This window comes from Drosophila subpulchrella, unplaced genomic scaffold (genome assembly GCF_014743375.2).
Source record: "Drosophila subpulchrella strain 33 F10 #4 breed RU33 unplaced genomic scaffold, RU_Dsub_v1.1 Primary Assembly Seq358, whole genome shotgun sequence".
NCBI lineage: Eukaryota > Metazoa > Arthropoda > Insecta > Diptera > Drosophilidae > Drosophila > Drosophila subpulchrella.
In genome coordinates this window covers 201,142-341,805 of record NW_023665580.1, presented here as the reverse complement: position 1 = coordinate 341,805, position 140,664 = coordinate 201,142, and the positions used below count along the sequence as shown (strand labels likewise).

The 140,664-nt window shown below is 38.1% G+C and overlaps 2 protein-coding genes across 3 annotated transcripts; both read right to left on the bottom strand.

Annotated features, from left to right (window-relative positions):
- Nucleotides 1-26,456: 26,456 nt before the first annotated feature.
- Nucleotides 26,457-127,256, bottom strand: LOC119561545. The gene is made up of 2 exons (XM_037875196.1): nucleotides 127,199-127,256; nucleotides 26,457-27,578 (listed from the first exon to the last, which is right to left on the bottom strand). Exon 2 carries the CDS (start codon nucleotides 27,235-27,237, stop codon nucleotides 26,536-26,538), a length of 702 nt encoding a protein of 233 aa, XP_037731124.1. The 5' UTR covers nucleotides 27,238-27,578; nucleotides 127,199-127,256; the 3' UTR covers nucleotides 26,457-26,535.
- LOC119561544 (glycerol-3-phosphate dehydrogenase [NAD(+)], cytoplasmic) lies at nucleotides 127,017-136,296 on the bottom strand. Of its 2 annotated transcripts, none has more exons than XM_037875194.1 (7): nucleotides 135,785-136,292; nucleotides 135,512-135,689; nucleotides 131,752-131,958; nucleotides 131,314-131,686; nucleotides 128,991-129,144; nucleotides 128,839-128,931; nucleotides 127,017-127,342 (listed from the first exon to the last, which is right to left on the bottom strand). In XM_037875194.1, exons 1-7 carry the CDS (start codon nucleotides 135,826-135,828, stop codon nucleotides 127,330-127,332), a joined length of 1,062 nt encoding a protein of 353 aa, XP_037731122.1. In that variant the 5' UTR covers nucleotides 135,829-136,292; the 3' UTR covers nucleotides 127,017-127,329. The 2 variants fall into 2 exon arrangements, with proteins under 2 accessions (XP_037731122.1, XP_037731121.1); XM_037875193.1 differs by lacking the exon at nucleotides 127,017-127,342 and adding an exon at nucleotides 128,041-128,364 and having other exon boundaries at nucleotides 135,785-136,296.
- Between the last annotated feature and the right edge of the window lie 4,368 nt (nucleotides 136,297-140,664).

Sequence of the window (140,664 nt, the reverse complement as noted above, 5' to 3'; positions counted from 1 at the left end):
TAGAACTTTTATGCCCTACTTGTGGTGACAAATATATTGCATCAAGGGAACGTCAACACATATTGACCGATAAGCATAAAAATGCATCAGCCAGAGAAGTAAAAAATAATGAAAATATAATTCTTCTTAACTCACAAACTGTTTTTCCTGTAAAATCATATCGAATCAATAGTACAGTCCAAAACACTATTGATTTAAAAGATTTTTATCAGCATTGCCAAAAAAATATAATTGAAATTATAAAGCATTGCATGATAGAATATAGAGCCATTAAATTCAACCTAAGAGTTTATGGTACCTATATTAAACAAACAGACGAAGGAGTTACTGTTGAAACAACAAAACATTTTGGGACTGCATATAAATCTGTATACCAAAATGAAAACATTATCGATGAGCTAAATATGGCATTAGATAGCTTATTAGCATCGAGCAGCGAGTTTCAAGAAAAAGACTCTGGTTGGGCAATAAAAAATTTCAACTATTTTGAAATTACTATAATCAAGCTAGAAAACATTCCTGCTAGCGGATACATACAGGCCCCGAAGAATATAAGAGCCCGAAATGCACTTATAAACGTACAGAATACTGACGTATTTTGTTTCAAATGGTGCATACTGGCATTCATAGCTAATAAAACTCATGAGAGTGCTACCTTTACAACAGCAAAGCAAAAAAAGTATTCACGAGAGAAAATGACAAAGCCCACAACTTACCACATTAATATTAACAATGAAATAATTGTATATGACGGTATAAGATTGGATTTTTCAGGAATCGAGTTTCCAATCACCAATAAAGGAATTATTCATTTCGAGAAAAATAATAAAGATTTTAGCATAAATATTTATGAGATTGATGCTGATGGTGACAAAATTATCGGTCCAACGTTTAGAACAAAATGTATTCGAAGTAACCACATAAATGTATTGGGAATAAATAACGTTAACCAAGAAAGTATGCATTACGCTTATATTACAAGTGTAAAAAGATTATGCTACTCACAGCATTCCAAGGCTAAATCAGGAGGATATTTTTGTGATAACTGTCTACAGTTTTTCACGGTTAATAATACTACCCACAACAAATTTGAATGCGGAAAAGTGGCCTCGTTTTACCCTGAAGCAAATACTACAACTTCATTCAAGGGCTTTCACAAAAAATTATCTCCTCCGGTGGTGATATATGCCGATATTGAGGCCGTTCTTGAAAACTATAGAACATGCCTAAATTCCTCTTCAACGTCGTCAACAACAAAAGTGCAGAAGCATACTGCATGTGCCGTATCATTTTATATAGCACATAAATATAATCCTGATCTTAACGAATTGTGGACATATGAAGGTATGTAAAAAACATCAAAAAATTAAAATATTACTATTTTAAAAACTAATTCAAATTTTGTATAATTTTATAGGCGCTGACTGCATACAAAAATTCTGCAAATCACTAAAGGAAAAAACTACGAGCTTGTTTTACATGTACTGGTCAACCCCCAAAAACCCGATTGCTAGCACAATCCATGAACAGGAAGGCAACTGCTGTGCCTGTGAAAAGGAAATCAACGCTGACGACCTGGACAAATATTTTGATCAATTTTCTGAAAAATACATGGGTCCCATTCATAAAAATTGTAAGCCAAAGTACAAATTAAGTGATCCCTTCTTTCCTGTAGTATTTCATAACTTATCTAAATATGACATACATTTATTCATTACTGAATTAGAAGGAGACTTAAGCCCCATACCATGTAATAAAGAGCTTTATATAGCGCTAACGCAGACAATTAAAATAAATGCCTCAAATAGATTCAAAATAAGATACATCGATTCGATTAGATTTTTAAATTCGAGCTTAGAAAAACTATCGAGCTACATGGAGGACAAAGATTTTAAAATTCTAAGTACTAAATTTCAGGGAGAAAAATTTAAGCAAATGCGTAGGAAGGGTGTTTTCCCTTACGACTATTTAGATAGTTTTGAAAAATTTGAGGATACCCAGCTTCCTGACATTGATAGTTTTTATAATTCTCTCAGCGAAGAAAATTGTAGTATAGATGATTACAATTTTGCCCAAAAGGTTTGGAAAACATTCAATTGTAATACTATAAAAGATTATATAAAACTTTATTTAGAAAGTGATGTTTTAATTTTGACCGATGTTTTCGAAAATTTTAGAAAAATTTGTCAGAAAATTTATAAGCTAGACCCTATTAACTATGTTACAGCACCGTCAATATCTTGGGATGCTATGCTCAAGTATACTAATGTAAATTTAGAACTTATTAGCGACGGAGACATGTACAATTTCTTAAAAAGAGCGATAAGGGGTGGGTTAACTCAATGTACCCAAAGAATTTCTACAGCTAATAATAAATATATAACTAACTTTGATTCAAGTAAACCAAATAACTATCTGAGCTATATTGATGCAAATAATTTATATGGTTGGGCAATGAGTCAACCTTTACCGCTATCAGGATTTAAATTTTTAAGTAATGATCAATTAGAATCGTTCGATTATAAAAATATTTCTGTTGAGGGAAATGTAGGATATATATTAGAAGTTGATTTAGAATATCCTACTGATCGGCATGACTCACATAACTACTTGCCTTTCTGTCCAGAAAACAAAGTTCCTCCAGGAGGTAAGCAGAAAAAACTTATAGCTGATCTAACGAATAAAAGCGAATACATTATCCACTTAAAACAGCTTCAACTTTGTATACAGCATGGTTTAATTGTAAAAAAAATACATAGGGTTTTGTCTTTTACACAATCATGCTGGTTAAAGCCGTATATTGATTTAAACACTGATCAAAGAAAACTAGCCGAAAATGATTTTGAAAAAAATTTTTTTAAGTTAATGAATAATGCAGTATACGGCAAAACAATGGAAAATGTCGCCAAGCGAAGAAATATAGTATTAGTAAAACATTATAAATCAAGGCAAAATTCGCCAGGCTTCAGGCAACGCATAGCTAGACATGATTTCCATAGCGTTGAGATATTCGGGACAGATCTTGCAGCGATTGAATCAACACCATCAAAAATTATGTATGATAAACCAATATATATAGGAGTTGCTGTTTTAGAATTATCTAAATGGTTAATGTATGAATTTTATTATAATTTTCTATTACTTAAAAGTCCTTCTTCGAAAATAATTTATATGGATACAGATTCATTTATTTTATCTTCAGAGGAAGACTTTTACGAAACTATAAAAGAAAATCCCGAACGATTCGATACCTCAAATTATAAACTAGATAACCAATTTAATATAGTTCAAGCTAATAATAGGGAACCTGGAAAAATGAAGGATGAACATGCAGGTAGGGTTATGACTTCTTTTGCTGGGCTTAAGGCTAAGGCATACTCTTGTTTAGTTGATAAGGAAGGAAACGAAAACGAATGTATAAAAAAAATTAAAGGAGTTAAAAAATCAGTTATTAAAAAACTGAATCATGAAGATTATATAGAATGTATAAAATATAAAAAAACATTTTATGGATCCCAGCGAGTTATTCGTAGTAGGTCGCACATCCTCTATACTGAAATTATGAACAAAATAAGTCTTAATTATAAGGATGATAAGAGATATATTTTACCAGATAATTGTAATACATTGGCTCATGGTCATTATAATATTGAACATATATTAAATAGTATCCAAAATTAACCCCATTATTAAATAAATGCTTATATATTTATATTATAAGAATAAAAATTTGTAAATAAATAGATAAAAAATTAAACTTGTTATTGTTGCGTTTTATTACTTTAGCAGGTCATTTACAGATATCCATGAGTTGTGGCTGGAATCGAAACCGCTCCATTTTACAAGCACTTGATTATTTTTCCTTTTTAGTATTTTCTCTACTAGGAAAGCATTTTTGTCTTTCACTTTTTGAAGTTCCTCTTCATAAAATGACCCATTAATAGGGGTACCCATGTAATCTTGTATTTCATATGTTACGGGGTATGTAGACTTAACTTTTAAAACTTTAAAAACTTCTGTGGTCCAATTTGGTTCGTACCCTTTCATAAATGCTCCCTTGTATTTACTTATTCTAACAAAATCACCTACTAAAAATTTATGTTTTGGAAATATTTTTGGTATATTATATACTGATTTTAAAATGAACTCTTCATTTTTCGTGCAGACATCTATAGGCTTCATTTTAATTGTTCGGTGATAAGAATTATTGTATTGATTTACGAGATAATTGATGTTATGAATCCACTTATATTTACCCTGCATACTAAACATTTTCCACATACGATTTTTTAATGTTCGATTAAAGCGTTCACATATAGAAGCCTTGAGATGCGTATAAGTATGATAATGATTTATATCATATTTATCCATTAATTTCCTAAAAGTGGAATTAAAAAATTCTTTCCCTTGATCTGACTGAATATTCTTGGGTGTACTTTTACTCTTTTTAAAAACAGATTTCATTGCCTCTGCTACATCCAGGGCAGACTTTGTCTTAACTGCCTCGGCGTATGCATACTTTGAGAACGTGTCAATAACGGTCAGTAAATATCTAAAACCCTTATTTTCTTTCCAAAACGGTATCATTTCAACTAAATCAATTTGCCATGTGTCATTTATCCCTTTTTGAACGAACTTTCGCCGTATAAAGTTTTTTCGGGCTGCCTTATGAATTTCATCGACAACTTGTTGTTTGCTCATCTTAAGGTGTTGATTTATTAGTGTTATTTTTTATTTGATGACGATGGTTGCTTAGTCAATAATGCTTGCTTATATACAAGAACATCTCTTTTTATTTCTGTACGCATCTTCTTGGAAATTTCAAAACATAATCGGGTTAAATCTATTTGCACATCTTTATCATAGCTACCTTCTAAATCAGATAGTTGAATATCGAATTTTTGTAAAGATACACACTTAGGAATAATATGATTATTGTAAAGATATATTACTTGCTGTCGTAATATGGAGTTCCAACATAAAAATGTAGTAAAAAATATGCCTAATCTTAGTAATGATCTCCAGGACTCTGAATCAAACTCAATTTTGTTACCATACTGATTAATCACAAAAACGTACTGATTATCTGATTTCCTAAATCTAAAGTTACATTTTATGGAATGCAAGCACGGATGATCAATAATTGTATCAGGCATCAAGAAGTCATACTGGTCCAGTTTCAACTGAATAAATTCCTTATACGTAAGCAGTTGCATCCATTCGTCTTTGTCAAATCCAATGAAATTATTTTTACTTTGCTGCATCCAAACCATTGGCAAAAATTTTCGAGTAGTTGACAGACCACATTTCAATTTTAAGTTATGAACAACATAATACTCGAACCCAAAAATGACTTCGTGATCCTGTTTCTTTCGAGAAGTTTTATTTCTTTTAGTTACACACATGTCCATCAGGTAAGACTACTTTAAATAAACTGTAAATATGTTCTAGTCTTACCGGTATATAAAGGAGAAAGCCCTAGCAGGCACACCCTCAGTTGATTAAAAAATCTCAACCAATGATGAACACAGTCGATCGTAATTCAAGCATTATAGTAGATTTTCAATATGTACTTGGTAACAACAAACAAGTTTTCGTTAAAGAGCTGGCGTTTATGCCTGCTGGAACTGTTATACCTAATTTTTTCCATTTCAAACCGCCATATAACATAAAAGAATTGGATAATGGAGCTCTTAAGCAGCAGCACCTTAACCAGCAGAACGTAAACGGATTGGATTGGTCAGCTGGAGATATTCCGTACACAAGTCTTGAAGAAATACTAACACCACTCAATAAGTATCACACAGTTCTTGTTCGTGGTGAAATTAAAAAGAATTTTTTAATCAAGTATTTATCAACAAACATTATCGATATAGATATTGGAAGAAGTTTAACTCAACTACCCAATTTTTTTACAAATTGTAGAATACATAAGAAAAAACTTCCACTTCGATGTTCATTAAATAATTTATTTAAGCTGTTTGTTTTCTTAGAAAACACCAATTACGAAATATATAGCAATGGTGACACATGTGTTTAAAATTTAGTAAAAAGAAATTCATGGTCCTATCAGGTTGTCTCTTATTATGGATTCTTTTAAGAGATTTTTTGGAAATGATCCCCGTAAAAATGGATACACGCAACTTATTTATTGTAATTATTGCGGATCTGATACTCATTTCGAGAAGAACTGCTCCAAGAAACGCGATCAAGAGAGTACTAATAAAACCTAGTGTAACTTTAAAACATTATATAAGCAATTAGTAATAATATAATATATTAAAATTCATTCCGAAGAAAATAAATTTTTTTAATAAAAAAATGTTTACACAATTTATACATCCTTTTACAATGCTTATTTGTGGACCCTCAGGATCGGGAAAAACAACATTTTTAGAAAATCTAATCACCAAAAAGAATGATCTTTTTAATATTTCAATAGATCGAATTATTTGGTGTTATGCAGAGGAGAGTGCCAAGCCCAATTTCGAAAAAATTGAATATTTTAAAGGAGTCCCTGAAACAGTTGAAAATGAAACGAATGAACCAATTCTTTTAATATTGGATGACTTGATGATGGGAGCCTTTAATAAAAATGTGTGTGAGCTGTTTACAAAAGGATCACACCATAGGAATTTATCAGTAATAGTGGTAACTCAGAACATATTTCATAAATCTTCGCACACCAGAGATATTTCACTTAATACCAAATACATTGTTGCTTTCAAAAATCCTCGTGATAAGCTTCAATTTCAATGTTTAGCAAGACAAATATACCCAGAAAACCAAACGGAGCTATTTAGAATATATAAAGAAGTAACGGAACAACCTCACGGATATTTACTTATTGATCTCACTCAGGGCATTAACGATCTCTTAAGATTTAGATCTGACATTTTTAATTCAGAATATTCTGTGTGCTATTCAAATGAAAATGGTTTACAAAAAGAGCCTAAATCGCTTGAAAGCGAACAAACATTTATTGTATGTGCTCAAAAAGGCCGATAACAGACTACGTAAGGCAATTATAAGCAATAGTAATAGTGACCTGGTAAAAACAATAGTAGAGATTGTTTTGAACACATTACAGGGAAACCATAAAGTTACTAAATCCCATCTTAATGCTCTAAAAAAGTATAAAAATGCATTGCGCTACCTTTCGTGCCCAAAGCGTACATTAAACTCTAAGAGAAAAGTCCTTATTCAAAAAGGGGGATTTCTACCGATTCTAATAACTTCATTGCTTTCTGGAATTTTTGGAAAACTTTTAAAAAATGATTAAAAATAAACATAATTTAAGCAAAGTAATTTTAATGCATCCTAACAGCTATCAGAAATTGTTAAACAATGATAGAGGAAATGAATTAATAAATACAAAATTTTTACCAATTTTGAATAATAACAAAATAAGTGATTTCGATAAATGGCTCAAAATTCGCCAAGAATTAAGTTACTATCAAAATAAAAAACGTAATAAATCATGGAATCTTCAAAATGAACAAAAAGCGAATCCTATTACAACCAGAACAAGTGAATCCCAAACCACTGATTGGATTGATATAAAACCCAGCCCATCAAAATCAACATCAAAGCATGAACACTCACGTCAGGAAAAATTTGAGTTCCCCGATTTACTGCCTGAAAGTGATGATGAGGATTTTAGTTCAAATAAAAAAGAAAATGTAGTATCAGATAAACGAAAAGTGAGTGATACCTCTTTTTTAGATAGTCAAACAGATAAAAAGAAAATAGGATTAGAGAAACCAGTGCTCAAAGTGAAGCTTAATGAACGACAACGTAAATTAAAAGCAAAACTACAAAAATTAAAAACGGAAACTTTACCTTATCAAAATTTTAAATATGTAACAGGACGTGAAAGGTTAATGCGATCGGTTAGAACAAAAAACCCAGTACAAACCGGTAAAAATAAATTAAATTGGATTTCATATCATTAACTTCCATAATAAATCAAATATGGGATATTTAAATGAGATTTTTATCACATTGTTAAGTAATGACTCAATGAATGTTTTTCCTGACAACGTAAAGTGTGCATTTACAAACATTGTAAACATTCCAGAAGACATGAACGATGATTGGGAAGTCGGTATTACAGATATATATTTGAATAATTACATTAAATATACACCTAACCAAGATAAAAATGTCGTTGAAGAAACCGAATTTGTTAGTCTTGTAAATGCTGAAACATTTAGATATAAAAATGTATCCATTCAAACGAATATACCTGAAAACGGATTGATTTTTATTTACACTGACATAATAAAACCAAGGTCAGTAGGTAGTAAAAGACCACGATGCCTTCGTGTATTGCATTATAATGGAAAGGAACAAAATATTCAATTTAATAATATTGAATATTATCCTTTGGACATATGGTCACCAAATGAAATCTCAATACTAATTACTGATTCCAATGGATATAAGGTACCATTTGAAACTTCAGCTGTTCCGATTTTCGTTACTCTTCACTTTAGAAGAAGGAGAAGGTCAGGACTATAAATAATGCATACCCAAATATTATTTATTTAGAACTAAAATAGTCATCATGGTGAAATCTTATCAGGATTATTATGTAAATCAGTGTGGTGGGGGCTTAAGTAATATCGGAAGTCTTTACATATCTCCGCATATAGTGCAACAAGGACGAGGAATCGGAAATTTTTTTAGCGGTCTTTTTAATTACATAAAACCTCTTTTTCTTTCGGGCATAACTGCTATAAAAAATCAGGCTGCTGAGACTGGTAAGGCTGTAATCAATGAATTTGGGAGAAAGCCTTTAAGAAATATAATTCAAGAACAAAGTAAAATTGCTTTAACAAATCTTTCAAATAAAGCAATTGATAAAATTACCCGTTTTCAAAGTGGAAGTGGAAAAAGAAATAAAAGGCTAGGTAATAGGAAAAAACGACTTCATTATACATCTAAACGACAACGTAAACATACCCAAACGCAATCTAAAAAAAAAAAAAAAATCAACAAGAAAATTAAATATTAAAGATATTTTTTCTAAAGCAAAATGAGTACGCATATCGAATGTATGAAAAGTGAATTAGATTTGTTTGCGGCACACCCCACGCAAAGTTCTATCCTAAGAACTGAAGAAGTATCATACAATCCCATTGCTTCTTTGGACGGCGCCTCTTCAATCGAATTTGTTTGCTTGGGAAATGGTGAAACGTATCGAGATTTATCAAGTGTTTATTTACGACTTGTTGTGCAACTTAAAAAAAATGATAACAGCAGCATTGAAGGAAATGCTGTTGGTGTTGTAAACAATATTCTACATTCAATATTTAGAAGTTCATCAGTTTATTTAAATAATATACTGGTATCGCAAAGTGATAATAATTATCACTATAGAGCGTATTTGCAAACAATTTTAAACTATGGAAGTGACGCCTCTGAAAGTCACTTGGCCTCCCAAGGTTATTTTCCAAATTTTGGTAGAATAACAGCAGGAAAATATGTATATCCGGACTCGAATGAGACCCTTAAAAATATGTTTCAAAATAGTAACAAGGTTGAGTTATTCGGAAAAGTTCATGGAGATATTTTTAATCAAACCAAACTGCTTGTTAACAATGTTGATTTAAGAATTAATTTCAATATTGAAAAAACAGCGTTTTATTTAATGGAAACTAGTACTGAATCAAATTTAAAGATACTAGAAGCACAACTTTTCATGAACCATATAACAGTTAACCCAAGCATTTTATTGGCTCATCATCATGTTTTACAAACAAAAAATGCTTTGTACCCATTAAGCAAGGTTGAAGTCAAATCATTTACAATATATCCAGGAAACAATACACTGTCGATAGACAACGCAGTTATTGGTCAAATACCAAATTTTCTGGCCTTTTGTATGGTTAAAAACCGCTCATACTCAGGAAACCGAACCTTAGACCCATTTCAATTTGAACATTTTAAAATTCAACGCTTTAACCTATTGGTTAATGGAATTCAAGTTCCTTCCCAGGCTCTGGAGTTCGATTTCTCGAACGCTGAAAAGGTTCAAAGCTCAAGAGGTTATAATATGCTTTTTAGATCATGTGGAATTAAACATTACGATCGGGGACTACAAATTACCAAGGAAATGTTTGATTCAAACAGTTTTATATTAGGCTTTGACTTAACTGCTGATCAATCAAATTCAACTATATGTTCAAATTTAATCTCTCAAGGTACTATAAGAATCGAAGGAAGATTTTCGGAACCACTTGCTGAAGCAGTTACTTGCTTGGTATACTGTGAATACGATTCAATGATTGATATTGATAAGCACAGAAATATTCGTACGCTCTTTTAAAATGAATACTTTACAAATTGAAAATTTTCTTTCTAAGCATCCAAAGACAAAATCTATTTTTAAAGGAGTTTTTCCTTCGGATAGGTTACCAAAAACTATTTTAAAGTATCCCGCACTAATAATTGCGAATACCGACACTTCAGATCAACCTGGAACTCATTGGATTGCATTTTATTTTGATAGTCGTAGGACAGCAGAATTTTTCGATTCATACGGTCAATATCCCCAGAAAAAAGAATTTGTAAAATTTTTAAAATCTAACGCTTATAAATTTTTTTTTAATAAGCAACAACTACAGGGATACTTTTCTAACACTTGCGGACATTATTGTATGCTGTACGGTCTTTTTAAAAGTAAAAAGAAAACACTAGATTTTTTTTAAAGAAAATTCAAGAAAAACGACTATTCATTTAATGACAAATTAATAATAAAAATGTTTAAGAACCATTTTAAAAAATAAAAAACATATATATTTAAGTAAAATTAATTCGTTTTATTCATGGTTTTGGAGCAATACGTTTGTTTAACTTATAATATTTAATCATTAGACTAAGGGCTTCCTCTTTCAGTGCAGGCAGCATATGACACTGACATGTGTCTGGTCCAGATGAGGCATCATCGTCGCTCCAGGGACAAAGCTTATAATGGAATCCAAACTTCGAATGGATCAACTCTTTTTCCTCTAAATCCTCCAAAGTAGCTTTTAGGAACTCCATCCTTTGTAGGTGTTGCTCGAAAAGCATGCCTTCAAATTGCATCAAGAATAGTTCAATCTGTTGAGCGTACATTTTTAAGGAAAACTATTTCTTTTTCAGACCGATTTAAGACTGTTGTTGGATTTAAAAACTCAGCTCTTTATATTGAAGAATTTTATTTACTTTACTTATTTACTGATAAAAATTCAATTTGAGCACAACTATATCTGTTCAGATCTTTTCCTTTATATACCATATGAGTTATTCCATTCTCATTTAATTTCCTAAATGGTGTCTTTGTAGAAAATTTGTTCACATAACTTTTAGGTAGAAATATCCAAACATCTTTGTCGTCCTTGTCAGTTAAATACAGAGCTATTTTAGTTCCATATGGTGTCTTTTTCAGCTTACACCCAGTGATCTTATACTCAAATCCAATACATAGATTTTCAATTTTTGTGTAGCCAATCACAGGCTTCACATCATTTAAGGTCTCTAAGAAGTCCTATCAAATTTAACAGAATTAGTTGATAATGTATTTACTTTTAATTTATATGCATACCATTTTTGATCCTCGTAAGATTGGATTCGTTGTGCACTAGTACCTAACTGTTGTATACTAATTCTTTAACCCGAAATTACATGGTCTTTTATACTTGTCAAAAACTATATATTTCTATCAATTCATGTGGAGTAAATGAGATAACAATATGTCTTCATTATACATATCAAAATGCTTATTCAAACTATGTAATACTTGAGAATCAAGAAGAAGAATCAGAAATACATATCAGTATGTCTATCTCTTTTTATATTTATATAAATCTTTCAATAGCGTTAATATAAAGTTAGTGTATATAACGTAAGAATTGTCTCTCAGATGCTATATAAGATACATTTTTTATAGAAAAGTCAGTTTATTTTTAAAAACATCGAAATGGTGAAGTATCATTGCGAGTTGTGCTCAGAAACAAAATCCTTTACTACTCGCAGCGGCCTAAAAGCGCATACCTTAAAGATACACAACTTCGCCTATCAGAAATCTAAATCTTCCTATTATTATTGTTATTTCTGTCCTAAAGTACGGAAAATTTGGTTGCGATACGATTTTAATATGCATCGTCTGTTGGTTCACAACGCAGAGCTAAAAAGTATTTTTAAACCAAAGAAAAATTGTTCAATAAATAAAAAACAATTATAAGATCTCAATTTTAAAAATATTTTTTACTTTATTTTCCTTTATGTAATGTATATTTATAATTAAAAAGTTAAGAATCTAGATCAAATAAAACATCTAGTAATGCGTTGTCATCTCCATCATCCAGCAAAGTTAAATAATGGTTAGTCGGTGGCGGTTGAGGTCCCATAAGTTCTTCAAAGATGTGGTCGTCGTTAGGGAAAACATCTTCTTCTGGCCTGGATAGGTCGTCGTCCAATTGAAATTCCTGTGCACACTGATATTCACCTTCGCTTTCATCGTGTGTGATAAGGGATTCCAAAAAAGCCTGCGTAGTAGTCCCTAATGGAAACTGGCTCCATTCAAGAGACTCCAATTCTCGGTCCCTATTTTGGGTCGATGATGCAGCCGGTTGAAATACGCTTTGTAGAAGGCGATTAACCGAATCTTCTGATTCGGAAACCTGCACATGGTCCAGATCCGAGTTTTCAACTATTTCAAGATCAGAATCTTGCGTGGGCGGTAATTCCAGGTTGTCAATCTCAACCTCGTTTTCCGAATCGACAAATTCTACGGTTAGATCCATAGGTATGCAGTACTGAGGCATTTGAAGAACTGATCCTGAGCAATTTGAGTGGTGTCATTTTTATAGTCTAGAATGTTCACTTAACAGGTTGACATCTACAGGGAGTGCATACAGGCATGTTATACTCCTAGAACCAATCCGATTGGTTCTCGAATATAAGGAGCAGCCCAATCCCCCAGTAGAATGGTTATTAGAAGGAAAACGAACACAAGTATTGATAACAAGTTACCGGGGGTGAACGTGGTGTAGGAGGGGTTAGGATGTAGGTAAATATCGAAGGTGTACAACTTTGACATAGGTTAAGAAAAGGCAATCTATGTGTAAGCAAGATATGAATAAATGGTCAGTTAAGGTCGGGCCAGCATTGGCATAAGATGTCGCGATGCAACCATTCGAATTTCCTAAGCCTTAAGCTAAGAGTAGCTATTAAAAGCGGTTGCGGAGGTTTTTTAGGCGGTTTTAAATGTATTTTGTATGAGTTGTTTTTAATTGCAACGTATACTCATCCCATAATCAGTGTGTTTGGTATTCCACGGAACCCTCCCGTTTTATTGCATTTCAAATATTGTGACCCCTCGTTATCTTCTGAGAATGAGCAGGAGAAAGTGAACGTGTGTACCCACGAACCCGAATCTCACCCCCTACCCTCGAGTCCTTGCTCATGATTGCTTGTGCGCGAAGGTGTGAAATTTCAATTTTGTGAGTTTTGTTCAAAATGTGCAGTTTTTATTTTAGAACAGAGAAAATTATACCACTGGAAAGGGCTTGAAAAATGCTTTCCAATGACACCAAATTTTTTTTTTTTTTTTTTAGTGGGGGGGTATACTAATTACGGTATCGGCGGTCATCGTCGTTTTTTGCCTTTTTCAGTCGAGTAGTGGGAATATACGGGAGGAGGCAGAATTTGAAATTCGTTACAATTTTCCGCTTCAGTGCTTCGTTTTAAGAAATTCTTAAAACTAAACTTCTTATCCTATACATAAATATTATTGGGGGGCCTCTAGATATAAACCCTGAAAAGTGTTCCCAATAATAAATTTAAAACATAAACCTTAAAGTGATCCCACTACCTAATTTTTCTATACACAGCCGTCTAACTTTATCGTAGACACAAACAATTTTGTATATCCTCAGCCCTGAAAAGTGATCCTATAAGTCTTATACAACTTGAACATTAAAGTGATTCTTCAGCTCATTTTTCCTAGACATCCGTCTAACTTTATCGTAGACACAAACAATTTTGTATATCCTCAGCCCTGAAAAGTGATCCTATAAGTCTTATACAACTTGAACATTAAAGTGATTCTTCAGCTCATTTTTCCTAGACACACTCCTCAAAAGGAAGCGTCCAAACAGCCGCTGCGAAAACCGCCGCTCCCGTATATTCCCACTACTCGACTGAAAAAGGCAAAAAACGACGATGACCGCCGATACCGTAATTAGTATACCCCCCCACTAAAAAAAAAAAAAAAAAAATTTGGTGTCATTGGAAAGCATTTTTCAAGCCCTTTCCAATGGTATAATTTTCTCTGTTCTAAAATAAAAACTGCACATTTTGAACAAAACTCACAAAATTGAAATTTCACACCTTCGCGCACAAGCAATCATGAGCAAGGACTCGAGGGTAGGGGGTGAGATTCGGGTTCGTGGGTACACACGTTCACTTTCTCCTGCTCATTCTCAGAAGATAACGAGGGGTCACAATATTTGAAATGCAATAAAACGGGAGGGTTCCGTGGAATACCAAACACACTGATTATGGGATGAGTATACGTTGCAATTAAAAACAACTCATACAAAATACATTTAAAACCGCCTAAAAAACCTCCGCAACCGCTTTTAATAGCTACTATATATAATATATATTTAAGTGAGAATTATTTTACATCTAACTATGGGAACCAAGTGAAAATATGCGTTTGGAACGAAAGTTAGCAACCCATATATTTCTTACAGAGGAAGGAGTCACAAAATTAATTATATAAAAATATATATAATATATGTCGCAGAGTTATTTTCTTGTGGCTGGTCTTCCATGTTTACACACAAACTTTCCGAGTGAAGCGAATTCCAACCGGCGTGCGCAATCGTCTAAATGCAACTGACTGGAATTTTCTGCCCACGCATTGATCTATGCTTCTGTACACACGCAAGCTGGACTACACTCTGCGACAGCGCGACAACGCCGTCGCCTCACTCGTACAGTATTTAGGCGCCAGTCATATTTTACGTTGTAGTCAAATTCCTCGTGGTAGACAGGTTCTAAGAAGGATTTCACAATATACCAAACTCATTGCGCAGCAACTTCTTGCAGGCACAGTGGTCAAACTATGTTCCTAATGTGACAGACACGTACAATGGTCAAAATACGTTCATTATGCGATACGGCCTTCCTGACAAAATACACGTCCTCGTGTGAAGTCTTAACTCAACCACATAAGTGACAATACTTCTGGATTCAAAAACTCTCTGGATATTTCAAAGAATTATTTTCATTCAATTTATTAAATAATTCAAATCAGTTTCAACTTCATTCTTATCATAACATAATTAGATTAATTCAATTTCCGTAACATAGTCTAAATTTAAAAAATCAAATTTAAATAACACTCATAAATTTAATAACATTCGTGTAATTCCTTAAACACATTTTTTTTTTTAGTCTTTTTAAACCAAACTAATTTGTGTAGTTCCTTTTACATTTATTTAATTTATCATTTGTGTAGTTCCTTTTACACATACGACCCCCGCCATAACAAGTCTCTTCTGCTATGGTGCGGTCTTCAGTTTCCCTATTGGGCAACAGACGCAACTTCCATTGTGCTGTCTCTATCTTTACACAACTCATCGAGTATCTGATTATTTGGTATTGCTTTTAAACATTCATGAGAATACTTATACTTTCGATTACATGTTAAAGATTTTAGTGTATATCTATCTCCATCCAATACTTCAATTATCTCAAATGGCCCTTTAAATTTAGGATCAAGTTTAGTTTGATGACGTTCTTCGCTTTTAAGCAAAACGTGATCACCCACCTTGAAATTTACTATTTTAGCTTTATTTTTACCAAACCTATTTTTGTCGTATTTTGCTTGAGTTTCCATATTCTTTTAAGCCTCCTTTCTCAAATTTTCTTTGTCTACTTCATCATTGCTATCTTCGCTTAGCGGCAACAAGCCAAAAGGTCGAGCTTCCTTACCAATCAATAATTCTAATGGGCTAAACTTAGTCACACGATTAATCGTGCAATTCATTGCTAGCTGCACTTCGGCCAACGCATCCTGCCATGATCTTTGACTAGTCTCGACAGCAGTCAGCATACCATTTAAGGTGACCCGTTCTACCTGACCGTTTGCTCTACTTGAACCAGTGGCAATTAAATGTAGATTAATTTTTTGAGAGGAGCAAAATTCGCGAAAACTTTTACTTGCGAAACTACGTCCTTGATCTGCTATAATTCGAGTGGGTAAACCAAATAGGGAAACGGCTGATTTTACAGCTTAATGCAGGTTTCGGAATCTATATTTAGTGTGTGATATAAGTAAAGAAACTTGGTGAAGGCATCTATAAGGATTATGACGTATTCCTTCAAATCATTTTTACCACTCAATTTGCCTGTGATGTCAATATGTATCGCATGCCACGGTATTTCTATTTTAGGAATAGGATGCAGCTCAGCCTGCACTTTTCCCACAGGTGGCTTAGACACTTTACATGTGATACAATTTTCTACAAACCTACGCCATATTTAGACATATTTTCAAACCAGTAAAAACTATAGACTTTGTCCAGCGTCTTTTCCCATCCCAGATGCATTATAGCTTCATGTACGTGATTTATGACGGCCCATCGAAAAGCTCTTGGTATTACCGGCAAACATTTGGTCTTACTATTTCGTTGTATTTTTCTATGTAGTATTTCCTTTCGCAATTCATATGTTTTGTCCAAATTTTTGGTAACTCATTACTTTTTAACTTTGAAATTATTTCTTGTATCTCGGAATCGCGCTGTTGCTCCGAATCCAACCAGTTATCAGATACCTCAGTCAAATTGATTCGTAATTCAGGTAGCTTTTATGTTGTTCAAGCACTGGATTTCGAGAGAGAAAATCAACATGCGCCATCCGGTCGCCTTTTCTATACTCTATTTCGAAATCAAACGCCTGTAAAAACGCCCACCATCTATGCACCCTCGGTGTTAAATCTAGTTTTGTGCGGCTGGCCTTTAATGAACTACAGTCAGTAAAAACTATAAATTTACGTCCCTGCAAATAATGTCGGAAGTGTTTAATAGCATTTACCACTGCTAGCGTCTCCAGTTCGTACGAATGGTATTTAGATTCGGCGGGAGACGTACACTAACTGTAATACTCTACCACATGAGGTTTATTGTCAATTTTATGTAACAGGATCGCTCCATACCCAATACAACTTGCGTCAGTATGTAGCTCTATTAGGTATTGCGGATCGAATATGATTAAAACTGGCGTCTGAGTCAATATAGTTATTATTTTTATTCGTATCTGTTTAAGCACTGGTAACCAAACAAAGTTAGTGTTTTTCTTAGAGGTGAGAAGATACAGGGGTTTAAGTGTTTGGGAGAAATTTAACACAAATTGCCGAAAATATGTTTGAATTTTTCGTGAATTTGGCCTGACTTCACCGTTGCTTACTTCAAATCCAAGATACTCTATTCTTGTGGTGAGAAAGGAACACTTAGTGACATTAAATGAAATTCCAGCCTAACTTAATGTCTCCAATACTGTCTGCAATCTAACTAGCGCATCTTCTTTGCTTTCTGCTATTATAAGAACATCATCTATATACACAATTGCGTAAGTGTAAGCTAAAGCTCCTAAGGCCTTCATTATAGCCCGCTGGAACACAGATGGTGCGTTCTTCAAACCAAACGGCATTGTCAAGAACTCGTATTGACCCTCTTGCGTTACAAATGCAGTTCGTTCGACTGAGTCCTCATGAACTGGAATTTGGTAAAAACCGCTTGTCATATCTATGCACAAAAAATATTTAGCACCACGAAGTCTAGCAATTTGGTCTGAGATGAGGGGCAATGGGTACTTGTCAGCCACTGTGTTTTCGTTAAGCATGCGATAGTACACACACAGTCGATGGGTTTAATTTTTTTTTTTAACTAGCATCATGGGATTAGCGAAAGATAAACAACTGGCCCGAATAATTTTGGCTTTTAGTAATTCGTCAACTTTACCCCGACCTTTGTTTTTCTCTTCCTCACTAAGCCTATATGGCTTGTACGGTCTTTTCCTGATCTATTAATCTAATTTCCAACTGCCCTGTGGTAACCCTAGTCTTTGGTATTCCATCAATAAACCAATCTGAATAACATTTTAAAATATTTATCAAGGCTGCCTTATCAAGATCATCAAGTTCACTATTTGATTCTATGACATATTCATAATTGGTAATTACTATCGATTCTACTCTTTTGGTTGTGTAAATTTGAAATTTATCAGCGTCCATGGTTACGCCAAAGCCCTGGCTAAAAATTTCACGACCAATTAGTACATCATGTTTCAAATACTTGTCCATAATAACATGTAACAAAATCTCAAAATAACATTGATCAATATTTATATTACATAATAGTTGTTGAGTGCTACATATTGAATCATTACTTATGCCGTTTAATTTCACAATGTTATTAATTCTTTTACCACTAAATTTATCGGCGACGCTTTCCTTAACCAAGGAACATTCAGCGTCAGAGTCGAAACAAAATGGAACGGACTCACCGGTTGAAGTACTTATTGTTCCTGATGGTGGAGCTACAGTACAGATGTTCACACGTTTCTCGATTACTCGGTCGCTTCCTCGTGATCGTCCTTTTGGACAAGCGGATGCGAAGTGCCCAAGCTCGTCGCATTTGAAACATTTGACAGTTGACCGGTCTTTTGATCCTTGCGTTGAACTTCCGTGGTGGCTCTTTCCTTGAATTGGTGTCCTCTGCCGAGCACGACATTCGGCATATTTATGTCCAGACTTTCCACAATAGTTGCATTTCACTTGAGAGATACTTAGACTTTTTACGCTCCGGGCATTCAGATGCGTGTAGATGCGTCGTCATCTAGGTTCCGTTTTTTAAAAGTGTGCGCTTGTAGTTGTTGTTGCATTTCATTCCGAGTTTTAATGTTGCTTGTAAAAACCCAGCGCGACAAGTTGTCATCAATTTGTGCCATGTGGGCCAGAGCTAGTGAAACCGCAATATCCTCCAGATCATTAGATTTAAATTTTGACATTACTAAGGTGACGATTCGGCTCCCATATTCGGTGTAACTTTCTCCAGACTTTGGTCGCCCGTTCAAAATTTTCATCAGTGTGGCAGCTTACGTTTCGACGCCAACAAAGCGTTGAATGAAGAGTTCTTTAAATTGTGGCCATGTGATGCCAGCAAAGCATATTTGGGACAGCCATTCTGATGCACTTCCATCTAGCGCCTTACTTAAAGTTATCATAAGGCTGCTACCTTCGGGCATTTTATCAGCAAAAATGAGATCCACTGTTGTACACCAAGCTGAGGCATCTGCACCAGCTCCCTCAGGATAAAATTTTGGCAGAGTTATATGTTTCCCCTTTTCGTCAGTTGCCGATGCCCTTGGTGTCTGCATATTTTTGATGATCTCCAAAAGGTTGTTGTTTTGCAATTGTAAAGCTGCCAAGTGTGCATCGGTGATATTTGTAGGCAAAGCAGATCCCACTTCTGATGTCGCAGAGTTGTTATTTTCTTGTGGCTGGTCTTCCATGTTGACACACAAACTTTCCGAGTGAAGCGAATTCCAACCGGCGTGCGCAATCGTCTAAATGCAACTGACTGGCATTTTTTGCCCACGCATCGATCTATGCTTCTTTACACACGCAAGCTGGACTACACTCGGCGACAGCGCGACAACGCCGTCGCCTCACTCGTACGGTATTTAGGCGCCAGTCATATTTTACGTTGTAGTCAAATTCTACGTCGTAGACAGGTTCTAAGAAGGATCTCACAATATACCAAACTCATTGCGCAGAAGCTTCTTGCAAGCACAGTGGTCAAACTATTTTCCTAATGTGACAGACACGTACAGTGGTCAAACATGCGACATATATATTTAATTATAAATTAAATGAAATATGTTTACAATAATAAAATAAATAAAATAATATTAAATATTCCTACAAAATTTGTTTCTGACTGGACAAATGAATGGTTTTAATATAATCAAACATCTGAGAAACATTAAATTGTGAGAATTATTTTACATCTATCTATGGGAACCAAGCGAAAATATGCGTTTGGAACGAAGGTTAGCAACCCATATATTTCTTACAGAGGGAGGAGTCAGAAAATTAATTATATAAGAATATATATAATATATATCTAATTATGAATTAAATTAATTTGTTTACAATAATAAAATAAATAAAATAATATTAAAGGATCCTACAAAATTTCTTTTTGACTATAATTAAAATTACAAGTACGAATGAAGGGAAAATATTTTGACCAATGAGTTACGTTGGCCACTTGCGAGTTGTTGCACGGTCGTAACTTCATCCCTTATCAACGGTCTTGAGATCTTATCAGACGTCCTGCTCCTTAGGTCTTGGGCATGTGACTTTAATGACGGTCGGGTAGTTATAGTTCGCGGTAAGTTGGTTGGTATGCTTTGATAATTCTTAATAAGAGACTATAACTACTCATAACACTTGTTAACAGTTAGTTACCATCTAAAACCAAGTACTTTACAGATACTAGACAAAAAGTAATCATCCAAAACCATGTACACAAAGTAACCATCCAAAAACAAGACTAAACAGAAAGTAACCATCAAAATACTGCTAGGAAACAACTAAATACAACGTGTCCAACGTGTCAAGTCCATGTCAATATGAGTACTACCCTAAAAAATTATATAATCTTCAAAGTCAAAATCTATTAAATTCTGGATGGAGCAGTGGAGACGAAATTTCTACGGGAACCCACTTAAACTTTTCTGTCCCAATAAAATTTTGTTGAGATTTGCTAAGAATTGTAAAAAAAAGTTTTGTTAAAATGTAAACACGAACTAGTGTTGATGCTAACTAAGAATCGTGGTGAATCTTGAACAAACCAGAAATGAAAAAACTTTTAAACTGAAAATTACGAAAAAAACCTGGAAAGTTCCCCATGTAACTCTGAGCGATTTTGCAAAAAATTTAGATGTATGATATTATTAAAAGTGGTGTAAGCCTACCAATTGCATTCCGGAGTTGGTATTCATATGTTAACCTCAAGTTGGGGTGTGGGAGTCAACACAGGTGGAATGTGAAATTGTCAGCTAACCGCGAAAAACCAAGATTTGCCATAATTGGATTTACACTAAATGGAGAACTTATAACAAATAACTTATCAAACTTGAAGCTCTGAATGTTGATTTTAGTAAGAGTCAGTATGCTCACCTATATGAAATGTATACAAGATTTCAATCTAGTTACTATAATCGTGAATCACAACCATTTTTGACCCCAAATGAATTTAAATTGAAGACCCCTATTATTGTGGTTGATCTTTCATATCAAGGCGAATCAGTGAAAACTGGTCCTATTGATGTGAGAATTTCAATAGAACTGAGGACACCAAGTCATGAAAATACCCAAGCTTACTGTCTCCTCATACATGGCCGTTTAGTTGAATATAACCCATTAAACGGACTAGTACAACGAGTTGTTTAACATTAGAAAAATGTTGAAAGATACTGTTTCGATTGATGTTCAAGGTTTTTTTGATACTAATAATAATTTTATTCTAAAGGAAATTGGAATTGTGTTCGAAAAAGATCCAAACTTGAATAATAGTTTTTTAATAGAACCACCATATGATTTTACTTTGCTAAATACAAAATCTCGAAAGACTGCAATTTGGTTAACCAATACACATCACAACATTTTTTGGAACGATGGAGAAAACAGTTTTTCACAAACTCGAAAGTATCTAAGGACAATTTCAAGCGGAAAACAAATTATTTGTAAAGGTGTGGAAAAGAAACGATTTCTACAGACGTTTTTTGGGAGTCGTCAGCTCATTAATATCGAGGAAATGGGCTGTCCGTCATTAAACAGGTTTAAAGGAAACCAGTTTCCCTATTGTGAAACACACCTTAAGGGCGGGGTTTGTGCTCTTAACAATGCATAAATTATTTTGACATTTTTTAAAAGTAGTTCCTAAACAATAAAATAATTTTTATACATCATTTTAAAGTTGAGACTAGATGTGTAAGGACCTACAAGAAAACAAAATTAAAAAAATGAAAATTGATGAGGAAATTGACCAATTTATTGAACAATTTAAAGGACAGATAATTGGTCAGCATTTTCAATACCTTCTAAACACAAAAACTATGTTCATGAATCGAGGTGGACATGATCTCAAAACTACGAATTATGGTGAACACTTTACATTTTGTAATCCAGAAATGACGTCGGAAACGTGCGCCTGCTTCTTCTATGCAAATCGCCGGAATCAAAGCAGAAAATTAATTTCTACATATAATAAAAATGTTCACAATACCAAAATAAATGAATAAATGTATTATTATGCTACAAAATAACGTGATTTCAACCCCTATTATGGGAACGTATTAGAGCTAGCAGTCAGCCATGAGGTCGTTGGCGTGAGGCCCATGATCTTGTCAATGAGCGTGCGCCTTCTGGGTTGTGCATATGTCCCTTTTATTGCGGTCAGGAGGTCGCACATACTTTGCTGCAGGTGGGAATTGTCAATTTATACACACAATCATACTCAGGTAGCCAATAGGGGACAGTTTGGTAAAAATCATTTCGAGTTTGGGAAAAATCAAAGATTTTCATTTGTTGAATTTCGAGAATGTACATCCTTGGGTGAAAGAAGAGGAAAAATAAAAGATTTTCATTTGTTGAATTTCGAGAATGCACATCTTTGGGTAAAAGATGAAAACCTATATAAAATTTCCTTATAAATTGTGTAACCATATTTAAAAGTGTAAGACGAGATTGTTGACTTATATAGACAACATGCATTCAGTTAAAATAAATAATTTTCTGAGCGCATTTGACGGAATTCTGTTCAATGCACACTATGTACGGCTCGAGTTCATACAATCAAATCTCTTTGAATGTGATGGAGGTAATATGAAAATATCTATTCATGGAAATCATATGAACACCTGCGTATGGAGCAATGATGCAGCCACCAAGGGAGTTGATACTTGTGTATGCCATCGAATTTCGGATTACAAAAAGGAAGCACTCAGCATTATGAATATATACTATAATCTAGAAAAAAGAATGAAAAAGATTAAATAACGTAAAAAACATGTTCGCAATATTAAAATAAATAAATAAATGTATTATTATGCTACAAAACAATCTTCTGACTTTTTATTTCGAGTTAAAATTACAGGTACGTAGAATGGAAAATATTTCCTTGACTGAGATATGTCGGCTACTTGCGAGTTGTTGCGCGGTCGTGATTTCAACTCCTATTATGGGAACGTATTAGAGCTAGCAGTCAGCCGTGAGGTCGTTGGCGTGAGGCCCATGATCTTGTCAATGAGCGTGCGCCTTCTGGGTTGTGCATGTGTCCCTTTATTGCGGTCAGGTAAGTGACAGGTGTGCATGTTCGGGTAGCTCTAGCTTGAATCCCTTTTATGACATGTTTATGACCCATTTGTGGAAAGGAGATAATCTTAGAAAATGTACCAGTTAAACCTTCTGGGGCGGAAACAAAAATGTGTATTTGAAAATATTCCACATCTGAGAATCATTAACTTGTGAGATTTATTTTATTGGGGTTCTTTTGATTTCTAAATTAGTTTTACAATCATAGGAAACATTATTCCCCAACATGATCGGACATGTTCCTCTAAGATAACCATCTTTGAATACTTTGGGTATGCGACCTTTCACACGTGCACTGCAACACCTGTGATAATGAGGCAAAAGGGTACGTGATCACACCTTTCCCCAACATGATCGGATATGTTCCTCTAAGATAACAACCTTTGGATACTATGGTTGTGCGACCTTTCTCACGTCCACCTTTCTCAAGTGACTATTAATTGCACATAATGAGGGGAAGGATACATGATCAATATTGTCACATGGGGATGTGGGGGCGATGGGGGCAATTAAGTATACTCTTTATAGACATGATGGTGACATTTTTTTGACTTCAAAGCCCATTAAAATCAGTTAATTTATTGGATTATGCTAATTGTCCCAGAACCCGCATACGTTAATGAGTGTGGGGAGGGGGGGCGAGGGCCATTAATATGCTAATTGTCCCAGGATCCGCGTTTCCATACTACTTAAGGGCCCTTGCGTTTAGGTATTAGCTTTCTTGTGACTATATATATTCGTGATCAGCATGACTAGACGAGTCGATCTAGCCATGTCCGTCTGTCCGTCCGTTTATACGCAAACTAGTCTCTCAGTTTTAAAGCTATCGGGCTGAAACTTTCCCAAAAGTCTTATATCTTTTGCAGGTAGTATATAAGTCGGAATCAGCCGGATCGGACCACTATACCTTATAGTTCCCGTAGGAATATTCAAGAAAAAAAAATTTTTTTATATTATATCTTTGGTGTTTTTTAATATATAACCTCTTTAGCTTTGAAATAACATTTGTTAATTAGCTTTAAATTTCCAATTAAATTTTGTCAAAATTGGACGACTATATCATATAGCTGAACGATCGGAAAATTGGTGGGAAAATAATATGAAAAAATTATAGCTTCGGTATTTTTTAACATATAACCTCCTAAGCTTGGAAATTACATTTTTTAATTAGTTCTGAATGTCGAATTTAATTTTATCAAAATCGGACGACTATAGCTGCCATAGGAACGATCGGAAAATTGGTGTGAAAATAATATGAAAAAAATTATAGCTTCGGTATTTTTTAACATATTATCTTATACTAAAAACTTCTTGGAGATAAGACGTGTTACCTCTGTGCTCTCGTAGTGCTAATCGCAAACAGCACCTATTGCTAGCTTACCAGCAAAAAATCAAACAAGTGCACAAAACAAAATTCGCAACAATCAAAAACAACAAACACATCAAACACAAATCCACGTGCCGGGCGCCAGCTCAATAAAACAACAACAATGGAAAAACCGCCTGAAATAGGTAGAACATCAATATACAACAAACACCTAGGCGAACCAAAATACATTGTAATCAACAGAACCGACAATAAGTCTTTTGAAAATGTATCACCCTTTCTAATTAAAAAAAAACCATCGATTTCGCATGCGGAGGAGAAGTGGAATCATGGTTGGTTAAAGCTAAGAACAATTTACAAGCAAACAAATTAATTAGAATAAAAAACATGGCAGACATTGAAGTAAAAGCCACCGAACACAAGATCTTGAACTTTTCTAAGGGGGTCATATACTGCAACGAATTACGCAGCATAGACGAAACCGAAATACTAAACGAACTAAAACCTCAAAAAGTCACTGAAGTGCGAAAAATCCTAAAAAAAACCAGATCAATCTTTAACAGAAACTGGCTTAATTATAATAACATTCCAAACCCTTACTCTCCCAGACTCCCTGAACATTGGATACGAAAAGATTCGCGTATGCGCATAGATCCCGCTCCCATTAAGGTGGAGAAAATGCCTACGATTTGGACACCCGACTCCAACCTGTAAAAGCCCCGAAGAACTTTGCAAGAATTGCTCCGAGAAAGTCCACACCGAAGAAAATGAGAAATGCAACAGCGAAAAATGCTGCATTAACTGCAAACACATGTTCGAAATAGACGCAATACACAGCCTACTAGACCGCAGTTGCCCAACATTTATAAAACAAAAAGAACTGATCACAATAATAAAAACAAAAAGTGACTCACAAAACTGCACTAGAACTATACTACACTCGTCGCAACCAACATCTTAGCAACAGCTTTGCATCTGTCCTATCTAAGCAACAGACCACCAAAACAACAACTACCACAAAAATAACACCCACACCCCAGCACACAAAACAAAACAATGACACGCAAGCAACACACGAACATCAACAAAGAAAACTAACATCATACCAAGACCTCTCTACAGACACCCCCACCAACTCAATTTACAAACACCACACCACCCCCACAAACTTCACCCGCTCACCAAACAACTAATGTTATCAGCATGGATCTCGACCCCCCTACCACCTCAAAAGACAACATGTCAAGCGAAAGGACCCAAGATCTGAAACTACGTATTTTCTCTAAGGACAAAACAAGACACTAACAACCAACTTAAAAGCCACCAAAACTAACCAACCAAAAAATCTTAACAAAAACAAGCACATTAACATAAGCGACTCAGAAAGTATGTGACACTTTTAGCAGCAGTTAGTAAAAAACAGGTACTTAATCAACTAATCCTTTACCAACAACAAGCAACAGGCTCTTAAAATGACTATGAAGATTATACAATGGAATATGAATGGATATATCAACAACTACTGCGAACTTCAAACAATCATTAAAAAACACACACCACTTATAATATCTTTAAAAGAAACACATATAAAATTTTCCAGTCACATTCCCATACCCATTAACTACAGGGTGGCTGATGAATTGTGCTACATTAAGAAACTCAAATAATTTTTTTTCAGTGTATAGAATTCATTTTTCTTTTATTCATGTTAAAGCTCATTCAATTTTATTAAATATAGCTTAATTAGTTTTAAAAATAATGGAATTTAAATGCCCCCCTGCTCGTTGATGCATGTGCGGCATCTTACCAAAAAGTTGTTCATTACTGCTTGGAGAGTTGAGACAGGAATAGCCGCAATTGTTTCTCGAATGGATTGCCATAGTTCATTCAAATTTGTTGGTTTTGCTTTGTAGACTTCCTGTTTGCAATAACCCCACAAGAAAAAGTCAGGTGCAGTAAGGTCAGGCGACCTGGGTGGCCAACGGAATGTCGAGTTTCTGGATATGAGCTTATTGGGAAACTTTCGTCGCAATTCTGTCATAACAGGTTGGGCTATGTGAGGAGCTGCGCCATCTTGCTGAAACCACACAGAGTTGAAAGAAATTCCCATTCGGCGTAATTCTGGATAGAAAAACTCTCTCAACATGCTCAAGTAACGGTCTCCAGTAACCGTAACGGTGTGACCGTTTTCTTCGAAGAAGTAGGGCCCGCCAATGCAGCGTGATGAAACTGCACACCGCACTGTAACACGAAGTGGATGCAATTCCGTCTCATGGAGTATCTGTGGGTTGAAAGCACTCCATATTCGACAATTTTGTTCGTTTATGTTGCCGTTTAAATCGAAATGGGCCTCGTCAGACTTGAAAAGACAGTTAAACATGTTTCCTTCCTCTTTCACCATTTGAAGCATCTTTTGGCAAAATTCCAAGCGAATCGGCAAGTCCGCAGCGTTCAGTTTGTTGGCCATTTGAATTTATTATGGGAATAAGTCCAAATCTTTGTGCATAATTGACTGTAATGACTGTCTGCTTACACCCATTTGAGCAGATAAGCTTCTTGTCGAAACACGTGGATTGTTTTGTATGGCAGCAGCTACAGCAGCGATTGTTTCCTCCGTTCGAACTGAAGGGTTTCGATGGTAAGGTCTTCTGTTGATTATGGTCCATCTGCTCGGAGGATTGCCGCCAAACGTGCGCCTATACTCTCTTTGAACCGAAACTACGGACTCCAGCGCGTGATAGCGGCGGACAATCCAAATTTTTGTTTTAGTGGCCCAGTTATCCATTTTTGTTAAATGTAAAAGTCAATCTGCAAAATAAAAAAAAAATTAACAAGATTCATTAAATAGAAAAAAGTTATTTAATTTTTTTTTGGTAGCGGCATTCATCAGCCACCCTGTATATACTTATTTCAAAAAACACCTCATCTTCCCATGGTGGCGTAGGTCTCCTAGCCCACAAATCACTGCAAGCTCGAGAAATAACCCTTAGCGACGATTTTGACGCGGTATGCATGGAACTGAACTCCAAACTTAAATTCAGAATTATCTCAGCCTACATCGCACCTAACAAATCTTTCTCACTGCAAAACCTTCAGGCCGTACTAGACACCTCACACATACCCACCTTGATCACTGGCGACTTGGCACAAAAACTATGGCTGAAATCAAAGCAACTCAAGGGGAAAAATATAAGAGAAATTTATAGCCCAATCAAACTATATTTTATTAAACGAAATGTCTCCTACTCACTTTAGCACACACAACACACTCACAAACGTTGATCTAGCTTTCAGAAGCCCAATGCTACAATGCTGTTTGGCAGCGACCACTTCCCCATAATAATTACCCTCTTCACCTCCAACACATCGAACCGCCAAGTCACTACACGTAAGCCTACATTTCTAACCGACAAAGAAAACTGGCAAGAATTTTGCAAGCTAACGGAAGAATACTCCGCACAAAAACAACCAAGCACAAACATAAACAAGGAAGCTGCAACAATTCACAAAATCATCCTCTCCAGCGCCCACAAGGCAATACCCCAAACACACCCGATAAGAAAGACCCAAAATGTACCATGGTGGAACAATAACCTTAGCAAATTGAGAGTAGACAAAGTGAAGAAATGGAACGATCTAAAAAGAAACATAACTACAGAAAACATCCTGAAGTACAAAAAAGCAAATGCACTATTTAGACTAACATTAAAACAAGATAAAAAACAAAGTATAAACGACTTCACTTCCCAAATCTCACCCGAAACACCCCCAAAAACAATCTGGAGCAACATCCGACGATTTTGCGGACTCAACCCTCAAAAAAACATACACTGCATATTTAACCGAACCACCAACCAAATCGCAGACTTATTTTGCAAAAATTTTTCAGAAATTTCATCCTATACAAATTTTACCACCACATTCATACACCAAAAGCAAACATCACTTAATAACACACACACCCTGTCATACACTCCGAGCAAAAGAGCAATAGAAATAGAAAAGCCCATAACACCAATAGAATTCTCAGCAGCACTAAACACACTAAAAGGAAATACACCCGGACTGGACAGAATTAACTATACAATGATACAAAACGTAGGTAAAACAACAAAAAATAGAATAATAAACCTCCAAAACTCAATATTAAATAACTACATCCCACAAGCCTACAAAAATAGTCTGATAATACCAATAATAAAACCAAACACAGATAAAACCAACCTAAATTCATACCGGCCAATCTCTCTAAGCTCATGCCTATCAAAAATTCTGGATAAAATTATAGCAAAACGATTGTGGTGGTTTGTACTAAACGACAAACTTATCCAAAACAGCCAAACTGTTTTCAGAAAAGGTAAATAAGCTATGGAGAGTCTACTGCTAGTTGACCATCTATTAGCAAGAGCTATCTCAAGAAGAAACCACGCATCCATCATATCCCTAGATTTCGCAAAAGCTTTCGACAGAATTGGAATCCACTCCATACTCAATCAATTCGCCAGTTGGAAAACAGGACCAAAAATAACAAACTACATAAAAAACTATATGACAAACAGAAAAATACTGGTTCGTATCAACTCCGACCTCTCTTCCTTTCAGCCCATCCAAAACGGCATACCTCAAGGCTCTCCACTTTCCGTGATCCTCTTTGTGATAGCATACAACCAACTAGCAGAAAAACTTACTCTTCATCCCAACATTAGCCTAAGCGCATATGCGGACGACTTTAACTTGATACTAAAACTAAAAAACAGAAAAAATATCAACATAAACCTTAACCCCATCATAACCACCATACTAGACTGGGCCGAATACTCTGACGCCAAGCTCTCGACCACAAAATGTAAACACCTGCACGTTTGCAGAAAGCACAACTGCAACTGCACTTTATCCCCGGGTAACATACAAATACAAAAAGAAACATAACTAAAAATACTTGGCGTACATTTCAATAACAAATACAGGTGGAAAGCGCAAACTGAACTACTCTCACACAGCCTCAAACAATCAATTAACATAATAAAATGTCTCTCATGCCCAAAAATCAACTGCAACACGTCACAAAAGCAACTATCACCGCAAAAGCAGACTACGGCCTGCCAATCTACGGATATTGCCCACAAACAACATTACGAAAAGTAAAATCACCGATAAACACTGCCTTCAGAACTGCTCTTGGCGCATTCAGGACGACACCTATCGACAATATCCTATACGAAGCAAGCGCAGTCCCGCTAGAAGATAGACGTGACCTCCCTAACAACAAAAATTTTAAAATCTCTGATTAACGCCAAAAACTCCCCAATAATAAAAATTCTTAAATCATACCGACCACCAAAACGACCACAATACAAATCAACAATAGACCGCATAATGGAAAATTCCAAAGCCCACGACCTCCCACTCAAACAAGTTACTCAAAGCACAGACCGCAACACCCTGGAACACTGATATGTTAAAAATCGACACAACGCTAAGTACATACAACAAAAAAAACACAGCACCACGAATTTTTCGGAAACTATTCACAGAAATTAAGACAAAATACAATCACAAATTCACCTACATTTACACAGATGGATCGCACACAAACACAATTACCAGCCTCGCAATCACAAACGAAACAGATAGCATAAAACTAGGCCTTCTACCACACTACTCGTCAGTGTTTTCCGCTGAGCTGCTAGCGATTGTAGAGGGGCTCGAAATATTAAAGAACAAAAGAGGCAAGTTTTGCATATGTTCTGACTATCTCTCTGCCATCGACGCAATAAAAAACACAAACAATGTTGAGCATTACACTTCACACGCCCGCAACCTGATACAAAAATTCCCTAACAAATTCAAACTACTTTGGATACCCGGCTACGTAGGAATACCAGGAAATGAACTGGCGGACTCTCTAGCAAAAAACGCAATCAAACAACCACTTATAACTATTGAAAATCTTAACACAAAAGACATACTAAAACATATAAAAAACACACACCAAGCCAAAACACTATCATATATAAAGAAGACATCAGCCTGGTACCAGTCAATTAACCAACTCCAACTCAACAGCTACCACATAACAAAGAACAACCACTTATCCATCTCACGTTTAGACCAGAAAAAAAAAACAAGACTCAAACTTGGACACACCAAAATAACCCACACACACTACATTGATCCAAACCATACCAATACCTGCCCATTCTGCAACGACGTTGTAACAATAAGACACTTACTTTCCACTTGCAACGCGCTAAACATCCAAAGACAACAAATATTTAATAACACCAATCCACTAGATTAGAATTCGAGCAGAAGGCCCCCGTCGCCATTGCTCAACATCATTGCTAGCTCATAATTTTAATTATTTGTTGGTTTCAATTATTTGTTATTTGTTAAATTGGGAATATCATTTTTTGCATTTTTTTATTTAATAATTATAACTGCAAGGGTATACAAACTTCGGCTTGCCGAAGATAACTTCCTTTCTTGTTTCGTTATATCTCTGTTCGTTGTCTTTTTATAATTTTCTTTGTGCTTCTGAACCGTCTTTTCTAATTTTGTCTAAATCTCTAAGATCACTAACATTATCTAATTCTTCTAACTTTGTCTCAATTCATCAATAACTTTTCCTTTCTGCTCGATTCCAAACAACATCTAACTTGACATTTGTGCTATGCTTCTTTGCTTCGTGTTGTTTAGTGAAAACTCAACATCCTGCACAACTGTGTCCCAATGCAGTTTCTCTTCTGGATCTGCTAATTTAGCTATCATTGGTCCCACAATTCGGTTAATCCTTTTACTTGCCTAGTCGCAATTTTAACATGTTTAATATTACATTCTTCCATAAATTTTCCAAAATCTTCTGACGTAAAACAGCTACCGCTATCCGAAACTATACAAGTTGGTCTACTGTAAGACCTAAAATAGTCTTTCAATGCCATAATTACTTCCTTTGTGCTAGCGTTTTTGTTGCATATAGCCTAGCATATTTAGTAAATCCGTCTACAACACAAAGATATGTTTCTTTGCTCTTCCATTATCAACCGGTCCATAATGATCAATATGTATAATTTCGAATGGCACATTTCCTTTTGGTATACTGTGCAACAGTCCTTCCCATTTCCCTGACTTTGGCGAATATGCTATACATCTTATACAATTATCAATATGTCTAACCACTTTCTCTTTCATATTGGAAAACCAATACGTCCTAACAATAGCATCCATAAATTTATCACTTCCTAAGTAACCTAATTCATTGTGATATTTGTATAATATTTTTTCCTCCATTTCTTCTGGAACACAAAACAACAACTTTCTATTATTCGACTTTCTATGTATAACTCCATTCTGTAACGAACTAATTTTGTTGTCTGCTCGCTACGAGATTCGAGCGGCTAGTTCAGAAGATTGTGTGCCCCGTAGATCCGTGAGAAAACACAGGGTTCGAATGGTAACAGTGGGATTTATTCTCGTGGAATTAGTACAGCGGGTGTGTGGCTGGGCTGGTCCGGTATCTCCTTGCTCTGGTTCCGCCGGCTGCTGGTGCTCATCGTCATGGCTTGTCGACGCGTTGACTCGACGTCCGCTGGCTCCTGTGTCTCGAGACGCTCGTAGTGGCCGCCTCTGCTCGCTTGCCGACGCGCTGCCTCGGGGTCGCTTGTCGCGCCTTGGACTCGCAGAGAGTTCGGCCTAGTGGGCTTAGGGAAGCGTCACCGTTCTCAGAATAGGGCGAACAAGTCTTGCTCTCCAGGCCAACGCCTTTCAAGGCATCACCTGTCCTTTGCTCTGTCCCGGACGGTCCCGCTAGGTTCTTGCTCAGATCACGCTGACAGTCAAGGCTATCGCCAGGAAGCTGCCTAGCAGTTCACTTTGCCTTACGCCTAGCGCAGACGAACGTTCCACCCGGCTTAACCCTAATGCTTGACGTCCGCAACGCTCCTCCTCTCCAATGAGCTCCGCGCGGCGATGGTAACGCAGCTGCCGGTGATGTCTGCTAGCGACGCTGCCGATGTCCTCTGCGCTGTCTCCTGTCTTTCCGCTGGGCTTATCCAGGACAACGCCTATTGACTGCTTCAACGGCTCGCCCTTGCCGTGCGGGAACTTCGCCGGTAATCGCAGGGCTCTCCAGGCGAACGCCTCTTGAAACCGAAGATCGATCCACCGCTCGACCTTCACGCCAGGTCCTGCTTGGTCGGGCAAGGTACGCTGGGTCCTAGACAACTTTCCTCCCCGAGCTAACGGTTCTTCGTCGTAGGCCTCTTTCGCTTGTCTCTGACAGACCCGCCGGGCGACTCGCCAGGGTGTGGTCGTGACAAAGTTGGAAAACAAACGCCTTGACTTAGCCGTGTGATGTCTTCCGGAACACAGCCACTTGTGTCTCAATTTGGAGATTCCTGATGTCCCAATCCGGAACGTCTCGACGTGGCGATGTTGCTCCTTGTATGCTTCCCACGGCGCTGCTTCCGACGACTCGCTTGGTTGTGGCTCCCTGGTAGATTACTTGTTTGACTGACTGTTTACTTTGGTATTTTAACTGATCTTGATGGTTCGACTCCTTGTGATCGACTGATCCAGCTGCCAGCGCTCTGCGGCCTTATATAGGGCCTCCGGGAACCGTTATTTCCCCTTCGCGCACGACCCGCTGGATCTCTCCACTCCGGATCCAAAGTCCGTGACTCCTGGTTGACCCACTTGTCCTTCACGTACCGCTTCCAACCGGTGTTCTGCCCACTGCTGCCGTCCCGCTGATTCCCGTGTTGCTTGCGGCACGCCTGTGTGCCGCTCCACTGCCGAGATGTGGCACTTCTTCTCCGGGTCCAAAGTTCACGGGAGAGTCCAAAGTACGGTGGAGTCCCGTTATCCCCACATGGCACTCCTGCTCTGCCCGCCAAGTCTCCACTCTCTCCTTATCCGCTCCTTGGTCTCCAAACTCTCTTGATCTCCATCCTTGGTCTCAAAACTCTCTTGCTCTCCATCATTGGTCTCCAAACTCTCTTGTTCTCCATCCTTGGTCTCCAAACTCCCATCTTCTCCAACCGCGCCGTTACTACGCGAATTCGCCGCGTATCTGGTATGCGGCCGGCCATCTGTTGTTGCTGCTGCTTAGATTTGTGGGGAGTTATTCAACTCGTCACATTCCCCCCTTACTTCGGGAAACATTTAAAGCTCGTTCCTTCTCTCCGGTGTTTCCTTGCACATCTTAGCCTTCGAGTCCATGTGATGCTCGTTCCGATTCCCGCGGCGCTCCCTCGTTGCTCCCCCGATGCTCCCTCGACGCTCTTAACTCCATAGAGTTTCTACAGCGCTGGTCATCCTCCTCGTGGCAACTTGAAATCTCGCCGACTATCGATCCCCAGCTTGCTGCTCATTGGTGCGTCCTACTCCTTTCCATGGTTCCTCCGCCTGGTCACAACATCCGTGCGTGATCGATGTTTCATTGACTATCGATACTGACGGTGCGGTGTTGCCACCTGCTCGTTGCGATGTTTCCACCTTTTGCCGATATTTCCAGTTTGCGTTTGCCCATCGGTAGCACCCTTATCGTTACTCGTGTCTTTGTGTCGTCCTCGTAAGTGTCCTTTCCGCCTGGCGTAATCGCGGTTGGCTCTGGCAAATGCCCGACGCTGAATTATGTTGCCTTGCGGTCGCGATCACCATCCATCCTTATCCACGTCCTTGTGGCCTATCCGTGTAATTGTCCTTTTTGCGTGGCGTGTGGATGACTATCGCTTAGGCCTGACGCATAATCCTGTGGCCTCGTAGCCTGGATCAATGTGAAATCCTTATCCATGTCCTTGTGACCTATCCTTATGATTAACTTTTCTGCGTGGCGTGTGGATGTCACTCGCTTAGGCCTGACGCATAATCCTGTGGCCTCGCAGTCTGGATCAATGTGAAATCATTATACATGTCCTTGTGACCTCTTCTAAGTCATCTGATGAGTCTGCCGTCTGCTCGTCCGTTCTTTCTTTGAATGTGTGTGGCCTATTTTGCAGATCACCGGAGAGACGAAATCTACAACCTGGTAAGGGCCATCGTACTTCGGGGCTAGTTTCGCCGCTTTGGACAGGTGATGTTCCTTGGCCCACACTATGTCAGATTATAGTGTCTGGCTTGGTCCTAGAACGCCATTTCCATAATTCGCCGTACGATCCCGAATACCTGTCTCAGTTTGTTGGCATTTTCCTCAGGGGTCTCCGTAGATCGTCCCGTGCCTAGGGCTTCCTTATCATATTGGCTGCTGGGTAGACGTGGTTTCCTGCACTGGGTAAGAACCGCCGGTGTATGGCCGGTGGATTCCGATGTGCTCGTGTTCACTGCTAGCATATTCTCCGGCCACTTCTCGTCCCAGTTTCTCTGGTCCTGGTCTTGACTGTTTTGTTTGCTCGTTCGGTCGGATTCTCTTGTGGTGTGTATGGTGCGGTGAATTGTTGACTGATACCCATCTCAGCCAGGAAACTTTTAAAGATACGGCTTGCAAACTGTACTCCGTTGTCCGTTATGACCACCTTCGGGACCCCGTATCTTGCGATTATGCGCTCCCTAAACGCCCTCTTGAGCGACTCTGCTGTCGCACTGCGCAGGGGCACCAGATCCGTCCATTTCGAAAATCTATCTATCATGACTAACAGCATTTGGTTTCCGTGCTTAGATCTCGGCAGGGCTCCAACGAAGTCTGCGCATACCGTGGCCCATGGTTCCTCCGGCACTTGGGTCAACATCTTCCCGGGCCGCCTGCATCTGATTAGGCTTAAACCGCATGCAAGTCTCCCATTTTCTTACGTGGGCTCGGGCGTCTCTATGCATGCCTGGCCAGTAGTATCGGGCTGCCAACCGTGCAATTGTCCTCCGGCTTCCTACGTGTCCCGCAGACGGTGCGTCGTGGCTTTCCCTCAACACTGTTTCCCGTAGCGACTTTGGGACGCACATCTTCCATGACGCGAACGCTTCACTGCCTGCTCGATGTGGTATATTTCTGTACACCACCATCCATAACATAGTCCGGGTACTTCTACGGTTGGGTCCTTATCTATTTGCCCGTGTCCTTGATCCAGCTGCACCCTCTTGAAGCTATTGTTGCCGATGCCTCTTTTAATCCACGTAGCGTCTCTGGTAGTGGTTGTCTTGATAATGCGTCGGCCACCACGTTTAGCTGACGCTATCTCTATGTACGCTATCTCAAAGTCGTACTGTTGTAGATCCAGGGCCAATCTGGCGATCCTTCCTGAAGGGCTTTCGATGCTGTTGAGCCACTTCAAGGCCATGTGGTCGGTTACTACCTTAAAGTGGTACCCTTCCAGATATGGCCTGAGCTTTCGGATCGCCCAGACGATCGTCAAGCACTCCTTCTCCGTTGTTGAATTGTTTTTTTCCACGCCGTTCAGTGCACGGCTCGAATAGGAGATTACTCTTTCGCCCTTTTCGGTGTCCTGGGTCAGTATTGCTCCGATGCCGCAGTCGCTGGCGTCTGTTTGCAGGATGAAAGTTCTACTGAAGTCCGGGCATGCTAGCACCGGATCTGCCACGAGTCTTGCCTTTACTTCCTCAAACGCCATCTGGTGCTCTGGTGTCCACTCTGGTGTCTACTGCCTTTGCGCAGCAGGTCATTCAGGGGTTTGACGATTCGGGAAAAATCTGGTACAAGCCGGCGGTACCACGACGCTACTCCTAGATGTTGCCGGAGCTCTTTGACGGTCGATGGCGGATCCAGTTCAGCGATGGCGGCTACTTTTTCTGGATCTGTTCCTATTCCCTCGCTGGTCACTCAATGTCCGAGGTACAGCAGTTCCTTCTTAAAGAATTGGCGTTTTTCTGGATTCAGCCTCAGGTTCGCTTCCCTTAGACGCCGGAACACTTCTCTAAGGTTTCTCTTGTGTTCCTCTAGCGTGCGGCCGATCACTATTATGTCATCCTGGTATGCGAATGCGTAGTTCTTGAACGACTCGCTGAACCCCTGCTTCCGTTGCCGGACCTGGTCCGCCAGCCTGGTGAAGAAATCTCTTGGCAGAAAATAGGTGTGGAAGCTTTCTATGAACTCTGCCCAGGTCCTCCATTGCTTGTTGTTGGCGATGAACCATTTCAAAGCCCTTCCTTTAAGCAACTCCGGCATCGCTCGAGGGATCATATCAAGGTCCAAGCCGTACGTGTTGGCGGACCATTCTACCTGCTCCAGGAACTCAAATGGTTTTTCCGCCCCGTCGAACCTGAACGACCATTCGCAGACCTGTTTAGCGACCTTTGCATAGTCCGACTGGCTTGGTGTCGGGGTCAGCGGAGCTGTTTTCTTATCTTGGCCTGACTCTCTCCTGTGGGCCTCTTTTTGCAAGTTGTCAATGCTCAGGCTTGCCACTAGGTTGTCCCCTTCTGGGTTCGTTAACGTAATGCTTGGGCCTGCTCTGTCGTGGTTTGTTGCTTCCAGCTCTGCCCAAATGTCGACGAGTTGTGGGTAGTTCTCTGTCTCTGAGTAGTATTCCGACAGTGCCTTCCTCATGTCGTCTAGCCTGCCCTCCAGGGCGACATTAAGCCTCTGTGCGACATGGGCGAAGTCCTCTTTCTTAAGGCGGTAGATCCACTTCTTTCCCATTTTTATTGTGCTGTTCTCACTGTTGGGACAATCACGTTGGGCGCCAGATGTAACGAACTGATTTTGTTGTCTGCTCGCTACGAGATTAGTGCGGCTAGCTCAGAAGATTGTGTGTTCGGCCCACCAAATTTATATGACGTGACTGCCCCGTAGTGGGCTTAGGGAAGCGTCACGGTTCTCAGAATAGGGCGAACAAGCCTTTCTCTCCAGGCCAACGCCTATCGAGGCAATACCTGTCCCTTGCTCTGTCCCGGACGGAGAACGCCTATTGACTGCTTCAACGGGTCGTTCGCTCGCCCTTCCTGACTAGTAGCTTGGCGTTCTTGCACTCGGGGATTTGGACGGTTTCTGTTCGGGATTTTCGCCGGTAATCGCAGGGCTCTCCAGGCGAACGCCTCTTGAAACCGAAAATCGATCCACCGCTCGTCCGTCACGCCAGGTCCTGCTTGGTCGGGCAAGGTACGCTGGGTCTCAGACAACTTTCCTCCCCAAGCTGACGGTTCTTCGTCGTAGGCCTCTTTCGCTTGTCTCTGACAGACCCGCCGGGCGACTCGCCAGGGTGTGGTCGTGACAAAGTTGGAAAACAAACGCCTTGACTTAGCCGTGTGATGTCTTCCGGAACTCAGCCACTTGTGTCTCAATTCGGAGATTCCTGATGTCCCAATCCGGAACGTCTCGACGTGGCGATGTTGCTCCTTGTATGCTTCCCACGGCGCTGCTTCCGACGACTCGCTTGGTTGTGGCTCCCTGGTAGATTACTTGTTTGACTGACTGTTTACTTTGGTATTTTAACTGATCTTGATGGTTCGACTCCTTGTGATCGACTGATCCAGCTGCCAGCGCTCTGCGGCCTTATATAGGGCCTCCGGGAATCGTTATTTCACCTTCGCGCACGACCCGCTGGATCTCTCCACCCCGGATCCAAAGTCCGTGACTCCTGGTTGACCCACTTGTCCTTCACGTACCGCTTCCAACCGATGTTCTGCCAACTGCTACCGTCCCGCTGATTCCCGTGATGCTTGCGGCACGCCTGTGTGCCGCTCCACTGCCGAGATGTGGCACTTCTTCTCCCGGTCCAAAGTTCACGGGAGAGTCCAAAGTACGGTGGAGTCCCGTTATCCCCATATGGCACTCCTGCTCTACCCGCCAAGTCTCCACTCTCTCCTTATCCGCTTCTTGGTCTCCAAACTCTCTTGATCTCCATCCTTGGTCTCAAAACTCTCTTGCTCTCCATCATTGGTCTCCAAACTCTCTTGATCTCCATCCTTGGACTCCAAACTCTCTTGTACTCCATCCTTGGTCTCCAAACTCTCTTGTTCTCCATCCTTGGTCTCCAAACTCTCTTGTTCTCCATCCTTGGTCTCCAAACTCCCTTCTTCTCCAACCGCGCCGCTACTACGCGAATTCGCCGCGTATCTGGTAAGCGGCCGGACATCTGTTGCTGCTGCTGCTTAGATTTGTTAGGAGTTATTCAACTCCTCACAATTCCTCATCTCAAACACTTTATCTTCCTCATTTTTTAACTTTCTTCTAACATCTTTTAACTTTTCAACTTTTGCTCGACAAATAATTAAATTTTCTTCAAAGCTATTGGTTTCTACTGCCATTATATTTGTATATTTACTTATCGCGTCAACGTGTTGCATAAATTTTCTCTAGCAATTCTAATGCCCACCGTGCAATACGGGAGTTCAACTCAATTATATTTAACGTCAACGTCAGTGAGTTACAGTCTGTCACTATTCTAAATCATCTACCCTGCACATAAATTCTAAATCTTCTAAGAGCGTAAATTATTGCTAAAGTTTCTAATTCAAAACAAGGAAGAACGCTATAGTCGAGTACCTCGACTTTCAGATACCCGTTACTCAGCTAATGCGACCAAAGGTAAATGAAGATATGAAAGCAGCAAAGCGAGATTGAAGTGCACAACCTACCGGCGGAAGACAGATTTAAGCGTTATAGGCGTTAGAGTGGGCATGGCAACATTTTTTAAATCAATCGATAGGTATTGACGAGACCAATACATTTCAGTTAAAATTTTTTATCTAGCATGAAAATTGTAGGCGCCACAGGCTTAGGCGGTTTGTGGGCGTTAGAGTGGGCGTGGCATGTTCGCGTAACAAACATGCGCTGTGTACAAGGCTACGGAATATAAATCTGAGATCCCAATTCTCTATATTTAATAGTTTCCGAGATATCCACGTTCATACTTACGATTTTTCTAAGTTTGAAGACGTTTTGTGGGCGATAAAGTGGGCGTGGCCAATTTTTTGGGTCAATCAATAGGTATTGATAAGTACAATACATTTCAGTTAAAATCTTTTTTCTAGCATCAAAACTGTAGGAGCCACAGTTTTGGGCGGTTTGTGGGTGTTAGAATGGGCGTGGCACTCTGCTGAAATAAACTTGCGCTGTGTAAGAAGCTTAGGAATCTGCACTCCAAATCTCAATAGCCTAGCTCTTATAGTTTCCGAGATCTCAGCGTTCATCCGGACGGACGGACAGACGGACAGACGGACATGGCTAGATCGACTCGGCTAGTGATCCTGATCAAGAATATATATACTTTATGGGGTCGGAAACGCTTCATTCTGCCTGTTACATACTTTCCGACGAATCTAGTATAACCTTTTACTCTACGACTAACGGGTATAACTATGATTCTTTGCTTCGTATTTTGTTGTTTCTTTAAAAAAATAAAATATAGGATGTATCTTTTTATCCTCTTTTCTTTGCAGCAAAACTGCCTCAAATCCTTGTGCGCTGGCCTGTAATGTATGTAATTCTACCCCGTCCTTGTAATAACATAATCCTAACACTGGAGCTTCCACCAACTTTTTCTTAAGAATTTCAAAACAATGCAATTCCTTTTCTTCAAATACGAATTCTTTTTCCTTTTTTAACAAATCATATAGAGGTTCAGCGATTATCGAAAAATCTTTAATGAACCTTCTAAAATACGAACACAAGCCCAGTAAGCTTCTAACACCGTGTATTTTGTCTGGAACAGGAAAATCTCGAACAGCTTCTATTCCTTTGTCATTAGCCTGCATTTCTTTGCCAGTTACCAAAAATCCTAAGTATTGTACACTTGCTTGTAGAAACTCACACTTGTCCATTCTTAATTCTAGTTTGTTCCTTGCTAATCGATCAAAAACTTCCCTAAGAACATATAAATGTTCTTGCATTTCTTTACTCGCAATCATGATATCGTCCATGTATATAACTACCTTACCATCCCCTATCATGTCTGCAAAAATCTTATTGATAAAGCGTTGAAACACAGCTGGTGCATTCTTCAGCCTCATTGGCTTCCGCTATACGTCTGGGCGAACAACTGAATGGTTTTGAATCCTCTAATTTTAATTTCATTTCGCATCTAACCTCTGGTTCCTTTGGCCTTGCTTTATTTACAACTTTCTACCATCTTAACAAACAGCTTTTCCACAAGATTTATTTCCGTTTTATCCATAACTTTTTCTTTGACTGTGATTTTACTAATTGATTCCCTGCTGTCGCTAATTCCATGATTAACATCGCTAAAAATTGTATTTTTTTATTCCTAACATTACTAACATCATCGCTAACTATCTGCTTTTCATCACTAACTTTATAAGGATTTTCAATATTCTCAACCGTAAGCATTTTCAAAGTGTCAAGGCTTAAATTTAGATTACAAGCATCCATAAAATTTCGTCCCAGGATTACATCATGACTCACAGATTCGTTTGCCACAATAACTAAATTAAAATGTATTTTATTTAACTTTTTCAAAACATAACATAATACTTTTCCATAAGTTCTTAGGTTACTTTTGTTTAAACCATAATATAAACTTTAAACTGGTTATTTCGAAATGTCTTCTGGTACTTTTGATATTTTGATAAATGAAATTGGGCTTCCTGTATCTATGAGGCATTCTGCAATTAACCTGGTATTAGAATCGTTTACAAAATTAATTTCAACATATCTTACATAATTGTGTTCGCCCTCGTTCTTGTTTTTATTCTTCAAGCAATTCGCAACAAAATGTCCCATCTCACCGCACGCATAGCACGATCCTTTCTCCCGCTTTGACTTCCTGCACTCGTACGCCCAATGCCCTTTGGCATTGCAATTGAAACAACGAGTCTCCTTGCTGTCCTTGGGATCCGTTGATGTCGTCGGCCTGCCAACTCCATATGACTTTGGCAAGCTTATATCCGCAAGCGCTCTCTTAATGTGCCCAATATCGACAAAGCATTGAATATGCGCCTGATTACGTAGCCCTTGATTGGAAATACCTTCGATGATGCAGCTTAACATTTCATCTGCATCAATATTAATGCCCTGAGCAAGCATTATCTTGTCGTCGACATAACTCCCGAAAGTTTCGATTTGTTTCCATTTGCGACCTTCGAATTTGCGTCGTATCTCCAATTTCGATCATTTTCCGCCAAACGTTGTGATCAGCTCTGCAATCAAGTTATCCAACGGTAGCAACTCATAAACTTTTCCTTTTATTTTGCTCGCCGCCTTCTTTGTGGATAATTCCACCGCCGTCTTCGAAATGCACGTCGCCGCTGGCTTCGCATTTACTTTTGTCGCCGTCTTTGTCTCCATTTTGCTTCGCCATTTCGTAAAACTTTCCAATAATTTCCATCGGTATTTTCTTTAAACGTAAAATTAATTCTTTCTTTGTTCCGGCTGTTGATAACTTCAACACACTCAACCACCTTTTCAATTGTTCAATCGACGCGTTGTTTAAATCCATTTTGATTTTCTTTTGTATTAACTTTAATTAATAGGGTCGTGATCGGCACACTTCTGATTTTGTAGGGGTATAATGTATCCCCCTAAAGTTGAGCACCAACACCGAATATATATGCTTTTATCATATAGTCTTTGCTTTTATTTAATAACGTCTGTTCAGAATCACGGTCGGCGTTCAACTGCTCTCGCTCTCAGCTCACGATCCGCAGAAACCCCCGACTCATTGGGAGAGTCTGAGAGCGATGAGAGAGAGATAGAGAACAGTGAGCGACATTATACAACAACAACAACTTATTCTTAGAACTTACACGAATGATCTAGAAGGAATACAATAAGATATTCATACATACATACATATATTTTTGATTTTTATTTGTTTTGCTCAGGAATATTGCTTTTTTTTTTTATTATAAAACTCAAAAATAATGATTATTTTTAAGGAATATTATAAAAATCACAAATTTTAAAATCATGATGATAATGGATAGGCAATCCAAATAGAATCAACATGGTATTTTTTCCGCGTGTGTCGATCCTAAGTGGTTAATTTTTTGGAGAGCTCGCAAATAACTGTCGACCGTTTCTCGTTGTCTGCAAATAAGTGTCTTTTCCTGACTCTTTACGAAAAGACTCAAAGAGCAACCGACTTGTGAATGAGCTCGCTCGCGCTCAGAGCGATACTTTTTTTTTCTTTTCTGTTTTGTTCTGGTTGTTCCAGAACCGTTTTGTCCTGTTCAGGTGAAGCAAACGGTCTTTTGCGTATGTATTGGTATACATTCACTCATAGGCAAGCAAATCGTTAATCGTCGGTTTTGCAGCCGAAATATATTAATTGCAATCGTGAATTGAGTGTGTGAAGTTGTGCAATTATTTTGTTGTGTAAAATGGGAAGAGAATTGAATAAAAAAGTGCACCAATTCTTTAAATTTAATTTGGAAGAGAACAAGTCAATTTGTAGTGTTTGTGGTATCAAATTGTGTGGCAATAATTCAACAAACCTTAGACGGCATTTAACAACGAAACATATGGACATTTTCAATGAGTGGAACAATTCTGGACATTCACAATTAACCCAATGTGAAGAAAAACGAAGAATATCGTATCAAACGAGCGAAGAAGCAATTGTTTCTTCTTTGATTAAAATAGTAACCACGGACGGAAAACCATTTATATTTCTAGACAGTGAAGGGTTCAAAGAAATAAAGGATCCAATATATAATGCACTTGGCATGAACCCTGTAACATCTCGAAATATTATGAATTTTGTGTCAGTCAAAGAGCAGTTTGTCAAAGAAAACATTAGGGCTCTTGTGAAGGGAAAGCTGGTGTCCTTGAAAATCGATGTTGCCACCAGAATGGATAAAGCCATTCTGGGAATAAATTTGCAAATGGTCCACGCAAGCCTAGCTAAAACCGAGATTATTGTAAAGACTTTAGGCATGATTGAGATCGGGGGATCTCACACTGGAATATACATGAAGACAAAATTCTAAAAGTCTTAGATGATTATGGAATATCACTAGATCAAATCTACAGGTAAAAATTTAACTACATACAATTTTAAGAAAATACGTGATTTTTTTAAGAATTTTCATATTTATGCACACAGCGTTACGTCTGATAATAGGCGAAACATGATAAAGGCCGTCCAAGTGTTAAATGATGCCACAGAGGAATCCCTTTTTGAAGAAGAGACAGAAAGTGAGAATCTTCTGAATGAACTGGATACTATTGAACTTGCTAATATACACCTTGTAAGATGTGCAGCACACACTCTGCAACTGTGCGTATTCGATGTGAGCAAGGCAAAAGAGATCGCCGATAAAATAAGTTCCTGTCGCACGTTATGCAAACCGCTGCGCACAGAAACATATAGGTAAGTAATGATAAGTTATATATATATATATATATTTATATATATATATTTGTATATATATATACATATATATATATATATATATATCTTAATTGAGAACCAAAGAAACATACCATCGCTCGACGTTGCTACAAGGTGGAATTCATCCTATTTAATGTTAAAAAGATTTTTGGACTTGAAGGATTTCCTGGCTACGCAGTCTTATATTTGTGTAGATCCCGATTGGGATTAGATCGAGACTTGCATTGACGTTTTCAGTGATACATACCAGGCAACCCTAAAGCTACAAGAAAAAAATTTAGTTTATAGTGAGTTCTTCGTAGTATGGATGGAACTAAAATTGAAACGCGAGAATACCCACAATTTGATTAAAAAAACTATCGGCACAGATAAAAATAAGAGAAAGTAAGTTGTTAGAAAATAAAGCATTGTTGGCAGCGATTTACATGGATCCTCGGGTAAATTGTATGTTGACGAACTACCAGAAATCGTTATCAAAGGCTAATTTAAAAAAAATAGCTTTTAGTTTATTTGAGTTAAAACAAGTAAGCCTGTATGTCGTATAATATTTGAAATTTGGGTCCTGTTTTGTTTATGTTATAATTTTAAAAAAACTATGTTAATAATTAAGATTGTCTTTCTCAAAAACTAATACTTGTACTAAACTAAAATCCAAAAAACATTTCATACTTATTATAGCTTTATTATTTAAGGCACAAACACCAAATGTTCCGGCGCTCGAAACTCCTGTGCGTGAAGAGATGTTTGATTCCTCATTCTCGTCAACTCTTTCAACCGCATCCTCATCTGAAGAGAAGTCGCTGTTCTCGGCATTTTAGGACGATTTTCAGACAGAGTCAGAAGAGTAGTAGGGAAAGACGGGTTCTGGGACAATTTGCATATTAATGGCCCCCGCCCCCTTACTAATTAGCATATTAATGACCCCGCCTCTCACTGATTAACATATTAATGACCCCCGCCTCTTCATTAACGTATGCGGGTTCTGGGACAATTAGGATAATCCAATAAATTAAGTGATTTTAATGGACTTTGAACTCATAAAAATGTCACGATCATGTCTATAAAGAGTATACTTAATTGCCCCCAACCCCACACCACCATGTGACAATACTGATCACGTGACCTTTTTGCCTCATTATCAACAATTAATATTCAGCAGGTGTTGCTTTACACGGGAGAAAGGTCGCACACTTTCCCCACATCCCCATGTGACAATATTGATCATGTATTCTTTTCCTCATTATTAGCAATTAATATTCAGCAGGTGTTGCTGTGCACGTGAGAAAGGTCACAAACCCAAAACATCTAAAGATGGTTGCCTTAGAGGAACATGTCCGATCATGTTGGGGAATAACGTTTCCTATGACTGTAAAATTAATTTAGAAATCAAAAGAACCCCAATAAAATGAATCCCACAAGTTAATAATTCTCAGATGTCGAATATTTTCAAACAAATATTTTTGTTTCCGCCCCCAGAAGGTTTAACTGGTAAATTCTCTAAGATTCTCTCCTTTCCACAAACGGGTCATAAACATATCAAAAAAGGGATTCAAGCAAGAGCTACCCGAACATGCGCACCTGTCTATTACCTGACCGGAATAAAAGGGACACATGCACAAGTCTGAAGGCGCACGCCCATTGACAAAATCATGAGCCTCACGCCAACGACCTCACGGCTAAGTGCGAGCTCTAATACGTTCCCATAATAGGGGTTGAAGTCACGACCGCGCAACAACTCACAAGTAGCCGACATATCTCAGTCAAGGAAATATTTTCCATTCTCCGTACCTGTAATTTTAACTCGAAATAAAATGTCAGAAGTTTATTTTGTACCATAAAAATACATTTATTCATTTACATTTATTTATTTTGGTATTGCGAACATTTTTTTTTTTTTTATACATAGAAATTTATTTTCTGCTATGATTCCGACGATTTGCATAGAAGAAGCAGGCGCACGTTTCCGACGTCATTTCTGGATTATAAAATGTAAAGTGTTCACCATAATTCGTAGTTTTGAGGTCATGACCACCTCGATTCATGAACATAGTTTTTGTGTTTAGAAGGTATTGAAAATGCTGACCAATTATCTCTCCTTTAAATTGTTCAATAAATTGGTCAATTTCCTCATGAAACTTAATTTGATTAATTTTGTTTTCTTGCACATCCTTACACATCTAGTCTCAACTTTAAAATAATGTATAAAAATTATTTTATTGTTTTGAAGCTACTTTTAAAAAATGTCAAAATAATGTATGCATTGTTTAGAGCACAAACCCCGCCCTTAAGGTGTGTTTCACAATAGGGAAACCGGTTTCCTTTAAACCTGTTTAATGACGGACAGCCCATTTCCTCGACATTAATGAGCTGACGACTCCCAAAAAACGTCTGTAGAAATCGTTTCTTTTCCACACCTTTACAAATAATTTGTTTTCCGCTTGTAATTGTCCTTAGATACTTTCGAGTTTGTGGAAAACTATTTTCTCCATCGTTCCAAAAAATTTTGTGATGTGTATTGGTTAACCAAATTGCAGTCTTTCGAGATTTTGTATTTAGCAAAGTAAAATCATATGGTGGTTCTATTAAAAAACTATTATTCAAGTTTGGATCTTTTTCGAATACAATTCCAATTTCCTTTAGAATAAAATTATTATTATTATCAAAGAAACCTTGAACATCAATCGAAACAGTATCATTCAACATTTTTCTAATGTTAAACAACTCGTTGTACTAGTCCGTTTAGTGGGTTATATTCAACTAAACGGTCTTGTATGAGGAGACAATAATCTTGGGTATTTTCATGACTTGGTGTCTTTAGTTCTATTGAAATTCTCACATCAATAGGACCAATTTTACTGATTCATTTTGATATGAAAGATCAACCACAATAATAGGGGTCTTCAATTTAAATTCATTTGGGGTCAAAAATGGTTGTGATTCACGATTAACTAGATTGAAATCTTGTATACATTTCATATAGGTGAGCATACTAATTCTTACTAAAATCAACATTCAGATTATCACATGGATATGACTCAGAATTTAAGTGAACTTTCAAGTTTGATAAGTTATTTGTGATAAGTTCTCCATTTAGTGTAAATCCAATTATGGCAAATCTTGGTTTTTTGCGGTTAGCCGACAATTTCACATTCCAGCTGTGTTGACTTCCATACCCCAATTTTGCGTTAACATATGAATCCCAACTCCGGAATGCGATTGGTAGGTTTACACCACTTTTAATAATATCGTACATCTTAATTTTTTGCAAAATCGCTCAGAGTTACATGGGGAATTTTCCAGATTTTATTCGTAATTTCCAACTTAAAAGTTTGTTCATTTCTGGTTTGCTCAAACACATCACCAAGATTCTTAGTTAGCATCAACACTAGTTCATGCTTGCAATTTAACAAAACTTTTTTATAATCCTCAGTCAATCCCAACAAATTTTTTAACGGTACAGAAAAATTTTAATTGGGGATCCCGTAGAAATTTCGTCTCCACTGCTCCATCCAGAATTTAATAGGTATTGACTTTGAAGATTATCCAGAGATATACAATTTTTAGGGTAGTAGCCATACCGACATAGACTTGACACGTTGGACTCGTTGTATTTAGTTGTTACCTAGCAGTATTTTGATGGTTACTTTCTTTTTAGTCTTGCTTTTGGATGGTTACTTTTTGTATAGTACCTGTACAGTACTTGATTTTGGATGGTTACTATCTGTATAGTATCTGTAAAGTACTTGGTTTTAGATGATAACTAAATGTTAACAAGTATTATGACTCGCTATAGTCTCTTGTTAAGAACTATCAAAGTACACAAGTTAAAGTTTCTAAGATGTGTTAGCCAAACACACTTGCAGTGAACTATCATTACCTGACCGTCATCAAAGTCACATGCCCAAGACCCAAGGACATTGAATAAAATACTTCCCCTTCTTAATTTTAATTTTTTTATTTTTTAATTTTTTAATTACAGTCAGATACAAAATTTGTAGGATTATTCAATATTTCTTTATATATTTTATTATTGTAAACATATTTCATTAAATTCATAATTAATTATATTTTATGTATATTTGTATATAATTAATTTTCTTACTTCAGCCCTCTGTAAGAAACATGTCGCTTATTAATCTTCGTTCCAAGCGTAGATTTTCGCTTGGTTCCCATAGATAGATGTAAAATAGTTCTCACAATGTAATCTTTCTCAGATGCTGAATTATTTTTAAAGCATTCATTTGTTCCATCCCATAATAATATTGTAACATATTTCGAAGGCATCATTAGCTAGCATAGGAGCGCCTATCAATTTAATTTTTGATTGAAGTTTATGATAGAGGTGTTGGGACCTGGTAATATCGGTTTTTGTTGTCAACTATTTTTCTAGTTCTAGTTTTCTAATTCTATTCTATTTGTATACTTTTTGTATGAGTAAGGCATCATTGTCTAAGATTCTGAATAAGTTTAATAAACTCTTTAATTACAATACTGATTAGCTGGTTACTATATATTTAGTAGATGTATACAAGTTGTTTAGTATCTGGTTTGATATGTTTAATAGATGTATACAAGTTGTTTACTAGATGTATACAAGTTGTTTACTAGATGTTTAGTATCTGGCTACTATATATTTAGTAGATGTATACAAGTTGTTTAGTATCTGGTTACTATATATTTAGTAGATGTATACAAGTTGTTTAGTATCTGGTTTCTATATGTTTAATAGATGTATACAAGTTGTTTACTAGATGTATACAAGTTGTTTACTAGCTATTTAGTATCTGGTTACTATATATTTAGTAGATGTATACAAGTTGTTTAGTTCTGGTTACAATATATTTAGTAGATGTATGCAAGTTGTTTAGTATCTATGTTTAGTAGATGTATATAAGTTGGTTACTAGATGTATACAAGTTGTTTACTAGCTGTTTAGTATCTGGTTTCTATATGATTAGTAGATGTATACAAGGTGTTTAATAGATGTATACAAGTTGCTTACTAGCTGATTAGTAACTGGTTTATATATCTTTAATATCTGTTTACTTTAGCTGGTTACTAGTTGTTATCAACGTCTACGAGCTTTTATAGTCTTTTGTTAAGAATGATCAAAAATTCTTGATCACTAGACGACTTTCGATGTGAAGTAAAAACTTACACTCTGATTTTCAGTGTGTTTGCTATGTACGTAAGAAAGAATGCAAAGCCAAAATAGCTCAAGATTGATATATAAATCTTAGAGGAATATGTCCGATTATGTTGGGGGAAGATGTATCCTGTGATTGTAAAACTAATTAAGATATAAATTGTTCACAAGTTGTCTAAAAGCTGTGTAGAAGCTGCTTTGATAAACAATTTTGATTCATAATTACAGATATTAAGAATATATAATAATATCATCCACTTTAACTAGTATATTGTTAAAATAAAACATTTCCATTTTTCATATTCTTTCATCTTATGTAGGTATAATAAATGTAATCTTAACTACGATAGCTAGCCTTACATCCCATAACTATAGTTATTAGCTACAATAAAATGTCTAGAAAGAACAAAATATATGAATGTCCAAAAACCATTTAAAACTAACTATAATTGGGAAAGTAATTGAAATCGCTCCGGCGTAATACAGTAAAAAACAAAAAACACTGTGATTATCCCATTTTCTATCACCATAACAAATATGTATACCCACACCTAAATGACCAATTATATCCTTTGTCCAAAAATGTCTGTGACTTTCACTTATAAATTTGTCACCGATAATTTAAATCCCATTAAGCAAACCACCCATTGCTAACCGTACCATAACCCCAGAGTCAAGTTGGTTACCTACAATAAACATAGGTGGTGGTGTAAAGGATTGCTAAAATGCCTCGACGCAGGCGCAAATGTCATAAAAAATTATCATAAAAATATAATTAGGAAAGTATTTTTTATTTGCGAACAATTTATAAATGTTACCAACAACACAAATAGTTGTTACAAAGGATTGCTAAAATACCTTGATGCAGGCGCAAAGGTCAAGGTATTGGAAAAAATTCATGGAATATTATCCCTTCATAAAAGAGGTCATAAAATATATAATTAAGAAAGTATTTTTTATTTGCGAACAATTTATAAATGTTACCAACAACACAAATAGTTGTTACAAAGGATTGCTAAAATACCTTGATGCAGGCGCAAAGGTCAAGGTAATGGAAAAAATTCATGGAATATTATCCCTTGACCAAAAACGAAAGTTTCTTCTATTTGGATAATAAAAAAATATATATTAATTCAATACTTTGATTTTTCCATCAAAATGCTTGATAAATCTAGTTGTTTGATATTCTCTAACTAATTGAGTAATATGTTTTCATGTGCCTATTTAATTTACCAAAAACAGTATTAGTCTTCTCTCATAAAATCCCTCTAATTCCCCACCGGTGAAATATATGTTCCTCATATTTAATAATGATGGTTTGTCATAGATGGGTACTTGTAATTCATATTTAAGATACTTACATCCTTCTCTAACTAATATCCTTTTATCCATCATGTAAACAGGTTTAGAATTGTATTGCGTGCTTCAACCCCTAGCCACACCCACCACTGTAACAGATTTCACTTTTCCAATGGCTGCCCCAGCTACCTAAACTGTACATTTCTTTTGATTTTCTCTTTTCCTTTCTAAGCAATGTACACAATTTTTAAACTGGTTCTGACCTCCCTCTTTAATGGCATCCTCTACTTTATTTTCGTTATATTTCTGATCTTTTCCTAACAGTAGGTTGTTAAACTTTTATTATTTTATGGGATTATTGAGCACCCGAAATCCCTGATATTAAGTCATAACATGTAACTAGCAGAATATAGTAAAAGACATTAGACTCTAAAAAGACCAGATTTACCTACAATTCAATTTACCATCTACAATCCCTGGAGAAGAGCTTAGTATTTGCAGTTTAATTTTCAAATTTATTGATTTCACAGATTCCCGCTGGTAAATACCAATTTTTAACAAATGGCTGCCAACTCCATACCATTCAGACACTGGTTTACAACCTCATAGAACTGACTCTCAAGGTATCTGTAATGCACAATATATTTCTGTCTCTTTTCTTCTAATCAATATTAAAAAATTTCATAAACTGGTTTTGGAGTTCATTTTATTCTTAGAATTAAATTATTAAAAATTATTAAGCCAACAGAGATAATAATGATTTTGTGATAGTATCCCGTTAATAATACATACATAATTCTTATTTGTATATTTTCAAATTTTTTATTTTAGAAAATTATTCATTAATCACATTCAAATAATATTCATAATATATCTTACAATTTTTTAAATTTATCAATAATGTTTCCCAATTATTAATATTAAATGACATTGCATCATATCTATTTTTAAGATTAAATATTAAGATGGGGTCGTCCTCGCGAGACATAGCGCTGACCAACTCACATTGCTCTGCCTCACCATTAAATTTAAGATACTCTAAGTCTGATATTGAATCCCTTATACGAAAAATCATCTCCTTAACTTCCAGGAGCAGTCGTGACAGCGGATTATTTTCGATTTCCGCATCGTGAAGATCAATTTGCTGTTGAAACTTGGTTGTCTCCATCATCAGCTCGGTGATTCGATTTTCCACGTTCTCAATATCAAAGAGATGGGAATCGTTATTGTTTTCGCTCTGTAAATCCACCAAGCGCCATTTCAGGATGTCCAACTCTTCTATAGTATCATAATAGATACTACCGAATTCTCGCCGCGACTCTTTGGAAACCTTTAAAATTTCCTTGAAGATTCCTATCTCAACCAACAAATCTTCATTTATTTTAAAATCACAGTGGTTGATTTGCTTGTTGATTTCAGTCATCTTATGTCCTTCGATTCAAATTTTGTACTGTTTTAGGTTTTGTAATCTCATCAACCAGGAAAAGACAGAACGTAGAATCGAGCAGGTACTTTATATCCAAGGATCAAACCCCCTCCCCCCAAGAATCAAACCACCATCCTATGCGATTGGCTTAAGTAAAACAATTCCATACTGTGTCAAAGTGAGAAGAAGAATACATAAGAAACCGGAAATCAAAGGCAAAGTAAGATTGTAGGCCAGCATATATCGATATTGGGAACTGTTGTTATATGAGTACGCGTACATTTAATTGTATTTAATATATTAGTTGTTGATAATTATGATTTTATAATGGTCATCATTAAGTATGAGGAGTGGAAAAGAATTTTTATTCTTAATATTTAATCTTAAAAATAGATATGATGCAATGTCATTTAATATTAATAATTGGGAAACATTATTGATAAATTTAAAAAATTGTAAGATATATTATGAATATTATTTGAATGTGATTAATGAATAATTTTCTAAAATAAAAAATTTGAAAATATACAAATAAGAATTATGTATGTATTATTAACGGGATACTATCACAAAATCATTATTATCTCTGTTGGCTTAATAATTTTTAATAATTTAATTCTAAGAATAAAATGAACTCCAAAACCAGTTTATGAAATTTTTTAATATTGATTAGAAGAAAAGAGACAGAAATATATTGTGCATTACAGATACCTTGAGAGTCAGTTCTATGAGGTTGTAAACCAGTGTCTGAATGGTATGGAGTTGGCAGCCATTTGTTAAAAATTGGTATTTACCAGCGGGAATCTGTGAAATCAATAAATTTGAAAATTAAACTGCAAATACTAAGCTCTTCTCCAGGGATTGTAGATGGTAAATTGAATTGTAGGTAAATCTGGTCTTTTTAGAGTCTAATGTCTTTTACTATATTCTGCTAGTTACATGTTATGACTTAATATCAGGGATTTCGGGTGCTCAATAATCCCATAAAATAATAAAAGTTTAACAACCTACTGTTAGGAAAAGATCAGAAATATAACGAAAATAAAGTAGAGGATGCCATTAAAGAGGGAGGTCAGAACCAGTTTAAAAATTGTGTACATTGCTTAGAAAGGAAAAGAGAAAATCAAAAGAAATGTACAGTTTAGGTAGCTGGGGCAGCCATTGGAAAAGTGAAATCTGTTACAGTGGTGGGTGTGGCTAGGGGTTGAAGCACGCAATACAATTCTAAACCTGTTTACATGATGGATAAAAGGATATTAGTTAGAGAAGGATGTAAGTATCTTAAATATGAATTACAAGTACCCATCTATGACAAACCATCATTATTAAATATGAGGAACATATATTTCACCGGTGGGGAATTAGAGGGATTTTATGAGAGAAGACTAATACTGTTTTTGGTAAATTAAATAGGCACATGAAAACATATTACTCAATTAGTTAGAGAATATCAAACAACTAGATTTATCAAGCATTTTGATGGAAAAATCAAAGTATTGAATTAATATATATTTTTTTATTATCCAAATAGAAGAAACTTTCGTTTTTGGTCAAGGGATAATATTCCATGAATTTTTTCCATTACCTTGACCTTTGCGCCTGCATCAAGGTATTTTAGCAATCCTTTGTAACAACTATTTGTGTTGTTGGTAACATTTATAAATTGTTCGCAAATAAAAAATACTTTCTTAATTATATATTATATGACCTCTTTTATGAAGGGATAATATTCCATGAATTTTTTTCCAATACCTTGACCTTTGCGCCTGCATCAAGGTATTTTAGCAATCCTTTGTAACAACTATTTGTGTTGTTGGTAACATTTATAAATTGTTCGCAAATAAAAAATACTTTCCTAATTATATTTTTATGATAATTTTTTATGACATTTGCGCCTGCGTCGAGGCATTTTAGCAATCCTTTACACCACCACCTATGTTTATTGTAGGTAACCAACTTGACTCTGGGGTTATGGTACGGTTAGCAATGGGTGGTTTGCTTAATGGGATTTAAATTATCGGTGACAAATTTATAAGTGAAAGTCACAGACATTTTTGGACAAAGGATATAATTGGTCATTTAGGTGTGGGTATACATATTTGTTATGGTGATAGAAAATGGGATAATCACAGTGTTTTTTGTTTTTTACTGTATTACGCCGGAGCGATTTCAATTACTTTCCCAATTATAGTTAGTTTTAAATGGTTTTTGGACATTCATATATTTTGTTCTTTCTAGACATTTTATTGTAGCTAATAACTATAGTTATGGGATGTAAGGCTAGCTATCGTAGTTAAGATTACATTTATTATACCTACATAAGATGAAAGAATATGAAAAATGGAAATGTTTTATTTTAACAATATACTAGTTAAAGTGGATGATATTATTATATATTCTTAATATCTGTAATTATGAATCAAAATTGTTTATCAAAGCAGCTTCTACACAGCTTTTAGACAACTTGTGAACAATTTATATCTTAATTAGTTTTACAATCACAGGATACATCTTCCCCCAACATAATCGGACATATTCCTCTAAGATTTATATATCAATCTTGAGCTATTTTGGCTTTGCATTCTTTCTTACGTACATAGCAAACACACTGAAAATCAGAGTGTAAGTTTTTACTTCACATCGAAAGTCGTCTAGTGATCAAGAATTTTTGATCATTCTTAACAAAAGACTATAAAAGCTCGTAGACGTTGATAACAACTAGTAACCAGCTAAAGTAAACAGATATTAAAGATATATAAACCAGTTACTAATCAGCTAGTAAGCAACTTGTATACATCTATTAAACACCTTGTATACATCTACTAATCATATAGAAACCAGATACTAAACAGCTAGTAAACAACTTGTATACATCTAGTAACCAACTTATATACATCTACTAAACATAGATACTAAACAACTTGCATACATCTACTAAATATATTGTAACCAGAACTAAACAACTTGTATACATCTACTAAATATATAGTAACCAGATACTAAATAGCTAGTAAACAACTTGTATACATCTAGTAAACAACTTGTATACATCTATTAAACATATAGAAACCAGATACTAAACAACTTGTATACATCTACTAAATATATAGTAACCAGATACTAAACAACTTGTATACATCTACTAAATATATAGTAGCCAGATACTAAACATCTAGTAAACAACTTGTATACATCTAGTAAACAACTTGTATACATCTATTAAACATATCAAACCAGATACTAAACAACTTGTATACATCTACTAAATATATAGTAACCAGCTAATCAGTATTGTAATTAAAGAGTTTATTAAACTTATTCAGAATCTTAGACAATGATGCCTTACTCATACAAAAAGTATACAAATAGAATAGAATTAGAAAACTAGAACTAGAAAAATAGTTGACAACAAAAACCGATATTACCAGGTCCCAACACCTCTATCATAAACTTCAATCAAAAATTAAATTGATAGGCGCTCCTATGCTAGCTAATGATGCCTTCGAAATATGTTACAATATTATTATGGGATGGAACAAATGAATGCTTTAAAAATAATTCAGCATCTGAGAAAGATTACATTGTGAGAACTATTTTACATCTATCTATGGGAACCAAGCGAAAATCTACGCTTGGAACGAAGATTAATAAGCGACATGTTTCTTACAGAGGGCTGAAGTAAGAAAATTAATTATATACAAATATACATAAAATATAATTAATTATGAATTTAATGAAATATGTTTACAATAATAAAATATATAAAGAAATATTGAATAATCCTACAAATTTTGTATCTGACTGTAATTAAAAAATTAAAAAATAAAAAAATTAAAATTAAGAAGGGGAAGTATTTTATTCAATGTCCTTGGGTCTTGGGCATGTGACTTTGATGACGGTCAGGTAATGATAGTTCACTGCAAGTGTGTTTGGCTAACACATCTTAGAAACTTTAACTTGTGTACTTTGATAGTTCTTAACAAGAGACTATAGCGAGTCATAATACTTGTTAACATTTAGTTATCATCTAAAACCAAGTACTTTACAGATACTATACAGATAGTAACCATCCAAAATCAAGTACTGTACAGGTACTATACAAAAAGTAACCATCCAAAAGCAAGACTAAAAAGAAAGTAACCATCAAAATACTGCTAGGTAACAACTAAATACAACGAGTCCAACGTGTCAAGTCTATGTCGGTATGGCTACTACCCTAAAAATTGTATATCTCTGGATAATCTTCAAAGTCAATACCTATTAAATTCTGGATGGAGCAGTGGAGACGAAATTTCTACGGGATCCCCAATTAAAATTTTTCTGTACCGTTAAAAAATTTGTTGGGATTGACTGAGGATTATAAAAAAGTTTTGTTAAATTGCAAGCATGAACTAGTGTTGATGCTAACTAAGAATCTTGGTGATGTGTTTGAGCAAACCAGAAATGAACAAACTTTTAAGTTGGAAATTACGAATAAAATCTGGAAAATTCCCCATGTAACTCTGAGCGATTTTGCAAAAAATTAAGATGTACGATATTATTAAAAGTGGTGTAAACCTACCAATCGCATTCCGGAGTTGGGATTCATATGTTAACGCAAAATTGGGGTATGGAAGTCAACACAGCTGGAATGTGAAATTGTCGGCTAACCGCAAAAAACCAAGATTTGCCATAATTGGATTTACACTAAATGGAGAACTTATCACAAATAACTTATCAAACTTGAAAGTTCACTTAAATTCTGAGTCATATCCATGTGATAATCTGAATGTTGATTTTAGTAAGAATTAGTATGCTCACCTATATGAAATGTATACAAGATTTCAATCTAGTTAATCGTGAATCACAACCATTTTTGACCCCAAATGAATTTAAATTGAAGACCCCTATTATTGTGGTTGATCTTTCATATCAAAATGAATCAGTAAAATTGGTCCTATTGATGTGAGAATTTCAATAGAACTAAAGACACCAAGTCATGAAAATACCCAAGATTATTGTCTCCTCATACAAGACCGTTTAGTTGAATATAACCCACTAAACGGACTAGTACAACGAGTTGTTTAACATTAGAAAAATGTTGAATGATACTGTTTCGATTGATGTTCAAGGTTTCTTTGATAATAATAATAATTTTATTCTAAAGGAAATTGGAATTGTATTCGAAAAAGATCCAAACTTGAATAATAGTTTTTTAATAGAACCACCATATGATTTTACTTTGCTAAATACAAAATCTCGAAAGACTGCAATTTGGTTAACCAATACACATCACAAAATTTTTTGGAACGATGGAGAAAATAGTTTTCCACAAACTCGAAAGTATCTAAGGACAATTACAAGCGGAAAACAAATTATTTGTAAAGGTGTGGAAAAGAAACGATTTCTACAGACGTTTTTTGGGAGTCGTCAGCTCATTAATGTCGAGGAAATGGGCTGTCCGTCATTAAACAGGTTTAAAGGAAACCGGTTTCCCTATTGTGAAACACACCTTAAGGGCGGGGTTTGTGCTCTAAACAATGCATACATTATTTTGACATTTTTTAAAAGTAGCTTCAAAACAATAAAATAATTTTTATACATTATTTTAAAGTTGAGACTAGATGTGTAAGGATGTGCAAGAAAACAAAATTAATCAAATTAAGTTTCATGAGGAAATTGACCAATTTATTGAACAATTTAAAGGAGAGATAATTGGTCAGCATTTTCAATACCTTCTAAACACAAAAACTATGTTCATGAATCGAGGTGGTCATGACCTCAAAACTACGAATTATGGTGAACACTTTACATTTTATAATCCAGAAATGACGTCGGAAACGTGCGCCTGCTTCTTCTATGCAAATCGTCGGAATCATAGCAGAAAATAAATTTCTATGTATAAAAAAAAAAAAAATGTTCGCAATACCAAAATAAATAAATGTAAATGAATAAATGTATTTTTATGGTACAAAATAAACTTCTGACATTTTATTTCGAGTTAAAATTACAGGTACGGAGAATGGAAAATATTTCCTTGACTGAGATATGTCGGCTACTTGTGAGTTGTTGCGCGGTCGTGACTTCAACCCCTATTATGGGAACGTATTAGAGCTCGCACTTAGCCGTGAGGTCGTTGGCGTGAGGCTCATGATTTTGTCAATGGGCGTGCGCCTTCAGACTTGTGCATGTGTCCCTTTTATTCCGGTCAGGTAATAGACAGGTGCGCATGTTCGGGTAGCTCTTGCTTGAATCCCTTTTTTGATATGTTTATGACCCGTTTGTGGAAAGGAGAGAATCTTAGAGAATTTACCAGTTAAACCTTCTGGGGGCGGAAACAAAAATATTTGTTTGAAAATATTCGACATCTGAGAATTATTAACTTGTGGGATTCATTTTATTGGGGTTCTTTTGATTTCTAAATTAATTTTACAGTCATAGGAAACGTTATTCCCCAACATGATCGGACATGTTCCTCTAAGGCAACCATCTTTAGATGTTTTGGGTTTGTGACCTTTCTCACGTGCACAGCAACACCTGCTGAATATTAATTGCTAATAATGAGGAAAAGAATACATGATCAATATTGTCACATGGGGATGTGGGGAAAGTGTGCGACCTTTCTCCCGTGTAAAGCAACACCTGCTGAATATTAATTGTTGATAATGAGGCAAAAAGGTCACGTGATCAGTATTGTCACATGGTGGTGTGGGGTTGGGGGCAATTAAGTATACTCTTTATAGACATGATCGTGACATTTTTATGAGTTCAAAGTCCATTAAAATCACTTAATTTATTGGATTATCCTAATTGTCCCAGAACCCGCATACGTTAATGAAGAGGCGGGGGTCATTAATATGTTAATCAGTGAGAGGCGGGGTCATTAATATGCTAATTAGTAAGGGGGCGGGGGCCATTAATATGCAAATTGTCCCAGAACCCGTCTTTCCCTACTACTCAGAAGGCACAAAAGATCCTGTTTCTGCAAAACTTGTTAAAATCTATGCTGGCATCGTTAAATGTTAAATATATTGGAATTTCTTTAATGACTTGCAGCTTAAGCTTCCTCATATAAGTGCACTAGCGCAGGTTGTGCTGGCTACACCTGCAACGCAAGTTTCCGTCGAACGGGCAATCTCAGCCCTACACTTTATATTAAGTGAACGAAGAAGTTCGATTAGTGCAGAGAATCTGAACGCCTTACTAGTTATAAAGCTTAACACATAATATATAAAAAATGTTACAAAAATATATATGGGCATTTCCACGGGTCGCGAACGTACGTTCGAACGCATTTAATGGAAAAAAAATGTATAAACAACATATTCTGAAACTTTTTATTGCTTTTTGATGTCAATTTGTTGTATGGAATCGAAATGGAACTTGTTAACCAAAATATTTGAAAATAAATTTAAAATGTTGTATTAAACAAATTATATTATTTCTTTTTCACAACAACGAAAGTAAATGTGAAGACCGATTGCGTTGAGTTTTTCTGTCATTGTGCGAGCGTTTCTCGTTCCGCTCTTTACGCACTGCTCATTAAAGAGCGACATACAAAGAGCTCAACGGAAAGCGCTCAACAGAAAACATAAATGAAGACAGCAAGAGTCTCTTGCTCAGAGCGAGAGCGAGACAGTAGGAACTTTTTCGGTTTTGCTCGCAACGAGAGCGCAAAAGAAAAACGGTCAACAATTATTTGCGAGCTCTGATTTTTTGATTTAATAAACAGATCAATAATCATTATTTACAGTCCCTGGTTGTAGCACAAAGCTTTTGGTTACTATGATAATTTTCCCCAAAACAACAGTATTTTTCAGTCGCGTTTGGAGGTGTCGAACGACATTTTAAGCCAAATGTTTGTTTGGCATTATTGCTTAGAATCCTTTTAATATTACGTTCCAACCATTTGTACTCTGCCTACAGGGTCGACTGTGCTCAGGGAAAATGGGAGTTGGGTTTTGCTATCTAGAGAACCGCGCCGTCACATTAACTTAGTAAGTAGACAGAGTAGGGAACTATTGACAAACTAAACCAAAGCCCAAAGAATCTAAATTTATATTTAGTGTGAAGAGTTGCAGATGTCAATTAATTTCTCTTCAAAAGCCACACAACCTTGCATAGGCTCGCTTTGCTTATGTGGCCAATGCCCTTTTTAATGATGCACAGTTACTTCTGGAGTCCCAATTCTCAAAGGTTTACTCCATATTATGAGATTTCATTCATAAAAGTAAACTAAAGGCTTAGCAAGGTGACTTAAGGTTAACTCACCCATATAATGGGTATACATTTCAGGTATATTCTTCATTTAAGAATTCGACGTTGGGTTTTACGTTAATAATTAAGTTTAAAAAAAGTAAAGGTATATTTCACAAAATTGATCGGGTGTCGACATTTGGATCTAAAAACTGTACATTGGATCAGATTGAGGTTAACATACTTACAACATAAATACTTTCAATTTATTGCCAACGCAGTCGACAAGTCTGTGAACGGTGTGTGTAAATGTGGGTGTTTAGACTGTATGATGTGTGTATGCTGGGTCAACTACAAAATATTGTTACTTAACAGTCAATCTTAGGCCAATTATTCATACTGTACCCGTTTAATGTTCTTATTATCTACAAATTTTAAATCTATTTTAAATGCAACAAAAAATGCTTCAGCAGTCAGATCGACTGCCGAGATCGGGGCTGCGGTAGATTCAATAGCTAGGCCGTGGGATATGTCAGGAGATTCCAGGCTTATCCGCGAAGACGCTCGTGTAGGTGTGATGGCCAACCTATGTTCCGGGCTTAGTTACTCACAACGATTCAGGAAAATCTCCCGTACAACAAGTGCATCGATCTAGGAATTACCAACATAATAATTAACTGGTCCAGGCTGGGGTTACGCAGGTTATTTTTATTTACCTATATGTTCCTTACGTAGTATAAAGGGTTAAAAGCTCGGCACAGATCTTGAATTTATCCAGCTGCAAGCGACTAGGCGTGGATCTAGAATTTGCCGGCGCACTAGGAAACTATATGTGGCTCGACTCGAGAAGTAGGCCATCTCCACGTGAGGCGACGAGAATTCTGCCGTGAAGATTGGCGGTAGATTCCTTACTATAAAACAAGGAACGCTGGCGCTTGAGGGTTAAACGTGGCTCGACCCATAGCGGTCCAAAAACGAGCATCCGGCGATTTCTTCGAATACCACTCTCCTACCGATTAGTATTCGTTTATTGGGGAGGCTTAAATCCCTATGCTCACCTAATTTAGTTGCAGGTTAGAATCACTGCCAATGAAAATTCACCCAGCCAAACTTTGGCAAATTGGGGATCTCGTTGTTTCTGTTCTCTTTATTTTCGATGGGTGTTGTTTGGTCGTTGGGGCGGTTAGAAGGCCCGTGGTTGTGCGTTTACATACATATATACGCAAGGCAATTACTAACACAATTCGGTTAGAATTCAATCGCGAGAGTTATGGTTTGGTCCACGAAGGTTCTCAAATTGTTGGAATTAAGTGAATTTGATTGTAGCGATGGATAGTTGAGGATAAATAGAAAAGCGACCAAGAGACCGCCGCTGGCAAAAGTACATAGTATATATACGTATATATATCTTACATACTAATACAGAGTGCGTATATAAATGTGTGGACTTCAAGTGTCGCTGCTTCAATCGGCAATCCGCTGAGTCGATGTCCCGTTTCCTGGTTCGAGAGGAGTCGGGGTTTCCTCTCAAGTGCTGCGTTGATAAAAATGGGTCTAGAGGCTCTTATTGTCAATAAAAGTCAAGTTGTTCTTGTTGTCAATAAAAGTCGAGTTGCAACAATTTAGTTTATGGGTGTCGAAACTAGGGTAGCTCTGGGAGGTTTCGTTGGAGGCTCAATGTGCCGTGCCTGCAGGGAAATCACCCCCCCCCCCCCTGGATGGAAGTGATGGCCAGAACGAAGGGGTGGACTTTAAATCGCTAGCACTAGATAGTAACTCTTCGCAAATATATAGATGTTCTATGTTAATACATACGCCATTAAAGAATATGATATTAGTTCAGTCGTGATATGCAATATAATTGGGAATTATTAAGAATTTTGTATGATTTATAGGTAGGAAATAATATGCAAAAACTCGTACTGGAGTTTAGTAAATGTTGGTATCTTAATTCTATACGTAATCTTAATGTCTATTATGAATGTATCTTATTCTAGTAATTATACCCGTAACTCGTAGAGTAAAAGGGTATACTAGATTCGTCGGAAAGTATGTAACAAGGAGAAGAAAGCGTTTCCGACCCCATAAAGTATATATGTTCTTGATCAGGATCACTAGCCGAGTCGATCTAGCCATGTCCGTCTGTCCGTCTGTCCGTCCGTCCGTCCGTCCGGATGAACGCTGGGATCTCGGAAACTATAAGAGCTAGGCTATTGAGATTTGGGGTGCAGATTCCTGAGCTGCAGCAGCGCAAGTTTGTTTCAGCAGAGTGCCACGCCCACTCTAACGCCCACAAACCGCCCAAAACTGTGGCTCTTACAGTTTTGATGCTAGAATAAAGATTTTAACTGAAATGTATTGATCTCATCAATACCTATTGATTGACCCAAACAAAATTTGCCAGCCCACTCTAACGCCCATAACGCTTAAATCTGTCTACCGCCGGTAGGTGGCGCATTTCAATCACGCTTTGCTGCTTGCATATCTCTATTTCCCTTTGGTCCCTTTAGCTGAGTAACGGGTATCTGATAGTCGAGGTACTCGACTATAGCGCTGTTCCTTGTTTTAAGATGTTGTCATCTGACATTTCCATTACATCGACGCCAACTATTTCATTCTGTATTACCTTCATTTCTTCCAGAGATATTATAAATGTTGGTACAATTTTTAATTTAGATAATAAGATGCTTTGTTCGATATTGATAATATAGTTAGATAAAACATCGATATTCATACTTATTCTAGTGATATATTGAATAACGTGTATAAATTTGTTTTCAGAATTTACTGTTGTGTAGATTATGTTCTTATAATTATTTATAAAATTGTTAATAATTTGTTGTTCTTTATTAATATGATTGGTTATATTTTGAAATCTAGTTTTAATGTCGTTGTGAGTTTTAAAAATCGGTAGTATCGCCGTTTGTAATACCTTGTGATCATTTAATGCTGTCAAGACTGAAATTGATTTCTCAAGGGTAATTTTGTGTAAATCTGATACTAAGCTCGGATCTATGAATAATCCTTCGGCTGGTTTATTACAATGCAATTCAATATATATGGTAAGTTTGCGTCTAACTTAAACTTACTCGAGAACCCTTCTAACCTTGCAGTGTAAAATTAATGCTGACTTTATCTCATCCCAATTAAGACCTGCTCCGGATGCTATAACTGTCATAAGAAGGCATAAAGCGGATAGGGGAGCTGTTGCTTGAATTCATATTGGTAGGGGGTGTTCCTATCGGTCGAATTATTAATGAATTAGAGGGTCCTCCCTGATCGTTGTTAACGGGTGTTTCATTGCTACTTCTAGTCGTAACACTGGTACTAGGGAGAAGCTTTTTTACTTTGGCGATAGTTATTAGAAAAGAACGATTATGTGTATTTCTTAGCTTTAGAATCGTCTTAAATACGTCTTAATTAAAATTTGTATACTTAAGTGATTTTTAGAACGTTGAGTTGTGCATTTTCCAGCGGAGTGCATAATATGTAATATACGTCTTGTGGCGTGGTTTTAATTTTCTCATTAGTGATTTTCTTCAGGTATGTCAACATTTGATTGTTTATAACCTGTGGAGATAAAATGTAAAGTATGTTTAACTCAGAAAAATAAATTGGTATATTTTCCTTCCATAAAACATATTAAGCAACAGCATTTATATAGTTGTAATACCGACATTCGCCTTGAATTTTTCGGTAACTGATCAGAAAAACACGCCATGGGACTTCATGATCACTTTTAAATACTGTCCTTAGTCATTCCCCGCAAAAATATTAAATTTCATTGTTTTGAAATTATTACATTTTTTTTCTTTTTTTTATTTCTTTTATAAAAACTCTTTCTTTTACTTTCTTGTGTAAGTGAACTGTGGGTAATATTTTTGCAATGAGTCTCAGTCCATGTATAATTCTGAAAAACGCGCCATGCGATTTCAGAATTATTTAACTATTGGCACAGTCTTCTTTTCTTTTTTTATTTAAAAAAATTATTTATTACCCTTTTTTTTATATATATATATTTTTTATACATAAACAAAAATTTGTTAAACTCTCGCAAAACCTTAAATACCGTTAAATTTTTTTTCTTTTTTACTGAAAAATACGTCATGGGATTTCAGAATTTCTTTCACTATTTACAATTTTTAATTTTTTTTTATTTTTCCTTACTCGATTTACTTTTTACTTCTCTGAGTTCAGTTGCACATTCAATTCTCTTTATTTTAAGGCAGGAAAACATTTCGCTTTCGAAAATTATATACACTAGAAAAATATATAACAAGTTAGACACCTTTGTTGATGTGTTGTGTCTTGTGTCGGAGTTTTAGAGATGTGTAGTGAGCTTAACATCTTTTTATGAAAGTGTGTTTCTTACATATACAGAAAAACAATCCTTTCCATCTCGACTGCGCCAGTTATGGTTTGATCCAAGAAGGTTCTCAAAATGTTGTGGTTCAGTGAATTTGATTGGAGCGATGGATGGTTGAGGATAATTAGAAAAGACGACCTTCTTCAGATTTGTCAACTTAGAGACTGAATTTTATAATTTTCAACGGCGACCAAGTGACCGCCGCTGCCAAAAGTACGTAGTTCCTATATATATCTTACATACTAATACAGAGTGCATATATGAATGTGTGGACTTCAAGTGTCGCTGCTCCAAGCGGCGATCCGATGAGTCGGTGTCCCGTTTCCTGGTTCGAGAGAAGTCGGGGTTTTTTCTCAAGTGCTGCGTTGATAAAAATGGGTCTAGAGGCTCTTATTGTCAATAAAAGTCAAGTTGTTCTTGTTGTCAATAAAAGTCGAGTTGCAACAATTTAGTTTATGGGTGTCGAAACTAGGGTAGCTCTGGGAGGTTTCGTTGGAGGCTCAATGTGCCGTGCCTGCAGGAAAATCACCCCCCCCCCCCCCGCTGGATGGAAGTGATGGCCAGAACGAAGGGGTGGACTTTAAATCGCTAGCACTAGATAGTAACTCTTCGCAAATATATAGATGTTCTATGTTAATACATACGCCATTAAAGAATATGATATTAGTTCAGTCGTGATATGCAATATAATTGGCAATTATTAAGAATTTTGTATGATTTATAGGTAGGAAATAATATGCAAAAACTCGTACTGGAGTTTAGTAAATGTTGGTATCTTAATTCTATACGTAATCTTAATGTCTATTATGAATGTATCTTATTCTAGTAATTATACCCGTTACTCGTAGAGTAAAAGGGTATACTAGATTCGTCGGAAAGTATGTAACAAGGAGAAGAAAGCGTTTCCGACCCCCATAAAGTATATATGTTCTTGATCAGGATCACTAGCCGAGTCGATCTAGCCATGTCCGTCTGTCCGTCTGTCCGTCCGTCCGTCCGTCCGGATGAACGCTGGGATCTCGGAAACTATAAGAGCTAGGCTATTGAGATTTGGCGTGCAGATTCCTGAGCTGCAGCAGCGCAAGTTTGTTTCAGCAGAGTGCCACGCCCACTCTAACGCCCACAAACCGCCCAAAACTGTGGCTCTTACAGTTTTGATGCTAGAATAAAGATTTTAACTGAAATGTATTGATCTCATCAATACCTATTGATTGACCCAAACAAAATTTGCCAGCCCACTCTAACGCCCATAACGCTTAAATCTGTCTACCGCCGGTAGGTGGCGCATTTCAATCACGCTTTGCTGCTTGCATATCTCTATTTCCCTTTGGTCCCTTTAGCTGAGTAACGGGTATCTGATAGTCGAGGTACTCGACTATAGCGCTGTTCCTTGTTTTAAGATGTTGTCATCTGACATTTCCATTACATCGACGCCAACTATTTCATTCTGTATTACCTTCATTTCTTCCAGAGATATTATAAATGTTGGTACAATTTTTAATTTAGATAATAAGATGCTTTGTTCGATATTGATAATATAGTTAGATAAAACATCGATATTCATACTTATTCTAGTGATATATTGAATAACGTGTATAAATTTGTTTTCAGAATTTACTGTTGTGTAGATTATGTTCTTATAATTATTTATAAAATTGTTAATAATTTGTTGTTCTTTATTAATATGATTGGTTATATTTTGAAATCTAGTTTTAATGTCGTTGTGAGTTTTAAAAATCGGTAGTATCGCCGTTTGTAATACCTTGTGATCATTTAATGCTGTCAAGACTGAAATTGATTTCTCAAGGGTAATTTTGTGTAAATCTGATACTAAGCTCGGATCTATGAATAATCCTTCGGCTGGTTTATTACAATGCAATTCGATATATGGTAAGTTTGCGTCTAACTTAAACTTACTCGAGAACCCTTCTAACCTTGCAGTGTAAAATTAATGCTGACTTTATCTCATCCCAATTAAGACCTGCTCCGGATGCTATAACTGTCATAAGAAGGCATAAAGCGGATAGGGGAGCTGTTGCTTGAATTCATATTGGTAGGGGGTGTTCCTATCGGTCGAATTATTAATGAATTAGAGGGTCCTCCCTGATCGTTGTTAACGGGTGTTTCATTGCTACTTCTAGTCGTAACACTGGTACTAGGGAGAAGCTTTTTTACTTTGGCGATAGTTATTAGAAAAGAACGATTATGTGTATTTCTTAGCTTTAGAATCGTCTTAAATACGTCTTAATTAAAATTTGTATACTTAAGTGATTTTTAGAACGTTGAGTTGTGCATTTTCCAGCGGAGTGCATAATATGTAATATACGTCTTGTGGCGTGGTTTTAATTTTCTCATTAGTGATTTTCTTCAGGTATGTCAACATTTGATTGTTTATAACCTGTGGAGATAAAATGTAAAGTATGTTTAACTCAGAAAAATAAATTGGTATATTTTCCTTCCATAAAACATATTAAGCAACAGCATTTATATAGTTGTAATACCGACATTCGCCTTGAATTTTTCGGTAACTGATCAGAAAAACACGCCATGGGACTTCATGATCACTTTTAAATACTGTCCTTAGTCATTCCCCGCAAAAATATTAAATTTCATTGTTTTGAAATTATTACATTTTTTTTCTTTTTTTTATTTCTTTTATAAAAACTCTTTCTTTTACTTTCTTGTGTAAGTGAACTGTGGGTAATATTTTTGCAATGAGTCTCAGTCCATGTATAATTCTGAAAAACGCGCCATGCGATTTCAGAATTATTTAACTATTGGCACAGTCTTCTTTTCTTTTTTTATTTAAAAAAAATTATTTATTACCCTTTTTTTTATATATATATATTTTTTATACATAAACAAAAATTTGTTAAACTCTCGCAAAACCTTAAATACCGTTAAATTTTTTTTCTTTTTTACTGAAAAATACGTCATGGGATTTCAGAATTTCTTTCACTATTTACAATTTTTAATTTTTTTTTATTTTTCCTTACTCGATTTACTTTTTACTTCTCTGAGTTCAGTTGCACATTCAATTCTCTTTATTTTAAGGCAGGAAAACATTTCGCTTTCGAAAATTATATACACTAGAAAAATATATAACAAGTTAGACACCTTTGTTGATGTGTTGTGTCTTGTGTCGGAGTTTTAGAGATGTGTAGTGAGCTTAACATCTTTTTATGAAAGTGTGTTTCTTACATATACAGAAAAACAATCCTTTCCATCTCGACTGCGCCAGTTATGGTTTGATCCAAGAAGGTTCTCAAAATGTTGTGGTTCAGTGAATTTGATTGGAGCGATGGATGGTTGAGGATAATTAGAAAAGACGACCTTCTTCAGATTTGTCAACTTAGAGACTGAATTTTATAATTTTCAACGGCGACCAAGTGACCGCCGCTGCCAAAAGTACGTAGTTCCTATATATATCTTACATACTAATACAGAGTGCATATATGAATGTGTGGACTTCAAGTGTCGCTGCTCCAAGCGGCGATCCGATGAGTCGGTGTCCCGTTTCCTGGTTCGAGAGAAGTCGGGGTTTTTTCTCAAGTGCTGCGTTGACAAAAATGGGTCTAGAGCCAACGACTGGCCCTTTGGTCCGTGTTCAGGCCCACTGTCCGGCGAATCTGGACCGGCCCCGCTATCCAGCTGCACCGCTCTCTCGCTCTCTCGCGCTCCCGCTCTCCTGCGCTGTTCCCAGCTCCCCTCCGTGAAGTCTCCGCTGCGCTTTGGAGCGCAGAGCGGAGCTTAGACTTAAGTAGTTCAATTTTGGAACTCATATTGAATAAACCACGGTCGTACCCCGCCTATTTTACAAGAGAATTTTTGCGCGTACTTCTTTTCGGTCAAGGGGCAATTCGCGTTTCGAGTGGTTTTCTCCCCTACAGCTTAGACGCTTTCCGCCGCACCAGCAGCTAACCGCCGAAGCCCAGCGCAGCAGCCCGCCGACGCCGCCAGTTTCCCGCCGTCGCCTCCCACGCCATTCTATCAGCGCCGACGTACCCCGCTACCCCCCGGCGTACATTTTGGTCCTTCGAGCCGGATAAGATAAGTAAAGCTTTTCGTCTTATTAATTGCCGGTCTGCAGTCAGCCACTCGAAAACATAATTCGATTGACTTTCTGTACGATTTGTCCAAAGTCCTAGTCCGATTAAATCCGACAACGGCAATTAATAAATTACTTCGCCATTTTTTTTCTTCGATTTTCCTTTTGCTACGTGCGGCCATATTGCCAATTTTTTCCGACTCCTTTTTTTAATTGCATTTGGCCGCCCATCCATACTTACATACACATATACAAAATCGAGAAAAAATATTCCAAGCTTAGAAAAAATATTGTGCAAATACAAGCCAAGCATACAGTGAGAATTATTTAATTTCCAGTGTTTTGCCAATTCAGGCCCCCAAAACTTTCCAAGATTTTCTCACTGTATATATGTACGCAGCCGCTAAAGTACTTTCACATATTTTTTCGTTTTTCCAAACACAGTCCACATACAAATAAATCGAAAACGTCCACAACAACACATACCCCGCCGGCAATAATTATTTAATAAATTTAAAACCGGCGAAAATTACATACATACTAATATCTACATACATACAAATATCTACATACCCTTCAGTTCCAAAAAAAAAGTTCCTTGGCCAACGCTCTTAAAAAAACATATGTTTAAAAAATGCGTTTTATTTGTTTATTTGTATATTTACCTTTTAACCCTGTGTTTAACCCTTTGCAGGATTTTTTTTGGCACAAAACATTTCGTCATCCACTTTCGGCTAACGGAACCCATTGAATACCTTCAAAATTTACGTACTTTAAACTAAGATCAATGCACAACATCTTAAACTTAACGTAGCACTTACCTGACTTTATTACATTAACTTAAAGAGACGACTAAAGTAACTCTGCTGCGCACAATTAAAATGGATGCTTCCCTTTCAATCACTCAAACAGAATGCACCAAGTCATCTTCTTCTTCGCTATTGGCGCGTGCCACTGCACCTATACCCTTTCTAATGCGAAAAATATCCGACTTTTTAATTTTTACTTCTTGAGTAAAAAATACAATATAAATTTTTAAAAAATGTTAATACTAAAATGTTTTTAATATTGAAATCAATTTTAACGGACTACATTTCTATAACTAAACGAAAAAATTATATTGAAATAAAAGTGTATAATAAGTGAACATAACATTAAATTTACTTAATTTTACTATAATCAAATAATTTACTTTTATAAAACAATATTAGTTGATTTTTTTGATATACAATAATGCTCCTAAATAGGGCATTCACATGTCGCTGCGCGACGAAAATTTTTCCGCCGAAATATTAGTTGCTAGCCGAACATAACGGAGAGACGAAAAAGAAACTACCGGACCGGCCGAAATTTGTCTCTGAGAGCGCCGAATTCAGGCAGATTATAAGACAAAGAAAGAGAGGGAAATATCCGAATATCTGCCTCTCTTTGTTGCACGATCGTTTTCGTAGGCAGTCTTCTAAGCTGCGCCGACTTCTCTGCTGACGTCAACAGCGGCACAGCGTTTTGGGCACAAAAAAAAAACAAAAAAGCTTTTTGCCTTGAGCCATGTCACCGCGTCCCTACTGCAGAACTGAAGGGTACATACAAATATCTACATACATACGTATATCTACATACATACAAATATCTACATACATACAAATATCTACATACATACAAATATCTACATACATACCCATATCTACATACATTCACACATAATTTTTAGCTCCACTATGGTTTGACTTCAAACCAAGGTAAGTCCTGCTCTTAAAACACAGAACTTGGATGCTAATATATATTTTGTACTTTTTTATGCTGAGTGATTGTTCAGAATTGAGATCTGTTTTCTTAGTGGGCTTTTTAGCGTGGTTCTTCGAAGAGTGTGCCCAGAGAGGTTTTTTGATACCAATCTATTCTGAGGAGTTTTCAGCGATGCCAGATGGCAGAAAACATGATCGCCACAGTACTCCCCCTAGACTTCATGTTGTAAAACGAACAGGGAGTCTAATTGTACGACGAGGTCTTGAAGATTGGTTAACAGCAGGGGTCGTTGCGGTGTCTTCGATCCTGTTGCTGAAGTCACTGGATGGATTTGGGGGTGGAATAATTGGCTGCGGAGTTTCGATGAAGGCGGGCTTGAGTCGGTCTATAGACACCTTAATGCATCGAGTGCCGGTGTTTATAGTGAAGTATTTGGATTGCTTTTCTTTCACTTCAAAAGGTCCATCGTAAGGCGGTTGAAGGGATCCACGGACGGTGTCGTTGCGTAGGAAGACGTGAGTTGCCTGTTTCAGCTCTTTAAAAACAAATGGCTTGGAGGAGTCGTGATGTGCCGTCTGGATGGGCCGTATTTCTCGCATGATTTCCTTCAGTTCCTTTGCGAAGTCAGTTTGCGGTTGGAAATTAGACTTTTGATGAAAAAATTCTCCAGGAAGGCCAAGGGTTGTTCCGTACACAAGTTGTGCTGATGTTGTTTAGATGTCTGGCTTGAATGCTGAACGCAACCCGAGCAGGATCAGTGGAAGTTTTTGTGGCCAATTTACACGATTTTTGCACATAATGGCTGCTTTAAGTGTTCTGTGCCAGCGTTCAATGATTCCGTTTGCTTGTGGGTAAGTAACGTTGCCTCTGCAAGAGTTCGCTTACATTCACCGAAATCGTTGATAGTAGCGGCAGTCCAAGTGATTGGAGTTGAGTCATTCTTCTTATTTCCAGGGATAAGTTGGTTTAGCGGTGCCTGATGTTGAATTGCATTTGGCAAGAATCGCCTGTAGAAGCTAATCATTGCCAAGAACCTGCGTAGCTCCTTTGCGACTTTGGGCAGAGGGAAATCCGAAATGGCCTTTACTTTCTCTGGCAGTGGTTTGATGCCGTTTGAATCGATATGATGGCCTAAGAAATCGATCAACTTCTTTCCGAAACTACATTTAGCTGGATTTATGGTGAGGTTGAATTGGCGCAGTCTTTCAAATACTTTGCGGAGGTAAAGTTGGTGCTGCTCCGTGTTAACTTATGCAACCGCGATGTCATCGACGTAAACGAAGACAAAATCCATCTCTGAGAATGCGGAATGCATGTATCGTTGGAATGTTTGCGCCGCGTTGCACAGTCCGAAAGTCATGTGGGTGAATTCAAATAATCCAAAAGGTGTAGTTATGGCCGTTTTGGGGATGTCTCGAGCCTCGATGGGAATTTGATGGAATGCTCGGTTTAGATCGATCTTTGAAAATACGTGCTTCCCGAAAAATATGTGAGTGCAGTCTTGAATGTGTGGTAAGGGATACCGATCTGGGGTGGTTTGGGCATTGAGAGCTCGGTAATCGCCGCATGGACGCCATTCACCACTAGCCTTACGGACCATGTGTAACGGGGAGGCGTAAGGGCTTTTTGAGGAGCGGCAAACGCCGAGGTTGATCAGATACTGAAACTCACTTTTTGCTGCTTGGAATTTTTCTGGGGTAAGTCTTCTGGGCCTAGCGAATGGTGGAGAGCCTTTGGTTTCAATGCAGTGTGTAACGTGGGCGGTTGTTGCTTGAGGAGGAGATGAGTTAAGCTGTGTGATATCCTTAAATTCTTCCAGTAGCTTGGAGAATTCGCAGTGAATATTATATGTCCTGATCTCCGCAATTGATTGTTGGCTAAATATACCGCAGCATGATAGGCGTGTTTCGACATCAACTAACTTCGAGTTTTTAAGATCAACCAGGAGATTAAAGTGCTGCAAGAAATCTGAGCCAATGATTGGGATTTTCGTATCGGCTATGGTAAAAATCCATGTGAAAGGGCGGCGCAAGCCGAGATCCAGCGTAAGGCGGGTGGTACCATAAGTATGGATTGCTGTTCCATTGGCTGCGAATAGTGTATGGTTATTATTAGCTTTGATGTCTCGATTAATTGTTTTTGGTGGTATAACAGATACGTCAGCTCCAGTGTCGATAAGAAAACTTTTACCCGATTTGGAGTCCGGAACGAAGAGACGGTTGGAGGATGAAATTCTGCAGATGTTTACTTTAAACATTGGGTAGCGTTGTGAGGCATTTGCGTTACGACCGTCGGAGCTGCCCTGTTGATTTTTAACGGTGGAGCTTAGTTTTTTGAACTGTTGTTGGTATGGAAAGAGCACGGTTGGATGCAACGTTGGGCACTGTCTGCGTACTTGTTGTGGTACCAGCAAAATTGAGGGTTAGAATTGTCCCTGGATGGTGTGTTACTGCGGAAACTGTTGTTGCTGGGCGATCGATTGTAGCTGCGACCGCGTTGCTGATTGGTGGTGCCAAGGAGCTGACTCAGGTCATCCAGGTGTTTAACCAGCTGTGTGATGCGATCCTCCTGTGAAGCGTGGTGGGTGTTTTGCTGTGATACTGCACACATGTGATCCGAAGTGTCGTAGTTAAGGGAATCCATCACAGCATCGACAGCAGTTGCAAGCTGGGCGAGGGTGGTGTTGGGAGAGCTTTCGAGCAGACCTACGATTACAGCACGCGCGGGAGGTGGTAAGCGCTTGATCCAGTAGCGACGTACAACCGATTCGTCATTGGTGGCGTTAGTTTGCTGTAGTTGGCTGAGTAGATGACTTGGACGACCGTCACCTAGTTGAATTTCTGTCGCAAGTCAGTCGAGGCGCACCATCTCTGATTCGGCAAGTTTTGACAAAATTGCTTGCTTGAGGGTTGAGTACGGGTTTGTTTGTGGTGGGTTATTGACAAGATCGTGCACTTGATACAGGTATTTGGGATCAGCATACGCAATTACTGCTGCGTATTTCTCCTGTTCTTTGCGTGCACCGAGACCTTGCAGCTAAAACCAGCTTTCCAGTTTGGTGAAAAACATTTCGATGTTGGTAATGGAATGTGGTTGAGGGAAGGGCATCTTAACAAATACCGAGTTCACAGCACTAGCATCAGGAATTTGCAGTGGTTCCTGCGCGTCGACGAAGTCTTCGTTATCCGGCATTGTTTAAGGTTATGTTGAAGTTCTGAGTAAGTCGAGGTGCGTTCGCTTTGATTGCAGATGTTTGAATCGTCTGGGGTCACCAATTATGGTTTGACTTCAAACCAAGGTAAGTCCTGCTCTTAAGTAAAACACAGAACTTGGATACTAATATATATTTTGTACTTTTTTATGCTGAGTGATTGTTCAGAATTGAGATCTGTTTTCTTAGTGGGCTTTTTAGCGTGGTTCTTCGAAGAGTGTGCCCAGAGAGGTTTTTCGATACCAATCTATTCTGAGGAGTTTTCAGCGATGCCAGATGGCAGAAAACATGATCGCCACATCCACCACCACGTTCCGACTAATTTAAGTTTTCCGTCGGCCAACCGGTCAAAACTAATAAAATAAAAATTACACCAACCGACGTGAAATTTTTTTGGTCATTGTGTTTTATTTACCATCAAACTTTTTAGTATTTTTTTCGGTATTTGGTATTTACTCCGTAAAGTTTATTTTATTTCAAACGCAAAAAATACCAGCACTTCACCGCATGCATAGCATCCTCCGTTCACCAATTTTTTTGTATATTTTTAGTATTTTTCCCTCGGAATATTAAATTAAATTAAACCAATACTCTAATACTAAATAATCAACCGATCGCATCCTTCGGCCAACAACTTATTGGCATATTTTGGAATTTTTTCTTCATTCAGAAGTTTAAATAAAGGCGAAATATTACAATTACTCCACCGGGGACTATATATTAACACATAGTTGGAATTTTCCCCCCTCAATTTATTTCAAACGCAAAAAATGCCAGCAAAAAAAATATACCAAACTTGATCCCAATTCCAAAATACATATACCAAAAGGGTTAAATATTATAGTATTATTTCTCAACGGGTGATATTCGAACCCCTTACTCACCGTTCCTAATCCGTATCATTGTGTTTTAATTCCGCAAAGTAAACCAGGTCGGTACTTGCTCCAATTTTCTATTTCTCCGATCCACTACTTTTTTTGTCGACACCTCGTTCCACTGTTCCAGAAGTGGGCCAGGTTTCCTATTTATTCGACATAAACAAGGGCGAGCAGATTCTGACCCAAAAAAGGTCATCTTTTTTAAATGTCCGTTGGAAGTGATAACAACAAGTTGTTTATTCCACCTGCCGTAGTCCCAGGCATATCCGTAGATCCGCCCACACCCGAACTAACCGCCAAGACCTCGTCGCCCCGAAAAAGGGTCACCCGTGCAAACGTCAAAATGGCACTAACACCTTCCCAAATCGCTGCAAGCAAATTTACTGAGGTCTCAGATCGGCTGAGTGAGTTTGAATCCAGAACAAACACTCCTGCGCCGATCCCTCCTACTCTGTCCATGCTGAACATCCGCCGCGAAGAAATATGCGCGTTATGGGACCGCATCAAGGCAGAATACGATGAATGCACCAGGTGCATAGCAGAAGCCGGAGACAGTACAGCTGATAGTTTGCCAGTTCTCAAGGCTAAATACGGCTACTTCTATTCCGTTTACGAGAGATGTGGGGCTCCGATCGCGGATATGATAGCCCAGGCTCCCCAAGTTCAAGCTGTTCCTACCCAGACTTACATTTCCTCTGGACGTCGGCTGCCTCCGTGCGATACCGAGGTTTTCACCGGAGATTATCTGCGGTGGCCGACCTTTAGGGTCTGTTTGCGGCCATTTATATAAACAATCCAAGGCTGACGCCAGTCGAAAAACTGTTTCACGTAAATGCCAAAACAAGCGGCGATGCACACACGATAGTGTCGAACTCTCCCCTTACTAACGACGGCTTTCGCTCAGCTTGGGCTAACCTAACTGAACGTTTCGAAAACAAGCGGTTGTTAGTAAATAGTCAATTAAAAATACTTTTCAATGTGCAGTCCGTTAATCAGGAATCTGGGTCAGCTATCCGTGAACTTCAACGCACCATCCAGGGTTGCCTCACGGCTTTAGAAATGTCCGGAATTGAAACCGAAAATTGGGATTGCCTCTTAGTGTACATGTGCTCCTCCAAACTTCCTAAGCTCACGCTATCCTTGTGGGAACAGTCCCTGCACAATAAGGCAGAGATTCCGATGTGGCAGGAACTGAACGCCTTCCTTACGGAGCGTCACCGGACCTTAGAAGCCATAGACGACGTACGGTCGTCAGGCTGGAGTCAATCTCTGCCAAAAACATCCGCCCCCACTGCAGCGCCTCGAAGAATAAATTCTTACGAGACAAGGGTAGCACCCAAGCCAAAAGGATGTGACCTTTGTAAGAAGGAAAACCATCCTGTCCGCACATGTGCACGGTTTCTTCAGATGACGGTAGACGAGCGGTCGGCATATATAAAGAGGAAGCAGCTGTGTCTGAACTGCTTCGCACGAGGGCATCAGCTGCGTGATTGTGAAAGCACTCATAGTTGCTTTACGTGCCGCGGCCGCCATCACACCTGTAGTAGGATAAGTAACTAGATATAAGTATAATTAAGTATAACTCTTTAATGTAAATGTATAGCAACTAGTATTTGAATGTAACGGATAGCTGTTTAATAGTCGCTAGCTTCTAAAAGTATCTCTTGTTGTGAAGTGGCCAACCTGGCAAATCTGCTAAAATGTTAAGTATCGATATTGATCGCAGCCAACTTCAAGTAATCGAATGTTAAACCGACGCTATGTAAAAACCGGGCAATTGCGAATAAGAAGTGAAGGAGGACAGACAAGTTGAATAAAGTGTTCTAATAAATATAGCAGTTTATACTACTATAAACTTCAGAAGTGGTCCAGACCCATAAAATGGATCTAATTGATGCCCAACAGTTCACGGTCGTCCAGCTAAATAGGTGGTTGGCGGCATTAAACTTGCCGACGATCGGCAATAAGGCCGAACTGGCGGCACGACTAAGTGGCGTGGACCCGCTAGTTCGTGGAACTCGCCCGGAGTCCCCACTACCGCAGGACGCTGAAAACGAGCACCTTGCTGATCGGGCTCAGGAGTTGGAGCCGGAAGATGACTTGGGGGAGGATTTCTCTGCTGAGGATGCCAACCCTAGGTCGGAACTGATTCCTGCAGCGGCTTCAAGGCCCAAGGGAGACGAGTGGTTTGCCGTAGCCGAAGGAGTATTGTCGCTACAACAAATACGCGCTGAAATCGAAGCTGGTAGAAAGGAACTCCAGAACATTCTTTCGCAAGTAAGAGCCGCGTCGCAAGCAGTTGGCAATGACGTCATCAACAGGGCCGAAAACTGCAACCAAGCAGTGAGCAGCGAGGGAATAAAGCGAGCAGTGCAAGGCGAAAACTTCGAGGAAGCAGTTGGCGGAAAAATACCAAACACCGATGGAAGTGTTGATATCGATAGCGGAACCGATATCGATGAAGGCAACAGTGTTGAGCAACAACGAGTGGCAATGGTAAATAAAGGGCTAGGAGCGCCAAATATGTCACTTTCATTTGCCAAGGAAATCATTATGGATTTCGATGGATCTTCTTGTGCAAACATTTGGAGCCAGCAAGTACGCAACATTGCTGAAATGTACAACCTGGATGCAGTGGGCATGAAAATGGTGATTGTGTCCAAGCTGAAAGGCAGCGCTCAGCGTTGGTTGCATGCAAATGCTACGCGTATTATGGAGCCGGCAGAGAATCTTTTGGAACAGCTGATACTAGCATTCGGCGATAAGCTTTCAAAAGCAGAGGCGCGACGCAAATTTGAAGGTTTAAAGTGGCATCATACCGAAAAGATCGCGGTAGTTGTTTTACGTCTAAGGACTTCGAAGAATTCATGGAAGAATATAATGTGAAACATATCAAGATAGCCACGGGCTCACCACAGGCCAATGGTCAAGTCGAAAGGATTAACAGGAGCCTTGGACCAATGATAGCAAAGTTAGTTGATCAAAGTAAAGGTGTATACTGGGACAATGTTATAGATAAAATAGAACATGCCCTAAATAATACGTTGCACAGAAGTATAAGGCAACTTCCGAGTAAAATGCTATTTGGAGTAGAACAAAAAGGAAATATTGTTGATGAACTTAAGGAAAAGCTAGAGGACATAAATGAAAATACAAAATTAGATAGTTTAGCACAGATAAGAAAAAAAGCTGCGACCCACCAAAAACAAGTTCAAGATTATAATGAAATATTGTATAATAAAAAACGTGTAAAGGCTAGAGGGTATAAAAAAGGAGACTATGTAATGGTGAAGAATTTTGACTCGCCGGTTGGGACTGCTAGGAAACTGATTCCCAAACATAAAGGACCATATGTTATTGCAAAAGCGATGCGCAATGACAGATTTTTATTAAAAGACGTCGAAGGGTTTCAATTAGCACGAAGTCCTTACCTAGGTGTTTGGAGTGCGCAAAATTTGAGACACTGGATAAAGAGTAAAAAAATTAAAAAACAAAAATAAAAATGTAATTTATAACAAGAAAATGAAACTTATGTAACCATATATTATAAAGATAAAATAAGCATAAGCATATGTCTTGATCAGGTGATCAACCAGTCAGGATGGCCGAATTGTAGTAGGATAAGTAACTAGATATAAGTATAATTAAGTATAACTCTTTAATGTAAATGTATAGCAACTAGTATTTGAATGTAACGGATAGCTGTTTAATAGTCGCTAGCTTCTAAAAGTATCTCTTGTTGTAAAGTGACCAACCTGGCAACTCTGCTAAAATGTTAAGTATCGATATTGATCGCAGCCAACTTCAAGTAATCGAATGTTAAACCGACGCTATGTAAAAACCGGGCAATTGCGAATAAGAAGTGAAGGAGGACAGACAAGTTGAATAAAGTGTTCTAATAAATATAGCAGTTTATACTACTATACACCTTACTGCACAGAGGCAACTCCTTCCAATCGCCTTCGAATCCCTCCCCGAGACCCAGGTCAAGACCAAATACGCCAGTTGCCACCGCTTCCGGGTCCACGGACTCCACAGTCCAAAATTACTTCGCGACGGGGTATAAATACGCTTGCTGGGCACCGCCATAATTGACATATGTCACCTTTTAAAGCTCGTGCCTTGATAGATTCAGGATCAGAGGCAACCTTTATTTCTGTTCTTGTCCGATTCCGCAACAGTTTCTACGGGATCTTCCCGAACTGCTACTAGCGGATCCAAAGTTCTACGAGAGCGCACAGATAGATATTCTGGTCGGGGCCGACGTACTGCCATCCATTCTCCTAAGCGGCACCCGGCCGAATATTTGTGGATCCTAACAAGACCCGTTCCTGCTCCAAGGGAAAATCCGATTTCCGTTTTTTCCACACGAATCTCCCACACGGTTGACACGTCCCTGGATAGGCTTCTCACCAAATTTTGGGAGGTGGAGGCTTTGCCAGTAAAAGTGACAAAATCTTCCGATTTGACATGTGAGAAAATTTTTCTCCGAACGACTACGAGAGACGATAACGGCAGGTATGTAGTAAGTCTTCCGTTTCGTGATCCCCAAAACGTAAAATCCGCCCTCGGTCACTCCAGATCCTCCGCGTTGTCGCAGTTCCTAAGAACCGAGCAACGCCTAAAGAGCGACAGTCAGCTGAAAGCCAAATAAGACTCCGTGATTCAAGAGTATCTCGACCTCCATCACATGAAAGAAGTCCGTCCTACCCATAATTCTGCCAGTTATTACCTTCCGCATCATGCCGTGCTCAAGCCGGAAAGTACAACCACCAAGTTACGTGTGGTTTTCAATGCCTACAGCCCTTCAAAGAATGGGATCAGTTTAAATGATATCCTTCATGCTGGCCCAGTCTTACAGTCCGATCTAACTATCCAGATCCTGAAGTGGCGACATTTCCGATACGTCTACAGTGCCGATATCGAGAAAATGTATCGGCAGATATGGGTAGATCCGAAGCATTCCACGTTCCAGCGCATCTTATTCCGCAACAACGAGGGGCACATTCGAGATTTCAAATTACAGACGGTAACTTTTGGAGTCAATTGCGCGCCATTCCTGGCCATTCTAGTCCTGCAACAGCTGGCAACTGACGTGCAGCTCAGCCATCCAAGAGCGAGCAACGTCTTTCGAAATCATATGTATGTAGACGATGTCCTTTCGGGAGCTGACTCCGCCGAGGACGCTAAGTTCATTGTTCGCGAGCTACAAAGTGCTCGAGATTCCGCGGGGTTTTCATTTAGAAAATGGACCTCCAACCACAAAGAAATATTAGCTCATATACAAAGCGATCATCTTCTGACAACCGACTTCCTCGAGATCGACACTGAGAGCACAGCCAAAACTCTCGGCGTACGATGGAAGGCGACGTCCGATGAGTTCTTTTTCGTCCCACCAGATTTAGCAACGGAAATCTCCCACACGAAACGCCAAGGCCTTTCCCAAATTGCCAAGCTGTTTGATCCAGCAGGCTGGCTCTCTCCATTTGTTGAGTGTGCCAAAATCTTTATGCAAGAGATTTGGCTTCAGGATCTAGGCTGGGACGATAAACTTCTAATTAAGCTGTGCCAAAGGTGGAACAGCTTTCTCCAGAGCTATTCGCTCCTAGACCAGGTCAGAATACCCAGATGGGTTTCCATCCGTCCAGAGTTCCGCGTAGAGCATCATGGATTCTGTGACGCCTCGCAAAAGGCATACGATGCTGCGATCCATGTGCGCGTAGAAGTGGGCCACAAGACGATGGTGCACTTGCTCACGGCCAAGACGCGTGTAGCGCCAGTTAAAACGGTGTCCCTTCCCAGGCTGGAGTTATGTGGGGCTCTCCTTTTGTCCGAGATGGCCGAAGCCATTCTTCCTAATATGCCGAGGCTGACCTCAAAATTCCATTGTTGGACCGATTCCACGATTGTGGTAGCATGGTTAGCCAAACCAGCGTGCCCTTGGACAACGTTCGTTGCCAACAGGGTGACGAAGATCACCGAATCCACTGAGGCGGCCAATTGGTCGCACGTTCAATCCGAAAATAATCCAGCTGTCGAGGAGTTCCCCTTCAAGAGCTGGTGGATAACCCGCTTTGGTGGCATGGACCCACTTGGCTGCAACGTCCACGCGATCATTGGCCCAGCCAGGGAACCGACCTGCCGGTGACTGAGATCGAAAAGCGTGCCGTTAAAGTCCATGTGGCGTCTATGCCGACAGAAGATTTCCTAGATCGCTTTTCCAATTTAGATAGAGCTTTGCGGGTCCTCGCGTATGTCCATCGATTTGTCCAACGATGTCGAAGACGATCACCGCTTTCCGGGGTCCGTCTAGAGGCCCAGGACGTTGCCGCCGCGGAAGAACTCATGACAATTTGCACTCAGCGCAGGTATTTTTCTGAAGAATACCGTTGCTTGAGTCAGAAGCGTCCTGTGCCCGCGGCAAGTTCGATTCTCTCCCTGAACCCCTTTCTAGATAAGAATGGGGTAATCAGGGCATGCGGTCGCGTAACGGCCTCCGGCAGTTTGCGGTATGATGAACGACATCCGATAATCCTGCCTTACGAATGTGCACTCTCGCTGCTTCTGGTAAAATTCACGCATCTCATTTCGTTACATGGTGGTAACCAGTTAAAGGTGCGTCTCACTCGGTCCAGATACTGGGTTCCGAGAATAAAAAACTTGGTGAAGGCAGTGGTTAACTCCTGCAAGGTCTGCGTTATCCACAAAAAGAGATTGCAAGTCCAGATGATGGGAAGTTTTCCAAAAGAGCGAGAGTCCGTTCACGTACACAGGGATGGACTACGCCGGCCCGTTTGATATAAAAAACAAGGAAGAACGCTATAGTCGAGTGCCTCGACTATCAGATACCCGTTACTCAGCTAAAGGGACCAAAGGGAAATGGAGATAAGCAAGCAGCAAAGCAAGACCGAAATGCGCCACCTACCGGCGGTAGACAGATCTAAGCGTTATGGGCGTTAGGGTGGGCGTGGCAAATTTTTTTTTGGGTCAATCGATAGGTATTGACAAGACCAATACAGTTCAGTTAAAATTTTGTATCTAGCATGAAAATTGTGGGCGCCACAGGTTTGGGCGGATTGTGGGCGTTAGAGTGGGCGTGGCATATTCGCGTAACAAAATTGGGCTGCGTACAAGGCTACGGAATCTAAATCTGAGATCCCGATTCTCTATCTTTGATAGTTTCCGAGATATCCACGTTCATATTTACGATTTTTTGAAGTTTGGGGGCGGTTTGTGGGCGATAAAGTGGGCGTAGCAAACTGGGTCAATCGATAGGTATTGATTAGAACAATACATTTTAGTTAACATTTTTATTCTAGCATCAAAACTGTAGGAGCCACAGTTTTGGGCGGTTTTTGGGCGTAAAAGTGGGCGTGGCACTCTACTGAAACAAACTTGCGCTGCGTAAGAAGCTCAGGAATCTGCACGCCAAATCCCAATAGCCTAGCTCTCATAGTTTCCAAGATCACAGCGTTCATCCGGACAGACAGACAGACGGACAGACGGACAGACGGACAGACGGACATGGCTAGATCGACTCGGCTAGTGATCCTGATCAAGAATATATATACTTTATGGGGTCGGAAACGCTTCCTTCTCCCTGTTACATACTTTCCGACGAATCTAGTATACCCTTTTACCCTACGAGTGACGGGTATAATTATACCAGAAGAGCTTGTCTCATTACGAAAGGGTATGTGTTGGTTTTCGTTTGTTTTTCTACAAAGGCCATCCATCTAGAGCCTACATCCGACTTAACGACTGAAAAGTTTCTTGCCGCTTTCGCTCGTTTCGTATCTAGAAGAGGGTGTCCTCGCCAAATCCAGTCCGACAATGGAAAGACCTTCGTCGGCGAATCCACCGTGATTTCCCGAGACTTCCGTTAAGGAGTCTGTGACCGATGCGCATAGTCATCAGCAGTTCACCTGGCAATTCATTCCTCCTGGGGCACCCCATATGGGAGGCCTATGGGAAGCTGGTATCAAGAGCTTCAAGACCTTGATTTACAATTCCACCGCTACACGGAAGTACACCTTTGAAGAGCTGTCCACCCTCCTAGCGAGAATCGAAGCTTGTCTGAATTCCAGACCGCTATCTTCCATGTCCGAGGATCCAACTGATCTCTTCTATCCATAGTGGAACCTGAAGTAAAGGGCGAATCCAAGTCCATTCTGAACCGGTGGCAGCACTTAAAGGCTCTCCATCAACAATTTCGCACTCGATGGAAGGATGAGTACCTGCTCCTTAAGGTATCCACAAGCGCAACAAGTGGCAAGTCCCCACAGAAAATCTGCGTGTCGGCGATCTGGTCGTCATTAAGGATGACAATTTGCCCTCAAATGAGTGGCGACTCGGAAGAATAGACTCCGTTTTTCCGGGAGCCGATGGCAATGTCCGCGTAGTCGACATTCGTACGACACGCGGCATTGTCAAACGTCCAGTGACCAAGGTGGTTCTTCTTCCAAGAGAGCCGTCCAAAACTACCTCGTAACGAGCCGCGTTTCTTACACACCTTAGTCCGTAGCCATTATCCACGTCATTGTTAATCAGCCCTGTTTGTTTTTCCTTATCCACCCTCTAAACAGGAAAATGGCTCCCGTCCACGTAGCGCTCAGGCATTGGATAGCAGACGTACGAGAGGTACTCAGTCCTACCGATGCCGAGTCTGCCGCGGAATCCATCCTCTTCGGAAGTGTCAGAGGTTCCTAAAGCTGAGCGCAGAGAAGCGGCTGCGGGCAGTTCTTATAAACAAGTACTGCGCGAACTGTCTCGCACACGAGCACTCCACTGGGAGCTGTCGTAGCGGTGACCGGTGCAGAACGTGCAACCGGAACCATCACACGCTGCTCCACATGCACGAACTTGTTGCCCGGAAAAAGTCCGGCTCCAAGCAACAGCCCGCTTCTCCGCAGCGTTCGCGCCGGCAAGATCCGCCAACTCGCCAAACGCTTGTCCCTCCACCGCGCTCAGCATCCTCGTCGCTCGCGGAACTTCTCCAGCGTCATAGAGTCAATGTCCTCCCGACTGCTTTGGTGATCGTCGAGACCGGGGAGAAGACGTTCGACACCGCCGCACTTATCGATCCGTGCACCCCGACAAGCTCCATCGATGCATCCCTGGCCGCCGCGTTTCGTTTGCCGACAACAAACGTGGGCGATGAGAGCATCTGCACGGCGACGATTCATTCGAAGGTCGACGAGGCCATCGAGCTGGAGGTTGTCCTCAAGATCGAGCCGAACGTGCGCATCCGCACCCCCATCCGTGCGCTCAGTGAGAGCGTAATCAAGAAGTTTAAGGAGCTACCGCTCGCGGATGAGCGTTTCCACCGGCCAGCCACTATTTCCTTGATCCTGGGCGCGGACGTCTACCCGAAGGTGATACAGCCGGGCTTCCACATGGTCGGCGAGGGACTGCCAGTAGCCCAGAAGACGGTGTTCGGGTGGATCCTCTCCGGCGCCTGTACGCAGGCTTAAGGCGTAGGCGACTGGCCGAAGTTCCGTCTCCTAGCGATTGCAAGGGGGGCGGAATGTTCAGGCCCACTGTCCGGCGAATCTGGACCGGCCCCGCTCTCCAACTGCACCGCTCTCTCGCTCTCCCGCTCTCTCGCGCTCCCGCTCTCCTGCGCTGTTCCCAGCTCCCCTCCGTGAAGTCTCCGCTGCGCTTTGGAGCGCAGCAATTTTAGAAGTCATATTGAATAAACCACGGTCGTACCCCGCCTATTTTACAAGAGAATTTTTGCGCGTACTTCTTTTCGGTCAAGGGGCAATTCGCGTTTCGAGTGGTTTTCTCCCCTACAGCTTAGACGCTTTCCGCCGCACCAGCAGCTAACCGCCGAAGCCCAGCGCAGCAGCCCGCCGACGCCGCCAGTTTCCCGCCGTCGCCTCCCACGCCATTCTATCAGCGCCAACGGACCCCGCTACCCCCGGCGTACAGTCCATATAGATAAAACCTATAAAAGGGTGTCTACTGTTACCAAATATCCTTTTCATGATATGTTCCTAATTCCTTGCCATTTAAATTCTCAAGTAAATAGAGTGAATTTCCCAACTTTTTCTTGACACGGACCTTTATTCCTACCGGCGCAAGTTTAGCATTTAAGTTGGAGGCTGCATTGCTAAGGGCAAAATTTCGTTTAATTACTTCGTCTTCTTCCTGAAAAGATCGAGGCTTAGATCAGAGGTTATAGGAATGCTCATTCTTTTAATAGACTTTGTCCAAATGCTTTTGGATGACAAAGCGTATTGTAGAGAATTGGTCTTGTCGTGTTAGTCGTATGGACTTCCATTAGATTCTTGAGCACTTTATAATCTTTTCCGTGACAAGTCATATGAGTAGTAGGGAAAGACGCGTTCTGGGACAATTTGCATATTAATGGCCCCCGCCCCCTTACTAATTAGCATATTAATGACCCCGCCTCTCACTGATTAACATATTAATGACCCCCTCCCCCTCATTAACCTATGCGGGTTCTGGGACAACTAGCATAATCCAATAAATTAAGTGATTTTAATGGACTTTGAACTCATAAAAATGTCACGATCATGTCTATAAAGAGTATACTTAATTGCCCCCAACCCCACACCACCATGTGACAATACTGATCACGTGACCTTTTTGCCTCATTATCAACAATTAATATTCAGCAGGTGTTGCTGTACACGGGAGAAAGGTCGCACACTTTCCCCACATCCCCATGTGACAATACTGATCATGTATCCTTTTCCTCATTATTAGCAATTAATATTCAGCAGGTGTTGCTGTGCACGTGAGAAAGGTCGCAAACCCAAAACATCTAAAGATGGTTGCCTTAGAGGAACATGTCCGATCATGTTGGGGACTAACGTTTCCTATGATTGAAAAATTAATTTAGAAATCAAAAGAATCCCCAATAAAATGAATCTCACAAGTTAATAATTCTCAGATGTCGAGTATTTTCAAACAGACATTTTTGTTTCCGCCCCAGAAGGTTTAACTGGTAAATTCTCTAAGATTCTCTCCTTTCCACAAACGGGTCATAAACATATCAAAAAAGGGATTCAAGCAAGAGCTTCCCGAACATGCGCACCTGTCTATTACCTGACCGGAATAAAAGGGACACATGCACAAGTCTGAAGGCGCACGCCCATTGACAAGATCATGGGCCTCACGCCAACGACCTCACGGCTGACTGCTAGCTCTAATACGTTCCCATAATAGGGGTTGAAATCACTACCGCGCAACAACTCGCAAATAGCCGACATATCTTAGTCAAGGAAATATTTACCATTCTCCGTACCTGTAATTTTAACTCGAAATAAAAAGTCAGAAGATTGTTTTGTAGCATAATAATACATTTATTTATTTATTTTAATATTGCGAACATGTTTTTTACGTTATTTAATCTTTTTCATTCTTTTTTCTAGATTATAGTATATATTCATAATGCTGAGTGCTTCCTTTTTGTAATCCGAAATTCGATGGCATACACAAGTATCAACTCCCTTGGTGGCTGCATCATTGCTCCATACGCAGGTGTTCATATGATTTCCATGAATAGATATTTTCATATTACCTCCATCACATTCAAAGAGATTTGATTGTATGAACTCGAGCCGTACATAGTGTGCATTGAACAGAATTCCGTCAAATGCGCTCAGAAAATTATTTATTTTAACTGAATGCATGTTGTCTATATAAGTCAACAATCTCGTCTTACACTTTTAAATATGGTTACACAATTTATAAGGAAATTTTATATAGGTTTTCATCTTTTACCCAAAGATGTGCATTCTCGAAATTCAACAAATGAAAATCTTTTATTTTTCCTCTTCTTTCACCCAAGGATGTACATTCTCGAAATTCAACAAATGAAAATCTTTGATTTTTCCCAAACTCGAAATGATTTTTACCAAACTGTCCCCTATTGGCTACCTGAGTATGATTGTGTGTATGAATTGACAATTCCCACCTGCAGCAAAGTATGTGCGACCTCCTGACCGCAATAAAAGGGACATATGCACAACCCAGAAGGCGCACGCTCATTGACAAGATCATGGGCCTCACGCCAACGACCTCATGGCTGACTGCTAGCTCTAATACGTTCCCATAATAGGGGTTGAAATCACGTTATTTTGTAGCATAATAATACATTTATTCATTTATTTTGGTATTGTGAACATTTTTATTATACAAGGGTGGTCAAAAGTATTTTCACAAAAAAAAAGTTAAATATATTCATAATTTGAACTTACATCTTGTTAACTTTGGCATCAATGGAAAGGTAATTTAAATGCCGTTTGAATGATACAATACATTTCTTAACACATTCAGTACTTATTGAAAAGGACGAATTTGTGTGAAAATGTCCTTTTTGAACTTTTTTCCTCGACTTGAAAACTTAAATTTTTTGATGCAAAAAGTTTCTTCAAACAAAAATAATAGTAACTGCAAAAAGAATTTTTCAAAAATCATTTTGCTTGTATTTTTTATGTTTTTTTGAAAATGCTTAGAAACATGCATTTTAGCCATATTTTTCTCTTTTTCATACAAATTTTTTCCGACAATGTCACCTTTAAAAAATCATAAAAAATATAAGCAAAATGATTTTTGAAAAATTCTTTTTGCAGTTACTATTATTTTTGTTTGAAGAAACTTTTTGCATCAAAAAATTTAAGTTTTCAAGTCGAGGAAAAAAATTCAAAAAGGACATTTTCACACAAATTCGTCCTTTTCAATAAGTACTGAATGTGTTAAGAAATGTATTGTATCATTCAAACGGCATTTAAATTACCTTTCCATTGATGCCAAAGTTAACAAGATGTAAGTTCAAATTATGAATATATTTAACTTTTTTTTTGTGAAAATACTTTTGACCACCCTTGTATGTAGAAATTAATTTTCTGCTTTGATTCCGGCGATTTGCATAGAAGAAGCAGGCGCACGTTTCCGACGTCATTTCTGGATTACAAAATGTAAAGTGTTCACCATAATTCGTAGTTTTGAGATCATGTCCACCTCGATTCATGAACATAGTTTTTGTGTTTAGAAGGTATTGAAAATGCTGACCAATTATCTGTCCTTTAAATTGTTCAATAAATTGGTCAATTTCCTCATCAATTTTCATTTTTTTAATTTTGTTTTCTTGTAGGTCCTTACACATCTAGTCTCAACTTTAAAATGATGTATAAAAATTATTTTATTGTTTAGGAACTACTTTTAAAAAATGTCAAAATAATTTATGCATTGTTAAGAGCACAAACCCCGCCCTTAAGGTGTGTTTCACAATAGGGAAACTGGTTTCCTTTAAACCTGTTTAATGACGGACAGCCCATTTCCTCGATATTAATGAGCTGACGACTCCCAAAAAACGTCTGTAGAAATCGTTTCTTTTCCACACCTTTACAAATAATTTGTTTTCCGCTTGAAATTGTCCTTAGATACTTTCGAGTTTGTGAAAAACTGTTTTCTCCATCGGTCCAAAAAATGTTGTGATGTGTATTGGTTAACCAAATTGCAGTCTTTCGAGATTTGGTATTTAGCAAAGTAAAATCATATGGTGGTTCTATTAAAAAACTATTATTCAAGTTTGGATCTTTTTCGAACACAATTCCAATTTCCTTTAGAATAAAATTATTATTATTATCAAAGAAACCTTGAACATCAATCGATACAATATCTTTCAACATTTTTCTAATGTTAAACAACTCGTTGTACTAGTCCGTTTAGTGGGTTATATTCAACTAAACGGTCATGTATGAGGAGACAGTAAGCTTGGGTATTTTCATGACTTGGTGTCTTTAGTTCTATTAAAATTCTCACATCAATAGGACCAATATTTACTGATTCGTTTTGATATGAAAGCTTAACCACAATAATAAGGGTCTTCAATTTAAATTCATTTGGGGTCAAAAATGGTTGTGATTAACGATTATAGTAACTAGATTGAAATCTTGTATACATTTCATATAGGTGAGCATACTAATTCTTACTAAAATCAACATTCAGATTAATTTTTATGACTTGGTGTCTTTAGTTCTATTGAAATTCTCACATCAATAGGACCAATTTTTACTGATTCGTTTTGATATGAAAAATCAACCACAATAATAGGGGTCTTCAATTTAAATTCATTTGGGGTCAAAAATGGTTTTGATTCACGATTATAGTAACTAGATTGAAATCTTGTATACATTTCATATAGGTGAGCATACTAATTCTTACTAAAATCGACATTTAGATTATTATGGAAATGACTCAGAATTCATGTGAACTTTCAAGTTTGATAAGTTATTTGTGATAAGTTCTCCATTTAGTGTAAATCCAATTATGGCAAATCTTGGTTTTTCAAGGTTAACCGACAATTTCACATTTCAGCTCTATTGATTCCCATACCCCAATTTGGGGTTAACATATAAATCCCAACTCTAGAATGCGATTGGTAGGTTTACACAACTTTTAATAATATCGTACATCTTAATTTTTGCAAAATCGCTCAGAGTTACATGGGGAACTTTCCAGGTTTTTTTTCGTAATTTCCAGTTTAAAAGTTTTTTCATTTCTGGTTTGTTCAAGATTCACCACGATTCTTAGTTAGCATCAACACTAGTTCGTGTTTACAATTTAACAAAACTTTTTTATAAACCTCAGCCAATCCCAACAAAATTTGATTGGTACAGAAAAGATGAAGTGGGGTCCTGTAGAAATTTCATCTCCACTGCTCCATCCAGAATTTAATAGGTATTGACTTTGAAGATTATCCAGAGATATATAATTTTTTAGGGTAGTACTCATATTGACATGGACTTGACACGTTGAACACGTTGTATTTAGTTGTTACCTAGCAGTATTTTGATGGTTACTTTCTGTTTAGTCTTGTTTTTGGATGGTTACTTTTTGTATAGTACCTGTACAGTACTTGGTTTTGGATGGTTACTATCTGTATAGTATCTGTAAAGTACTTGGTTTTAGATGGTTACTAAATGTTAACAAGTATTATGAGATGCTATAGTCTCTTATTAAGAATTATCAAAGAACACAAGTTAAAGTTTCTAAGATGTGTTAGCCAAACACACTTTCAGTGAACTATCATTACCTGAACGTCATCAAAGTCACATGCCCAAGACCCAAGGAAATTGAATAAAATACTTCCCCTTCATTTGTACCTGTAGTTTTAATTACAGTCAGAAGCAAAATTTGTAGGATAATTCAATATTTTTTTTATATATTTAATTATTGTAAACATATTTCATTAAATTCATAATTAATTATATTTTATGTATATTTGTATATAATTAATTTTCTTACTCAATCCCTCTGTAAGAAACATGTCGGTTATTCCAAACGCAGATTTTCGCTTGGTTCCCATAGATAGATGTAAAATAGGTCTCACAATGTAATCTTTCTCAGATGTTGGATTATTTTTAAAGCATTCATTTGTTCTAACCCATAATAATATTATATCATATTTCGAAAGCATCATTAGCTAGCATAGGAGCGTCTTTCAATTTAATTTCTGATTCAAGTTTATGATAGAGGTGTTGGGACCTGGTAATATCGGTTTTTGTTGTCAACTATTTTTCTAGTTCTAGTTTTCAAATTCTATTCTAATTGTATACTATTTGTATGAGTAAGGCATCATTGTCTAAGATTCTGAATAAGTTTAATAAACTCTTTTATTACAATACTCATCTGGTTTTCGTGATTCATGATGGCGGTTGAGCTGCTTGGACTTTGATTACTAGCTATTATCAGATGGTTACTATCTGCTTGGTAGATGTCTATTAGTTGCTCACTAGTTTTTATTAGCTGGTTACTATATGTTTAGTAGATGTATACAAGTTGTTTAGTAGATGTATACAAGTTGTTTACTAGATGTATACAAGTTGTTTACTAGATGTATACAAGTTGTTTTCTAGCTGTTTAGTATCTGGTTTTATATGTTTAGTAGATGTATACAAGTTGTTTAGTAGATGTATACAAGTTGTTTAGTATCGGGTTTCTATATGTTTAGTATCTGTTTACTTGATGTTTACTAATTATTATTAGCTGGTTACTAGTTGTTATTAACTTTTATAGTCTTTTGTTAAGAATGATCAAAAATTCTTGATCACTAGACGACGTTCGATGTGAAGTAGAAACTTACACTCTGATTTTCAATGTGTTTGCTATGTACATGAGAAAGAACGCAAAGCCAAAATATCTCAAGACTGATATATAAATCTTAGAGGAACATATCCGATTATGTTGGGGGAAGATGTATCCTGTGATTGTAAAACTAATTAAGAAATAAATTGTTCACAAGCTGTCTAAAAACTGTTTAGAAGCTCTTTTGATAAACAATTTTTATTCATAATGACAGATATTAAGAATATATAATAATATCATCCACTTTAACCAGTATATTGTTAAAATAAAACATTTCCATTTTTCATGTTCTTTCATCTTATGTAGGTATAATAAATGTAATCTTAACTAGCTAGCCTTACATCCCATAACTATAGTTATAAGCTACAATAAAATGTCTAGAAAGAACAAAATATATGAATGTCAAAAACGATTTAAAACTAACTATAATTGGGAAAGTAATTGAAATCACTCCTGCGTAATACAGTAAAAAAGAAAAAACACTGTGATTATCCCATTTTCTATCACCATAACAAATGTGTATACCCACACCTAAATGACCAATTGTATCCTTTGTCCAAAAATGTCTGTGACTTTCACTTATAAATTTGTCACCGATAATTTAAATCCCACAAAGCAAACCACCCATTGCTAACCATACCATAACCCCAGAGTCAAGTTGGTTACCTACAATAAACATAGGTGATGGTGTAAAGGATTGCTAAAATGCCTCGACGGAGGCGCAAAGGTCATAAATAAATGGTCATAAAAAATATAATTAGGAAAGTATTTTTTATTTGCGAACCATTTATAAATGTTACCAACAACACAAACAGTTGTTACAAAGGATTTGCTTAAACGCCTCGACGCAGGCGCAAAGGTCAAGGTATTGGAAAAAATTCATGAAATATTATCCCTTCATAAAGGAGGTCATAAAATATATAATTAGAAAAGTATTTTTTATTTGCGAACAAATTATAACTGGTACCAACAACACAAATAGTTGTTACAAAGGATTGCTAAAATGCCTTGATGCAGGCGCAAAGGTCAAGGTAATGGAAAAATTCATGGAATATTATCCCTTGACCAAAAACGAAAATTTCTTCTAATTGGATAATAAAACAAGAAAGAACGCTATAGTCGAGTGCCTCGACTATCAGATACCCGTTACTCAGCTTAAGGGACCAAAGGGAAATGGAAATAAGCAAGCAGCAAAGCAAGACTGAAATGCGCCACCTACCGGCGGTAGACAGATTTAAGCGTTATGGGCGTTATGGTGGGCGTGGCAAATTTTTTTTTAGTCAATCGATAGGTATTGACGAGACCGATACAGTTCAGTTAAAATTTTGTATCTAGCATGAAAATTGTGGGCGCCACAGGCTTGGGCGGTTTGTGGGCGTTAGAGTGGGCGTGGCATATTCGCGTATCAAAATTGCGCTGCGTACAAAGCTACGGAATCTAAATCTGAAACCGTGATTCTATATCTTTGATAGTTTCCGAGATATCCACGTTCATATTTACGATTTTTTGAAGTTTGGGGGCGGTTTGTGGGCGATAAAGTGGGCGTGGCAAACTTTTTTTTAAGTCAATCGATAGGTATTGATGAGAACAATACATTTCAGTTAAAATTTTTATTCTAGCATCAAAACTGTAGGAGCCACAGTTTTGGGCGGTTTGAGGGCGTAAAAGTGGGCGTGGCACTCTACTGAAACAAACTTGCGCTGCGTAAGAAGCTCAGGAATCTGCACGCCAAATCTCAATAGCCTAGCTCTCATAGTTTCCAAGATCTCAGCGTTCATCCGGACAGACAGACGGACAGACGGACAGACGGACAGACGGACAGACGGACATGGCTAGATCGACTCGGCTAGTGATCCTGATCAAGAATATATATACTTTATGGGGTCGGAAACGCTTCCTTCTGCCTGTTACATACTTTCCGACGAATCTAGTATACCCTTTTACTTAACGAGTAACGGGTATAAAAATATATATTTATTCAATACTTTGATTTTTCCATCAAAATGCTTGATAAATCTACTTGTTTGATATTCTCTAACTAATTGAGTAATAAGTTTTCATGTGTCTATTTAATTTACCAAAAACAGTATTAGTCTTCTCTCATAAAATTGATCTTTTGGATCTCTCTAATTCCCCACCGGTGAAATATATGTTCCTCATATTTAAAAATTATGGTTTGCCAACCCCGACCAACCTCCGCAGCATAGATGCGTACTTGTAATTCATATTTAAGATATTTCCATCCTTCTCTAACTAATATCCTTTTATCCATCATGTAAACAGGTTTAGAATTGTATTGCATGCTTCAACCCCTAGCCACACCCACCACTGTTACAGATTTGACTTTTCCAATGGCTGCCCCAGCTACCTAAACTGTACATTTCTTTTGATTTTCCCTTTTTATTTCTAAGCAATGTACACAATTTTTAAACTGGTTCTGACCTCCCTCTTTAATGGCATCCTCTACTTTATTTTCGTTATATTTCTGATCTTTTCGTAACAGTAGGTTGTTAAGCTTTTATCATTTTATGGGATTATTGAGCACCCGAAATCCCAGATATTAACTCATAACACGTAATTAGCAGAATATAGTCAAAGATATCAGACTCTAAAAAGACAAGATTTACCTACAATTCAATTTACCATCTACAATCCCTGGAGAAGATTTTAGTATTTGCAGTTTAATTTTCTAATTTATTGATTTCACAGATTCCCGCTGGTAAATACCAATTTTTAACAAATGGCTTTCAACTTCATACCATTCAGACACTGGTTTACAACCTCATAGAACTGACTCTCAAGGTATCTGTAACGCGCAATATATTTCCGTCTCTTTTCTTCTAATCAATATTAAAAAATTTCAAAAACTGTTTTTTGGAGTTCATTTTATTCTTAGAATTGAATTATTAAAAATCATTAAGCCAACAGAGATAATAATGTTTTTGTGATAATATCCCATGAATAATACATAATTCTTATTTGTATATTTTTAAAATTATTTATTTCAGAAAATTGTTCATTAATCGCATTCAAATAATATTCATAATATATCTTACAATTTTTCAGATTTATCAATAGAGTTTGCCAATTATTAATATTAAATGATATTGCATCATATCTATTTTTAAGATTAAATATTAAGAATTCAAATTCAGTACCACTCCTCCTACTTAATGATGACCATTATAAAATTATAATTATCAACAACTAATATATTAAATACAATTAAATGTACGCATACTCATATAACAACAGTTCCCAATATCGATATGTATTTAACTACAATCTTACTTTTATTATTCTTCTTATCTTATTCTTCTTCTCAGTTTGACACAGTGTGGAATGGTTTTACTTAAGCCAATCGCATGGGATGGTGTTTTGATTCTTGGGGAGGGGGTTTGATCCTTGGATATAAAGTACCTGCTCGATTCTACGTTCTGTCTTTTCCTGGTTTATGAGATTACAAAACCTAAAACAGTACAAAATTTAAATCGAAAGACAAAAGATGACTGAAATCAATAGTCAAATCAACCACTGTGACTTTAAAATAAATGAAGATTTGTTGATTGAAATAAGAATCTTTAAGGAAATTTTAAAGGTTTCCAAGACGTCGCGACGGGAATTCGGTAGTATCTATTACGATACTATAGAAGAGTTGGACATCCTGAAATGGCGCTTGGTGGATTTGCAGAGCGAAAACAATATCGATTCCCATCTCTTTGATATTGAAAACGTGGAAAATCGAATCACCGAGCTGATTATGGAGACAACCAAGTTACAACACCAAATTGATCTTCACGATGCGGAAATCGAAAATAATCCGCTGTCACGACTGCTACTGGAAGTTAAGGAGATGATTTTTCGTATAAGGGATTCAGTATCAGACTTAGAATGTTTTAAATTTAATGGTGAGGCAGACCAATGTGAGTTGGTCAGCGCTATGTCTCGCGAGGACGACTCTGTCTTAATATTTAATCTTAAAAATAGATATGATGCAACATCATTTAATATTAATAATTGGGAAACTCTATTGATAAATCTGAAAAATTGTAAGATATGTTATGAATATTATTTGAATGCGATTAATGAATAATTTTCTGAAATAAATAACTTTGAAAATATACAAATAAGAATTATGTATTGGATATTATCACAAAAACATTATTATCTCTGTTGGCTTAATAATTTTTAATAATTTAATTCTAAGAATAAAATGAACTCCAAAAACAGTTTTTGAAATTTTTTAATATTGATTAGAAGAAAAGAGACGGAAATATATTGTGCATTACAGATACCTTGAGAGTCAGTTCTATGAGGTTGTAAGCCAGTGTCTGAATGGTATGGAGTTGGAAGCCATTTGTTAAAAATTGGTATTTACCAGCGGGAATCTGTGAAATCAATAAATTAGAAAATTAAACTGCAAATAATAACTCTTCTGAGTTAATATCTGGGATTTCGGGTGCTCAATAATCCCATAAAATGATAAAAGCTTAACAACCTACTGTTACGAAAAGATCAGAAATATAACGAAAATAAAGTAGAGGATGCCATTAAAGAGGGAGGTCAGAACCAGTTTAAAAATTGTGTACATTGCTTAGAAAGAAAAAGGGAAAATCAAAAGAAATGTACAGTTTAGGTAGCTGGGGCAGCCATTGGAAAAGTCAAATCTGTAACAGTGGTGGGTGTGGCTAGGGGTTGAAGCATGCAATACAATTCTAAACCTGTTTGCATGATGGATAAAAGGATATTAGTTAGAGAAGGATGGAAATATCTTAAATATGAATTACAAGTACCCATCTATGCTGCGGAGGTTGGTCGGGGTTGGCAAACCATAATTTTTAAATATGAGGAACATATATTTCACCGGTGGGGAATTAGAGAGATCCAAAAGATCAATTTTATGAGAGAAGACTAATACTGTTTTTGGTAAATTAAATAGACACATGAAAACTTATTACTCAATTAGTTAGAGAATATCAAACAAGTAGATTTATCAAGCATTTTGATGGAAAAATCAAAGTATTGAATAAATATATATTTTTTTATTATTTAATTAGAAGAAATTTTCGTTTTTGGTCAAGGGATAATATTCCATGAATTTTTCCATTACCTTGACCTTTGCGCCTGCATCAAGGCATTTTAGCAATCCTTTGTAACAACTATTTGTGTTGTTGGTACCAGTTATAATTTGTTCGCAAATAAAAAATACTTTTCTAATTATATATTTTATGACCTCTTTTATGAAGGGATAATATTTCATGAATTTTTTCCAATACCTTGACCTTTGCGCCTGCGTCGAGGCATTTAAGCAAATCCTTTGTAACAACTATTTGTGTTGTTGGTAACATTTATAAATGGTTCGCAAATAAAAAATACTTTCCTAATTATATTTTTTATGACTATTTATTTATGACCTTTGCGCCTCCGTCGAGGCATTTTAGCAATCCTTTACACCATCACCTATGTTTATTGTAGGTAACCAACTTGACTCTGGGGTTATGGTATGGTTAGCAATGGGTGGTTTGCTTTGTGGGATTTAAATTATCGGTGACAAATTTATAAGTGAAAGTCACAGACATTTTTGGACAAAGGATACAATTGGTCATTTAGGTGTGGGTATACACATTTGTTATGGTGATAGAAAATGGGATAATCACAGTGTTTTTTCTTTTTTACTGTATTACGCCGGAGTGATTTCAATTACTTTCCCAATTATAGTTAGTTTTAAATCGTTTTTGACATTCATATATTTTGTTCTTTCTAGACATTTTATTGTAGCTAATAACTATAGTTATGGGATGAAAGGCTAGCTATCCTAGTTAAGATTACATTTATTATACCTACATAAGATGAAAGAACATGAAAAATGGAAATGTTTTATTTTAACAATATACTAGTTAAAGTGGATGATATTATTATATATTCTTAATATCTGTCATTATGAATCAAAATTGCTTATCAAAAGAGCTTCTAAACAGTTTTCAGACAGCTTGTGAACAATTTATTTCTTAATTAGTTTTACAATCACAGGATACATCTTCTCCCAACATAATCGGATATGTTCCTCTAAGATTTATATATCAATCTTGAGATATTTTGGCTTTGCTTTCTTTCTCATGTACATAGCAAACAGATTGAAAATCAGAGTGTAAGTTTTTTCTTCACATCGAACGTCGTCTAGTGATCAAGAATTTTTGATCATTCTTAACAAAAGACTATAAAAGGTCGTAGACGTTAATAACAACTAGTAACCAGCTAATAATAATTAGTAAACATCAAGTAAACATATACTAAACATATAGAAACCCGATACTAAACAACTTGTTTACATCTACTAAACATATAGAAACCAGATACTAAACAGCTAGAAAACAACTTGTATACATCTAGTAAACAACTTGTATACATCTACTAAACATATAAAAACCAGATACTAAACAACTTGTATACATCTACTAAACATATAGTAACCAGCTAATAAAAACTAGTAAGCAACTAATAGACATCTACCAAGCAGATAGTAACCATCTAATAATAGCTAGTAATCAAAGTCCAAGCAGCTCAACCGCCATCATGAATCACGAAAACCAGATGAGTATTGTAATAAAAGAGTTTATTAATCTTATTCAGAATCTTAGAGAATGATGCCTTACTCATACAAATAGTATACAATTAGAATAGAACTAGAAAACTAGAACTAGAAAAATAGTTGACAACAAAAACCGATATTACCAGGTCCCAACACCTCTATCATAAACTTGAATCAGAAATTAAATTGAAAGACGCTCCTATGCTAGCTAATGATGCTTTCGAAATATGTTATAATATTATTAATCCAACATCTGAGAAAGATTACATTGTGAGACCTATTTTACATCTATCTATGGGAACCAAGCGAAAATCTGCGTTTGGAATAACCGACATGTTTCTTACAGAGGGATTGAGTAAGAAAATTAATTATATACAAATATACATAAAATATAATTAATTATGAATTTAATGAAATATGTTTACAATAATAAAGTATATAAAAAAATATTGAATGATCCTACAAAATTTTGTTTCTGACTGTAATTAAAACTACAGGTACAAATGAAGGGGAAGTATTTTATTCAATGTCCTTGGGTCTTGGGCATGTGACTTTAATGACGGTCAGGTAATGATAGTTCACTGCAAGTGTGTTTGGCTAACACATCTTAGAAACTTTAACTTGTCTTCTTTGATAATTCTTAATAAGAGACTATAGCAACTCATAATACTTGTTAACATTTAGTAACCATCTAAAATCAAGTACTTTACAGATACCATACAGATAGTAACCATCCAAAACCAAGTACTGTACAGGTACTATACAAAAAGTAACCATCCAAAAACAAGACTAAACAGAAAGTAACCATCAAAATACTGCTAGGTAACAACTAAATACAACGTGTTCAACGTGTCAAGTCCATGTCAATATGAGTACTACCCTAAAAAATTATATATCTCTGGATAATCTTCAAAGTCAATACCTATTAAATTCTGAATGGAGCAGTGGAGATGAAATTTCTACAGGACCCCACTTCATCTTTTCTGTACCAATCAAATTTTGTTGGGATTGGCTGAGGTTTATAAAAAAGTTTTGTTAAATTGTAAACACGAACTAGTGTTGATGCTAACTAAGAATCGTGGTGAATCTTGAACAAACCAGAAATGAAAAAACTTTTAAACTGGAAATTACGAAAAAAAACCTGGAAAGTTCCCCATGTAACTCTGAGCGATTTTGCAAAAATTAAGATGTACGATATTATTAAAAGTTGTGTAAACCTACCAATCGCATTCTAGAGTTGGGATTTATATGTTAACCCCAAATTGGGGTATGGGAATCCATAGAGCTGAAATAAGAAATTTTCGGTTAACCTTGAAAAACCAAGATTTGCCATAATTGGATTTACACTAAATGGAGAACTTATCACAAATAACTTATCAAACTTGAAAGTTCACATGAATTCTGAGTCATTTCCATAATAATCTAAATGTCGATTTTAGTAAGAATTAGTATGCTCACCTATATGAAATGTATACAAGATTTCAATCTAGTTACTATAATCGTGAATCAAAACCATTTTTGACCCCAAATGAATTTAAATTGAAGACCCCTATTATTGTGGTTGATTTTTCATATCAAAACGAATCAGTAAAAATTGGTCCTATTGATGTGAGAATTACAATAGAACTAAAGACACCAAGTCATAAAAATTAATCTGAATGTTGATTTTAGTAAGAACTAGTATGCTCACCTATATGAAATGTATACAAGATTTCAATCTAGTTACTATAATCGTTAATCACAACCATTTTTGACCCCAAATGAATTTAAATTGAAGACCCTTATTATTGTGGTTAAGCTTTCATATCAAAACGAATCAGTAAATATTGGTCCTATTGATGTGAGAATTTTAATAGAACTAAAGACACCAAGTCATGAAAATACCCAAGCTTACTGTCTCCTCATACATGACCGTTTAGTTGAATATAACCCACTAAACGGACTAGTACAACGAGTTGTTTAACATTAGAAAAATGTTGAAAGATATTGTATCGATTGATGTTCAAGGTTTCTTTGATAATAATAATAATTTTATTCTAAAGGAAATTGGAATTGAATTCGAAAAAGATCCAAACTTGAATAATAGTTTTTTAATAGAACCACCATATGATTTTACTTTGCTAAATACCAAATCTCGAAAGACTGCAATTTGGTTAACCAATACACATCACAAAATTTTTTGGAATGATGGAGAAAATAGATTTCCACAAACTCGAAAGTATCTAAGGACAATTACAAGCGGAAAACAAATTATTTGTAAAGGTGTGGAAAGGAAACGATTTCTAGAGAAGTTTTTTGGGAGTCGTCAGCTCATTGATATCGAGGAAATGGGCTGTCCGTCATTAAACAGGTTTAAAGGAAACCGGTTTCCCTATTGTGAAACACACCTTAAGGGCGGGGTTTGTGCTCTTAACAATGCATACATTATTTTGACATTTTTTAAAAGTAGCTCCAAAACAATAAAATAATTTTTATACATCATTTTAAAGTTGAGACTAGATGTGTAAAGACCTATAAGAAAATAAAATTAACCAAATGAAGTTTCATGAGGAAGTTGACCAATTTATTAAACAATTTAAAGGACAGATAATTGGTCAGCATTTTCAATACCTTCTAAACACAAAAACTATGTTCATGAATCGAGGTGGACATGATCTCACTACTACGAATTATGGTGAACACTTTACATTTTGTAATCCAGAAATGACGTCGGAAACGTGCGTCTGCTTCTTCTATGCAAATCGTCGGAATCAAAGCAAGAATCAAATTAATTTCAATATATAATCAAACATGTTCGCAATACCAATGTAAATGAATAAATGTATTATTATGCTACAAAATAAACTTCTGACTTTTTATTTCGAGTTAAAATTACAGGTACGGAGAATGGTAAATATTTCCTTGACTAAGATATGTCGGCTATTTGCGAGTTGTTGCGCGGTAGTGATTTCAACCCCTATTATGGGAACGTATTAGAGCTAGCAGTCAGCCGTGAGGTCGTTGGCGTGAGGCCCATGATCTTGTCAATGGGCGTGCGCCTTCAGACTTGTGCATGTGTCCCTTTTATTCCGGTCAGGTAATAGACAGGTGCGCATGTTCGGGAAGCTCTTGCTTGAATCCCTTTTTTGATATGTTTATGACCCGTTTGTGGAAAGGAGAGAATCTTAGAGAATTTACCAGTTAAACCTTCTGGGGCGGAAACAAAAATGTCTGTTTGAAAATATTCGACATCTGAGAATTATTAACTTGTGAGATTCATTTTATTGAGGATTCTTTTGATTTCTAAATTAATTTTACAATCGTAGGAAACGTTATTCCCCAACATGATCGGACATGTTCCTCTAAGGCAACCATCTTTAGATGTTTTGGGTTTGCGACCTTTCTCACGTGCACAGCAACACCTGCTGAATATTAATTGCTAATAATGAGGAAAAGGATGCATGATCAATATTGTCACATGGGGATGTGGGGAAAGTGTGCGACCTTTCTCCCGTGTACAGCAACACCTGCTGAATATTAATTGTTGATAATGAGGCAAAAAGGTCACGTGATCAGTATTGTCACATGGTGGTGTGGGGTTGGGGGCAATTAAGTATACTCTTTATAGACATGATCGTGACATTTTTATGAGTTCAAAGTCCATTAAAATCACTTAATTTATTGGATTATGCTAATTGTCCCAGAACCCGCATAGGTTAATGAGGGGGAGGGGGTCATTAATATGTTAATCAGTGAGAGGCGGGGTCATTAATATGCTAATTAGTAAGGGGGCGGGGGCCATTAATATGTAAATTGTCCCAGAACCCATCTTTCCCTACTAATCATATGACGCCCAAAGACAATAAAGAATGGAGTCTCAGCTATTGGTGTAGAGAACAATTTATACTACTGAGATATCTATCCTATTCTCTCTGATCGGATCGAGTGTATGCTCTTAATGCAGCTTTGATAGACCTGTAGTATGCACACATATTGAATACCCACTGTACCAAAAGTACTTAAAGGGTACACACTGTAACACTTCGTCGCTGTGTTTACATAATTCAAAAGCCCCGGTTCTAAATCCAGTTGGCCGAAATATGAACCGATCAGTATGCATTGGCCTGCACACAGATAGTGCAAGCGTCAGCATAATTGTCACTCTCGAACCTCACATGGATGTGAACTCAAACACTTCTACTGTTCTTGGGAATTGGGATCTGCTGGACGATATACTTATTTACATGCCGACCGTGACTAATGTCAAAGGCCCAGGCAGTCACAAGGAACTGGATGGATGGATGGATAGTCACAAACACAAGAACAAAAAAAGAAGTATGAGTGAGTAGAGTGTGATGGGACGCGGTGGTGTAAAATACAAAAAATAACGAACAGCGCACTTAAATTGCCTATTATATACAAACACACCAGCTTCTGGTTTCAAAGCAAGCCTGATTTCCTAAATACAAGAATCCTCCATCAAAAACCGAAACCTCCATCTCCACAAGCGCTACCGCAACAAAAAAAGAAGTGCCCAGCTGACCGCCCTGGACCAATGGTCAGTGTAACCTGCAACTATAAATGCAAAAACTGTTCGCCCAGAAACTAGGACAACATAAAAGAAGCCTGTGCAACCGGCATCGCCTGAGCCAATAGGCCCCGGAGCGCAGCAGCAGATACGCTGCGGGTTCCCCCACCACCTGCGCCTTCGAGGGAGCATCAGTGTGGGCGACGCCCAGCTGATGCAGAGGGTCCAAATAGGAGAGATGAATAACTTTAAATAACAATATTTATATTATATAAAAAACAAATTTTTGTAAAAATTTAACGGAACTTTCTCTGCCCGATTAAAAAGTATAGCCCGTAAGGCTATATGAAATAATAGGTAGAGTAATGTAAAAAAAAAGAAAACAAAAAACGACACTATTACTATCGACTATCAGATACCCGTTACTCAGCTAAAGGGACCAAAGGGAAATGGAGATATGCTAGCAGCAAAGCGAGATAAAAATGCGCCACCTACCGGCGTTAGACAGATCTAAGCGTTAACTTTTTTTGGATCAATCGATAAGTATTGACGAGACCAATACATTTCAGTTAAAATTTAGTATATAGCATGAAAATTGTGGGCGTCATAGGTTTGGCCGGTTTGTGGGCGTAAGAGTGGGCGTGGCATATTTGCGTAACAATCTTGCGCTGCGTACAAGGCTACGGAATCTAAATCTGAGATCCCAATTCTCTATCTTTAATAGTTTCCGAGATATCTACGTTCATATTTACGAGTTTTTGAAGTTTGGGGCGGTTTGTGGGTCAATCGATAGGTATTGATGAGAACAATACATTTCAGTTAAAATCTTTATTCTAGCGTCAAAACTGTAGGAGCAACAGTTTTGGGCGGTTTGTGGGCGTTAGAGTGGGAGTGACACTCTGCTGAAAGCAACTTGCGCTGCGCAGGAATCTCAGAAATCTGCATGCCTAATCCCAGTATTGTAGCTCATAGTTTCCGAGATCTCAGCGTTCATACAGACAGACGGACAGACGGACATGGCTAGATCGACTCTGCTAGTGATCTTGATCAAGAATATATATACTTTATGGGGTCGGAAACGCCTCCTTCTGCCTGTTACATACTTTCCTCTAGTGATCTTGATCAAGAATATATATACTTTATGGGGTCGGAAACGCCTTCTTCTGCCTGTTACATACTTTCCGACGAATCTTGTATACCCTTTTACTCTACGAGTAACGGGTATAAACACCTCTTAACGAGGTAAAAAGTAGTGGCGAACGCGCCTTTAACAAAAATTTCTGATATCAACAATTGTGACGAAAAATGATATTACATTCGATAAAATAAATAAACCATAACAGATTTTCCCTTTGAAAAAATCTAATAAGAATATTTTTTACCAAATTGGTTTTTTCTTGTTTATTCCAATAGGTATGAAATATTTCGTATACGGAGCTGTAAGGAGTGGCACTTTTTATCGCTTAATATCTTCCAAACGGTAATTTTTAGGGCAAAAAGTGTTATAGATCAAAAGTTGAGGAATCTCAAGGGCTAAATGATTTGAAATTTAAAAAGAAATCGTTCGACTGAATTTTGAGAAAATAGTCAAAAAGTGGTTTTAAAAAAACACTTTTTGTCATAACTCTAAATCTATTACATTCAGACAATTTTGTTATATAAAGAATATTTAGCAAATTAAATGATCTTTTCAGAGGTTTATAGCACGTTTCTGTAGCATTAGTTGTTTAGATACTATACGCATTTTATATCTGGGTTTTTTCCGCAAAAACTAGCGGGTTTTTCCAAAAGTCGTAGAACAAACGTTTTCTATTTCAAGCTACTTCATACACCCATAGGGTTTCCAAAACCCTAAAACCACAAACAAAGGGAAAAACATGTTCATTTTAGGAAGAAGAAGAAAATCTTGTTTTTTGAATTACTTTTGAACGGGTCATCGGATTTCAACAAATGAGGTGTCATTCGACGCGTATTCTTAGTAAGACTAGCTAAACAGACGGGGGCTTTTATCCCCACCGTATCCAGCAGCTCCAATTTTCTAAATTTTTACTTTTACACTTTCACTGCTTTTTTCCCAATCAAATCTATATTTCGAAAGTCTTGGTATGCAATCTTCTTAGTTTTTGCGATACCTTTCGATTGGTGTATCACTAGTTGCGATCGGACCATAACGGCAGATTTTCAATTCTGCGGCTATATGTAGTAGTTGTCTTCGCACGCACTCTTGCGCGCTTCACCACTACGTGTACTGCCGTCCACAGTGATGTTTATAGTTTTATTTAAAAGGAATAGTGATAAGTAGTTCTGAATATAGTTTTAGGTATTTAAGAGGGATTCTAACAGCGTTTTTTGATAATTACTCGCGTCGTTCTTTTACTTCGTATATATTTCACGTCTTTCTTATTCGTCACTCTCGTTCTAAGTGCTCGCCCAAGACTTCCTTTTTCACCTCGCCAATAATTAGTAGTGCTGTTCATCTATGGTGGGTTCGGCTGACAAGGATGCCAAACCTATTCCCACAACTCGGCCATCCTTCTAAACATTCGTCCCGAATGTATCCTCGTCATCCTCGGAAGATATTTCCATCCATGGCTTCATATACTCAGCGCAAGAGGTAGTGTATTTTGGTCCGTCCGTAGTTAGCGATTCCTTTACAACATCGTAAGTGTCCTTCGGTTTGACTTTAGTAACGCGGTAGGGACCCAAGTACTTAGGCTTTAAATTAAGTCCACCACCGAGTTGCGTGCGTTTGATAGCGACAATATAGCCAACTTTGTATGTTGCTGCTGGTCTACGTCTGAGGTTGTATGAGTGCTTGTTTTCATTCTGCATAGCCAGGATCTGTTGCTTTGCAGCTTTGCGGATCTCGCCTCGATTGTCCTGAAGCATTTGTATCAACTCTTGCTCAATCATTTCCTTCAACTGGACGTCTGCTTCAGTGCGCATCTTGATGCCTACAAGAAGTTCGAATGGAGTTGTGTGTGTACCTCTGCAGTATGTCGAATTAATTGTCTGCTGCACCTGGTTTACGAACTTATACCACTTGCTGGGATCATCTAAAGACAGTTCGGACAGTACAGATAGGTGGACTTGACCGTTTGCTCTCGGAACTCCAGTTGTTACTGCGTGAAGTTCAATGCCCTCGTTCTCACAGTATTTCTTGAAATCGTCTGAAGTGAACGCTGTGCCTCGATTAGATATTATTTGAGCAGGATTTCCAAATATTGCGCTCTGAGCTTCTAGTCTAGTGATGACGTCCTTAGAGGACGTTGATTTCGTAGGATATAGCCAACAAAATTTGGTGAATCCGTCAATGACAGCAATGTGGAATGTTTGAAGTGGCTCCGCTTCCTTGGGCAATGGGTGCAACTCTCCTTCTTTTTTTCCCAAGTTTGCGGTTGGATACGATACACGGAATGCAGCATTTGATCTATCTTTGAACCTTGTCTTCAAGATACGTAATTTAATATTTCTTTCCGATGATCTCTTTGGTTTTCTTTACAGAAAATTGTCCTTTTTCATGAGCCTGCCGAATGATTTCACGTTGAAGGATCGGTGGTACGACTATAAGCTCGTCGTCGTTCTCCAATTTGTACAGCAATCCAGATCGTAAAAAGAAATTGTTGTGGATAGATTTTTTACCAAGGATGTCTTTTATGGCTTTTAATTCCTCGCCCTGCGATTGAACACACTTCAATTTGCTGTGCAAACTTTCGTCGGAGATCATCATTACAGTGTAACGGCTTAGAGCATCAGCATGACGTATGCGTGTGCCTGATCTGTGTTCGACTTCAAAGTCAAACTCCTGAAGTTCGAGGATCCAACGTGCGACTCTGGTGCAGACTTCTCTTTTCTCAATCGTCTTCGTGAAAGCATTGCAATCGCTGATCAGCTTGAAATGCATACCCAACAGATATACTCGGAATTTTCGGAAATCTTCTCCCACTGCCAGGATCTCCAACTCGTAGCTAGAAAACTTTCTTTCTGCGTCTGCTGTTTTCTTACACATGTAATACACTGGATGAACTTGGTTATCCTTAGGAGATTTTTGGAGTAAAACTGCCCCAAAACCATCAATCGAAGCATCTGAAGTTCTGTTTCGTGCTGTGGATGAAAAATTTAGAGGACGGGCTTTTGGGTAATCAAACTCTTAAGCTTGTTAAAAGCGTCAATCTCTCTGCCAGAAAAACAAAACTTGGCGTCATGCTTTATAAGATCGGTCAAAGGTTTTGCGATGATCGAAAAGCTCAGAATGAATTTGCGAAAATATCCATCCAGACCCAGAAAGCTTTGTAATTGCTTCTGGTTTTTCGGGAAAGGAAACTTCGTCACAGCTATCGTCTTGTCATCTGAGATGCTGATCGATTGGTTTTCAATACAATGGCCTAGAAACTCGATTTTCTTTTTTAGGAAGCAGCATTTCTTTAGGTTGATAACTAAACCATACTCCTCACAGCAGCTGGGACAATGATATCGTCGACGTAGGGAATCGCAATACCAGATCGGGTGAATTCTCGGAAAATGGCGTTAATGTGTCTTTGAAATAAGTCTGGAGAATTCGTGAGGCCAAAAGGGACTTTCAGGAACTGGTACTGACCATTGTGAGTTACAAAGGATGTGAACTTGCGGCTTTCTTCATCGACATTAATCCGTTTTTGAGGTCTAGCGTGCTGAATACATGGGCATCTTGCAGACGGTCTAATTGGTCTTCGATCAAGGGAAGAGGAAACATATCTCGTACTATTACCTTGTTAATCCTCCTGCAGTCAATGCAGAGTCGAGGTGTGTTATCGCGTTTCTTTACCAGGACGACCGGACTGCTGTACACGGACTCAGAATGCTCGATGATTCCGTCCTTGAGCCATTGTTCGATTTGATCGTCTATAATACACCGCTCAGAAAGCGCGAGTCTACGCGGGCGAAAATACGGGAGTGTCGTCCTTTAAGACGATACGCATCGAAACGTTTGTTGTTTTTGTACTTGTCGGCTTATAGTTCTTAATCAGATCGTAAACTTCGCGTTTTGCTTCAGTTGTTGCACTTCGTCAATGTTTATGTTTACATTTTCGGCATTTTCGACGTTGATTTTCATTAGTGCACCTTATACAGTTTCGGATGCTTTTCCTGGCTTTGTATTTTTATTCCGTCGCGATTAATTGATATTTCAGCGTTGTTACAAAATTCGGCACCTAGCACAACTTTCACGTCTAAAAAGTCAGATAAGACAACAAGAAAATTTTCTTCAAACACTTGATCGTCAACTTCGAGTTCTTCTTTAAAAGAACCGAATGGTTTTACCCGGTTGTTGTTCCCGAAACCGACAAGAAAAATGTTCACATCACTCAGTTTTGGCTAGTTCAAGCTAACATACGTTGTTTCACTTACAATGTTGTATTTGCTGTCTGTGTCAATAAGGGCTGTGTACTTGTTGCTTTTCGTATAAATCTCCTTACACATCGAAAGCTTACCATCGGATACTTTACGCATATTTTTCGGAGTTTCAACCGTTTCTATCTTGCCTGTGGGGCAGTCCTTCGATATGTGTCCAAAATGGTTACAGTTAAAGCACTTTCGACCACTGTTTCGATTGGGGCACTGATTAGATGTATGGCCACCGGCACCACAGTTGAAGCAATGTACCTTTCTTTGCATTGACACTTCCTTATGACCCGCACTTTCTTTACCGATCGGGTATTTCGACTTGTCTTCGTAAATTTTAGGCTTTCCGGATTTTTCGCTAATTTTCTCGTAGCACTTTAATTTTTCCTTGAACTCTTTCAAGTCTTTGGCATTGTATAAAATCGATTTGTTAACACATAAGTCATTGATGCCATCGATTACATATTGCATGAGCGCACAGTTGTCTACACTACCACGAGAAGCAATTTCTTTCATTTTGAGGAGATATGCTTGAACACTTTCACTGTTTTTGATTTTTCTTTCGGATAGCAACTTATGCAATTGAGCACTATTTACTTCGGCTTTGAACTCATTGATCAACGCGTTTTTTAACATTTACCAATTTTTGACACCACGCTCACTCATAATAAAGACTTTAGTGAGACCTTTTAGAGAACGTTTCGCGAAGATGCGTTTTTGCAGGTCACCCCAATACATAATGGAAGCCATGTCCACGAAATCAGAAATCCACACCTCAACTGCAAGGGTGTCATCTCCACTGAACGGCCGTATAGAGTATTCTACATCGCGGAGGTTTAGGTTACTTCGGCAAGCCGAAGTTTGTATACCCTTGCAGCTATAATTATTAAATAAAAAAAATGCAACAAATGATATTCCCAATAGTATAAGATAATATGTCAAAAAACACCAAAGCTATAATTTGTTTCATATTATTTTTCCACCAATTTTCCTACCGTTCCTATGGCAGCTATATGATATAGTCGTCCGATTTCGATAAAATTTAATTCGAAACTCAAAACTAATTAAAAAATGTTAATTCCAGGCTTAGGAGGTTATATGTTAAAAAGCACCAAAGATATAAATAAAAAAAAATTTTTTCCGATTATTCCTATGGGAGCTATAAGATATAGTTGTCCGATCCGGCTGGTTCCGACTTATATATATACTACCTGCTAAAGAAATAAGACTTTTGGGAAAGTTTCAGCCCGATAGCTTTGAAACTGAAAGACTAGTTTGCGTAGAAACGGACAGACAGACGGACAGACGGACAGACGGACATGGCTAGATCGACTCGTCTAGTCATGCTGATCAAGAATATATATACTTTATGGGGTCGGAAACGAAATCACTATACCCTCTGCAAGGGTATAAAGATCTATACGATTTGACAATTCCAATTCCATTTCCATTTCTTCTTGTTTCGGTAATAACATTATCTGTAATGTCATTACCGGAACCAGAAGAAATGGCTATCACACCAACTGAATTCTTAAAATTAGCCTCATCACTCATTCCAGAGTTTGATGGTAAGGCCGAAAATTTAACAAGTTTCTTAGATTCCTTAAATTTGTAAACTCCCTGATGTAATCGCATGAAGCTCTAGCAGTTAGCCTGATCAAGACTAAGCTAAAAGGCCATACAAGAAACTTAATAGACAACGAGAATTCAATTTCAGAAATAATAAACAAACCAAAAATAAAGTTAAAGGAGAATCAGTAGATGTCATTTTGGAAAAAATATTAAATCTCCTACAGAGACAGAAAACAGCCAATCAATTCGTCCAAGAGAAATTGGCAAAGGCACTAGAAGGAGCCTACATAAAGGACGGACTGTCCTCAGATTTGGCCTCGGGAAACCCCCAAGCCCCTTCAAAAACTCAGAATTAGAATGTAAAGTATACACAGTTAATCCAAACCTTAATATGTTTGTAACATTTAAAAGTTCATATAGTAGTCTCACATTTTTGATCGACACAGAAGCAGACATTTCCCTAAACAAAGAAAATTCTTATGTATTCAAAAAAATACAAAAACAAACAATAGTGAACATACAAGGCATTGGACATGGTACAATCCGGTCCAATGGTTTGGTCGGAATTGAGCTACAAACAGAATACATAATACCTCATAATTATACCCGTTACTCGTAGAGTAAAAGGGTATACTAGATTCGTCGAAAAGTATGTAACAGGCAGAAGGAAGCGGTTCCGACCCATAAAGTATATATATTCTTGATCAGGATCACTAGCCGAGTCGATCTAGCCATGTCCGTCTGTCCGTCTGTCTGTTCGTCCGGATGAACGCTGAGAACTCGGAAACTATAAGAGCTATGCTATTGAGATTTGGCGTGCAGATTCCTGAGCTTCATACGCAGCGCAAGTTTGTTTCAGCAGCGTGCCACTCTAACGCCCACAAACTGTCCAAAACTATGGCTCCTACAGTTTTTATGCTAAAAAAAATTTTAAAATTTTAGCTGAAATGTATTGTTCTCATCAATACCTATCGATTGCCACGCCCACTTTAACGCCCACAAACCGCCCAAATACTTCAAAAAATCGTAAATACGAACGTGGATATCTCGGAAACTATCAAAAACAGAGAATTGGGATCTCAGATTTAGATTCCGTAGCCTTGTACGCAGCGCAAGTTTGTTACGCGAATATGCCACGCCCATAAACCACCCAAGCCTGTGGCGCCCACAATTTTCAAGCTAGATCAAAAATTTTAACTGAAATGTATTGGTCTCGTCAAAACCTATCGATTGATCCAAAAATTTGCCACGCCCACTCTAACGCCCATAACGCCTAAATCTGTCTACCGCCGGTAGGTGGCGCATTTCAATCTCGATTTTCTGCTTGCATATCTCCATTTCCCTTTGGTGTCTTTAGCTGAGTAACGGGTATCTGGTAGTCGAGGTACTCGACTATAGCGTTCTTCCTTGTTTTCACCTACAAGGTGAGTTCCAAAGGAAACAGGACTTTTTGAATCTAGCGCCCTCTAGTGGCGCCATCTATATGTCAACTGGTGCGTTAGAATCTGCTATGTTTATCGACTTCCAGTAAAAATTTCATGACATTTCATCTATTGGAAGTGAGGTTATTGCGTTTTAAGTGTCAGTATGTTCTTGTCATCGGTGCGAAAATGAGCTTCGAACAAAGAGCCAACATTAAATTTTGTTTTAAAATTGGTAAAACTTTTACCGAAACGTTTCAATTGATGAAACAAGTTTATGGCGATGATTGCCTATCCCGTAGCAGAGTGCACGAGTGGTTTCAACGTTTTCAAAGTGGTCGTGAGGACATAAATGACGGACGAGCCGAAACCCAAACAATCGCGCCTGGAGAAGTCAAAAGTGAAGACAATGCTGATTTGTTTTTATGATTCCAAGGGAATTGTCCACAAAGAATTTGTTCCACCCGGCCAAAACGTTAATGCGGTATTCTACCTTGGAGTTTTGAAGCGTTTGGTGCGTCGTATTCGACGTGTTCGGCACGAATATCGCGAAGATGGAAGTTGGCGTTTGTTGCACGATAATGCGCCGTCTCATCGATCGACGCTTGTGTCCGACTATTTGACCAAAAATCACATTTTAACCATCAACCACTCCCAGTATTCACCTGATATGGCACCGTGCGACTTCTACCTTTTCGGAAAAATGCATTTGCCGATGAAAGGAAAGCGTTATGCAGACGTAGAGGCCATTCAAAAGGCTTGCACCGTCAAACTATTTGTTCTGTCTTTTTTTAAAAGTCCTGTTTACTTTGGAACTCACCTTGTAGTAACATCAAACTTTGCAATACCCTGCGATGGAATGATAGGTCTAAGCTTCATATAAAATATCATATATAAACTATATTGGTTATTAATTCGACCAAACAATTTAAAATAACCATTTCATATTCTGATAACATTCCGTTCTGGAAGTAATTCAATACTGTTACCAGCAAGATCTAAAGTTGTCCGAAAATTAAAATAAAACTCTACCGAAGATACTGTGTTAATTCTGAACCAGGAAATTACACCTGGTATATACGTTGCAAACACAGTAGCAACATCCAGAAATACGTTTGTCCCAATTAATTAAAGTGCCAGCTACTTTCAAATTAAGGTGTAATTCAAACTAACAACAATTCAAGAAAAGAAGAAATCATGGCTCAACTAAAAGAGAATTTCCTCTCGCTATTTAAAACTCAATTAACTGATTTATTTTCAAAATATCGCGATGTATTCGGATTTGAAACCGAATCAATAACGACAAATAATTTTTACAAACAAAAATTAAGACTTAAGGAAAAGGACCAGTGTATATTTAAAGCAAGGAAGAACGCTATAATCGAGTACCTCGACTATCAGATACCCGTTACTCAGCTAAAGGGACCAAAAGGAAATGGAGATATGAAAGCAGCAAAGCGAGATTGAAATGCGCCATCTACCCGTGATCTCAATATGTGGATATGTGGGCGACAGACAGATTTAAGCGTTATGGGCGTTAGAGTGGGTGTGGCAAACTTTTTTTTGGATCAATCGATAGGTGTTGACGAGAATAATACATTTCCGTTAGAATTGCTTATCTAGCATAAAACTTGTGGGCGCTACAGGTTTGGGCGGTTCGTGGGCGTAAGAGTGGGCGTGGAATAGGAATTTATATCTGAGATCCCAATTCTCTATCTTTGATAGTTTCCGAGATATCCGCGTTCATATGTACGATTTTTTGAAGTTTGTGGGCGGTTTGTGGGCGTTAAAGTGGGCTTGGCAAACTTTTTTTGGGTCAATCGATAGGTATTGATAAGAACAATACATTTTATTCCAGCATCGAAACTGTAGGAGCCACAGTTTTGTGCGGCTTGTGGGCGTTAGAGTGGGCGTGGCACCCTGCTGAAATACCAGTATTGTAGCTTTTTTAGTTTCCGAGATCTCAGCGTTCATACGGACAGACGGACATGGCTAGATCGACTCGGCTAGTGATCCTGATCAAGAATATATATACTTTATGTTATATACTTTCCGACGAATCTAGTATACCCTTTTACTCTACGAGTAACGGGTATAGTTACAGAATTCCGCATAGCCATCAAGAAGAAATAAAGAAACATGTTGGCAAATTAATAGAAGATAATATAGTTGAACCACCTGTGTTTGAGTATAATAGACCGCTTTTGTTAGTACCTAAAAATCAGTTCCTTGTACTGAAGAGAAAAAATGAAGATTAAAAAAAGACTATCGCCAAATTAATAAAAATAAAAAATGATTTTGGATCAACTAGGAAAAGCAAAGTATTTTTCATGCCTTGACTTAATGTCAGGTTTTAATTAAATTGAACTTGAAGGGAGTTCAAGAGATATTGCTTCACGCGACCACCATTTGGTTTAAAAATAGCACCAAATTGAGTGAAGTGACATTCCTTGGTCATAGGTGCCCAGATAAAGGAATACTCCCAGATGACATAAAATATGATGTCATTATGAATTACGCCGTCCCACAGCACTACTGGGCAAGAATTATCAGCAATTCGCTGGGCAATATCACATTTTGACCATATATTTTTGGAAAACATTTTATAATCAAAACAGACCACAGACCTTTAACTTATTTATTTTCAATGGTCAATCCAAGTTCTAAGTTGACCCGTTTGCGATTAGAACTAAAACAAGGAAGAACGCTATAGTCGAGTACCTAGACTATCAGATACCCGTTACTCAGCTTAAGGGACCAAAGGGAAATGGAAATATGCAAGCAGCAAAGCGAGATTTAAATACGCCACCTACCGGCGGTAGACAGATTTAAGCGTTCTGGGCGTTAGAGTGGGCGTGGCAAATTTGTTTTTGGATCAATCGATAGGTATTGACGAGATCAATACATTTCAGTTAAAATTTTTCATCTAGCATAACAATTGTGGACGCCACAGGTTTGGGCGGTTTGTGGGCGTTATAGTGGGCGTGGCATATTCGCGTGACAAAATTGCGCTGCGTACAAAGCTACAGAATCTAAATCTGAGATCCCGATTCTCTATCTTTGATAGTTTCCGAGATATCCACGTTCATACTTACGATTTTTTGAAGTTTGTGGGCGGTTTGTGGGCGTTAAAGTGGGCGTGGCAAACTTTTTTTTGAGTCAATCGATAGGTATTGATGAGAACAATACATTTCAGTTAAAATTTTTATTCTAGCATCAAAACTGTAAGTGCCACAGTTTTGGGCGGTTTGTGGGCGTTAGAGTGGGCGTGGCACTCTACTGAAACAAACAGTACATAAAGATAGGTTAAAAATGTTTATTTCATAATCAGTTTATACGTCAATTTTTACTTCATAATCAATTTATTAAAAAACAAGAAAGGAAGTTAACTTCGGCAAGACGAAGTTTGTATAACCTTGCAGCTAGATCGACTCGGCTAGTGATCCTGATCAAGAATGTATATACTTTATGGGGTCGAAAACGCTTCCTTCAGCCTGTTACATACTTTCCGACGAATCTAGTACACCCTTTTACTTTACGAGTAACGGGTATAATGAAAATATAACAATTTCAAATAACAAACACAAGAAACAAACAGTACATAAAGATAGGTAAAAAATGTTTATTTCATAATCAGTTTATACGTATATTTTTACTTCATGATCAATTTATTAAAAAACAAGAAAGGAAGTTAACTTCGGCAAGCCGAAGTTTGTATACAGCTATAATTATTGAATTCTGAGCAATTTTTGGACGTCAGTCAATTTGTGCGGTACAAACCGTGCACACACCTTTTGTAAGCCCAAATGTTCGGTCAAAATGCGATAAATCGATGTTTTGGAGATGTTCAATTCTATTTCCATGAATTTCAATGATGATTTCGGCTGATTTTTTATGAATTCACGCACAGTTTCGATGGAATTTTCGGTGATCACGGATTTTGGTTGGCCCACATGTTCTTCGTCATTTATGTCCTCACGACCACTTTGAAAACGTTAAACCACTCGTGCACTCTGCTACGGGATAGGCAATCATCGCCATAAACTTGTTTCATCAATTGAAACGTTTCGGTAAAAGTTTTACCAATTTTAAAACAAAATTTAATGTTGGCTCTTTGTTCGAAGCTCATTTTCACACCGATGACAAAAACATACTGACATTTAAAACGCAATAACCTCACTTCCAATAGATGAAATGCCATGAAATTTTTACTGGAAGTCGATAAACGATAGCAGATTCTAACGCACCAGTTGACATATAGATGGCGCCACTAGAGGGCGCTAGATTCAAAAAGTCCTGTTTACTTTGGAACTCACCTTGTATAACCATCTCTCCGCTGTCGCTGTCTGCAGCGCAGCTAAAAGACTTAGTACTCATTAGCTTCCGAGAAGTAATTGTAAAATCAGAAACCCTTAAGAGGTTGAAGCTCCTTCTGCGGTATTGGACTGCGTCGAATAGGCTGCGTTGCGAATGTGGGTAATGCCATGCTTAGAGAGAAAAGAAGAAAATTCATGACTTTTGAATTGCGACCCATTATCGCTTCAGGCGTTCCGTAACAATCAAAAGTTTCTTATTTCAGGTATGTCACAACGACTTGGGTAGTAAACTTCTTTACCGGTTTGAGAAACGTGAATTTCGATAGATGATCGAGTACTATAAGAATTCCTATATGACCACTTTTTGTTCTTGGAAAAGGACCAATAAAATCTATAAAAAGTCTTTGAAGTACTCGTTCGCTAACAACTTGCTGTCCTATTGGTGGCTTAAGTTTCTGCGTGGGGTATTTTGATGTCCTACAAATCTCACAGTTCTTGATGTAAGTGCGAACGTCAACAACCATACGAGGCCAGTAAAGCTTTCTTCGAATGATTTCTAAACATTTGGCTACACCGCAGTGAGAGGAAGATGGCTGATCGTGAGCTGAATTAATCACACCTTCTCTAAGCTCGACAGGAACCACGAGTACTATAAGAATTCCTATATGACCTCTTTTTGTTCTTGGAAAAGGACCAATAAAATCTATATAGTCTTTGAAATACTCGTTCGCTAACAACTTGCTGTCCTATTGGTGGCTTAAGTTTCTGCGTGGGGTATTTTGATGTCCTACAAATCTCACAGTTCTTGATGTAAGTGCGAACGTCCACAACCATACGAGGCCAGTAAAGCTTTCTTCGAATGATTTCTAAACATTTGGCTATATCGCAGTGAGAGGAAGATGGCTGATCGTGAGCTGCCTTAATCACACCTTCTCTAAGCTCGACAGGAACCACAAGCTTCCAGGAGTCTTCAGGAGGCTCGGACGAGGTATTAGAGAAACCAACCCTGTGATAAAGAAAACCATCTATGACTTGAAAATCCGGTTGTTGAGACTGCAATAACTTTTCTTTAAGTTGTGAATAGCTAGAAGACTAAACGAATTCGGATTCCACATCAATTTCTGGAAAAACATCGATATCAATCTCGGCAAGGGCATAAGGAGAGGAAATAGCATCGGCTTCCACATTTTCGCTACCTCGACGATGTTCTATGCTGAAATTAAATCCTTGAAGTTTAAGTGCCCACTGAGCCAGTCTTCCTTGAAGGTCTTACTGTGTCATGAGCCTTCGGAGACTTGCATGATAAGTCAAAACAGTAAATTGATGCCCCTCTTTATACATGCGGAATCTTTTAATAGCTGAAACTACGGCTAAGCATTCGAGTTCCGTGGTAGAATAATTTTTTGAGCTCGGTTAAGCTTTTTAGACATATATGCAATAGGGCGTTCCTCACATTGAGCTAAAAGCGCTCCCACACCAGTGATCGAGGCATCACACTGCACTATAAACGGTTCATCGTAATTGGGTGTAATAATAGTGGAGCAGTGATCAGATCCTTTTTCAATTGTTCAAAAGAAACTTGGGCGTTGTCGTTCCGGTGAAATTATTTGCCTCGCAACAACTCGGTTGGGTGGAATGCTCGTTGATACCAACCGGTCATCCCGAGAAATCTCTTAACTTGACGCTTGGTTTGAGGAACAGGAAAGCTTGACACGGCGGATACCTTATTGGGACTCACTTGCAAAGTTCCCTCTCCAACAATGTATCCTAAATACTCGACTTCTTTTAACAAAACTGACTTTTGCCGATATACTCCAAGACTAATCATGCGGTCTACTTCTTGGCAAAACTGAAGCTTTTTGGCTGGCGATGGGTTGTAATATCTTTGTTTAATGGCCTTCGCTGTACCGGTATCAATATGGTGTTCAATTAGCGTTGTTTTTCCTAAGCCACTTTTGTCAAACGATGGAAAGAATTTAATAACAGCTTGTAATCGATTTCGATCGGTGGCATTTAGCAAAAGAGTGCCACTTAAAGCAATGGAGTCAGAAATTTCCGAAATTTATGTTGGATATCCCAAGACCTAAAAGTCGCCAAAAATCCATTCCGCAGATTATATCTTGTTTAATGCTGGGTACTACTAAAAATTCGACATCCTGAGATAAGGAGTTATAGTGAATCAGAACGACAATGGTAGCGGTGATATCTTTATTTTGACCATCGGCTAGAAGAACATAACATTTTAACTTCTTAAGCCCTGGAGAATCTGTTGGAATAAACTTTGTCAAATTACCTCCCACAACGCTTTTGTTAGCTCCACTATCAAGCAAGGCTAAGACAGTTTTGTTAAATAATTTCAATGCGATATAGGGACGGTTGTCATTGTCCTGCCTGACAATGGAGGATACGACATACTTCTTCATTTCGCGCTGCTGTTTCCAAAATGAACTTATTCGATAAGCCGATCGAGTTTTGTTGATCGAATCTATTCGCAGTGTAAATATTTCCGCTCTACGCCGATAATAGTTACGTACACGTTCATGGTATATCCCCTACCCTAAAATTTTGTGACGACTCTGGAGTGTTTTTATTCAACTCACGGTTGGTTTTGTCTAATTCTGGGTTAAATGTGGTCGAGTCAGGTTGAGAGTTAACTACATTAGAAGATGGAATATGATTGGTACCGACTACTGTTGCTGAATTTGAAATAGGATATCCACCAGTCAGAATAGATGGACATCCTCTTACGAGTTTTCCGGCGGGGGTTACATTTAAAGCAACTAAGCATATAAGTTTCAAGACGACTTATGCGTCTGGCTTTGAGGCAATCATGATATCTGTATCCGGTTTCATCACAATTCCAACGTTTATACAACTCAACATTAAGCATTGCATTTATTTCGATGTCTTTAAGGTTTTGATATTTCTCTTCGTCCTTAGGCTCTTCATCCTGCACTATCGCTTGTGGCACTCTGCTCTCAAGGAGTCAATGTTTGGGGTCAAAACATGTAATATTTCTAGTCGTAATTCAGGCTTGAGGTTCTTTTTAACATTGGTAACTAGTTCACTGTCGGTCATAGGCTCTCGCAAAGCATCTGCCATCGTTAAGATAGCATCTAGAAATTCGTCAACATTTTCTCCGGTTTTCTACTTCCTATGTCGAAGAGTGTCTTTAATCTTTTCGTCAGTGCGCTGTTCTTTTATACCGCTCACGGAGACTTCTGCACAGGTGAAACCTATTCGGTTCACTTGAAGTTCTCTGAAACCGCCAGTAAAATGGTAGAGCTGGTCCAGGAAATAGTATGTTGGCAAATTGGTAAAGCAAATTCGAGTTTGCGTTTAGGCATTGAATCGTTAAACTATTTATCCTATAGATAATGTCTTTAACAGGTATGTCATTGGCAATACCAGTAAATTTCACATGCCAATTGGAACTAACGCTTGAAACTTTGTCAGAACGATTTACGGCTTGTGCCATAGGATATCCTAAAGGCAAACAAATACTAGAGGCTTGATTACTGTCTTCTCTGCTTGCATTTGATCGTTTTAAGTTAGCAAGATTCTCTACTGGGATTTCATTTCGCGGATTTTGGGAATTATCCGCCAATCAAAGGTTCCGCATTGTGGTACAGATCTCATCAGCCACTGCTGCAACCATGCTGCAGAAAAGCTGGTACGTTCATTTGATCTATGTATTGTGTTTTAACTTCTCAAGCCAGAGTGTGCACTCTGATTGGTTGAATTCTGATTAAAACTCGCACTTGTGTTAGGTCTACGGACGACCTCTCTCGAGGCGAATTGTGAATAAGCTGGTGGGGGAAGTCAAACACATTTGGGCGGTTTGTGGGCGTTAGACTGGGCGTGGCATATTCGCGTAACAAACTTGCGCTCCGCTCAAGCCTACGGAATTTAAATCTGAAATCCCATTTCTCTATCTTTGATATTTTCCGAGACATCCGCGTTCATATTTACGATTTTTTGAAGTTTGTGGGCGGTTTGGGGGCGTTAAAGTAGGCGCGTTTTTAGGTCAATCGGTAGGTATTGATGAGAACAATACATTTCAGTTAAAATTTTTGTTATCTCATCAAAACTGTAGGAGCCACAGTTTTGGGCGGTAAAACAAACTTCTGCATCTGCATGCCTAATACCAGTATTGTAGCTCTTATAGTTTGCGAGATCTCAGCGTTCATACGGACAGACGGACAGACGGACATGGCTAGATCGACTCGGCTAGTGATCCTGATCAAAAATATATATACTTTATGGGGTCGGAAACGCTTCCTTCTGCCTGTTACATACTTTCCGACGAATCTAGTATACCCCTTTACTCTACGAGTAACGGGTATAAACAGTCCCGGACAGCGGTAGGCACAGCCAAGGCGCTCGGGCCACCCGCTGGCGCCAATAAATACACATACGCAGAAAGGCGGACTGCCGCCCACACTCTGCGCTCTCGTACCATGAGCAATATTGCCACACCTTCGCCTGAATGGCTAAAAAAGGTGGAATGGGCAAGGAAGGTGCTTCCAAATTACGGGCAGGATAAGCCCACCCAAGATGGAGCTCAGGCGAATAGGCAGCGATCCCTCGACCTACCCGGACCATCGGCGAAGAGATCCAAGTTACAGCCATCGGTCTCTTTCACCGAGACCACCAAAAACCGAGTATTGCTCGGCCTCACAGACAGGGGCAATCCCAGGAATAAGTGGAAGGCAGTGGAGTCCCAGAGAGAAGCCAGGTACATCGCCCTGCTGCATGGACGCGGGCTGGTACCAGGGCAGCGTCAAAGTGGTGGCCTGCGATGGTCAGCGGTCGGCTGACTTATACAAGCAGGCGACGAGCATGCTCGGTGAGGTCTACGAAGGGGCGAACATTGTCGCACTAGACTGGTGTGATGTAAGCCCCGAGCTCGGATTTGGCTCCCAGCAGCTATCAAGGAGCCGGAGGACATCCTCTACATGTTGCAGGAATGCAACCCGCACCTCCCCACGAAGGACTGGAAAGTCGTCAAGGTGGAGGAGCATGAAGGGGATGTCCACCAGGCGGTGTTGGTCCAATCGAGTTGCTCCAATCGAGACTGCTCGAGGAGTGCTGAACTTCGGGCTTAATGCAACCCACATTAAAGTGTACAAGGGCGACTCCAACGCCGCTGGAAGCTCTGCGGGCAACCCACCCGAGCAGATGCTTGCTGAGGAGTTGAAGGCATCTGGTGGGCCGTAGGACGGCAACTCTACCGATTCGTCGCTAAGACTTCTACAAGACTCACTAAGACTTCTACCTTGTCCTAGTACAGCAACCTTGGGTAGTAGGAGGCAAGGTTGCTGGACTAGAAACAAAGGAATACAAGCTTATGCTTGACCCCAAAAAGGTAATATTCGAACCAGCATATTAGCCAAAAGGCATCTTTGTATATTTCTGCTTCGCAAACAACAACGGAGACAACATCGCAGTAAGCCTGGAGCTGCAAAGTGGCTCTATAAGGGTACTTTCGGCCTACTTAGCCTCTGAAAAGGAAAACCCCCAGATGCGCTGGTCAGAGGAATGGCAGGGAAATGTGACGCCAAGGCCCATCACACCCAGTGGGGTTGCCCAAACAACAACGACAGAGGTGAGTCTCTATTTGATTTTATTCTAAATTCTAACCTATTCTTATGCAATAGGGGCAATGTCCCTACCTTCATAACCAAAACTTGCCAAACGATCATAGATCTAACGTTGGTATCAGACTCACTCGTAGGCGCAGTAAAAAATAATATAAACTATATTGTCCCTTGATTCGTCCTTGCCGGTCAGTATCGCTAACCCCAGACGAGCCGACTGGCACAGGTACAAAGAAGTTCTGGAGCTGGACAGAACAGTAGATAAGTTCACAGGAGCATGCACACTACCTTCAAAGGACCCAACAACTATCAATCCTTAGAACCAACTGCAGATGCCTTTTTAACAGAGCAAAGGTGGGAAATGAGGACACTAACTGGCAGAACTACAAGCATAAACTAGCCTCGTACAAAAGGCCATTAGAAGAGCCAAACGAACTGCATGACAGACCCTCTGCTCTGAAAAAACTACTAATGCCGCAAGGCTCAGGAAAATTGGGCTATCTTCAGAAGGCAAATGGATCATGGTCAGACTCCAGTAGAGAGTCCTTGGACCTGCTCCTAGACACTCACTTTCCAGGGAGCCAACAAACAGGTCACCCTCCAGAAAGAAGTGCCGGAGAAGGAATCAAATTAGATCTCCTCCTATCAGACCGCAACATGAAATGGTCCATTCAAAGTTTCAAACCATACAAATCGCCGGGACCGGACGGGATTACACCGGCACACATCCAACAAGCAGGACAAATAGCCATAAACTTAAAATACTATCGGAATGGGCGATAGAGAACGGGATAAATCCCTCAAACACGGAACTTGTTCTATTTACAAATAGATACAAAATTCCACAACTCAACCCACCTATTCTGAACAATTGTAATCTTTCTTTTAGCGATTACGCCAGATACTTGGGGTTAGTATTAGATAAGCGTCTCAAATGGGGCTTAAATAACCAAGAGAGAACCAAGAAAGCGACCATTGCACTTTACTCCTGTAAAAAAGCAATTGGGCTAAGATGGGGCATGTCCCCTAGAATAGTCAACTGGATATACACAGCGGTAGTCAAGTCAATCCTACTATACGGAGTGGCTCTGTGGTGGACCGCTCAACACAAACAATGCATACTGCATACATAAACAAAGTACAAAGTGTCTATTAAATCGATCTATTCGAAAAACACCAACTCCCGTACAATAGCAGACTGTTGCTATCAGTTTACTATCAGCCTAATAGGGGTTCCGGGTCACTGGGATATCGTAGGCAACTGCAACAAGTTAGCAAGGGAGGGCACCATTATGCCTCTTCTCCCAGGAAAGGAGAACGTCGGCATGCCCATGGCAACTTGCAAGCTAAATATAAAAAACTATTTTAAAAAACTAGCCAACATCCATTGGCAAAACGCACCACAGTGTCGTATTTCTCACCAGACATGGACTGTGATAAACAACAAAAAAACCTCGGAATTACTCAAACTCAGCCGCACAGAGTGTGGCATGTTCATTCGAGCTCTTACAGGCCACTGGCTTGTTGGCGCACATGCCGGCAGGCTAAAAGCCTCGCCAAATTATTTCTGCAGAAGTTGCAGGGATGAGGAAGAAGAGGAAACGGGAGAACACCTTCTCTGCTTCTGCCCAGCCCTATGCAGACTCAGACTGACGACGAAATATCGGAGATTAATCTCAAAAACATAAGAGCTTTTATGAAATCTTCCGGGTGGAAGACAACCTAACCTAGGTCTACGTCGGTTGATAGCACCAGAATGTTGATTGGCAGAAGCACCTCGAGCTTCCCTATTATCATCATTAGTAGATCTATTCGGTTGAGCAGAGGAAAAGTTATCAGTTGTACTACAGTACAAGCACTTCGGCAAAGTGGACAAGTTTCATTAGTTCCTAACCAAAGGACTACGTATGTTCTGCGGAGTTTATGTCTACATGGGGTTTCTGCCAGTTCAGTATCTATAACCATAGTATCATTGCAAATAATGCAAAGCGAAGGTTCATTTCCATTATGCTGAACTGACATGTTGTTTTATAAGAGTTTTCCAAATGTTGTAGATTTAAACAAACTTTGTTTTAAGGTTGAGACTACCCTTTGGTAACCGTGCATCAAATGATAAATATGAAAATTAATATAAATTTAGGGTTTCTGTTGGACGAAGTAATTTCAATATTGGGAAAGTGAGTGCACGACTGCTGAGTGTCTCGCGAAAATTATTCGGCTAAAACAATTCTCAAAGCAGTAATGAACCTAGTGTTTGGTCTATCATGAGTACATGCTAGAAATTTTCAGCTAAGGTAATCTCTAATGACTTCTCCTAGGTATATCAAACTAATCACCAAAGGAATAATGTTGCTTGGTGCGAGTTCCAGCTTTTCTTAAATCTCACAGTCCGTAACAATACATTTACTATTGAAAAGGGAGTCATGATTGAGCGATAAAATAACCTACTTTCAGCATTTGCCCGAACTAGCGATGTGTGAATTCTGTCGGATCACCTTAAGGCTCAACTTAGAAAATTATACAAAAATTAGGACTTTGCTTCAAAATATTGGTTTGGTAGCGACATTAACTTTTATCTTCTCAAGATACGGTAGTTTTCTGATTTCCGCTCGCCCCACGTTACGCGCCAAAGAATATGTAATGAACACGACATTGTGTGCGGCTATCTGCCAGCGTACTCTGCCTACAGGGTCGACTGTGCTCAGGGAAAATGGGAGTGGGGTTTTGCTACCTAGAGAACCGCGCCGTCACATAAACTTAGTAAGTAGACAGAGTAGGGAACTATTGACAAAATAAACCAAAGCCCAAAGAATCTAAATTTATATTTAGTGTGAGGTATTGCAGATGTCAATTAATTCTTCTTCAAAACCCACCTAACCTTGCATGTCAAGTTAACCATATAATGGGTATACATTTCAGGTATATTCTTTATTTAAGAATTCGACGTTTTGTTTTAATAATTAATAATTAAGTTTAAAACAAGTAAAGTTGTATTTCACAAAATGGATCTATAAACTATGTAAATTGGCTCAGATTGAGGTTTACATACGTTTGGCTATGCCGTACTTACAAAACAAATACTTTCAGGTCGCGCTGAGAGTCAAGGCTAACGCCAGGAACCTGCATAGCAGTTCACTTTGCTTTCCACCCCAGCCTCACCCTATTGCTTGTCGTCAGTGACGTTCCTGCGCTACTCAATGAGTTCTCCGTGGAGGTCGTGTCGTGGGCGGCGATGTTCACTGATGTTGCTGCCGATGTCCTCTTGTCCCTTGAGATATTGGACGATCGCCGTTTCATGACTTGCTGAACCGTTGGGCTTCTCCAGGACCACGCCTCTTGAATGTCTCAACCGGTCGGCTGCTCGCCCTTCCTGGCTGGTAGTGTGGTTCTCTGGCACTGGGGATTTCGGTGCCAGGCTGTGGTCGTGACAAAGTAGGAAACAAACCGCCGTGTTATGCCCTTTGGACCTCAGCTACCTTCGTCTTAATTTGGAGATTCTTGATGTCCCAATCCCGAATGTCTCGTTGAGCGATCTGGCTCCTTGTAGGCATCGCACGGCGCTGCTTCCAACGACTTGAATTGTTGTTCACGTGCTGCCGGCTGACAACCTATCGGTTTCCAATCTCTCTCCAAACTCTCTTACTCCAAACCAGCGGTCGGCAGCGGCCTATTCAGTGAGCATAGGGAATAGTTCTGCCGATCCGCTGCTCGCTCACTTATAACGTAGATGTTCGTATGACTTTGGCAATGGTCTTCGGGTGTTTTTTCTATCAGCTTCGGCGCGCTTTTTTGCTGCTGCGGCAGAGATTCTCAGTGCAAAACAGAGAAACGTCAGGCTTAAGCGCCATCTTCGTGTTTTTTACACTCACACTAATGCAAGGTAAACTTGTGATGGTATGTGTGTGCCGACCGCGGCTCCAAACTCTCGTTCCGTCACTACGCGCTAATTCGCCGCGTATCTGGAAGCCGGCAGGCCACCATGTATAATTGTCACTGCAAGCCGTAACAAAAAAAACCCATGTTTTCGGCCTTTTCAACAGCTTGCAGCTGACATAAAAGCGCTTCATCGAGGAAGCTCATTTTTTGATGAGTGTAAAAATAAATAAATTAAGGAGTTAATAATAATTTCTGGTTTCACGTTTATAAACAAATGGTGAAGTTGTGCAAGCCGTTAAAGAAGTATAAAAATATACACTTTAATTTTCAGTCAAGCCGACAGCCAAATATTTTTTTGTGGAAAATCCAGATCTTTTTCTTTTTGACGCACCGCGCATAGGGCACTTACTGAGAAAAGGCAAGACCACCTTATCATTCGTCGACGAGCAGAGCCTGGCAACTTCGCGTGCGCCTTTCTCTCAGTGTAAACAACTAGTCCAAATCGTTTCACTTATTTCATTATCATATTTATTCATATTTTTAATGAAAGTTTTACCCAACCATGCCAAACTGAAGGATTGGCCATTTGGAGTTAGCTGAAGAATTCGCTGGTTTGTATAATTAATGTATTCACATCTACGTTACCTTCCTAGCATTGTACATAATGATGCGACTGAATGAAATGAATGTCATCTTAGCCATAATCTAAAAACCAGAGAGAACGCTATAGTCGATGGTCCGGACTATCAGGTACCCGTTACTCAGTTAAAGGGAATGCGATGGAGTATCTGATAGTTTTCAAGTATAATACATTATTACATACTTTGTGTGTTATTATCCGATCCCATATGTATATACAGGGGTGTAACAAATCTCTTCCAACCTAATTTCCCCCGAAAAGTTGGTTTTACAGAATAAAAATAAAATTAAAAGAAACCAAATAGGTTAAACAAAAAAAATGTCCCCAAAATCAATTTTCAAGCCAACCGTCCCCAAAACCGTCGACGGTTGCTGTGACACCCTTGATTATATAAGAACATTTTGCAATAACTAGATCTTAGCCCAGCGGTCGAATTTATTAATTATCTATTTCCAGAAATAAAACGCATGTTATTGAATGTTGTGGGCAAGAATTTAGCTTTAATATAAGGTGCGGGTTTACCATCACGTTTTAAAAATGGTGGTTTTAAGTCACGCGATCTTGGAGCCTTATTCCCTAATAAAATTTCATGTAAGTCGCTGATTATTGCACGATTTCCAAACGTTGTTCCTATGAAATGGAAAACCATAAATTAAATGAAAACTGGCAAAAACCATGTTGCCAGATTGACAAACTGAAGTCTAAACAAGAAAGGAAGTTAACTTCACAAGCCGAAGTTTGTAAGCTTTTCGTCGGGTCTGTTTTTCAGCGCGGTACTCAAATGAGCTAAGGAAATACCTGAAAAGATACTAGATTTTGCGAGTGAACTTTCGATGAACGCCGTTAGCCGCGGCCTAAAGAATAAGAAATTTAATCTTTGACGGTATTCGTGCAGAAGCGGCGGGGAATTTAAAAATTAAAAATGGAAGAAAAACACCCAAAACGGCTAAAGGAGGTCAGTGCAGATGAAAAAGGACGCGTAATCCAAGCGGTTGCCCATTATTGTGGGACTTGACCTACAGGAAGCAATACCACAACGGGGCAAGTCCGCAGAATAGTTGAAGCGCTGGAGGAGATCCACTAGAGAATCCCAGTGGGAAGGAACATGGGACATCGCTTGATCTCCGACGAGCTCTCCATTGAGGACTCCTCCTTCACCAGCTACTTGGCAGCTGGTGAAGGAACGGAGGTAGAGGATGCGCCGGCTTCTATAGGGAGGAGGAAAGAAGGTCGCCCGTTAAGGGACAACAGGAGGACCCATCACCAGCCATTATTGGCCAGCTCGGAGCTGGACTACAGATGGCGCGGGAAAGATGGCGAAGCATTCGTGGGACGACGGGAAATGATATTCCCAATAGTCCCAATAGATAATATGTCAAAAAACATCGAAGCTATAATTTGTTTCATATGATTTTCCCACCAGTTTTCCGATCGTTCCTATGGCAGCTATATGATATAGTCGTCCGATTTTGATAAAATTAAATTCGAAATTCAAAACTAATAAACAAATTTTATTTCCAAGCGTTAGAGGTTATATGTTAAAAAGCACCGAAGCTATAATTTGTTTCATATTATTTTCCCACCAATTTTGCGATCGTTCCTATGGCAGCCATATGATATAGTCGTCCAATTTTGATAAAATTAATTTTGAAATTCAGAACAAATTAAAAAATGTTATTTCCAAGCGTTGGAGTTTATATGTTAAAAAACACCGAATCTATAATTTGTTTCATATTATTTTTCCACCATTTTTCCGATCGTTCCTATGGCAGCTTTATGATATAGTAGTCCGATTTCGATAAAATTTAATTCGAAATTCAAAACTAATTAAAAAATGTTATTTCCAAGATTAGGAGGTTAATGTTAAAAAACACCAAAGATATAATTTATTTAATTTTTTTTCCGATTATTCCTATGGGAGCTATAAGATATAGTTGTCCGATCCGGCTGGTTCCGACTTATATACTACCTGAAAAAGATATAAGACTTTTGGAAAAGTTTGAGCCCGATACCTTTAAAACTGAGAGACTAGTTTGCGTAGAAACGGACGGACAGACGGACATGGCTAGATCGACTCGTCTAGTCATGCTGAATATATATACTTTAACACCCTGAAATGTGATATACATATGTTGGTACCCTTCCATTTAGAAGATAAAACGATCGACTGCGATATCGCATTCGGTTCGCGTAAGTAGCTCCTGTCTGGAAACAGTTTTTTGTTTATGGAAAAATTAGCTATATCAGGGGTTGGTTTCTGTGACACCAACCAACCAAAACCGTCGTTGTCACATATTCTATAGTTTTTTAAAAAAAACCTACTATTTGGTTGATTATATTGCCTACAGTTTTCTGTGACACCAAAATTTTCTTTTAAGGGGAATAATGGTTGGATGCGATTTCGTGACACCCCTGTATATGAATAGTTCGTATTAAGCATTGCGATTCTGGATAATCTTTCGCAACGCAGGTTTGATTCTGTAAGGTTCCCGCCTTTTCAAACGCGTTTTCCCTTGTTTTTATACTGAGAGATTTTAAAACATTAATGTTAAGTTGTTTTACGCCAATAACAATCCATAAAAATACAAATACAAATAAACGACCAATTTAACTAGTCAGCTTTAATTTAATGTAGTATTTAATTCCGTAGATAACGCAGTCCAATTAGTATTAGACTAAGATTCTCTCCACTTACTAGATTTCCCTGGCCACAATTGTGGCCACAAAATAAAATTTTATTTTTAGGTACACTCGCTTGTTTCTTGGCTATTTAAGGTTGGAAAAACCAAATTTTTTAAATTAAAGCAGTTTGTTAGACATGCAATGACTTGAATAAAAAATAAGCTAGCGATGCAACAACCTATACACAATACCTTAAGTTATCTGGTTTGTGTTAATTATAATGGACTCCTTAGATTCATTGAGGTGAAGCTGTGTTGAAAAAATACATTTTCTCTATGCGGTAGACACACAGTTAAAAACGTTTTCGGCATCTTAGTGGGATTTACAAATTTTGCCTGTGAAATAAAAAATTAATCTTTTAAAATAAAAGGTTTTATCATCAATTGATATAAATTTAATTTTGTTTTAAACACATAACCGTGCTTGATTAACTAAATGTATTAATTCCACTAGTTTACATCCAAAACGCTTCCCAGCGACTGATGGCAAATTCTGTTAGTGCTGGACCCCTGGCGTACGAATGTCCTGAATTTCTTCATAAGTCCCTACATGATGTGCAGTGGTGACAAAATAATATTTTCTTGTTTTACTAAAGGCTTTAGTTTTATGTTGGCCTTACCGCTAACATCATTTTTTCGAAATGGTCATAGCCATTGCTGTGCATCTGATCGCCTGTCGATATGTACAGCCGACTTACAGTCGACCAAAATTCACATTTTTCGTCTTTGTCGAGCTCCTTCGCTGGCATTACTTATCCAATCATATATTTCTAAAACTGTGTAAATTGGGTGGAAACGATAGAGATTAAAGAAAAAATTCGATGTCATAATTTTTCCTTCTGAACATTATAAAATCTTTTACAAACAAACTGTTCCATCAAAAAATTGCAGTGGCATTTTCGTAATCCCGGGGTCAAACCCTAACAGAATTTGCCATCAATCGCTTGTGAACGTTTAATGGATATTCTTTTGTAAGCTAATGTTCTGGGTTTCTGTACGTACTTCTTTTTGACGATTTGAAGATGCCAATTTTATTTGTGAAAAATGAATTAATAATCATTAAATACATTTATTTTAACAATTGGGTTCAACAAATATGACACTTGTGGTTTTGGTTCAATGTTTTTTAAACACTTTGCACATTGAAAAAAACACTTGCGAATAGAAAGGAAATTATAAATGCTATTGAAGTGGAACGACTTTTCTGACTTTATGCATATATATGGTTTTATCTTTTGTTGCCAGTTGATATGCATTGGTGATGATGACTTGTGTTGATTTGATCTATGCGGGTATATATAGTATTGTTTGGATGTAACACAGTTTAAAGTTTTGGCGACGGCATGATGGACGTATCCCTATGAAAAACAATTAAAAAAAGAAGTGCATAAACTAATTTGTAATGGAAAAAAAGTTTTTATGAATTAGCAATGACTACGTGGTATGCAAAATATATGTCTGATTATTTCTCTGAAAACGAAGGATGTGAATCGGAATTGGGAATAAATGTTTAAATGATATTTTATTATTTAGTTTTTATTAGTTTTGAGTTATTATTTATTTTTTATCAATGTTAAACTTAGTATAGTTAATTGAGTAATATTAGGTAAACAAGCAAAAACAAATTGAAACAGAAGGTGTATATATGTAATTCAAGGGAAAACAGCGAAACTTAAAATAAAGTTACTAAAGGAAACAATATCAAATCAAAGCTTTACGGTAACAATGATATGCAAAGGCTTATTTCGCAGGATTTTCGGGAAGGCAAGATAACAGGATATCGAAATAAACAGGCGCATTCAAGACATAACGAACGCAAATGAAACACTTACATATGCTCAGGGTGATTGCGTATGCAATCAATTAAATCATTAGGCTTAAGCTGATTTGTGCATATTTTGTGAATAGCCGTGAACAAAGGGAATCTGCAATCGAGGAAGATTTGTTACAGATCTAAGAATACCATTTGATAATATTAACGCACTTGTTCTCTAGACCCTTGTTCTTTAGCATGTAGTTCACCTCCTCGGCAGTGGGTGGGCCCTGCAGCTTCTGACCGTTTAACATTTCCTTCTCCAACTCCTCAATAGTTTTTCCGGAAGTCACAAAGGCCTCAGACACTCGACGATTTCGCCCACCTGTGAGATAATCCGGTATTTATTAAATAATTGTTCAGAGTAAAATTCCATAAAACCTTATAGTGTCGTAACTGAATCTAAATGCAAACAGTCAAAAAAGTAAAGTTGCAAGCTAAAGCCTTGTACTCATCTTTAACAAAAAGGCAATGAAGTTAAAATCTCTGTACAAAATTTGGTTTATCAAATTTTCCATCTGTCAGATTATTATGGAGATTTTGGTTTCCTAGCCTTTTTTATTGAGGTGACTATCAGGCTTGAGGTGAGAGTGTTGCCTAAAGCAATATATGCTTTTTGAAGGGTTAAAGATTTATTGTGAAGCAGCTGTGGGGTAAGATAAATTCCCCATTTTTTTGTAATAAGGTCGATTTGTTTTAAGTACGCGTCGATCGACATAAAACAGTTATTTTAAATAGCAAATAGTAAAATGTAAAGAAAAGTATTGTTATTCTCTTCAATTTTAATACTTTGAACTTTCACAAGTCAGTATTTTCTTTAACCTTGGTTGATGATTCTAAGGTATTGTCCTGAAAAGTAATAAAAGGATAAGCAAATTGCTTGGCTTAGTTGGGAATCTACACTGATAGAAAAAATAACAAAATGCTCTGGTAGCGTACGCTTTCTTAAAAGTTTCTAAAAAAAACAAGGACGAACGCTATAGTCGAGTACCTCGACTATCAGATACCCGTTACTCAGCTAAAGGGACCAAAGGGAAATGGAGATATGCAAGCAGCAAAGCGAGATTGAAATGCGCCACCTACCGGCGGTAGACAGATTTAAGCGTTATGGGCGTTAGAGTGGGCGTGGCAAATTTTTTTTTGGATCAATCGATAGGTATTGACGAGACCAATACATTTCAGTTAAAATTTTTTATCTAGCATAAAAACTGTGGGCGACACAGGCTTGGCCGGTTTGTGGGCTTTAGCTGCGCTGCGTACAAGGCTACGGAATCTAAATCTGAAATCCCAATACTCTATCTTTGATAGATTCCGAGATATCCGCGTTCATACTAACGATTTTTTTAAGTTTGTGGGCGGTTCGTGGGCGTTAAAGTGGGCGTGGCAAACTTTTTCCTTCTGCCTGTTACATACTTTCCGACGAATCTAGTATACCCTTTTACTCTACGAGTGACGGGTATAAAAAAAACAAGGGAGAACGCTATAGTCAAGTACCTCGACTATCAGATACCCGTTACTCAGCTAAAGGGACCAAAGCGAAATGGAGATATGCAAGCAGCAAAGCGAGATTAAAATGCGCCACCTACCGGCGGTAGACAGATTTAAGCGTTATGGGCGTTAGAGAGGGCGTGGCAAATTTTTTTTTTTAATCAATCGATAGGTATTGACGAGACCAATACACAGGCCACAGGCTCGGGCGGTTTGTGGGCGTTAGTGTTGGCGTGGCATATTCGCGTAACAAGGCTGCGGAATCTAAATCTGAGATCCCAATTCTCTATCTTTTATAGTTTCCGAGATATCCACGTTCATATTTACGATTTTTTGAAGTTTGTGGGCGGTTTGTGGGCGTTAAAGTGGGCGTGGCAAACTTTTTTTTGAGTCAATCGATAGATATTGATGAGAACAATACATTTCAGTTAAAATTTTTATTCTAGCATCAAAACTGTAGGAGCCACAGTTTTGGGCGGTTTGTGGGCGTTAGAGTGGGCGTGGCACTATACTGAAACAAACTTGCGCTGCGTAAGAAGCTCAGGAATCTGCACGCCAAATCTCAATAGCCTAGCTCTCATAGTTTCCGAGATCTCAGCGTTCATCCGGACAGACAGACAGACGGACAGACGGACAGACGGACAGACGGACATGGCTAGATCGACTCGGCTAGTGATCCTGATCAAGAATATATATACTTTATGGGGTCGGAAACGCTTCCTTCTGCCTGTTACATACTTTCCGATGAATCTAGTAAACCCTGAGACTCTACAAGTAACGGTTTTAACAAGTATCGGTAAGCTGTCATTTTACCAAGCCGAAAAATACTTATCAGGAAGTATAGTTTCCTGTCAGAGCTAGCAGTCACATTGACGCTCGAGAAAACCAAATTTCCTTTGTAAATAGTCTTTATCTGCCCGAGAAACTATTAACTTATGAACTACAAAATATAACTGTACTCCAAAACCATACATTTAGAGCTTGATTGCCGCAGCTTAACACTAACCGTAACACGTCGTGATCAGATCTGCTACACCACAGCTCTCGAAGAAGGTGGACAACTTGCTTCCGGGGTAAAAGACGTCCACGAAGCGAATCATCTCCATAAGGCCCAGTCGGATCACAGCTGCCTTGGTGTTATCGCCAAGCTTCAGGCCGTCAACAAAACCCGCGCCGCAGGCCACAATGTTCTTAAGGGCTCCGCAAACTTCTACAGCGTCAGCGTCGTCCACGACCACAACGCGGAAGTGATTCGCCTGGAAGAGATCGCGCAGCACCTTGCCATACTTTTTGTCCGTGCAACCTATGGTCGTTTCGCAGAAGTTTCCCTCGGCCACCTCATTGGCCAGGTTGGCACCCATCAACACGGCGCATGGGATCTGCGTGAATAAATTTCAAATGGATTGATTTTCCCGGCAGTTTTACCTCTTCGACGACAACTTACCTTCAGGTGGCGCGTGATTATATGCGAAATCAGATCGATGCCACCGCCCTCAGCCTTGTCGAAGCCCTTAATCAAAGAGATAGCGATGGCGTTCGGCTTGATCTTACCCAGAAGCTGTTTGCAAAAGTTGGGAATAAACTGGTGGGGCACAACGAAGATTAAAATGTCGGCGTTCTTGGCAGCCTCAACCAGGTCGGGCACAGCAACCTGTAGAGTGGGGGCAAAAAGTAAAGTTTTATAATAGCTGTGATAACCACAAAAAAGCAAAACAAAATTCAGATTAGCACGCTGAAGGTTAAGTGAAGGAACTGCAGACGGATCGAGGATATCATTTGTCCAACACGTGTTCTAAGTCAACTTGTGAAGGCGCCCTTCGCAGCAGTCTAGGACTTTTTAAATCGAAAGGCTCACTAGATTGATTGGCTGACCTTGATATGGTTTACCCTACACGTATATGCAATGTATACTATACTTACATGTTCTCCATATCGACATACTGGCTTGTCAACCTTTTTATACCCTTGCAGAGGGTATATTGATTTCAGTCAGAAGTTTCCAACGCAGTGAAGGAGACGTTTCCGACCCCATAAAGTATATATATTCTTGATCAGCATGACTAGACGAGTCGATCTAGCCATGTCCGTCTGTCCGTCCGTTTCTACGCAAACTAGTCTCTCAGTTTTAAAGCTATCGGGCTAAAATTTCCCAAAAGTCTTATATCCTTTGCAGGTAGTATATAAGTCGGAACCAGCCGGATCGGACAACTATATCTTATAGCTCCCATAGGAATAATAGGACAAAAAAATTTAAAAAAATTATATCTTTGGTGTTTTTTAGCATATAATGTCCTAAGCTTGGAAATAACAGTTTTTAATTAGTTTTGAATTTTGAATTAAATTTTATCGAAATCGGACTACTATATCATATAGCTGCCATAGGAACGATCGGAAAATTGATGGAAAAATAATATGAAACAAATTATAGCTTCGGTGTTTTTTAACATATAACCTCCTACGCTTGGAAATAACATTTTTTAGTTAGTTCTGAATTTCGAATTTAATTTTATCAAAATCGGACGACCATATCATATAGCTGCCATAGGAACGATCGGAAAATTGGTAGGAAAATAATATGAAACAAATTATAGCTTCGGTGTTTTTTGACATTTTATCTTATACTATTGGGAATATCATTTTTTGTGTTTTTAAATTTAATAATTATAGCTGCAAGGGTATATAAGCTTCGGCTTGCCGATGCTAACTTTTTTTCTTGTTGTTGTTGATAATAGTTAAAACAAGATCAACAAGAATTGAAAGCCTAGTGATGGTCACATCATAAAAGGTGATACACTAATCGAAATTATAGTAAAAACTAAAAAGATTGCTCACAAATTCTTTAATAATTACAATTGAATTGGGAGAAAATGCATTGAAAGTGTAAGTGTGAATACTTAGAAAATTGAAGCTGTTGTGGCCGGTGGGGATAAATGCCACAGGTTCTTAGCCAAGATTAATTCTTACTGAAAATACGCGTCAAGCCTCATTTCTTAAAAGCCAGAGCTCCGTACAAAAGTTATTTCAAAAACAAGATTTTGGGGGACTTTCCAAATTTAAAATGTATGTCGCTTTGTGGGTTAGTATGAATACCTTTTTGGTTTTTCGGGTCTTTCGACCTTTTATGGGTGTAATAAGAAGCTCGATATAGAAAACCCGGCTGGTTATACGCGAAATTAAAAAAAAACTTGCTAGATTTTAAAAGCCTATAGTTTTTAAATTAACGCTAAAGATAAGTTCTATATGTTGCTGAAAATGTAAATCAATTTGCTCGCACGCACCCTTTGTTTAAATTCTCTAAATGCAATAGATCACTGTGGACGGCAAACACGTAGTGGCGAAGCGCGCAAGAGCGTGCGAAGACAACTACTATATATAGCCACAGAATTGAAAATCTGCCATTATGGTCCGATCGCAACTAGTGTTACACCAATCGAAAGGTATCGCAAAAACTAAGAAGATTGCATACCAAGACTTTCGAAATATAGATTTGTTTGGGAGAAAAAGCGGTGAAAGTGTAAAAGTAAAAATTTAGAAAATTGGAGCTGCTGGATACGGTGGGGATAAAAACCCCCGGCTGTTTAGCTAGTTTTATTCTTACTGAGAATACGCTTCGAATGACATTTGTTGAAATCCGATGTCCCGTTCAAAAGTAATTAAAAAAACAAGATTTTCTTCGTCTTCCCAAAATGAAAATGTTGGTCCCTTTGTTTGTGGGTTTGTATGCATCCCATCTTAGTTTTAGAGTTTTGGAAACCCTATGGGTGTATAAAGTAGCTTAATATAGAAAACGTTTGTTCTACGACTTTTGGAAAAACCCGCTAGCTTAGCGGAAAATCAAAAAAAAAAGCCAGATTTAAAATGCTTATAGTATCTAAACAACTAATGCTACAGAAACGTGATATATATCTCTGAAAAGATAATTTGATTTTCTAAATACTCTTTATATAGTAAAATAGTCTGAATATAATAGATTTAGAGTTATGACAAAAAGTTTTTTAAAGCCACTTTTTGACTATTTTCTCAAAATTGAGTCGAACGATTTCTTTCTAAATTTCAAATCATATAGCCCTTGAGATTCCTCAACTTTTAATATATAACACTTTTTGCCCTAAAAATTACCGTTTGGAAGATATTAAGCAATAAAAAGTGCAACTCGTTTCAGCTCCGTATACGAAATATTTCATACATATTGGAATAAACAAGAAAAAAACCAATTTGATGAAAAATATTCTTATTAGATTTTTTCAAACGGAAAATATGTTATGGTTTTAGGGTCCTTTACTTGCATGAAGCTAATCGAAATAGAAAACTTGATCTATTTGTTTTACCACTTTGGAAAAACCCGCTAAATTCTATTACAATAGCTATTACAGCAAAATTTAATGGAACTCCCATTTTATAATGGAACTTGAAAAGAAAAACTTCTGATATCAAACAAAAACACCACTTAACGAGGTAAGGGGTCGCAACAATCGCACGTTCAACCTACAAAAGTTCTGATACAAAATTTTGTTACCAAAATATTTAAATATACACATCCATCCATCCATGAATTATAGTGACAAACAAACGCCCCAGCATAAAAGTCTCACCCAATTTTCTTCTTGATTTTGTTGTTCCCGTTCCCGTTCCCAAGCCGCCAACGATTGTAGGTCTATGTACGCATAGGTTTTTACCTAAGCAAAGCGAAATATAAGGTTGTTTATAGGGCAATCAAAGAATTTGGTTGACCCTCCACCAAGACTTTGTATGGATGGACTTTATCGCCCAAACCATTTGGGCTTATCTGTAATCGGCAAACAGAAGAATTCCAATTATTTGAGCAGCATGTACATGTGTAGGAACGCTGAAGTCTGCTTATCAGCTATTAGAACATATTGTGGCAGCCCTGCAAAAGCCACTGGCCTTGACCTACGTCAAAGTCACTTGGCTGGCTCTCTTGCAAGAGAGGGTGAAGAAGAGAGTCAAGGTGGTGCCAGAGGTGATGTTGGTGCTCGGCTGGCCCTGAGAACTGCAGCAAGAGCGCAGCGTTAGAGAGCGGGAGCGGATGTAAAAATAGACGCGTATTCGACTGATTAGATAATTTGGCGCTGCACGGCCAAGCTCAAGGCATATAGCCTTTATGTAAGCAAGTGGTGTTAACAACACGCAGCAGTTACATAAGCTTAATACTCCACTTTAGCCTTAAATTGTAATGCACTCACCACATTCGGGGGCAGCTTGTGTCCTTTCAGGTACTTGACGTTCTCGTGCGTCTCGTTAATAATCTCCGTCAGCTTTTTGCCCTCAATCATCTCCTCGTAGACGAACATGGTCACCCGTTCTTCGAATTCCGGTAGAGCGGCGGCGTTGGCACCCACGATTTTCGCTATGGCCGAACCCCTGCGGGCACAAGATTAAGATGTAGGTGGGAGTGAAAATGGGAGTGGAGGTTACTATGAAAGTGCATCTGCTGACGGCTAATTAAATGCACTCACCAGTTGCCGGAGCCCACAATGCACACATTTACTTTTTCCGCCATTGTATTTTTGTTTTTGCTCGTTAGTTCTTCTTGGAACTACTTTGCGACGAGATTTGGTGCGATTAATATATTTTGCTTCAAACTGACACGTCGATGCCGCGGCGACTACTGATTCTTATTTGGCACTCTACATATATTAATATTAGCAAAACAAGCACTGCGGCCAACAACAAATAGGCGATTTTAAGAGCGGAGAGAGGTCGTCTGTGTATGTGTGTGCAAACAGGGAACACGCATAGTTTTATTTTCGTGTGATGTGCGCAGTCTATCCTGGAGTTGACATACATACATGCCTTATGCAATTGTTTAAGTACTTGCAACAATTGTAACAATAAATGAATCTTAAAGCTACTGCAATTTTCAAACGATGTAGCCGTCGGGGGTTGCTAGTGGTGTAGAACTTCTTTCCGCAATGTAATACTTTGCTTTTGCGATTATTCTACGACATTGTTCGGCTCATTCATTAGAGGAATTTTTCTCAGACTACAATTTTCGGAGACTGCGAGCAAGGCAGACATATGTCAGCTCTAATAAGTATGTATGTGTAATAAGATGAGTAAAATTGTAAGATCCGATAGGCACTTCTGGTATTTTTTTTAATTTTTTAATATATCTCAATACGGTACCATGTGGACCGATAGGTCAATGAGCAAAATATAATCTAAATATTAAAATTGTTTCATTCATTAGAGCTGCAGTAGAAATGTGATCGAGTACAAAAAATAATTTTTCGTTATTTTGCAAGATTTTTTCAGCTCCTTGCGGTCAATTTGGTTCTGCAAACAAATAAATACAATAAAAGTAATATATCGGCGTCTTAAATAGTACTTGTGTACAAATTTAGACAAAACAATAAAACTCGGGATAAATTTTTGTATAGCTCCAACCTCCGATTTCGTTAAAATTTTCCATATCCACCTATTTTTGGAAAAATAGTCAAAGTTGGCGCACATTGTGGGATTTCGGAAAATATCGGTAAAAACCGCAAAATTTTTGGTTTTTTGCTAGTTTTTTCCGAAAATAGGAGGAAAACCTAAAACTTTTACAGAAATTAATAAAAGATATTTGTAAAATGGATCCTTTTTGTTATAATCATACATTAAAATAGGTGTTCAACGTTTTAAAATATCGGTATGCTTGTTTTGGGGTGGTGGGAAGCGCACCGCAAGCGAACATATTTTTAAAAAGAAATCGACGTGGTTTTTGCTATTCAATTTTTGAGCTTGTGACATCTAAAATGCTTTTTACTTTATTATTCGTTAAAACATTTTATTTTACTTTATACAATTTGTAGTTTTATTTTTTTGTCTTATAAAAATATGAAATACTCTGTTCAATATGTTTATTATGTCAGTACATTTCCCTCAGATTTTTTTGTATTAATTTCGTGTTCTTATACATTTTAATGCAATTTTCGTGTTTTTGTAGTACCATCACTAAAGGCCTGTTCACACACATGGGGTTTGCGCTTCAGCGACCAAATTTCTTTTCAGCTACTTTATCATCCATAAAAAATAAACGTGTAGAAAGAGACGGGAAAAAGTCGCTACAATTCGCTGTGAAGGGACCGCACACGTAAGTCGATTCAGTATTCCAGTATTATATTTTTCTTGAAAAGGAAATGGCCGTGTTTAGCAAAACAACATGATAACTGCTGAACGCCTATGACACATAATGACGTCGAAAATGAAAAATAATTTAAATAAAAAACTCTTCCATAAAATTCAAATATTTTATATTTTGGTCCTAGCGTTAGTTTTTGACAATTACTTAAAAAAAAGTTTTTAAAATAAAACAAGGGGGAACGCTATAGTCGAGTACCTCGATTATCAGATACCCGTTACTCAGCTTAAGGGACCAAAGGGAAATGGAGATATGCAAGCAGCAAAGCGAGATTCAAATGCGCCACCTACCGGAGGTAGACATATTTAAGCGTTATGGACGTTAGAGTAGGCGTGTCAAATTTTTTTGGATCAATCGATAGGTATTGACGAGACCAATACACTTCAGTTAAAATTTTGTATCTAGCATAAAAATTGTGGGCGCCACAGAATTGGGCGGTTTGTGGGCGTTATAGTGGGCGTGGCCTAATCGCGTAACAAAATTGCGCTGCGTACAAAGCTACGGAATCTAAATCTGAGATCCCGATTCTCTATCTTTGATAGTTATATCCACGAGATATCCACGTTCATACTTACGATTATTTGAAGTTGTGGGCAGTTTGTGGGCGTTAAAGTGGGCGGGGCATATTTTTTTTGGGTCAATCGATAGGTATTGATAAGAACAATGTATTTCAGTTAAAATTTTTATTCTAGCATCAAAACTGTAGGAGTCACAGTTTTGGGCGGTTTGTGGGCGTTAGAGTGGGCGTGGCACTCTGCTGAAACAAACTTGCGCTGCGAAGGAATCTCAGGTATCTGCATGCCTAATCCCAGTATTGTATCATACGGACAGACGGACAGACGGACATGGCTAGATCGACTCGGCTGGTGATCCTGATCAAGAATATATATACTTTATGGGGTCGGAAACGCTTCCTTCTGCCTGTTACATACTTTTCGACGAATCTAGTATACCCTTTTACTCTACGAGTAACGGGTATAATTACGTTTGTAAAATATATCGGCTACCACCGCAACTGCTCCATTGCGCATAGGAATCGTAGACATGTATAAATCAAAAGGGCCTGAACAGTTGTAAAGAATTTAACTACCTTCATGGTTTAAGCCTAGTACTAGTAAAATACCAGAAAAAATAGCAGACTTAGCGAGTGAATTTCGATGAACTTCCTGCAGCAACAGACGGATCAAACCCTTCCTTAAGCCTAGTACTCAGATCGGCTAAGAGTTTCACTAGGCAAAAAGTCTTATTCTTTGTAGTGTGACCGAAGTTTTCAAAGAGTCCCACGGATGCTTCGCCAACTTTCCCGCGCCGTCTGTAGTCCAGCTCCTAGCTGGCCAATAATGGCTGGTGATAGCTCCTCCAGCCTCCTTAAAGGCGACCTTATTTTCTCCTCCCTATAGAAGCCGGCGCGTCCTCCATCTCCGCTTTAGCTGTCAAGTAGCTGGTGTGGGTGGAGTCCTTAATGGAGAGCTCGTGGGAGATCGAGCGATGTCCCATGTTCCTTCCTACTGGGATTCTCTAGTGGATCCCCTCCAGCGCTTCAACTATTCTGCGGATTTGCCCCGTTATGGTATTTTTAGTCCGTTAAAATTGATTTCAGTATTTAAAACATTAGTATAACCATTTTAAAAAAATTCATATTGTATTTTTTACTCAAGATGTAAAAATATATAGTCGGATATTGTTCCTTTTAGAAAGGGTATAGGTGCAGTGGCACGCGCCAACAGCGAAGAAGAAGATGACTTGGTGCATTCTGTTTGAGTGATTGAAAGGGAAGCATCCATTTTAATTATGCGCAGCAGAGTTACTTTAGTCGTCTCTTTAAGTTAATATAATAAAGTCAGGTAAGTGCTACGTTAAGTTTAAGATGTTGTGCATTGATCTTAGTTTAAAGTACGTAAATTTTGAAGGGTTCCGTTAGCCGAAAGTGGATGACGAAATGTTTTGTGCCAAAAAAATCATGCAAAGGGTTAAACACAGGGTTAAAAGGTAAATATACAAATAAACAAATAAAACGCATTTTTTAAACATATTTTTTTTTCAGGAGCGTTGGCCAAGGATTCAGAGGACCCGGACAAAGGTTTAAGAAGGGCGATGACTAACGTTAAAAATAAGCTTACGAAACAAAAAAACAGAAACAATAATTGTCCAATTTTTGAAAATTTAAGTAATACCATCTAATTAAAATGAAATTAAATATGTATGTATTTTAAATTCTATATTTTCATAATTGAAAACTCATAGGAAAAATTCTGATTTTCACAGGTGATTTCACTTGGGACGTGTCACTTGCAAGTGATTTCACAAGTGAAAACTCATGGAAAAATTCTGATTTTCCCAAGTGATTTCACTTGGGACGTGTCACTTGCAAATGATTCCACAAGTGAAAACTCATGGAAAAATTCTGATTTTCACAAGTGATTCACTTGGGACGTGTCACCGGCACTTGACAGGCCATACGAAAAATGAGTATAAGGAACAAGTGAAAACCCGTAGGACTTCGAAAAATTTTCATTTGAATTTTCACGTGTGAAAATGCGGACATCCCATACAATTTTCTATATGGAGCGTCACTTGTTCTTCACTTGTGCAAGAGGACATGTCCCACAAGGCGATTCACAAGTGAAACTTTTTTTTTGGGACTGAAGGGAGGCTTAAGATCAAATATGCCCTTTAGGATTCGGAGCTGGACTACAGATGGCGAGGGAAAAATTAGGAAGCATCCTTGGGACGAGAAGGAAGCCTTAAACTACTAATTTACATAAATAAAAACATTCATCGAACATTCCATTTATTATACCCGTTACTCGTAGAGTAAAAGGGTATACTAGATTCGTCGGAAAGTATGTAACAGGCAGAAGGAAGCGTTTCCGACCCCATAAAGTATATATATTCTTGATCAGGATCACAAGCCGAGTCGATCTAGCCATGTACGTCTGTCCGTCTGTCCGTATGAACGCTGAGATCTCGGAAACTATAAGAGCTACAATACTGGGATTAGGCATGCAGATTCCTGAGATTCCTGCGCAGCGCAAGTTTGTTTCAAAAGAGTGCCACGCCCACTCTAACGCCCACAAGCCGCCCAAAACTGTGGCTCCTACAGTTTTGATGCTAGAATAAAAATTTTAACTGAAATGTATTGTTCTCATCAATACCTATCGATTGACCCAAAAAAGTTTACCACGCCCACTTTAACGCCCACAAGCCGCCCAC

What these genes read in the sequence shown, in the direction of transcription:
- LOC119561544 (XM_037875193.1), bottom strand. Translation starts at nt 135,828, where the DNA reads ATGGCGGAAAAAGTAAATGTGTGCATTGTGGGCTCCGGCAACTG. An exon ending in TAATCACGCGCCACCTGAAG is followed by an intron (nt 131,687 to 131,751) that starts GTAAGTTGTCGT and finishes TTATTCACGCAG; the next exon opens with ATCCCATGCGCCGTGTTGAT. An exon ending in TCTGATCACGACGTGTTACG is followed by an intron (nt 129,145 to 131,313) that starts GTTAGTGTTAAG and finishes ATTATCTCACAG; the next exon opens with GTGGGCGAAATCGTCGAGTG.
- LOC119561545 (XM_037875196.1), bottom strand. Translation starts at nt 27,237, where the DNA reads ATGGCCAACAAACTGAACGCTGCGGACTTGCCGATTCGCTTGGAATTT.